This window comes from Homo sapiens, chromosome 5 (genome assembly GCF_000001405.40).
Source record: "Homo sapiens chromosome 5, GRCh38.p14 Primary Assembly".
Taxonomy (NCBI): Eukaryota; Metazoa; Chordata; class Mammalia; order Primates; family Hominidae; genus Homo; species Homo sapiens.
Window position 1 is genome coordinate 66120740 of NC_000005.10, and position 143845 is coordinate 66264584.

Genomic DNA, 143845 nt, shown 5'->3' on the forward strand with positions numbered 1-143845 from the left:
TATAGCCGATGCAACTGAGGAACTGAATTTTTAATTATATTTCATGTTAATGAGTTTGAATTTAAATAGCCTTACGTGGCAACTATATTGGAAGATAAAGATCTAGAACTGCAAGATTTTATTTGTGTTGAAGAACAGCAGGATTCTCTCAAATGCTGAGCCTGATTAAACAAGTTCCCTGTACTCTTCCTCTTTTTTGAAACAAATTCTTGGGAGTTAGCTTGTTTTTTTTTTTTTTTTTTTTTCTATATTTAAATTGGCCTATACCCAAATCTACAAATATTTATTCATCATTAATTATGTGCTGTGCAGTCTGCTGGATGCTAGGGATACAAAAATAAGCAAATAGGCCCTTTCCCACAAGCAATTTATACCCTAATAGGGAAGAAAGGTGAGTGCGTAAATAAATGCAATGGAGGCCACACAGGGCCCAGTGTGGCCACAGAGGAAGGAATCATTGGTGATTTCTGGGAGATCTCAGAGGGTGCCATGAACCATGAAAAATGAACAGGCATTTCCCTTTTTTTTTCCTTTCCTAACTACTAGACAACCAGGGAGAGCAGGAATCACTAGGTGAACAAATGAAGGAAGACATTTGTTGTGGGTTGAACTATGCCCCCACCCACATTCACATTTGAAGTACTAACCTCTAGTAACTCAAGATGGCTACCATATTTGGAAATAGGGTCATTGTAGATATACTTAGTTAAGATGAGGTCATACTGGAGTTAGGTTGGTCCCATATCCAATATGACTGGTGTCCTTATGAAAAGGGAAACTTTGGATACAAACACAGCCACACACACACACACACACACACAGACATACACACAGAGAGAGAGAGAGAGACAACACTATCTGAAGATTTGAAGATCTTGTGGATCCTGTCACAAGCCAAGGAACTACCAGAAGCTAGGAGTGAGGCCTGGAACAGATCCTTTCTTCGTGCCTTCAGAGGGAGTACTGCCCTGCTAATACCTTGCTCTCAGGCTTCTAGCCTCCAGAACTGTGAGATCATAAGTTTCTATTGTTTAAGCTGCTTAGTTTGTGGTACTTTATTACAGCAGCCATAGCAAATAATATAGCATCCAGATTAAGGAAACAGTATTGTAAAAACAAGGCAAAAACAGCTATGGAAGTTATTTATTAAAGTTCTGTTTTGTGATTACCTAACCCAGGAATTTTAGAAGGAAAAAATAAAGCAAGCATTAGCCTGAATGCGAAAATTTCTTTTTTTTTCTTTTTTTTTTTTTTGAGACAGAGTCTTGCTCTGTCGCCCCAGGCTGGAGTGCAATGGCGTGATCTCGGCTCACTGCAACCTCTGCCTCCGGGATTCAAGTGATTCTCCTGCCTCAGCCTCCTGAGTAGCTGGGATTACAGGCACGTGCCACCATGCCCAGCTAATTTTTGAATTTTTAGTAGGGACGGAGTTTCGCCATGTTGTCGTCAGGCTGGTATCGAAACTCCTGACCTCAGCTGATCCACCTGCCTCAGCCTCCCAAAGTGCTGGGATTACAGGCATAAGCCACTACACCCGGTGAAAATCTCTTTATAAATATTTTTCTACTCTTAAAAGTTAAGGCTATAATAATGTTTGGGGGTAAAATTACATTTCTGCCAAATATGTATCATGAATCAAAATATAAATGTTTCCTGGTAATCATAAGCCAGTTAGAAGAAAGTTTTTGCTTACTAAGCTTGTCTCCCTACATAAAGTAGTTCAATCAATGAGTAATAAGACCCTTCATTTCCCTACATGTTATATGAGGAAATGTAGGTATGAGAGGTACTACTCTATTTCTTATACATCACCTTTGGGGGAGAGGGGTCATGAGCAGAAACTGGGGTAGGAGTCACATACTGGGTGGCTGCAGCTAGAACTATGTTCATCTTGGTAGGCTGGTGCCCTAAGGTCCAACCTCATTCCTCCAGTTATTGCTGAGATGGGAAAGATTAGGCCGAGGGGCCAAGTTAGAGTCCAGAAGACACCAATAACATTGTAACTCCTGAAAGCCACATCCCTTGCAAAAGAATTGTCAGACCCCACACAGCCTTCTAGCCAGGATTCAGGAGTGAAAGAATAGGGGCCATCAATCTTTTCCTTTTGTGTGTAGCAGTAAGTGCCAACTGTTGATTGACTCATAGGAATGAGTCAGGGACAATGAACTGTGGATGACATTTATTCATTTATGTAGTTTAAAAATCATTCTGCAACAAATGTAATAATGGTATGGCACCTCGGAGGAACTAAATGCAGCCTAACAAGGCTAGAGCATAGCAAGCATGGCAAGTGAGGGTTTGAGGGATGCATATAACTGAAGAGGCTGGCAAGGGCAAAAGAGCAGGAGGTTTGATATAGGGATCATGAATAATTAAGGATCACCTTTGGACATTTTGAGTTTGAACATCTTATGAGACATTCAAGGGGAGATGACCAGGAGGCAGTTAGACATACTTAGGGCAGGGGTCTGGATTGAAGATACTGATTGGAAGATCTCAGTATAAATGTCAAAATTAAAGACAGATAAGTGTAGGTAAAATGAAAAGAGTGTCAACATTACGTAGGTAAGAGAGGGAGATAGCCCCCCAACACCCCCCCAAAGAAAAGGAAGAAAAAGAAAAGTGAGATACAAGAATTATGTAAGAGTGGTTTCTCTGACTTCATGAGAGGAGAAAATTTCAAAAAAAAAGAATAATTACCGTGTTAAATCCTGCAGTATGGCCGTGTCTGATAACATTTGAAAAAGAGCTATCAGAGTGGGAAATTGGGAGCTCATTTTGTATATTGTGAGAGCTGAAGTTCAACGGTAATGAGCGGTAAGTGAATGGGGTCCAATTCTAGAAAGATTGCAAACCAAGTCAAAGTTGAAAACCTCCTGTTACAAGCACTTAGAAATTCTATATAAAAAAAACTTTAAGCCAGGCGCGGTGGCTCACGCCTGTAATCCCAGCACTTTGGGAGGCCGAGGCGGGTGGATCACGAGGTCAGGAGTTAAAGATCAGCCTGGCCAAGATGGTGAAACCCCATCTCTACTAGAAATACAAAAATTAACCGGGCGTGGTGGCGGGCGCCTGTAATCTCAGCTACTTGGGAGGCTGAGGTGGAGAATTGCTTGAATCCCGGAGGCAGAGGTGACAGCGAGCCGAGATTGTACCACTGCACTCCAGCCTGGGTGACCGAGTAAGACTCTGCCTTTTTAAAAAACAAACAAACAAACAACAACAACAAAAACTTTAAAATGATAAGTACATAGTCGACCTCAAAAAAGGCAGTAGTAATCAACAGGTATCAGAAACAAAAGAATGAACAGAAAACCAGTAAGAAAATAATGCATGTACACTATTTGAGTAGATAATGGCTGGGAGTTTTCAAAACAAAAGTAAGACTCCAATATCCAGATTCAGGAAACCAACAAATTCCAGGGAGGATAGGTAAAAAGAAATCCACAGCTGAACACATTATAGTGAAGCCGCAGAAAACTGAAAATGGAGATAAAAAATCTCAAAATCAGCTAGGAAAAAGTTACCTTCATAGGATCTATAGTTCAATATACAGCCGATGTGTCAACCAAAACAATGAAAGCTATGATGGTTGAACAATAGTTTCAGTGAGCTGTAAGAAAATTGTTGTCAATACAGGATCATATAGTCAGTAGAAATAGCTTGAAGAAAGATTTTCAAACAAACAAAAATTTAAAAAGACTCACTATTAGGAGACCCAAAATAAAATTCTAAAAATGATTTTTTCAAACAGAAAGAAAATGATCCCAAATGAATAGTCAAAGATGAAGAAAGGAATGAGGAACACAAATCTTACAGAAATGAGGACAGAAAAAGGAATCTGGTATGGGTAGCCAGACACCATGGCTTTCCATGGTGGTGAGTAATTGTAGGATCCTGAGAATGACAAGTGGGGGATTCCAACAGCCTCACGAGGCGTGAGATGTGGCCCTAGCCATGGGATTCGAGGGAACTAGAACCATACCCTGGTAGAAAGCCTGGTGCTTCAAAATGCTTGTCTTCCTGGACTAGAAAAACTTGGCCCACAGGACCAGAGAAACTAAGAAGAAATATTTCTGTCTTGAGTATTAAGTGGAATAAAAAAATCACACAAGGCTAGGTGTGGTGGCTCACACCTGTAATCCCAGCACTTTGAGAGGCCTGAGGTCAGGAGTTTGAGACAGCCTGACCAACATGGTGAAACCCCCGTCTCTACCAAAAATACAAAAAGTAGCTGGCCTGGTGGTGCACGCCTGTATTATCAGCTACTTGGGAGGCTGAGGCAGGAGAATCACTTGAACCCAGGAGGCAGAGGTTGCAGTGAGCCGAGGCAGAGGTTGCAGTGGAGAGGTTGTACTCCAGCCTGGGTGACAGAGCAAGACTCCGTCTCAAAAAAAAATCACATGAATGATTACTTAGATGGAGAAACTGTTTACAGACTATCTGTATCGCAGATTACAACTAAAAACTGAACAAAACACAAAAAGCATCTAAGGTCGGAGTCTGGGTTGAAGATACTGATTGGAAGATCTCAGTATAAATATCAAAATTAAAGACAGATAAGGACAGGTAAAATGAAGAGTGCTGACATTAGGTAGGTAAGAGAGGGAGATAACTAACAGCCCCCCTCAAAAAAAAAAAAAAAAAAGGAAGAAGAAGAAAAGTGAGAGAAATACACGAAGAAGCTCTGTGGAAAGTTAGCAACAGCAGGCAGTACAAGAGGGCAGCCAAAATTTGAAGAATGGCCTGTACAGAAGTGAGTCCCACATTTCCTGCCTCCCCGACTCTTCATCTTCCAGCTTTAACCTGAGGGCAGATATGATGTGAAACAAGCATAAGCAGCAAGAACTCTGAGGGAAACCCTGTTATTCTGTCCAGAGGAAGGAAAATAGGGCCCCTGCAAGCTGGAGAGAGTGTGGCAATTGCTGTTTTTTTTCCTATTCTCTCAGTTTTGTGCCAAGGGTGGCCCCAGTCACAGAGCTGCACTGAGGTGGTGAAGGTGCAGGGGCTTAAAACTCCAAGAGAAAACCCATCTTTATGACCAGAGAAACTGGTAAACCTGAGAAAGGGGATCCTGAGTCCAAAAAGTGTGAAGGGAATCATTTTTTCTCTCTCTCTACTCTGAGGATGGCTCTAGTCATGTAGATCTGCGTGGCAGTGTAGACAGCTACAACTCCAGTAGAAACCCATCTTTCTAGCCAGAGGACCAGAAAAGTGGGGCTCTGGGGACTAGAGAGTGTGGGGTAAAACATGAAGAGGAGACAGCTGGAGAAGGGGACCCTTTAATTCTGTGACTGTGAAATCACAAGTCTCAGGCCCCACTCCTGAGTTATGCATAAGCAAGACGGATGCAAAGTGGGATAGCAAAGGCTTTAAAACCTGAACTGTGATTTAAAAACAATAGCAGCAGCAACAACAAAAGAACACCTGAGTCCCAGCCTAACCCCTGAGAGGGACAAGCATGGGACAAATCCAATGCAGCAGAGCAAATGCTCTGAAAACTGAACTCACTGGAGCCACAACTCATAGAAAGTGAGACATAACTTGCAGTCCAAACTTCACACACACACCCCAGAGATTTTTTAACACCTTCATAAATCACAACATAATGTTCAAAATACCCAGGATGTAATCTAAAATTATTTGACATACAAAGAACCAGATAAACGTTCCCAATTCTTAAGGAAAAAATTCAGCAATATATAAAAAGGATTATACAAGATGGTCAAGTGAAAGTTATGTCAGAAATGCAAGACTATTTCAGCATTTGAAAATCAATCAGTGTAAGCTGGGTGCAGTGGCTCACATCTGTAATCCTAGCATTTTGGGAGGCCAAAGCAGCAGGATTGCTTGAGGCTAGGAGTTCAAGACCAGCCTGGGCAATAGTGAGATCCCTCTACAGAAAAAATAAAAATTATCTGGGCATAGTGGCACTTGTTTGTAGTCCTAGCTACTTGGGAGGCTGAGATGGGAGGGTCACTGGAGGCCAGGAGGTTGAGGCTGCAGTGAGCCATGATTGCACCATTGTACTCCAACCTGGGTGACAGAGCAAGAGCCCATCATTAAAAAATTAAAATTAAAAAAGAAAATCAATGTAAGAGAACTGAAAACTTACATTCACACAAAACCCTGTATGCAAACATTTATAGTGGCTTTACTCACAGCAGTATAGGAAACAACTCAAATAGTCTTGAACTGTTGGATAAACAAAGACTAGTACATTCATACAAAGGAATACTCAGAAATTAAAAACTTAAAAATTTTTTTTTTTTTTACTTTTTTGAGACAGAATCTCACTCCATCACCCAGGCTGGAGTGCGGTGGCGTGCTCTCAGCTCACTGCAACCTCTGCCTCCCGGGTTCAAGCAATTCTTGTGCTTCAGCCTCCCAAGTAGCTGGAATTACATGAGCGTGCCATCACACCCGGCTAATTTTTATATTTTTAGTAAAGATGGGGTTTCACCATGTTGACCAGGCTGGTCTGGAACTCCTGACCTCAAGTGATCGCCTGCCTTGGGCTCTCAAAGTGCTGGGATTACAGGCGTGAGCCACCCCGCCCGGCCACAAAAGAAACTCTTGTTACACACAATAATATAGGTGAATCTTGAAAGCATTATACCAGATTTAAAAAGCCAGTCTCAAATGCTACCTACTGGATAATTTCATTTATATGATATTCTGGAGAAGGTGAAACTCTAGAGATGGAAAACAGATTAATGCATGCCAAGAACTGGGGAGTGGGGAGGTCTTGATTACAAAGGGGCAGTATGAGAGGATTTTTTTGGGTCACAGAACTGGTTTGGTTTGTGTGTTGGTTGGGGTGGGGTTACATGACTCCGTTTTCTTCATTTGTCAAAACTCATAGATCTGTACACAAAAAGTGATTTTCATCTTATGTAAAATAAAAATAAATTACAATTTTAGAAAAGTCACAAGTTGAGTGCTGGATAGGAAAATGAATGGAGAGATAGCTGAAACAAGAATAGCAATATGTAGATAATAGTTGAAGCTGGGTAACGAGTACATGGAGGATAATTATACTATTCTGTTTACTTTGTATAGGTGTGAAATTTTCCACTATAAAATTTTTTTAAAAGAACATCTATAAAAGACCTACACCTAACATCATACTTAATCATGAGAAATTTGATGCCTTTCTGCTAAGATCAAGAGCAAGGTAAAAGGCCAGGAGCAGTGGCTCAAGCCTGTAATCCCAGCACATTGGGAGGCCGAAGCGGGCGGATCACTTGAGGTCAGGAGTTCCAGACCAGCCTGGCCAACATGGTGAAACCTTTTCTCTACTAAAAATACAAAAACTAGCAGGGCGTGGTGGTACACACCTGTAATCCCAGCTACTCGGGTGGCTGAGATAGGAGAATCGCTTGAACCCAGGAGGCGGAGATTGCAGTGAGCTGAGATTGCACCACAGCACTCCTGCCTGGGTGACAGAGTGAGACATTGTCTCAAAAAAAAAAAAAAAAAAACAAGGCAAAGATGTTCCTCCCTCTCACCATTGTTATTCAGTGTCATTCTAGAAGTCATACGAATGCAATAATACAAGAAAAAGAACAGGTACACAGATTGGAAAGGAAGAAAGCAAGAATCTATGTCTTTGTTCATAGATTACATGATTGTCTATATGGAAAATCCCAAAGAATCAACAGAAAAGCTCCTGATACTAATAAGTGATTATATAATGCAAGGTTGCAGATACAAAGTTAACACAAAAAAGTCACTAGAAAATCTTGACTTATGACAAATGAAGATTGAATCAGTAATCAAAAAATGTGCAAGAAAAATAGCCTAGGACCAGATAGCTTCACTGATGAATCCTATCAAATGATTAAAGAAGAGTTAACACTAATCCTTCTCAAACTCTTTCAAAAATAGAGAACAGAACAGTTAGATAAGAAAACTATAGACCCATATCATTATAAATGTAGATGCAAAAATCCTAAACAAAATATTAGCAAATTGAGTCCAGCAGCATAATAAAAAGATTTGACACCATGAACCCAGTGACATTTACCCCAGGAACACAAGGGTGAATCTCAAAAGCATTATATCAGATTTAAAATGCCAGTCTCAAAATGCTACATACTGGATGATTTCATTTATACAATATTCCGGAGAAGGCAAAGCTATAGAGATGGAAAACAGATTAATGCATGCCAACATACACAAATTAATCAATGGAATACACTGAATTAATAGAATAAAGGGAAAGATCCACATGATTACCTTGATTGATTCAGAAAAAAAGCATTTGACAAAATCCAATGCTCTTTCATGATACAAACAAAGGAAGCTGCTGTCTTCCCTCCTCCCTGAGCTTGCCTTAGGACACCGCCATTACTGTTTTATAGTTGTACTGCCCCAGTCAAACTTCCCATCTGGCACTGTCTATGTAACTGGTCATGTCCAGCTGCTGCAGCCAGGCACTTAGTATCAGGAATGAGAGTCCTTTGGGACTCAACTCCCTGCCTCATCTGGTCAGTGAAAATACTATTGTTTCACCTAGGCAGGATTTTGACCTGGAGGCGCTCAGTTATAATCTCACAGATGGCAGCTTCACTCCATTGGTTCCTTAGCCATGCACACACACCAAACGTTTGAGCCTGGAGTACTGAGCAGGATTACCATGGCAACAACACATTATCGGACCATCTCATCATGGTCCAAATTAACTGAATGTCTCTACTTGAATAATTGATCTCACCCCCCTTCCCTTCTTGGGCCACAAGTCCCAGTAGCCCCGTATTTATTCTAGGCATAAAGGTTTTTTTCATTCTGGCATTCAGCCTGATGGTTGGCTCACGGCTTTTTCACAGTAGTGAAACTTACAGGGTGACACTTTCTGTAGGTAAACAACTCCAAGTCGACTTTCTAAGCTAGGCAAAGAGCCATGAAGAAACAGGCCTACTTACATAGCACATGAGGAAAATCACAATAGTCATTAGTCTTTCATTCATATATACACATTGACAACAAAGAATTACAAGATATATGCCAGCACCCTGAAAGAAAAGATAAGAGAACAATAAAAGGAAAATAAATTAACAATTCTAAGTTATATCTGAAAGATTTTGAAGATGTGCATCTATAAAAGAATGATATGTGGCCGGGTGTGGTGGCTCACACCCGTCATCCCAGAACTTTGGGAGGCGGAGGCGGGTGGATCATGAGATCAAGAGATTGAGACCATCCTGGCCAACATGATGAAACCCCATCTGTACTAAAAATACAAAAATTAGCTGAGTGTGTTGGCACGTGCCTGTAGTCCCAGCTACTCAGGAGGCTGAGGCAGGAGAATCACTTGAACCGGGAGGTAGAGGTTGCAGTGAGTCGAGATTGCACCACTGCACTCCAGCCTGGTGACAGGGTGAGAGACTGCCTCAAAAAAAAAAAAAAAAAAAAAAATTTAAATGCATCTATGAATTGGCAAAGAAGGACTTAACTCCCAGGCCGAAACCAAAGTGAGGATGGGTACTCAGGGAAGTAAACTCTATGGACACAAATCTACAGATTCAGAAACCAAATGACATGCAAGCAGGAAAAATAATAATAAAATTTTAGAACACAAAAATAAAAGGGAAGATATTAAAAGCAGCCAGAAAAAAACTCACAACATGTTATCATTAAGCAAGTAATAAGCAGACTGACAGCTGACTTTCAGCAGCAAAAAATGGAAGCCAAAAGTAACAGAATGAACAGAATTCTATACTTCAGGGAAGTATCTTAAAGAACGAGGTCTGCTGGCTACAATTTCTTCAGCTTTCATTTCTATAAAAATGTCTTATTTTACCTTCATTTTATAATCATTTTTATAGGATATGAGATTCTAGGTTGTCATTTATTCTTCTTTCAATACTATAATATCCCCCATTCTCTCTGATTTGCATTAAGTTTGAGGAGAAATCAGCCATTATTCTTATTAGTGTTCCTCTGTGTGTAAGATGTCTTCTGTCTCTGACTGCTTTTACTTTTTTATCATTCTTTTTCAGTAATTTGACTACAATGTGAGTAGCTATCATTTCATTTTACTTGTTTTTTTGTTTAAGTTATTGGATTTGGTGAGATTGATTATGGAAAAAAGAGAGATGGCAAATTATTAGAAATGAAAGATGGAACATCATTACGGATCTTAGAAATACCTAAGGCATTATAAAGATATAAACAACTTTGGGCCAGGTGCGGTGGTTCATGCCTGTAATCCCAGCACTGTGAGAGGCTGCCTGTAATCCCAGCACTTTGAGAGGCCGAGGCAGGTGGATCACCTGAGGTCAGGAGTTTGAGACCAGCGTGGTCAACATGGTGAAACCCCCCGTCTCTACTAAAAATAACAAAAATTAGCTGGACGTAGTGACAGGCGCCTATAATCCCAGTAGCTCGGGAGGCTGAGGCAGGAGAACTGCTTGAACCCAGGAGGCAGAGGTTGCAGTGAGCCGAGATCGCACCATTGCACTCCAGCCTGGGCAACAAAAGCAAAACTCCATCTCAAAATAAAATAATAATAATAAAGATATAAACAACTTCATGCCAACAAACTTAGAACTGTATGTGAACAAAACAATTCACTAAACAAGCCTACTAACAAATGTAGCTACCTACAACAAATCTACGTAACTCCAAGGGCAGGTCAGTAGTTCTTGGAAAATACTTCTTGACACAAACCTCTGAATATTACAGGAAAGCTCTCAGTGGTTTTTTTTTTTTTTTTTGTAAAATCATTTAGAAACTCAAATTTTGCATGCCAAATAAAGCACAACTTAAAATTTGTGGTAAACACACCTGAGGTTGGGAGTTCGAGACCAGCCTGACCAATATGGAAAAACCCCATAAATACAAAATTACAAATTTGTAATTTTGTATTTGACTAAAAATACAAAATTAGCCGGGTGTGGTGGCACATGCCTGTAATCCCAGCTACTTGGGAGGCTGAGGTAGGAGAATCGCTTGAACCCGGGAGGTAGAGGTTGCAGTGAGCTGAGATCGCGCCATTGCACTCCAGCCTGAGAAACAAGAGCAAAACTCCGTCTCAAAAAAAAAAATTATAGTAAACAGAGTTTAATATATTTTAACATTAATTGTTTATTTTCTATTCAAAGATTGAGGGCAAACCCAGTGCTTCAGATTTTCAAAGTATTTGGGCCAACAACTTCTCCACTAAAAGAATCTCATCAGGTGCCAATTAAACTTGTGGCTTATAATTTCCATTTTAATTGTGAACAAGTCTGATTTTATATATTTGAGGTATATAATTCTATTTCATTGTTATCGCTTCTTGCTCTGCATTCAGCCTTAACCAATACAAAGATCATGACCTCTGCTTTTCTTTAGCCAACCGTTATTATTTTTAGACATTTTACGTCACTTTATTTATGTTCAGTATATAGTTAATATATCTATCAGATACTAGAAACTGTTGTAGTTATTTCAACAGAAAGGAATTCAGTACAGGGACCTTGGCACTTATAAATCTCTGTAAGGGCTGGAGGATCAGGCTCTAAGGTGCACCTCCCTGGAATGACTCTCAAAACAATCTAACAAAACTAGCCTACTTGGGGAAGTGCTGTCTCTAACACAACTGGTAATGAGCTGTTGCATCTGAAAGCTGCCCCTGCCGCTCTTGGCTCTAGAAATTCACCACCTTATCTGTATTCCAGGCATTGGAACTGCCACAAAACCCATCACATCCAGGAACAAACTATAATACCATAACTACAATCCAGCGACCAGGAATCTGCTGCCAGAACCTTTATGGAGCCATGCTACACCTGCTCCATCTACACTGATAAATATGAATACCCTGTGTCCCTCTTCTCAACACCTTTGGAGCATGGTCCTCGGGGTCTTTTATGCAGCTACAAAAACAAACAATGGGCAGGGAGCAGTGGCTCACACTTGTAATCCCAGCACTTTGGGAGGCTGAGGCAGGAGGACTGCTTGAGGCAAGGGGTTCAAGAGTGGTCTGGGCAACATAGCATGACCCCCGTCTCTATTAAAGAAAAAAAAAAAGAAAAAAAAGAAAAGAATAGAAGAAAGAAAGAAAGAAAGAAAGAAAAGGAAAACAACAAACAACCCCGTGCCTCCATAACCATGCTTATTAATAGAAGCAGCAGAGAGATTCAGAAACATGACCACATTCACATGTCCACCTTCCAAATTTGACTCATAAAATTAAAGAATTAACCATGTGATCCAGAAATTCTACTGCTAGGCATTTACCCAAGAAAAATAAAAACTTTTCCATCTAGGACTTTCTTTTTTGCCCGTGAATGTTCTCAAATACTGCTTGTTGGATATGACATGGTACAACCCATTGGAAAATTCTTTGATAGTTTCTTCCAAAGTTAAGTGTATATCTGTCCTATAACACAACAAAATGCATCGATCTCAAAAACACAATATTAAGCATAAAAGAGCATGACTTCCTTTATATGAATAGCTAAAACAGGCCAAAGTAATCTATGGTGGTAGAGGTAAAAATAATGGTTACCTTTGGGGAATTATTAAGTAGAAGAGACATGAGGTAGCTTTTTCGGATGCTGAACATATTTTATATCTTGTTCTGAGAGGTTGTTCTAAGAATTCATGGCCGGGTGCAGTGGCTCATGCCTGTAATCCCAGAACTTTGGGAGGCCGAGGTGGGTGGATCACCTGAGGTCAGAAGTTCGAGACCAGCCTGACCAACATGGTGAAACCCCATCTCTACTAAAAATACAGAAATTAGCTGGGCGTGGTGGTGAGCACCTGTAATACCAGCTACTTGGGAGGCTGAGGCAGGAGAATCACTTGAACCTGGGAGGTGGAGGTTGCAGTGAGCTGAGATTGTGCCACTGCACTCTAGCCTGGGTGACAAGAGTGAAACTCCGTCTAAACAAACAAACAAAAAAGAATTCACAAAATCAAGGTTGGGTGTGGTGGGTCACGCCTGTAATCCCAGCACTTTGGGAGACCAGCTGAGACAATTAGATCACCTGAGGTCAGGAGTTCGAGACCAGCCTGGCCAACATGGTGAAACCCCATTTCTACTAAAATATATATGTACATATATACATATATATGTGTATGTGTATACACGTGTATGTGTGTATACACGTGTATGTGTATACACGTGTATGTGTATATACATATATGTATATGTGTATATACATATGTGTATGTGTACATATATGTGTATGTGTATACATATATGTGTATGTGTATATACATATGTGTATGTGTACATATATGTGTGTGTATATACGTATATATGTGTATGTGTATGTATATATATGTGTATATACACATATATACACACATATATATACATATATACACACATATATACATACATACATATATATACATATATACACACACACACACACACACACACACACACACACACACACCTGAGGCCAAGAGAGACTTGACAAGCTCTCCACACTACACATCTCTGGCTAACTGTAGACTGCATGCATGTACAGGGAGACCTGAGAGGGCCTAGTAAGAAGTAAGACCTGGGACAGACTTCAAAACTACCTGAGTTTGAATGTACTCATAAACTCACATATAAACCCATTGACAGGGGTTGGAAATCCTATTGGCTTTAGGAATTTTGGTACAGCCTCAGACTGATCAGTGGCTGACCGCCAGGTTATGCAGGGGACAACACCTAGGAAGCAAGTTAAAACATAAGAAGAAATATTTTTTTTAAAATGTAGCAGGGACATTAATGCCCACACCACAGGGGAGGCAGGTTCAGTTATCAGTCTACTGCCTCTTGGCTCCAAATTCACCCTGTGAAAATGAATCTGAGTACTTTAAATATTTTTCCTTTGCCAGATGGCACAATGTCAAAATTTGTCAGTAGAAGGTGCTGGAGAATCATTACAACAGGAAAGGATTTTCCTTCCTGGTTGTGGTGTCTTTCACTGGGCAGCTCTGGTAGAATGCATGGTTTCACCAGAATACAGCCCCTGTAGTGTACACGCTTGCCTAACACCATGCTTCTGTAGCATGGGCAGCTTCTCTAGTGCTAGGATACTGCACAGCATGTCATACAAAGATATAAAAGTCTTGAGCAACATTGTCAACCTGAGGGACATTTAAAAACACTCCACCCAACAGCATAATACACATTCTTTTCTAGTGCACACAGAACAGTCTTCAGAATAGAGCATATGCTAGGCTGTAAAACAAGTCTCAATGAATTTAAAAGAACTGAAATTATACATAGTATGTTTTCTAACCAACACAAATTATAAATCAATAACAAAAAGAAATTTGGACCTGTATCATAGGTGAGACATCTACTTCTATGCAGCCTTGCCCAACACTATGAGAAATAAATGAAGTGTTTCTCACAGTGGTTAGAGGAAAATATGTACATTAAGTGACAATATCAGAAAACAAAAAGTCTCAACAATGTAAATTCTACCTTAAACTAGAAGAAAAGAGCAAATTAAATCCAAAGCAAGCAGAACAAAAGAAATAATAAAATCAGGCCAGGATCAGTGACTCACGCCTGTAATGCCACCACTTTGGGAGGACAAGGCAGGCAGATCACCTGAGGTCAGGAGTTTGAGACCAGCCTGGCCAACATGGCGAAATAATATATTTACTAAAAATACAAAAATTAGCTGTGCGTGGTGGCAGGCGCCTGTAATCCCAGCTACTCGGGAGGCTGAGGTAGGAGAATCGCTTGAACATGGGAGGCAGAGGTTGCAGTGAGCCGAGATCATGCCACTGCACTCCAGCCTGGGCGACAGAGCAAGACTCCGTCTCAAAAAATAAATAAATAAAATCAGAGTTAAAATCAATAAAATAGAAACAAAAACAGAGAAAAATAAATGACATTCGAAGTTACTTATTTGAAAAGATCAACACATTTGATAAATCTTTATCTAGATCAACCAAAGAAAAAAGTAGGCACAAATTACCAATATTGAGATTGAAAGAAGCTTTGGGAGGCCACGGTGGGAAGATCATTTGAAGCCAAGAGTTCAAGACCAGCCTGGGCAGCATAGTGAGACCCTGTTTCTACAAAGAATTTTAAAAATTCGTTAGGCATGGTGGAATATCCCTGTAGTCCCAGCTACTCAGGAGGCTGAGGTGGGAAGATATCTTGAGCTCAGGAGTTCAAGGCTGCAGTGAGCTATGATCACGCCACTGTTCTCCAGCCTAGGTGACAGCAAGACCCTGTCTCAAAAAAATTAAAAAAAAAAAATTGAAAGAGGGAACATCACTACTGACATTACAGAAATTGAAAGGATAATAAGGCATTTTAACACTTTTTTGCCAACAAATTATAAATTACATATTTACATATGAATTATATACTTGCAACATATAAAGATTACACACCATAATCGTGTGGACTTTATCCTAGAAATATCACATAATCACATCATTTCAAAGCATTTGGAAAATCCAGCATTAATTTATGATGAAAACTGTCAATAATCTAAGAATATAAGGGCATTTCCTTACCTATTAAAGGGTGTCTTAAAAACTACAATATCAGCAAAATGTAGAGCTAGACTCATACTTAATGGTGAATCACTGATTGTTTTCCCCAAGGATCGGAAACAAGACAAGGATGTCTGTTCTTATCACTTCTATTCAACATTGTACTGAAGGTTCTAGTCAATGCAATGAGAAAAGAAAAAATAAAGGCATACAGATTAGAAGGAAAGAAAGAAAACTGCTCCTGTTGATAGACCATGTGATCCTATATGTAGAAAATCCAAAAGTATCAACATACAAGCTACCAGAACTAGTTTAGCAAGGTCTCAGAACAAAAGGATGGGGTACCGCTATAAAGATGCCCAAAAATGTGGAAGCAACTTTGGAACTGGGTAACAGGCAGAGGTTGGAACAGTTTGGGGTGCTCAGAAGACAGGAAAGATGTGGGAAAGTTTAGAATTTCCTAGAGACTTGTTGAATGGTTTTGACCAAAATGCTGCCAGTCTCTTTGCTAAATCTTTCCAATAACTTCCTCATCTTCATCTGAGATCACCTCAGCCTGGACTTCATTGTTCACATCACTATCCGCATTTTGGTCAAAACCATTCAACAAGTCTCTAGGAAGTTCCAAACTTTCCCACACCTTCTTATCTTCTTCTGAGGCCTCCAAACTGTTCCAACCTCTGCCTATTACCCAGTTCCAAAGTTGCTTCCACATTTTTGGGCATCTCTATAGCAGTACCACCCTCTCAGTGGCACCAATTTACTGTATTAGTCCGTTCTCACACTGCTATAAAGAACTGCCCGAGACTAGGTAATTTATTAAAAAAAAAAAAAAAAGAGGTTTAATTGACTCACAGTTCTGCATGACTGGGGAGGTCTCAAGAAATTTACAATCATGGCAGAAGGGGAAGCAGGCACTTTCTTCACAAGGTAACAGGATAGAGTGTGTGCAAGAACGAGGAAGTGCCACACTTTAAAACCATCAGCTCTGGTGAGAACTCACTATCAAGAGAATAGCATGTGGGAAACCACCTCCATGATCCAGTTATCTCTCACCTGGTCCCTCCCCTGACATGTGGGGATTATAATTTGAGATGAGATTTGGGTGGGGACACAAAGCCAAACCATATCAAAGATCAGTATACAAAAATAATTGTAGGTTTCTACGTACAAACAAGCAGTCCAAAAATAAAAATAAAAAACATTTCCTTTCCCAATAGCATCAAAAAGAATACTTTTGGAATAAATTTAACAAAGAAGTGCAAAACCAGTAGAACACAATACTGAAAGAAGACCTAACTAAATAGACATTCCATATTCACAGACAGGAAGCCTCAGTATTGTCAAATGACAATTCTTCCTAAATTGACCTATGAATTCAATGCAATCCCTATCACAATCCTGGTGGAGTTTCTTAAGAAATGGATAAGCAGATCCAGAAAGTGAAAAGAACCCAATAGTTAAAACAATTGGAAAAGTAGAATAAATCTGCATGGCTTATACTACCCAATTTTAAAACTAACAAAACTACAGTAAGTAAGACAGTGTATCAAAGAGAGTCCAGAAATAAATCTTTCAACATATGGTCATTTGAATTTTGACAAAGGTGCTAAACAATTTAATGGGGGAATGTATAGTCTTTTCAATGAGTGGTGCTAGAACAATTTGATACCATATGAAGGAAAAAAATATATAGACCCATACATAAAATACACAAATATAATTAAGGAGGGATCAAAGACCTAAATATAAGATCTAAAACTATGAAATTTCTGGAAGAAAACACAGGATAAAATCTTTGTGATCTTGGATTAAACAAAGATTGCTTGGTTGTGACACTAAAAACATAATACACAAAATAAAACATTGATAATTCGAACTTCATCAAAATAAAAACATTTTACTCTTTAAAAGATATCATTAAAAAATGAAAATAAAAGTTACAGATTGGGCAGAAATATTTGCAAGTCATATGTCCAGATTTGCAACTAGAATTACAAAGATTAGAATTACAACTAGAATTGCAAAAATTACAGATTTGCAACTAGAATTACAAAGAGTTCTTACAACTGTATAACAAAAGATAAATGTCTTAATTTGAAATGACAAAACATTTGAATATTTGAATAGACATTTCATCAGAGAAGAAATATGAATGGCCAATAAGCATACTAAAAGTTGCTGAACATTATTAGCCATTAGGGAAATGCAAATGAAAACCACAATGAGATACCATTACATACCCACTAGGATGGCTATAATCAAAAAGGATAATACTGAGTGTTGGTAAGGATATGGAGCAAATATAATGCTCTCACATCACTGGTGGGAATGTAAAATGGTACAGCCTCATTGGAAAACAGTTTGGCAGTTTCCTAAAAAGTTAAACCTAGGCCGGGGTGGTGGCATGTGTCTGTGGTCCCAGCTACTAGGGAGGCTGAGGTGGGAGGGCCACTTAAGCCTGGGAGGTTAAGGCTGCAGTGAGCCATGATCGAGCCACTGCACTCTATCTAGCCTGGGTGACAGAGGGAGACCCTGTCTCAAAAAAAAAAAAAAAAAAAAGAAGAAGTTAAACTTACCATATGACTCAGAAATTCCCCTCATAAATATCTACCCAAGAGAAACAAGGCTTGTATGTGAATGTTTGCAAGGGTATTATTCATATAGCTCAAAACTGGAAACAATCCAAATGTCCATCAACTGATGAATAAAAACCAAAATGTTGAATATTCAACAATGGATTGCTATTCAGCAACAAAAATTAATAAACTACTGATACATGCTCCAACATGAATGAACCTCAGAAACATGCTCAATGATAGAAGCCAGACACTAAAGACTATATGTTGTATAATTCCATTTATATATACTTTCCAGCAGAGGTAAATGTATAGACAGAGACAAAAAGCATATCAGTGCTTGCAGGAGCTGGGTGTTACTGGAGTTGATTTACCTTATCAACAGCACACTCAATTGAGGTGGTCTATGAATGTCTGCTGCTAAAGTTCTTAGAGGTTCCCTGGTCACCTCCTTTCCTAATATTTGTGCAATTCTTCCTGCAAATCTGTTAGGTACCTTAGTCTTGTAATATATTTTGTTTTCTTTTGTGTAGTCAAAGACTGTTAAGGTTTCTAAACATGCCTTAGTCACATCCCAAATCAAGATTTGGTTGTACAATTATTTCTTCCACTCCATGAAATACCCTGGCCATCATTGTGTACACTTTTTTTCAGTTTAAGTTAGAGTCATTTCTTTAGTAGTAGAAAGTAATGCCAATGATAAGGTTCCAGAGCTAGCCCACTAGAGACATCATGAATTGAGAGTTCTGGATCCTGAAAGGCAAAGGTCACGTGGTTTAGCACAGGAGGAGACTAAGAGTTTCTGCTTCAGTTTTGGAAGAGTACTACTCCAAAACACATTACACATGTGCATGCACACACACACACGCACACTTATGTATGCACAGTTCTCACTCTTTTTCTGATTATTTCTAGGACAACCTATTTAGCTTTCTTCTTAAGAATATAATCAGCACTCCTCTTTCAAACATAAGACTACTTACAGATCTTTCCTTACCTGAAATTACTCCTAAATTATTCTCTACTGTCAAAATTTCCTTTCAGATTCCATAGAGTAGATTCATAGCAGATCCCACTCATTCAAAACCAAAACAAGAAGACTAACAGTCATCAAAGCCTCTTCTTGTAAGTACATCCCACACTTATCTTATATACTTTCCCAGCTCTAGCATTCTCTTCCTGTCCCTGTACACCCCAGAACTGCTCTCTCCAAAGTCACCTCCTGGTTCTCAGTCTAGTAAGTACCTAAAATCTATCATGTACATCTTTCTCTTGGTTTTTTCTGTTGCTGTATTTACTGGGGTTTACTTTTTTGAATTTTTGGTTTCTGGTTGGCTCTTATGGGCCTGAGCCTCCTTGTGAGGAGCTCTTTTTATTTTTTTCACTGAAACTTTGCCATCACTATTCCTATGATGTTGTATTTGAAGGTGTTGGGTTAGCATGCAGATGAAATCAAGAGGCCTGGAGATAAAGAAATAGCTGAAAATTGGAGCCGTGAGAATGATTACAGAGTTTGGAAGCAGAACATGGCATGGAGGTTGGAATTTTAAAATGTATCTCAGAAGTCCATGGTAGAACAGTCACATTGGCCAGAGTGGCAGGGCTGGAACAGGCCCAGGTTTGGTAAGTTTCCCTGAGAGATTTATAGAGGGATACTGTTACCTCTTCTCCACACGAAAGAGTTTGAAACCAGCCTGGGCAGCATAGTGAGACCTCATCTCTATAACAACAACAACAAAAACAACAATACCCCCTAGAGCCAAAACCTTTTTCTTCCTTTAAATTTTGTGACTATCCTCCCTCCCAGTTTTCCTTGGGGCTTGATTTTTTTTTTTTGGCTATTTGTTGTATTTGTCTGTTTAATGTTGTCCACAGCACTTTTCCTGCTACAAACATTCCTGGTGTATCTATATCTCCTCCCAATCTTAAGTCAAGTGCTATATCTTAGTTCTAGACATTTTTCCTAAATTTCATTTCAGAATGTTGTCCATAAGGGATCTCAATATTTTCTGCTCTTTCCTCCCAAAGCTGCTCTTCCTTCATATTTTTGGACCTAAATTATGACACTGTTTACTTAATTCTCCAAGACATAAATCTAAACTCCTCCTTCTGCTTTACTATTAAGAGTAGATTAAGTCCATTAAGAATACTGCTTTTACAACCTTCTAAACCAGTGGTTCTCAACATGGGGTTTGCAGACCACAAGAAGGAGCTCACCTGGGAACTTGTTAGAAATTAAAATTTCAGGCCCCACTCCAGACTTATTGAACTAGAAACTCTGGGGATGGGACCAGCAATTTGTTGTAACATGCCCACGGGCTGATTCTGATGCACACTAAAGTCTGAGAATTGTTCAAAACTAGTTGTTAATCCGAGAGATCTATGGTTGGACTTCAGGAGGACCAGAAAGCATCAGTAATTGTAGCTAAAAGTGAGTTTATGTCCATATATATTTTTCTGAGTGGACAGCTTTTATTCCTTTTATCTTCAAATGAGTTCAGTGATTCTCAAATTTGGGGCTGTTCCTTGCTTTCCATTACTACCACCTCTTACCTTTGTTCATGACCTCATTATAGCTTATTCAGATTATTGCAATAACCTACCCAGTTTCTTTGCCTCTAGTCTGAACCCTTTCCAATGTATCTCCAGGTTGCAGTGACAGTCATCACTTTCTTTCTTTCCTTCCTTCCTTCCTTTCTTTTTTGAGACAGGGTCTTACTCTGTCACTCAGGCTGGAGTGCAGTGGCACAATCACAACTCATTTTCACTGTAGCCTCGAACCCCCAGGCTCAAGCAGTCCTCCCGTCTCAGCCTCCCCAGTAGCTGGGACTACAAGCATGCACCACCATGCCTGGCTACTTTTTTGTTGTTATTGTTTGGTAGAAACGGGGTCTCTCCATGTTGCCCAGGCTGGTCTCAAACTTCTGGGCTCAAGCAATCCTCCTGCCCTAGTCTCCCCAAATCCTGGGATTACAGGCATATGCCACCGCACATAGCCAGTCATTTTAGAACATGAATCTGATCAGGGTCACTCTTCAGCTCCGAGGTCTTCAGTGGCTCCCAGCTTATGATAAAGTAATCTCTACCATGACAAATAATACCCTTCATAAAGGCTTATTCCTTTGCATGCATCTCTAGTCATTTTCAGCCCAGCAATAACAGACTTTGAATCTTCTGTACCTCACTCGAGCTCTCTTTTACCTTAACCCTGCCTTTGCATATTCTACATGCTCAGTCTGGAATGCCCTTCACTGCTCCTCCTTCCCTCCTTGCCTGGGTAATTCCTATTTGTTCAATATTCAGCTTAAGCAATATTTCTTCTGGGAAGTATTCCATTAGAACTAAGTTTAAGAGGCCCTCCTGTGTGCTCTGAATTCCTCCATGCTTATACCTATGGTAATAATAATTCTCAAACATTTTGGTCTTGAGTCCCTTTACATTCTTAAAGATTATTAAGGACTGTAAAATGCTTTTATTACTATCCACATTATAAATTAAACCTGAGAAATTTGGTATTTTGAGATTCATTTAAAAATAATTATAAGCCCATTATGTTAATAGAAATGACGCATTTTTTTCTTAGAAACCGAGATTGAAGGCAAAATGATGCATTTTTATGATAAAATATTTTTCCAAAAAATTGGTGAGAAGAGTGGCATTGTTTTACATTTTTCAAACCTTTTTAATGTCTGCTTTAATAGAAGACAGCTGAATTCTCCTATCTATGTATTCTTTATTTTTTTCCAACTTTTATTGTAGGTCCAGGGGTACATGTGAAGGTTTGTTACATAGATAAATTCATGTCATGGGGGTTTGTTGTACAGATTATTTCATCATCCAGGTATTAAGCCCAGTGCTCAATAATTTTTTCTGCTCCTCTCCCTCCTTCCACCCTCCACCCTCAAGTAGACCACAGTGACTGACGTTTCCTTCTTTGTGATCATGAGTTTTCTGTGTATTCGATCTGTTGTGATATGTTTTGGTTGAAATATATGAGGGAAATCTGATCTCATAAAGATAAGGTGTTGGAAAAGGGAAAACTACTTTATAGCCTTTCCAGATAGTTCTAGATATTATTCTTTGATACGGTACCAAACTTACATGTGGTAGTTTCTTAGCCTTCATTGCAGTGTGGACTGAATCTGAAACCACATCAATTAAGCACTGAAATCCATCAATCTATCTTGCACATACCAGAGGCTTTTTGCCTTTGTAATGGCACCCACTGGCCATTTGAAAAATAGGTGTCCACTAAGTTGTAAAGATCACAAAAATGTTGACATATTTCATTATATAGTCAAAAATAAATTGTTAATATAATGCTTCTTTTACTAGAAAAGTCTTTAAGTACTGGCAAGCTGTCAAGCTCAAGCTGGTGGATACAAGTGTAATAAAATTTGTATTTTTAGGTGAAAATTCAAAGAATTACACTAGTGCTTTTTCCGGAGACAACCATTTCACTTGGGCATGTAGCGGCAGTAGTTTCCATTTTTTCACACATATTCTTTAAAAGACGTGTAAGCAAGGATGGATTTGAAAAAAAAATACAATTTTTAGTTATTTGTGAAGGACATTTTTAAAGTGAAACTAGCATACTTTAAAACCTTAAATGTTGTATGATGTGAAGAATACAAAATGCAACTACCAGTACAAGACTGGCGCCACTGCCTTGATTGCTGCTAAGGTGTCAGCAGTTTAATCTTTTACGTTACCAGTGCAAATGGCAACAAAGTGAAAAAGGTCAAGAAACTCTTAATATTATTACGAAAATCGTTTTGACCTTGCCAACTTACTGAAAAGGTCTCGGTACCCTTAGGGATCTGCGGAGGGCATTTTGGGAGCAGCTGCCATGGACTCACTACTGTTGTCTCTCATTAGGTTGCAAGTTCTATGTGAACTGTCTTTAACTGTCTGTTACGTGCCCTTGCCTAATAGTGCCTGGGACATAGCACTCAATAAACATCAACACCTGTGGAACGAGGGAATTAAAAACAGGTTATAAACAACCCCTGCACAGCCTTCATCTTACTGCCTCTTTCCTTAATTCAACCTGAACCTACGCATTTTGTAAAATTTTGTTTTTTTCACAATTAGGACGCCTGCCAACTTTTAAAAATAGTTGGAGTTGGGGTGCTGCCTGTATGTGATAAGGCTGCCCTATAGTTTGGTCAAGTGTTCTTCCGTGTTGTCCAAGAGTCATTCCTTCTTTACAGTCCCGCACCAGTAGGCCAGGCCGCTTGGTTTCCCAATCCGAGACCGGAAGGAACCGGGTAGACATGAGCACAAGACTCTCATCGACTTTTGGGGAAAACAAAAACACCGATAAAAATCCAGGCGGTGAAACGAGCAGCAACAGCCCCAGGGACCCGGGAGCTGGAGGCCGCAGCCGCGCGAGAACCGCCGGGTTGCCGGGGCGACGCTTCCGGCTGGCGCGCGCAGCCCCGGGAGCAGGGGAGTTGTGAAATGGGCGGCTAGATCTGCCCGGCGCTGTGAATTCGCCAGCGGGAGCGCGCTCGCGGCCGCGCGTTCTCCGCTTTCCCGGCTCCGTCGCTGACGCGTCGTAGACGTTGGGGAGCGGGAAGGCAACGGCAGCGGGATCGGGATGAACAGCGGCGGCGGCTTCGGTTTGGGCTTAGGCTTCGGCCTCACCCCCACGTCGGTGATTCAGGTGACGAATCTGTCGTCGGCGGTGACCAGCGAGCAGATGCGGACGCTTTTTTCCTTCCTAGGAGAAATCGAGGAGCTGCGGCTCTACCCCCCGGAGTAAGTGCTGGAGCTCGGCTGGGGGAGGGGCGCGGGCGCCATAGAGACCTCGGGAGCCGAGGCGTGGAGGAGAGCGCGGACGCGGGCGCGCGGTGCATGTCACGTGATCGCGCCGGCTTACCTTGGTGCCCATATTTGATTAGGGCACCCGGGTTCCGCCGTCCTGCTCTCCTTAGTCGGATTTGGGGGGTTAACTACTGCACGGAGCCCTTACCAAGGATTTAGAATGGTTGCCCTTTCTGTGCCTCCGGGACTTGTGTTCGCTGCTGGGTCTTCGAATTCCGTGCCCCCACCCTCTTATTTCCCCCCGAACTTAAGATGGCCGCAGGTGGGCCCGGAACAGCCCTCATGGCAAACGTCTCAGAGCGTTTTTCCACTCTGAAAATCGCGGAGACCGCGCCTGAGCCACAGTCCAGTTTTTAAGGCCTTGGTGTCAGGCCGTTTTGCTGACGAGAAAGCCTGCTGCTGGTGACAAGATGGAACTGGGGCTGTGTTTGTTTCCCAGGACGGTCGCACAAACTTAGCATTTTGGTTTATCTAACCGAGCGCATCCATGTTCCCAAAGATCATGTCTGTTAGCCCTTTTGACAGCAGATTAAATTTTCCTCCTGAAAGGTCACACTGTCCCAAAGCTTTCAGAAAAAGTGTAAGTCGGTGCAGGGTTATCCCTCCCGTATACATTTAAAGTCCAGATCTTGGCTGGCATTCACAGCTCGCGGCCACTTCCCAGATAGTGTATTTTGGAATGGTAAAATTTCCCTCGTACGATATTATTTAGAAAACTCGCAAGGGGTTTGTAGGTTGTTCACATTCTTGCACACAAACTTTTTTTCTTTTTTAATGGTAGATCTTACAGTATTAAGATCCTCCGTTTTTTGTTCATTATATCAAAATCCTTTGAGGGAAGGGGTAATTGTTACCCAAGATTTATTTCTTTAAAAAAATTTTGATTTATTTCCTAGTGATGCATTTAGACCTATTTTTCTTTAGTTTTCTATCTCAGGTTATAACAGTGCTGTTGCATAACTATATAAAAGTTGTGTGGATATTTAAAATTTACTTTTTAAGTTTTTCTTCTCTGCTTTTTGTTTTGGAATATTTCATGCATACAGAAAAGTTGAAAGAGTAATACATTGAACATCCATGTTCCTTTTACGAGCATTTTGTCTGTTTTTGGCTACAGTTGATTATTAAAATTTCCCCAGTTATTTTAATAATGCTTTTTTGTCTGCTTTTGATCTAGTATGTAATTAGATAACACTGTCTCCCTTGAATATGCCAAGTAATCCATGTATTAATAGTTATCTCCTTTAATCTAGGACAGTCCCGTCCCCTTTTAAAGATTCTAAAGTCGTGACATTGATATTTTGTTTTGTAGTTCATTTTGTCTTGTAATATGACTCATAATCTGAGTTTATATAGATGAGATATATAGATGAGGTATATAGAGATATGTGTATATATATATCTTTATATTCGTGACGAGATTCAGGTAATACATTTTTGACGAGAATACTGCATAAGTGCACGCACGTACATTTTGATTGATTAACCGTGGCATTATTGCTTTAATTATCTTAACTTTTGGAAATGCTTTCAGCCATCTCAATTTAAGTTCTCAGAACATTTCTTAATAGTTGAGAATAATTGAGAATTGTTTGGGGGAGTGCCGTATCCTGCAGGCATTGGAATCAATCAGTAAAATACTTTGTACATGAACCTTTGTAAATCTTGCTTTCAAGGCTGTGGTAATAAGGTATCTCATAGGTAGAAGAAATATATTGGAGAATGTTCTTCATTATCAACATAATATTTATTTGGTTGAAACCTGGGTTTGGGTGACAACACATTGCCATAACTGACAGTAATGGGCCACTTTTTTGAAATCAGATGTTATTACTTGGAATTTAAAAGTCAAAGAGAATAAAAAGTTCTTCACTTAAACATATGGAAGATTACGGTAGTGTATTTCACAAACTGTAACACATTAAGCAAAATTGTTGCATACGTGTAATATATATAGGCCAGGCAAAATCCTTAACTAGTTTTTCCCTAAGTGCAATACTAGATCCCTCATTCATGTTTTGCAGCAATACTGACATGCTTTATTCACAGGTTTTCTGCTTCGTAATGAAGTTGTCATTGCCTGGTCCTTATATTAGAAGACGTGTTTGCAAATTTGGACTGAAATGGATACAAAATGCAATAGTAGTAGTTGTATTGAAAATATATTGTTTTGCAGTGTCACATAAATTATTTTATGACATCTTTAGAGTTGAGTAGAAATTTAAATTGTTTTAAAATTGGAAATATATTTATTTTCAAATACATATTTCCAGGTATATTGGAAATACATTAATAGAATGTGAAAATAGTTTCTCATTAAAATTTTATGATTGAGCCAGGTGTGGTGGTGTGCACCTATAGTCCTAGCTACTCAGGAGGCTGAGGTGGGAGAACAGCTTGAGCCCAGGAGTTTGATTCCAACCTGAGTAACATATTGAGACCCCTATCTCTTAAAAAAAAATGACTTAAATGACTTAAGTTGCTAATATGAAAATTCAGATTTTAAATTTAATTCTTTTGGCATGATGCAGTGGTTGAGTTTCATCTTTATCTTTTAAACGTTAAGAATTTTTTAAGGCTAGGGAATTCTTGTGAACATTCACTGTAAGCATTAAGAATTCTTATTTGTAGTTTGTCATCCTTTTTTTGTGCTGCCAGTTGATAAATATGTAGAATTACTATTAACTTTTTGCACAATAAATCAATCTCACAGCTTGTGAAACTTTCTTACACAAGTAAGAAATCCTTGTTGTTTTTTCAGTAAATTTTTCATTGAGGTTTAATGTACCTACAGAGAAGTGCACAGGTCGTAAGCGCAGGTTGATGAATCTTTACAAAGTAAACATACCTATATAACCAGCACACAGTCAGGATTATCTGCACCCTGTAAGTTCCCCGTGACCCCCTTCAAGTAACTAAAACCTGAAGGGTAAGCCTACCCTGATTTGTAACACTAGACATTTTTCCTGTGTTGATTTTTTTTGCTTGTTGATTTCCGTCACTTCTCTGGTCTTCTAAAGTTCTAAGAAAGAATGGAAAAATCTGTCAACTACTTAAGTTTATTTAGTTAAAAAAAATGTAACCACTAAAGCCACTTTATAGAAAATAGAGAAAAGGAAACAGCACTTGTGATCCCACCACTCTATCAAAGCTTCTCTCCATTTCCCTGTAGTCCTTTTCACATGCGTTAATAAATATTGGACATATTACCTCATTGGTTTTAAAAATAATTGTATAGTGCTATCATTATGTAATATATGTAATATAGCGTAATCAAAGGAATCACACTGTTATTTTACTTTTTTCACTTTGTCATAAGCATTTTCCATATTGCTGTCTTATTTATAGTAATATTTAGAGATTAGTAATTTCTGAGTGTATTGTGTGTTTTTGAAATTCTATTGTTGGATATTTTGATTGCTTTTTTTGGTATTACAAATTAGTGGATTTTAGCTAGAAATTGGGAGGTGTGTCTTTTTGATTGTCAACAATGATTAGAGGGCCTGTTGGCATTTAGTGGGTAAATGTTAGCAACTTATAAGTAGTCTTAAACAGGATGAATTGTGCTAATCCATAGGGCCACTGAAGCCCAGTGAAGAAACCCTGTTATAAATAATGCACCAACTAATATTTTTGTACATGATACTGTATGCTTCGCTCATGTTTTGGCATATCTTTTTTGGTAGGTCCTCTGTCCTCTAAAGGATGTGTATTAATGTACTGATAAAATACTGGACATATTATTACCTCATTGGTTTTAAAAATATTGTATAGTGCTATCATTATGTTTAATAAAAGACAAAATAACCAGTTAGGGCCAAGAAATTTAATTGATGCCCAAAAAGTTGGTTCTTTGGTTTCTGCGTGTACTACCCACTGAAAAGTTTTAATTTTTTTTGAAAAATTGATAAGATTTTGTATTTTAAAAAACCAAAACTTTAAGTCAACGAATGAGGTCAAACTAAAATCTGCTAAATTTGGGTACTGCTATTTTCTTCTTAAAATTTATTTCTAAAATTTTATTTATTTATTTAGTTAAGTAGAGACAGGATTTCACCATGTTGCGCAGGCTGGACTCAAACTCCTGGGCTTAAGCAGTCCGCCTGCTTTGGCATCCTAAAGTGCTGGGGTGACAGATGTGAGCCACTGTGCCTGGCCTGCTAGTTTCTATAGATGCATACATTTAGACCAAATGGAATATGTCATCCCTTTTTATGTGTTTTTTTTTCCCCCAAGGTCTTCTTCTGTTGCCCAGGCTGGTCTTGAACTCTTGGGCACAAGCAAGTACACATTTGTTTGATGAGCTATCTGTTTGTTGGCTTGCTACTCTAATAATTTTAGTTTATAATGGTCAAAATAAAATAGTGTTACCTTGCCTGAAATTTTCAAATATTTGCATTTTTATAAAGTAAATGTAAGTTGGTCTTTATTTTAAGGAAGGTAATTGGAAATGAAGATTAAGAAAATTGGCCGGGTGCAGTGGCCCACGCCTGTAATCCCAGCGCTTTGGGAAGCCGAGGCAGGCGGATCACGAGGTCAGGAGTTCGAGACCTGTCTGGCCAACATAGTGAAATCTTGTTTCTACTAAAAATACAAAAAATTAGCTGGGTGTGGTGGTGTGCACCTGTTATCCCAGCTACTTGGGAGGCGGCAGGAGAATCGCATGAACCCGGGAGGCGGAGGTTGCAGTGAGCCGGGATCCCGCCATTGCACTCCAGCTCGGGTGACAGTGTGAAACTCTGTCTCAAAAAAAAAAGGAAAAGAAAAGAAAAGAAAATTGCTTAAATCAGTGGAGTAGCCGTACCTAATATCCATACTTCCATGATGATGCTGTTCAGAACAGACCAACATTTTTTTAACCAGTTCCCAGGCTTCTGAAATGTTGGTGGCATGTCTTCAGATGTAGTTGCATTACAAACCAGACTCAGAATTCCTATTCCTGTGGATGTTTTAAGTTTGAAATGAAGTAGATTTCAACTAGGGGTATTTGGAAATGTGGTTTTAGTTTTCAGTAGTGCTTACTTAACATTTACATTCCTTCACAAAAGGATCCGTCAGTTTAGGAAATGTTGCTTCAGAGATGACTGTCAGGCTCTTGAAGATTTCAGAGGCAAAAGAGTTATTCCTGTTGGAATTGCTAGGGCTTTAGTAGGTTATTATAATCACAGATTGTTTTTGGTTAAAAAGGACAGAAACAGTGTTACCCAAGGTACATCGAGAAGAGACATTATTATTAAAAAGAAAGATTTCACTGCGTTGAAAAATAAAGATTGTAGTACAGCCAGGCCTCATGGGAACTAGTACTGGGAACCAGAAGGGTATCAGCAATCAAGATGACTATCTGCTTCTTTCTCTGCAGTGGTTATTATCAGTTCAGTTTGTTTCTATCTACTCCATTTCTTTGCATACCTATTATGTACTCATCATCTGGCTTACAGCTTGCTGTAAGTCACCTTCCAGCCCAATAGAGAGAACCTGATTGATTGATCTAGCTCATTTGGTCGAGCCTGACTTCCAAAATTAGAGGTTGCTGGTCAGCCAGGGAAATGGGCCCTTGAGACTGGTGACTAATCATTTATGGCTAGAGAAGCTTATAGGATCTTTTGAGGGTTTCACATGAGGAAACCGTGCTAAGGCCTGTGCCAAAGCAATATAGAATGTCTTGGTAGCACATGTAGGAGGCTGTACCTAATGATTGCGGTATCTTAAGATGGTTTACCAGAAGACTTGGAAATTTGAGCCTTGAAGAAGAGTGGAATTAGCATTCAAAATGGGAGTTAGCGAGGACATCGTAACCAAATGGAACAGCATATATGAAGACCCATATGTTTGTGATGTGTTGCTGGAACCACAGGTATCATTTTTGGGTGCATTTCCATGACGAGGCAAGAACAGAATAGTACCTTTAAGGAAATTTGATATGTGGAGTGACACAATGAAATTTAGTGTTTAGAAAGATCACTGTGGGAGCTTTGGTGGAAGACCATTAATAAGGATTTGAGGTTGGGTGCTGTGTGATTTCTTAAAAGCTGTTAAGTAATCCACATGAGAAATGATGAGGGTCTGAATTAAGGCATTGGTAATGAGAATGATGAAAAAACTAATGTGACAAATATTTACAAGGTACTCTAAGCAGGATATATTGACCAATTGGATGAGGACAGAAAGGTCAAGGATAATTTATCAGTTAGAATAAGTAGAGTTTTGGAAATAACTTCAGATCTTTGTAGTTTGACAATTTTTTTTTTCTTTTTTGAGACACAGTCTCACTCTCTTGCCCAGGCTGGAGTGCAGTGGTGTGATCTCGGCTCACTGCAAACTCTGCCTCCCGGGTTCAAGCAATTCTTGTGCCTCAGCCTCCCAAGTAGCTGGGATTACAGGTGTGTGGCACCACACCCAGCTAATTTTTGTATTTTTAGTAGAGATGGGGTTTCATCATGTTGGCTAGACTGGTCTCAAACTCCTGACATCAGGTGATCTGCCTGCCTCTGCCTCCCATAGTGCTAGGATTACAGGCATGAGCCACCCTGCCTGGCTGACAAAATATTTTTTAGACTAAATTCGTGGGGGTGGGAACTTTACTCATTGTGGTTATTCACTCTGGGATGAAGTTGATGAGTCCCAGCCATCTTTTGAATGTTGCCAGTCGTTGTGGTGGAGGAAAAGAGTCAAACAGTGGTTCTCAGAGCTTCTTCAGAATAGTGACACATGTCAGTTCTGCTCATATTTAACTGACCAAAGCAGGTTACATGGCCACACCTAACTTAAAGGAACAGAAAAATGGAATTTTATTGTGTACCTAGAAAGAGCTTTGGAAGTAGTTGGTGGGCAGTGCTTAGGATGGTCACACTAGTGACTCCTAGGTTTCGGACTTGGGTAGTATGATATCTTTTACTGAAATATGGAATGCAGGGGACAGAGGGCAAGACTGGTAAGGAAGGAGGTTGATGAATGTATTTTCAACTTACTTAGTGACCATCAAGGTGTAATATTCCAGCAGGCACTTGTACCTGGGAGTCTAGAGCTCACAAGAGGCCTGAATTGGTGATTTGGTCATGTAAAGGTGGTGAGTTAAGTCTGGATGTGCATACAGTTAACCTCAGTGTCAGTACACAAGTTGCTTTGACTTAGGTGTTGGGTTGGGTAAGGAGGGATTTTTGTTGAGGGCTGATGTGAATCCTGAATTGGATGCCCTTAGGCAGAAGTGAGTTGGATGCTAAGAGGTACATCCTTTTTTTTTTTTTTTTTTTTTTTTTTTTTGAGAAGGAGTCTCGCTCTGTTGCCTAGGCTGGAGTGCAGTGGCGCAATCTCGGCTCACTGCAAGCTCCGCCTCCCGGGTTCACGCCACTCTCCTGCCTCAGCCTCCTGAGTAGCTGGGACTACAGGCGCCCGCCACCACGCCTGGAGAATTTTTTGTATTTTTAGTAGAGACGGGGTTTCACCGTGTTAGCCAGGATAGTCTCGATCTCCTGACCTCGTGATCCGCCCGCCTTCCGCCTTGGCCTCCCAGAGTGCTGGGATTACAGGCGTGAGCCACTGCGCCCGGCGGTACATCTTTTATTTTCAACTTTAATTAGCCTTACTAATTGTGTTAATAATGTAAATAGTTTTAAGTTCTAAATGCAGATTCATTTTATTATCACATTGTTTGGTTAATAGCATAAATATATATAAATTTAACCGTTATTAATGTGGTTATTCTACGTTGTTTAAAGATGGTTTTGTTCCTGGACGTGAAGAATTACAAAGAAATCTGGATTTTTGGATTTTAAAAACGGCTAATGTTTGTGGAATTGCTAATTTAATAGTATGTCAGAATGGTTTAAAGATTCTTGATTAGTTGAATGATTACAGTTGCATGAAGTTTGGAATTAGATGATTAGACATTAGATGTTAACTTTGCGATTTACTAGTTCTGGAATTGTAGTCAGTTTTCTTTCCTGTTTTGTAAACAAAAGTAAATGACTATTAAGTCATATATTTTTCAAGTGATCTCTCTTTTTTTAGTGTGAAAAATCTTAAATGTTTCAAATAGATTTTAATATAAAATCTATGTTACAGATTACGTATGTACTTAGTTCGGTCTTTTTTTTCCTGCTAAAGACAATTACAGATTTTAATGAAAAGTAATTATGGATAGGCTGACAAAATGATTATCCATGAGGATAGTATATTTTCGAATCTAACAGGATGTATTCATTTTAGGAAAAGTTCCTTTCATTTGTGCTTTGTCTGGTTCATTTTTAGTATCGGCCTGCCTGGATTAAACTGAATCAAGTAGGACCAGTTAGAGTCTTTGTTGCCTATAAAATATGTAAGATTTTGTTTGTAAAATCTTTTGTCTGGAAAATCATCACTGTCCAGCTCTGGTGTATGCAAAATACCTCAATTTAAATTCCATACTACCTGACTCTTTCTAAGACTGTTGTGAAGTTTTTTAGTGATGTAAATGCTTGGGAAACACATTTAGGAAGAGTTGGAATGATGATAAAATTTGAAATCTTGAGGTTTGGAGCTTTTATAAAGGGATTTTTGCTTACATATGATACACTTTTTGAGTTAATTTTTGGGTTAAATTAGCTTTTTTTACATTCACTCGGATTAAGGATTGATTAATTTGAGTTCCAAGTTTTACAAGTAAGGCAGTAGGCCTGCCTGGATTGCCTTCTGTTGTGGTAGACAAATCACCATTAAATGACTAAGTTTCACTGTTTTATGTGTTAATGATCCTTAATAACAAAAAGTTTTAAAGTCTTAATTTCGTAAGATTATGTAAAGGTTAAGAAAGAAATTTTAAGTGAAAATGATAAAACCAAGCAAATGTTTATTAGTTCAATTGTTTTTCTTTTTATCTTGCAGCAACGCACCTCTTGCTTTTTCCTCCAAAGTATGTTATGTTAAGTTTCGTGATCCATCAAGTGTTGGCGTGGCCCAGCATCTAACTAACACGGTTTTTATTGACAGAGCTCTGATAGTTGTTCCTTGTGCAGAAGGTTGGTATCTCGCTTTTTTTCCTCTTATTTGAATTTCTGTCCTGTCTGTTATTGCCTTTAGCTTTCCTAGAGATTGGCAAGTAGACAGTACTCTTGGTGTGTGTGTGAAAGTAAGAATGAAATTTGGAGGAGGTAAACCTTTTTACCTAATAGTAATATTAAAATGGTTAATTTATGACATGTACATTTGAGGTTTTACAATTTAACATTCATTGGCTTCTGGTTTGCTTTGGCTTTCTGTAGTCAATTTGCAGATTGCAAAGAAAGCTTTCTGAAATTAAAAAATAATTGATATGGGAAATTATTTTAAATGCATAAACAAGCATTTACCTTGTGTGTTCAATATTAATACTATTACAAATGAAAATAGTGTACACATTTTGGCAAATTGGGGTTAAGTGATATTTATAAGAAAATATTTGTAATTTATACTTTCAAGTACACTCTTAAGGTAATTTACCTTAATTGTTACTATGAGATCATTATTTTATATTCAATGTAATTGTTTGCTTTGCAACTGGAATTTAATGTTTTCTTTTACTGGCCCCAAAAAGGGGCAGGAGGAGTGTTGGAAAAAAAGGAAAGCAATTTTCCAAAGCCTCCATGAAGGAAGTAGTTGTTGAAGATAGGAACAAAGGCCTTAAAGTATCCATTAAATTTTATGACCTAAACTGCTTTAAGAACTAATTATTACTAATATTTTTTAGTAACTTCTGTTTACAGAGCCACTCACGTATAATAGACTGTGCTGAATTTTGACACTTCTGGTGTATAATTAACTTTTATTCAGAGCACTGACTAGCATGTGTACAGGATTTTAGAATTGGGTTATTATAAATTAAAATGTCTTAAAGTAGATTTTCTCTGGTGGATGATTGAAACTGTTTTAAACATAAAGGTTTATGGAAAACAGTTTGATGGGCTTTCATATGTAATTTTTAAAACCTCTTTTAGTGGCCAGGCTGACATTAAAATAATATATAATAAGCAGTTTGCTGCACTTTAAAGGTTTTATGCTTATTTCAGAATGCCTGTTCTGGGATGTCAAAAACATTACAGTCTAATACAGTGAGTACCAGGCTCGTATTTTTTAAGTCCCAGAATAGGACATTCTCAGTATTTTTCAGATAAATTTGGAAGTGTCTTTCCCATGCTTGGGGGTTAGAGTGGGTAGGGAAGATAAAAATGGATTAAAGTTAATTATTGGCCAAATGTATCTTTATCTGCTGATCTGTAAGGCTACAGTAAGCCCCAAATTGGTGAGGTGGGAAAGGAGCTGGTGAATGGTTTCGTTCTACAAACTTTGTAGTGAAATTTCATACTGAGAAACTGCATGGGAAAAAAGAAATCAGGTAAAAGGTTTATTAAACTGGAATATTAATTATATCAGAAAATTAATACCACCAATAACACTGGGTCTTTTATTGTGTTAGCTTATTACTGAATTGGAAGGAAGAATTTTATCAGTGTTGCTTGGTTGAAACCTGCTTTATTCCCATAGAATCTTTCATATATCTGAGAAGCCCTACTGTATTTTGTTATAAATGTTCAAGATGATGGGCGTGTAGATGTCCCTTTTATTGTTTATTTTACTTGATAGAGATGAATAAATGCACAGTCAGATGTACCTTTTTAGTGTTTTTAATATTACAACTTGGACAGTTTTACTGTTTTTGAACAGAAAAATTTAAGCATACTTTTATTGCAATTTAGTTATAAGTAAGTAAATATTTTGAAACACTAACCTACAGTTGGTATTGGTGAAACATTCAGATATACGTTTTTCATTAGTTGTATTAAATACGGCAGAGATGAATTTATGGAACCTCGAGAATTTCACAGTGAGCTGTTAAAATACTGATTATGCACTACAAGCAAAGAAATAGTGCATTATTGTACTAAAAAAGATAGCAGAGTGAGTGTGAAATAACCAAAGAAAAGTATTCCAGTGGAGTAAGTTCTGTAAGAGGAGATGTGCTGTGGTGCTGTAAGCAAGCAGTGTTCTGTTGACCTCACTGAATGCATCCTTTCCTTGATGTTGAACAAACAGCATCATGACATAAGTGAGAAAAACCATAGAAAAAAATTTAAGAAGTTTTTTCAGTTTCTTTGAATTGCTGTTTTTTAGTGTAGACAGTAATGTGAGAAGATCCTAAGTTGTAAAAGTAACATTTGATGTGTAACAGTTTCATGCATATTAAGCCTTAGCCTTTGTTAATAAAACATGCCATTTCAAAATAAAATATGCTTTCATTATACTTGTCCAAATATGACCTCTTTTTGTTGTTGCGTGCATTTCAGATTTCTTTTTATAAATGTTAACACGTAGAAAAAGATACGGTCAAACATAACAAGGGTGTCAGCCTAATCATCAGTCATAACTTTATGTCCACATTTTCTGGTAGATGGATTTTGACTATTAATTTGGTTTTGTATGTTTTCTCTATGTGATATTTGTGCATTATTAGATGACTAGACTGGCCAAGGCAGACCTGTTACACTTGCCTGAGTTAGGCATTGTTTGCCATGCCACTAAACCTGCCGTCAAGTGAAACCTTCATTGGGGAAATGAGATCGGAGTCTGAACCGCAGAAGATGGACGCCCTGTCTCTGTTTTTTATTGTTTTACTTTAATTTCATTTCTTTTTCTTTATTTTGTCCCTTTTTTTGTTTTTGTTTTTGTTTTTGTTTTGTTAAATCTCTTTCACTTTAACTTGTGAGCTGGTTTTCCCAGTTCTTTGTAAATGGTATTTCATTAAGGGTTCATAACGTGTTGCAAATTATATTGGGAGATGATTAGTAGAGCTCAACCTTAAGATAAAGCAAATTTTCATGTGGTAAATTAGGATACAGTGTTGTGAAGCTCATTGTGAGTCTTAATTTGTGTGTATGGACTCATAAGGTACATTTTATTCTTGAAACATTAAAACACTGATAAGTATCTCAGGAACACTTTCTGATCTCAGCGCAACATTTTTCTAGTTTTTTTCCCCCCTAGTCTACATCTCTCATAAAAACTGATAGCTTCTAATTTTTGTCCTTCCCCCTGGAATTTTAGGCATACAAAATCATCAAGGAAAATAAGTAAATATAACAATCTGGGAGTAAAGAAGAGCCTTTCATTTTTATGATGGTTATTTATCATATAACTTATTTCCTTGACTTATGAAGACTTTTTGTTGCCTATGTGGGGAATGGATATTTGAGAAACTTAAGTATTTGCATGTAGGTTTTTGTTAGCTTGAATTTTTTGTTGAATATTTTTCAGAGGTTACTAGCTTCTAAATGGATTCTGAGATTAGGACTATAATACTGTGAGAGATGTTTTCCTCAGTTGACTTTGAGGAGTATAGTTTGGGAAAAATGCTAAATGCTTATTTGTTTTATACTTTTATAAGCTCTGTTATTTGGAGGGTAAATTTGGTAGAATTCTATCTTGGAAATTAAGCAATGGAGCTTTTTCTTAAAGTACTTTTGCCATTACCTTTAGGTAATTAGAATAAGTATATAGAGTAATTAGAATGGTAATTGAAAGTTAATTTATTAAAAAATGTGCTTATAGTGGATTTATACATTTATAGTAGTATACTATATTTATAGTAGTATACTCTTTTGAAAGGCAGTGGGAGAGTTTGACAACCTACTGATACTTAAGCTGAAAGTGAAAGACTTCATAATACTAAGTAGTCAACTTTTGGCCAGTGTTGAATACCCTTTTTGTTTGTATAGTCTTTCTACAATGTCTTCAATAGGTAGTTTTACTTATTAAAGGACAAGTAATATTAAATTTGGGACATTACTAGATTAGAACTCTGAGTTTCCTTAGGTGCATACATTAAGGTAGTGACGATGGAGTTTCTGCCTCAAAACCTCAATTTATCAAGAATGTTCAGGTTTTACAAACCTTTTGAGATAATACCAATTTATAACAGATAAAACAGGTGAAATCAATATAAATAGTATAGTGTATATGTGGGTATATATAAATACATGTGTTAATACCAATAACTAATACATATAAAGCAGATTATTGTTATTTGATGTTTTCAGTAAGGCCTACCTGCCTTTTGTTGATGCATGTTAAGAAATCTGTTCTCCAGAATTTTCACTGAAATAATAAAGATAACTTTGTTTTTGAAAGTAATAAAGTAATATAAACTTAGATGCTGCAAAGGTAGAAAATAGTAGGTTTTATTTGCTTCCTATAAATAAGGCATAGCCATTATTTAAATCAAGTTTTAAATTCCAACTTGAGTTCCATCCATGTTTAAAGATATATTCAGATAATATTGTTTAGGGATTTATCTCTGCACATGTGGTTGTTTTAAATATTTTTACAACTGAAACCAGGCATGGTGCTTGTGGAAATTTACTGCATATGCTATATTTCAGTTTAGCATGATTTTGTGCATTGTCTTTTAAAACACTTTTGGAGAATTAATAATAGAAATGCTTTACCAGCTACCACATGAGTGTTCTTCTAAATATATCCACATGTAGTCAACTATTTAAGAATTTTTTTTTTTTTTTTTTGCCTAAGGGGATAAGGAAAAATAATGTGAAAGTTGCAGTCCTTATCAGAAGTAATTGATTAGAATTCAGCAATGAATATGCCAAATCGTACTTATTTCAGAGTAAGTTTTTCATTTTTTTAGGTTGTAGGGAGTTTTTTTCCTACTGAGTGTTATTAGATTATTTTAATGTTACTATTGTTATTAGGCAATTAAAATGTTTTTAAGCAAGCTTTAAGGCATTAACCTCCCCCTTCAGATAAGTATACATAAATTGGTTCTAAAAGTTAATAAGAAGTTTTCTGAAACCAGGGAACTTTTTTTTTCCTGAAACATTTTTAGTAGTTTCCCAAGGCATATTTTTTGGAACTGAGTTCTTTTAGGCATCTCTGATGTTGGTGAGATGCTTTATTAACTGAATGGATGTAGGCTTCCTTTTACGTTGAAGTTGATTACATGGAGTAAGTTTTTGTTTTCTATTTGAAATTAAATGGAATCTGTTGGAGGGTTATCAAAATTGTTTGCATCACAAATAGGTAGTTTCAGTAACAGGATAGGGGCACTCATTAAGAAATTTCAATTCGCACATATTTGTTTTTTCTTTTTCTTTTTTTTGACTAATTTGGTTATTTGCCATTTCTGGGGATTAAACTTTAAAAAATGTTCTTCTTTTCTGTATCTGATGTTCTGTGTGCTATTAGTGATGCAGCCAACACGAACGGTTGTCATGTGTAACACAACTTTCGATCACCGCGAAAACACCGTCCTGGGAAAGCGTCCATGCTTGATATCGTTTGGTTCATGAACATTAAGTTTCCAGTACAGGTGACCCATAGCTCAAAGTGTTAAATAATTGTCTACATTATTCAATTTTTAAAATAATATTCCATTAATGAGATTGTTAATATTTGAAGTTTTGCTCACTTTTATTTTTCCTAGTAGAGCAGGATAAAAGGAAAGACTTAAGTTCTTATTTATTTCTTTATACAGATCTGATAGATAGATTCATTTATTATTATTATTTTTTAACTGCAAGGGTAATTGTAAAATCATAGTGTAAAGTTTGTGTGGTGTTTCTGCTTTTTGTAATGTTTGGAACTTGCCTCTGCAGGTAAAATCCCAGAGGAATCCAAAGCCCTCTCTTTATTGGCTCCTGCTCCAACCATGACAAGTCTGATGCCTGGTGCAGGATTGCTTCCAATACCGACCCCAAATCCTTTGACTACTGTAAGTACTATAAGCTGGCTTATGAAAGAGGTGAATGTTCAACTGTGTGACCAGTTGAATAGAGAGCTTCAGATTATTTGCATTTGGATCTTCTTCTTTTTTTTTTTTTTAATAGAGAGGATTCGAAATCACTGCTTAAACTTTTTTTTTCACTTTATCAGTGACTTAACGCTGCGTTTTGGATTTACTCCTGAAGTAATAGGGGATTCATTTAAATTTGAGAACCCCAATAGATTATTCACTAGAAAATCAGTTATTAAAACTCAATATTTTAGATAGCATAGAGGATCTAGGTAACTGTATTTCTCAGTTAATGAGGATTAAATCCATTTAAAATACGTGAAATGATCCACAACTTTGGTAATGGGAAAAAAACAGGTCTTTGTCTGATATTGAGAAAATGTAATAAGGTGAAAACATGGCAAAATATTTTTCCATTAACTATGCAGAATTAAATCATAATTTAGTAATGCTTCCTTTGTGATTTCCAAGTGGGATTAAAAAAGGATATTACGGCCAGGCGCGGTGGCTCATGCCTGTAATCCCAGCACTTTGGGAGGCCGAGGCAGGTGGATCATGAGGTCGGGAGATCGAGACCATCCTGGCTAACACAGTGAAACCCCGTCTCCACTAAAAATACAAAAACTTCTCTGGGCGTGGTGGCGGGTGCCCGTAGTCCCAGCTGCTCGGGAGGCCGAGGCTGGAGAATGGCGTGAGCCTGGGAGGCGGAGCTTGCAGTGAGCGAAGATTGCGCCACTGCACTCCAGCCTGGGCGACAGAGGGAGAGTCTCAAAAAAAAAAAAAGGGTATATTACTATTACTGGTTCTTGGTTTTTGCTTAAAAAACTCTGGCCATATTTATTTTAAAAGAAGTGCCATTTTTCTTCAAAAGACAACATAGAACAAAATACAAAGCTTGCCTTAATTGGAAGTTGAATCTAGCTTTGTGGTGTTGGATAGGAATTGAACTAAGAAATGAACTATGTGATTGTAGTTAATTTATCTAGATTGTAAGAGTGGTTTCTGAAATTTTGAAGTGCAAAATTTTAGATTTGTAGTTTTTACATAACATTGCTATGCTGAAGACCTGCATTCTGATTCTTGGGGGGAAATGTTTTTTAATTGAACTTATGTGTTCAAGGAACAGAATGGTGGTCAGTATGGTTGAAGCATAGTGAGTGAGGGTCATGAGTGTTTGAGATTGGAGGGGATAGATAGGACACAGATTATGGTAGGGCTTTTTAGACCATGGAAAGAGGGGTTTGAGTTTTATTCTTAAGGTAATTAGAAACCATTGATGGGTTTTAAGCAGGGATATGACATGATTTGACATGTTTTAAAAAGATCAGACTGGCTGCTGTGATAAGTGACATTGATTTCATAAACTTCCGTTTTCACCATTAGCAAGTGCCATTACTTAACAGTTGTTAAAATCTTAGTTCTGTATCATATTTGTATATATAGTCATTAATGGTCAAAATGTTCTCTAATAGTATAAGTGGAAATGAAAAGAGTTGTGCTTTTTTCCTTGAAAGCTCTTTTCGTTCTGAAAAATTTTTTCTGTTTTCAAATTCTGAGATCTTACATTTCTTCTAGTTTACATTCATATTAAAAATAATACGTTCCTTAATGCTGAAAGTAAAAACTGAATTTAGTGATGCTATAGAAAGATCATTCAAAGTTTTTTTGAAGGTTTTTGCCCTTTTCCTACCATGGCATAAGTAAGGGCTCAATATTTTAGATATATTTTCTTAGGTAAACTTTCAGCATGATAATAATAACCCATTTCTTAGGGTTGATATGAGGATTAAGTTACTACCTCAGTTAAATTCGATGCTATGATAATTGTTGACTGTTAGGAACTCATACTCATACTCATCTGTGTTTTTCAATGACCAAGGTACAGTTGATTCTCATTCTTTGTGAATTCTGTATTTTTGAATTCACTTAGTAAGTAAAATTTTTTTGAAATCCCCACATCAACAGTTGGAGCACTTTTGTGGTCGTTCGTGGACATACACAGAGTGGTGAAAAATTGGGGTTTGTCTATTTGCACGGAGGTCGAAATCTTCTTGTTTTGGCACTCAGGCAGTAAACAAGCACGCAGTCTGTTTAGTGCTATGTTCTTTGAATTGTTGTGCTTTTTGTTGGTGATTTCACTGTTAAGATGGGCCCACAAGTGTAGTGCCAAACTGCTGTGTAGTGTTCCTAAGTACAGGGAGATTGTGAAGTGCCTCATGGAGAAAATATTAAATACATGTATTAGATAAGCTTCATTCAGGCCTGAATTGTAGCGCTGCTGGCTGTAAGTTCAGTGTTAATGAATCGACAATATATAACAGCTAAGGTGTCTTTAAACAGAAGAACATATAAAATAAGGTTAAATATTTTACTAGTTAATGTAAATGTGACCAGAGGCTTGTAGGAACTTCACCCTGTATTTTCCCTAGGAATAATGGTTCAATATTCAATAATTCATTGTTCACGGAAACTATAGAACATAGCTATGTCAGGTAATGAGAAACAGCCTGTCTTTTAGGGTCAAGTTTAAAAGTGGCTAAAATATCCAGACAGTAAAATATATTTCAAATTACATTTAAAACTAATGTGACCTTACTTTAATAACTCAGACATATATATGACTGAAAGTTCGGAGTCCCTAGTCTCCTTTCATTCTTGTTGAGTTAGTTCATTCTTTTCAAGATTAGAGAATGGTATCTTTGGATACTAATAGAAAATATGTGTTCTGTGTGTTTTTTTTCTTCTTTCGATAGCTTGGTGTTTCACTTAGCAGTTTGGGAGCTATACCAGCAGCAGCACTAGACCCCAACATTGCAACACTTGGAGAGATACCACAGCCACCACTTATGGGAAACGTGGATCCTTCCAAAATAGATGAAATTAGGAGAACGGTTTATGTTGGAAATCTGAATTCCCAGGTAACTAATTAAAGAAGAAACAAAGCAGCAGTAGCCCTTATTCTTTTTCTCTTCTTAAAAATCATATCAGTGGATACAGTAATATTTATCTGATTTTTTAAATGGATATATTTTATCAAAGTGTCACTTTGTTCCCTTAGACAACGACAGCTGATCAACTACTTGAATTTTTTAAACAAGTTGGAGAAGTGAAGTTTGTGCGGATGGCAGGTGATGAGACTCAGCCAACTCGGTTTGCTTTTGTGGAATTTGCAGACCAAAATTCTGTACCAAGGGCCCTTGCTTTTAATGGAGTTATGTTTGGAGACAGGCCACTGAAGTAAGAAATCCTAAACAAAGAAATTTTAATGATTTTGAAACATTTAAAGTATTTTTGATGTAATGAAGGCTTTTTTTTTCTTTTTAATAGTAATTGGCAATTTGTGGAAAGGAAGACTTTGTGTTAAGTATAAATGAAATACATGAGATACTTACCATTTTAGTCTTTAAATTCCTTTATTTAGAGACATTTATTTTCTCATTTTCTGTTTTCTAGGGTCTAATTCAGTGTTAACATTATTTATATACCCTGCATAACGGTTGTAGGTCTTTTTCCATAAACTTTAATAGTCAGGTTGGTTTTACATTATGACACTAGACTAATTGAGCAACTTAACAGGTGGGTTGAACTACAGTACTTCCAGTAACAACTGTGGTAAATTCAAAATCTACAGAAGGAAATTATAAGTGCCCAGAAATGTTTTAAACCAGAAATTTTGACTTTTGAGGTTTGCTTACATCCTTGTTTGTAAAACGTTGATAATGGCCTTCGAGATACTCCAGACCAGAAATTCTATTTCATGCAGATTGTTGAGGCATATATAGTTTTGCTTGAATTTCATAGATTGCTTTAGTTATACAATTTGATCAGGATTTTTCTGTTAAGGATAAGTTTTTAGTGGGTACTTGTCTTCCCAGTGTGGAAGGGGTAAAGCAAGACACATAATATCCATTCATGTGCATCAGAGAAGTCACTCTTACCTAGTAGAGGAAGAATTTTTTCAGATGCCTTGCACATTCAAAGCTATGTCTAACTCAGCCATGGTTCAGCGTTGGTTAAAATGGTGTACATAATATGATGATATACAGGTAGCTTACCCTTCTTCTAGAGTGTACAGGATATCAGTAAGATCTTTTGATTTGAAAATAGAAATGATTCATTTTCATATTGGTATCAACATTTTAATTTATTTTAATTCTAAGCTATGGAAAAGCACTTCATCTAGTCTGTTTGAATTAAGTTAGCTAGGGTTCAATTTTTCTTTTCTCCCTGCTTTTGGTTGTATTCGCAAGGAATGATAGGAAGTGGGGATGAGAGATTAATCATGGTTTTGAGGTTGCTTTTGGTTATTCTGTATATCATTCTTACGTGCTTCTGAGATGTCCTCACGTTTATAAATATGTGTATCATATAAATGTTTGTTTCATGTTTTATAAAATGTGGTGTGTATTTGTGATATGCTAATATTTTTAATTTAGAATAAATCACTCCAACAATGCAATAGTAAAACCCCCTGAGATGACACCTCAGGCTGCAGCTAAGGAGTTAGAAGAAGTAATGAAGCGAGTACGAGAAGCTCAGTCATTTATCTCAGCAGCTATTGAACCAGGTAAGTACATAACGTTGTTACATAGGTCATAGTTTAAAGATCATAGACTCTTAGAACTGGAAGGAATTTTAGAAATCATCTTGTTCAGTCACTTCATTTTACAAACAAGAAGACTGAAACTCAAGAAATAGTAAGTAGCATACTCATGTCAAAGAACAACTTAGCCCATATTTTATCTCTTTCTGTGATACTGAATTGAGGCACTTTAGTCTGAGCTAATCAGCTCTGTATTTTCATAGCAAAATCAGTGCTCACAAGTGATTTGCTGAAAGCAAAAATGTTATTGCAAGGCTAAAAAGAGTACATATATTTAAAACGTTACGACTCAGCAGGTTTACTTTTCCTCAACATTTTAATTTTAGAAGTAGAGAAGAGAGCCCGTGATTTAGAAAAAAATACAGATACTGTATTTTAGTAAGGTAAAAGAACATCTATTTAAACTTTTGTGTTGCTAATGAAAATAATTAAAAAACCCATTCTAAAAACATCTAGGTGGTTTACATTTGAGCAGATTTTCTAAATCAACACTTAGAATTTAAGCTTCAAATTCTAGCAGAATAAGTGGAGAAAGGACTTAAAATCACTGTCACAGGAATTACAGACATGTTGTAATCGTACGTTACGGCAGCAACAAAATATTACGAACAGCTGTTTATAATCATCTGGTTTATATGTACTGCTGCAGGGTGGCTGCACTCAACGAGTTTATGCAATGACTTTCTTGGATGTTTCTGAAGGAGGAGGATGTACAGAGAGTAGGCCCCTTGCACTATATGTGGTACATTCCACTTGTGCCTGATTATTAACTGGGATCTTTAATTGTTCTGAGCTTACACTGCAAAGTGATTTTTTCCTCCCAGAGTCTGGAAAGAGCAATGAAAGAAAAGGCGGTCGATCTCGTTCCCATACTCGCTCAAAATCCAGGTCTAGCTCAAAATCCCATTCTAGAAGGAAAAGATCACAATCAAAACACAGGTGAGAATTTCTGCTGTCATATTTAAATTTTATTTTAGTTTTGTATTTAAAATATTAAGATTTTATGAGTTTTCGTCAAAATATCAGAAGTTAGAAATTTTAGTAGTGTACACCTGAAGTGTGGTTACCTTTAAATATTGTTCTAATTGTAATACTGTAGTTGAGAATGAAATTTTGTCTAATGATACTTAATTTTTAAATATTTGAACTTATCTTTATTTTTAGAAGTTAGTTTTGTGTCTAAAGATACTCTATTCCAGATTTTTCTAAGAGTAAACTAGTCTTTATATAGAAGTGACAAAAGCTGTTTTCATTCTTCATATTGAGAAAAGGGAACATCCTTAGTGACCATGCTGAAAATAATTGCTCAAGTTGCAGCTTTTTTGTTTTGTTTTCCCAGTCTATTCCAAGTTTGGGGAGCACCACCCCAGATCTTTCACGCAATTCCCTATTTTCAGTACCACGTATCCAAAGGAACACTTTGAGTCCTTGGTATTGCTGGTGATAAGAGCCTCCTCTGCCCACTTTTGGACCTGAAACACAGGAGTAACTTGCAGTTTCAGCTTCAGTTTTAGTACTTTGCTTAAGCTCTGTTTATCTTATTTTTGATCATAGCTTTGTCCTTTTGATTTTCTTTATCTGTCATTTCTTTGTCTTTGGTATAAAGGGGACCTTAAAATGCAAATTTGGCAATACCATCCTAATTGGAAGTACCCTAAAGATCATTACTAAAGTTACAAATTTTGTTGTCTATTTTAAGGTACGGAGGGGGCTGTTTTTGAAATGTGAAAGTATGTATAGTGGATCCTAATTGCATGTTATGTGTACATACGTACTCCTATGTATGTCTTGAGAGAGCAGGGAGGGAAGAGTGTATCTGTGTATGTTGGGATTTTAAAGAAGGAGAAAGGATTTGGGGGAGGGAAAAGGAACCAGTTTGTTGTACATTGTTTTACCAGCAGGCTCAGTTTACTTTGTTTTTGTGTGTGTGTGTGTTGATCAAGGAGATTCAAAGAATGAGGAAAAATAGGATGTTCTTTCTTAGATTCTAGTAAACAAGTATACACCAGATATACTAGTGTATACTTGTCTATTCTTAGTTTGCAAAATCTCCTTTGGAATATGGTTTTACTGCGTTTATCCAAGGACTTACAGTAAGACACTTTCAGAACCAAGTGAAGGAGGTTGTTTCACATACAAGAATAAGGCAGTGCAGCAGAGGCCAGAATCAGGAAAGGACAGTGGAACAGAAGCTGCAGTGATACTAGACTGTGGATATTTCCATATGTTGACAGGATGTGGTGAGGGTAAAGGAGATCAAGGAAATAATAGAATTGGGCTGAAGAGTAATATTACAACTTCTTTTCTGAGGAAGACTGATGACCTGGATCTCATATTGTGTTGATTGTAAGAGAGAGCTAATGTCCAAGACTGGAACAAGACAAAACTTGATGATGAATAAAATTGTTGTTTCTTTGATCATCTAAGTGAAGTTTTATGTGCTTTATGTAGATATGTCTATACAGATGTACACACAATGTCTGCGTAGCATTAGAAATAATGTATATATATTCCTTTTTTTTCCCCCCCCAAGATGCAGTTTCAGTCCGTTGCCGAGGCTGGAGTGCAGTAGCTTGATCTCGGCTCACTGCAACCTCCACCTCCCAGGCACAAGTGATCCTCCCACCTCAGCTTCTCGAGTAGCTAAGCCACAGACACGCACCACCACGCCTGGCTAATTTTGTATTTTTTGTAGAAACGGGGTTTTATCATACTGCCCAGGTTGGTCTTGAACTCCTGAGCTCAAGCGATCCTCCCACCTTGGCCTCCAAAAGTGCTGGGATTATAGGCATGGTATACATGTTCTTAACTGACATATATACATACATACATACTTTTGTCAGCATATTCTGTTTTTGTGCATGCATGTGGAAACATGTAGCCTTAAGTTCAAGAACAAATACAAAAGAGAGAATGAGTTATCTTTAAATGAGAAAAAAAAAATTCCTTACCTAAAAACATTTAACTTAAAGATTCTGACCTGGAAGGATCCCACTATCCCCCAGAAATCAGGAAGGGAATGATAGGCCTTTCTTGACATTTCCTCCTCTGCTAGTGGGAGTTGTTGTCCTTGAATCTCACCCTGACCTATTAGACTTAGCATGAGCGTGGGTTGCAGGAACCCTTTAACTTAAAGGCCCACCTTCTACTTTTTCACCATTTTCAAATGCTTCTAGAGCCATGCTTCCTACCTCCCAACCCTCCCCCACAGCCTTTCCCTGTTCCTTCCGCTTCTTATGGTTAGAGAGAGGAAGGGGTTTCTTGTCACTGTGACCTTGGCTAGGACTAGGGAGGTATGTTTCCATTTTATCCAAGTTTTGATGCCTGTTTTATTTATTGAGACATAGAAAAGATGGATAGTACTATAATTGTTATAATTTTAAGTAACCTTTATAGATTAGAACAGGAACTGTAAGACATTTTATAATATTTTAATGGAAAACAACTGATTTACAAATGAACTTTGATGCAGCATAATGGTAAGTTGCTGGTTTTTTACAGTTTAATTTAAAAATAAGATTTTGCATTATTCAGAATAATACAATTTCGCATTAAAAATGAGAGTTAATGATAAATCTTTAGTTAGATTAGATCTGCTCTTGACTACTTCTAGCATTCTTAATCAGAAAACTACTAGTGGGTAAGATTGACGTGAAAATATTTAACGTCACAGTTAAAATGTAATAATTACTCTTAGTCACTGTCTTTTGACATCTCAATTGCAGGGTAAGGTTGGAAGCCAAGTGATCAGTGCTTTTTATTATTAACTTATTTATGAGAGTTATACTTAATTTTTAAAAATAAGTTTTGCTTAAGGTTGGTGGAAAGCATTGCTTTGAGGAAAACAAAAGAATTATATTTTTAGCAAGGACAACTTAAAACAGAAATCTTATAGTAAGACTTTTTATTAAGTATGTAGAAGCAAAGGCACTTTAAAAGATTACCCTATGTGGATATCTGTAAACGGACTAATAATGTTCTCAGTTTTGCAGTTTTGCCTTAACATCTACTCCTTAACTTTCATGGCTCTTAAGTACTAGTGATAAAGATTTCAGCAAGCTATGAATTATCTTCTTGTATTAAAAACATGGTATGTGATTTCTTATCTAGGGTCTTTGGAAAAAAATAAAATAAAAAATAATGTGGTATGTTGAACCAAGTGAGGCTAAAAAAAAAAAATATGGAATGAAGACAATTGTATATTATTTTTACAGCCAAATAGTAGATGAGTAGTTTAAATGGAAATTAGCTATTGAAATTTTGATTTGTAATGTTGATTAGTATTTTAATCAGAATTTTGACTAACTGAAAAATGTGTTTAAAAACAAAAGATTTTGTTATTAATGAGGATTATTTGGAGGTTTTTCTGGTTTCAAAGCATACCACAAAACATGGTCTTTTTCTTTTTTCTTTTATTTTTTTGCGATAGAATCTTGCTGTGTTGCCCAGGCTGGAGTGCAGTGGAGCGACCTCAGCTCATTGCAACCTCTGCCCCCCGGGTTCAGTTGATTCTCCCACCTCAGCTTCCTCAGTAACTGGGAATACAGGTGCATGCCACCATACCCAGCTAATTTTTGTATTTTTAGTAGAGACGGGTTTCACTATGTTTGGCAAGGCTGATCTTGAAATCCTGACCTCAAGGCAGGTGGACCTCAAGTACCACCTGCCTCGGCCTCCCAGAGTGCTGGGATTACAGGTGTGAGCCACTGTGCCCAGCCCAACTATATTTCTTTTACTGATAATTGTTCTAAATTTATTAAAACATGACTATCAAGATGAGTTTTAGCTGTATAAAGGATACTTATAGAAGTTCATTCAGCTTCCTTGGAATACGTACATAAGGATATAAAGTTTACATTTATGTTAACTTTTAATGATGATGACATTGAGAGTTAAGATTTTTAAACATTTATTTTGTGCTAGAGAATACTACGCAGTTTTACATACATCATCAGTTGTAATCCTCATGACAGCCCTAAGAGATGCAGGTATGATTGCTACTCCACTTTATAGAGGAAGAAACTCAGGCTTGGAGAGGTTAAGTGACTAGCCAGAGTTCTCACAGGTAGCGTGTGGCAGAGCTGACTTTCAGAGCCAGATTGTCAGACTCCAAAGCTGTTGAGTCTAATCACTTTGCTATTTAAGTTGTGTACATCTGTTTTGTTACAATTTAATAAGCAGTTAGGATACCTCGTTATGAAAAAAATCACATTCTCAAAAAACTTTTTCAGTGAGAAAGGGGGCCTAGTCCAAATTGGAATAACAGTTACTTTTCCTGCAATTAAACGTTTCCTGCAGTTAACAGTTTCTTTTCATACAGGTTGAGACTCACAAATTTGAAAATCTGAAATTCAAAAGGCTTCAAAACTTTTTGAGCGCTTTCGTGATGCTCAAAGGAAATGCTCACTGGAGCATTTTGGATTTTTCAGTTGTGTGTTTGGGATGCTCAACCAGTTTTATGCGTGTGTATATATAGAATGCAAATATTCGAAAATCTCCAAAAATGTGAAATTCAAAACACTTTTGGTTCCAAGCATTTCACATAAGGGATACTCAACTGGTAGCTATGATTATAGTTACAGCTATAAAATCAAGGCATTGCAAATCCAATATTTGATTATATCTAGTTTTAACTTATGAGTAATGATTTTTATTTTCCTGTCACAGTGGCGCTGTCATTAGGACTGTGCTTCCTTTTATATATTCTTTTTGTTTGTTATGACAGACAGCACACATTCACAGGAACTACTCAACCACGTAACCACTACTCCCTGTCATGATGTGTTATGACCAGATTACATGCAAGTCAACAGGGAAAAATCTTCTATACTGATTTGAGGCATAAAATGACTAGCAAAAGCCACATCTGAAAATATACGAAATAACTGTTAAATTCTTTGTTTCTGTCTCTGTTCTAGACAATGAAATATCCGGTAAAGTTTCCAGTAAATGTATTTCAGATTATGTAACTAAAGTATTATTTAAGAGAAATTTTTAAAATATTGTTAAATACTGTTAGGATAGATTTTAAATTTTCTTGTTTGAAAGATCGTAAATTAAGTTTTGATATTCTAACAATTTTTTTTCTTTAGGAGTAGATCCCATAATAGATCACGTTCAAGACAGAAAGACAGACGTAGATCTAAGAGCCCACATAAAAAACGCTCTAAATCAAGGGAGAGACGGAAGTCAAGGAGTCGTTCGCATTCACGGTGAGTTTTAGAGAAATTAACAATAATTTTTTTTTCCTCAGAGTTCTGTTAGTGCTAAGGGATAATATTTTAATTGGCTTCATTTGTTAAAAATCTGTTGTGGTTTAGGTTTTTAATGAGAGAAATTAAACCTTTTTTATTGTTTTAGTAATCTAGGATTAATATTGATTGCCAGTGATCTGAATCTGATGTCAGTGTGACTCATGAGGTTTCCAAACTACTCAGTTCAGCTTGCGTAGTATGAATAGCTTTGTTTAGCAGCTTCTTGTACACCTGAGCTATATAAAAATGTATATGTAAATGTCTGTAGGTACTATAAATTGTCTTGTGTTGGTAATTGTTGAAGAGAGAGAGGTCTTTTTGGAGGAGGTAGAACTATTTTAGTTATGAATTTATTTATTTTTGTTTTTAAAGGGACAAGAGAAAAGACACTCGAGAAAAGATCAAGGAAAAGGAAAGAGTGAAAGAGAAAGACAGGGAAAAGGAGAGAGAGAGGGAAAAGGAACGTGAAAAAGAAAAGGAACGGGGTAAAAACAAAGACCGGGACAAGGAACGGGAAAAGGACCGGGAAAAAGACAAGGAAAAGGACAGAGAGAGAGAACGGGAAAAAGAGCATGAGAAGGATCGAGACAAAGAGAAGGAAAAGGAACAGGACAAAGAAAAGGAACGAGAAAAAGACAGATCCAAAGAGATAGATGAAAAAAGAAAGAAGGATAAAAAATCCAGAACACCACCCAGGAGTTACAATGCATCGCGAAGATCTCGTAGTTCCAGCAGGTTTGATAATGCTTAAAATTTTTACAAAGGGATTTGCTGATGACAATTGGAAACAAAATTTTTTACGGAGGGAGAAAAGGTTACTGTACGCAAGTGGAACCTGTAAAGTAATATAAGAACATTTTCTCCTAATTTCAGAGTAAACATTTCTCTAGCAGAGTGGGGAAAGAGATGATACTGGGCAACATTATTTGAAGAGTTTTAGCTATTCTTTGTAACCACTATTTTAATAGAATAATAATAATTGTTATTTTCTTAGAGGGTGGGATGGCAGGGAAAGGTACTTTTTTTAAAAAGCACATTAAGAATTTGCGTCTTAGGCTTTTTCCTGAACTTTTTTTGAATGGTGTGATTAATTTTAATATGTAAAATGATTGCTGAAGTTGCAGTGTTAGCCCTCTTTGTCACCTAAGTTAATTTTTATCCTTATTTTGTTAAGTGCATAACATTTAAATTTTGGTCGTGTTTTATTTTGTCAGTTTTAAGGGTTAGAGTTTTTCCTTAGGACCGTGATTTCAGTTTATTAATAGCTTTACTACCACCAGGTGGCAGCAAGTTGCCATAGTAACAGCTGTACAATGAGAACAACTTTTGAGATTTAAGATTATCTAAACCCACATCCTTTACTTCAGATGATACCATGACTGTAAATGGAAGTTCCTAACTTATACTACACTATCTTAAAAATACTAAATATATATATTAGCAAATTTTTGAAGATTTTTAAAGATGGTTTTTTAATAGAAAATAATTTGAGATAAAGGAATATATGTTTCCCATTTTTAAAACTTGTGCTTTAGTAGTTTATTTTTAATACCAGCCTTTGACTAGATAATAAAAGATAATCGTAGACATTTATTGTGCACTTTACTGTATGCCAGACATGATGTCAGTAGACTTTTTCATGTCTCACCTTATTTAATCCTCACAACAGGCCTGGGAGAAGATTATTATCATCACTGTTTTAAAACATGAGGAAGCTGACGCTCTGTATGAGAAGTATAGTAGCCCTTTTCCTTTATTTTAGAGATTAAGTTTGAGAATTCTCTAGTACTTGTACTTACTTTTAAAAACTACCTCAGAAGCATAAAGTTGAAAGCAGTAGTATATGTTAAAACAAGGCTCAAAATAAACAGATCACTGCTGGATTTCAGCACATTGAACCACAGATTGAAGAATTAATGTAACCTCCTTTGCTGTGGGTACTGGTTTGAGCCTTGTAACCACACCTTTACTGCAAAGTGATTTTATTGATTCTGTGTCACACATGCCTTTGTGTTTCTGTGATTGTTTAGACATTACCTTTCACAGCACCAAATACTATTTTCATTCCTTTTTAATAACGAATTTACTTTTTTTGATGACATGGGAATGTTTAACTTTTTCTCGGGCCATTTTAAGTTGTTTGGTGTAGAGGAAAGTTCAAGTGTTCACATTCATTCCTAAATATATATGTATATATTTTTTGAAACAGAGTCTTGCTCATCGCCCAGGCTGGAGTGCAGTGTCATGATCTTGACCCACTGCAACCTCCCCCTCCTCGGTTCACGTGATTCTTGTACCTCAGCCTCCCGAGTAGCTGGGATTACAGGTGTGCACCACCATGCCTGGCTAATTTTTGTATTTTTAGTAGAGATGGAGTTTCACCATATTGGCCAGGTTGATCTTGAACTCCTGGCCTCAAGTGATCTGCCCTCCTTGGCCTCCCAAAGTGCTGGGATTACAGGCATCAGTCACTGCACCTGGCTCAAATACATTCTTCAGTAACAACTGGGGCCTTGAGAATAAAAGATGACTGACATTAGTTTATAAAGGCAGCAGTTTGGAATGTTTCATGCTTTCAGAAGAGCTTGGTAAAGAGTTACAATTTCTTTGAATTTTTTTTTTTTTTTTTTTTTTTTTAGACAGAGTGTCACTTTGTCACCCAGGCTAGAATGCAGTGGCACAATATCTGCTCACTGCAACCTCTGCCTCCTGGGTTCAGCGATTCTCCTGCCTTAGCTTCCTGAGTAGCTGGAATTACAGGCGTGTGCCACCACACTCAACTGATTTTTGTATTTTATTTAATAGAGATGGGGTTTCACCATGTTGGCCAGGCTGGTCTCAAACTCCTGACCTCAGGTGATCCACCCGCCTCAGCCTCCCAAAGTGCTGGAATTACAGACGTGAGCCGCCACCGCCCCCAGCCAAGAGTTACAATTTCTTGTCTTTTAGCATTTTTCTGCTTTTCAAATGTTCTGATTTGTTTACTAAATGGAGAATATTTTAACTGTTCAAAAAATAGTTAATATTTTTATTTCTAACATTGTCTCCTAATTTATACTTTTAAAGAAAATGATATTAAATAATTTTTTAATGCTTAAATTTACTGTCATTAAAGGTGATACCAAGAAAGGGAAGGAAAAAACAATATTTATTGAGCACCTACTCTGTGTCACACTCTATGCTTTGCACATTACAGATTTTATCCTAAATCCTCAACAACCTAATAAAACTTGAATTATTAATTGTCTTTATTTTTCAGTTGAAAAACAGATTAGGTTAAGTAATATGATCCTGGTTGTATAGCTGGGTAAGGTGTATAACTCAAATTTAAGTCTAAATCTCACCAACTTTAGTTGTTAATACAATTTCTTTCTCAAGTAATTGTCTAGATTGCTGTCTATGGAGACTTTCCTCTCATTATCGTCAGCTAGTAGGTATTAGACATCCACTTGTACATAGTGCTTTCTGAACAAATAAGTAAAAGAATTACACTGATAAAGGCAGAGCGATTTTGTGTAATCTTAAAGTCTGGAATACGCTGACATTCACATGCTTTGAAAAAAGTATTTTTGGTTCTTAGGCTGAGCTGTTAAGAGAATGTCATTGATGTAATCAAATAATGTATCTAATTTCCACATTAGAAGTGTAATTGTGGAGTGTCTTGGGAATAAAAGTGGGTAATGGAGGAGAGAGTCTTAGGTAGAGGTAGAATTGAGTTGTGTTCTCAGAGTTCTTGAGCTTTGTATTTTAATACATATTATATATACCGTGTGAGCATTTTTTATTTTAGAAATGAAAAACTTAAATTATTTTATTAGTCTCTTAGAATCAGTTTCCTGAAATGGTAAGGATAACATGAATTCCAGAGGATTTGGTTTTTTAGCTATGTGGTCACTGATTATCAGAACTTGTGAGATAGATCATTGGGTATGTCCTCGTACCATATCCCTTAAATTATAGACCTAGTGAAGTTCATTGTTTCTGAGTTGAAGTAGTTTAGAATATGTATCATTTGCTAATCTGATAAGCAAAATGGTTTTTAATAATAATAACGTAATCTATTTTATAATTATTCCTGTCATATTTACTTTTCAGATTGTAACTGTTTTGCTTACATCTAAGCAACTTGTACACTAAATTTTAAATTAATAGAACAACAGTAATGAAATGATAGGAGGTTGGAGGGAAAAGCAATTTCTCTCTAAAATGATAGTAATGTAAATGCTTTTTAAGTAGACATTGTTGATAATTGGGTATAGAAAGTTCACATTTTACAAGCCAGTTTATGTTTCAGTTTTTGAAAAGGGCCTGTTACTTTGTTATAATCCACAGTGGGGCAGCAAGGAGCTAGATACATGACAAAGGATTTGATAAGCAAAACTTGTTTTAGCTGCTGAGAAAATACACTTGAGAGAAGCAGAAACGCCACGCCATTAATATTTTTTCTACTGAAGAAATTGTTCAAATAAACGAGGTGAAAAGGAGGAGGTCTTCTACTCTTCCTAATATGAAGTCTTAGATGATGTTTTCATCAGTCTGTAAAATTTATGGTTCATAATTTGACCCACTCTAAAGTTAGGTAATTGAACATGCTCATAAAGGACATAAGTTTAAACTGGCCTCTAAAGAATACTGTTCATATGAGAATATCAAGGACCCTTTTGCTTTTGTATATTTGAATTGCCGTTTATTTCAATTGCTGTTTTTAAAAATGATGTGTTTTTGATTTTCAGGGAAAGGCGTAGGAGGAGGAGCAGGAGTTCTTCCAGATCGCCAAGAACATCAAAAACCATAAAAAGGAAATCTTCTAGATCTCCGTCCCCCAGGAGGTAGGTTGGGAGCTTGTGCTAAAACTAAACAGGAGAAAGCAATAAATATTTTTTGAAATTTTAAATTTCTCTCTTTATTTTTTAAACTTTATATTTTGAATGAATAATACATATGCATTATTCAGAAATTAAAGATAAAAGTTATGTATCAGGAAGTCTTAATTTCCACTCTTGCCCATCTACACTGTTCCCAGAAGTAATGACTTCGTGAGGTTTTTTTGTATATGCTTCCAGTTTCATATACAGATAACAAGATGAGAATGTATCATTTTTTTCTAATACAAGAAGCAACACAGAATACACACTGTTGTGCCCTTGGTTTTGTCATTTAACTACCAGGAAGTCTTTTTGTCACTTAACTTACCAGGTCAGAGAGAGCTTCTTCAATTCCTTTTTATAATTGCGTAGGCTTCCGTTGTATGGCCATACCTTAGTTTTTTAACTAGGCTACAGTAGAAGGGGTTTTTTGAATTTTTTTTACCATAAATTATGTAATGCTGTAATGAATAGCTTTGGACTTAAGTTGTTTTTAGTGTGCATGTGTGTAGGAAAAATCTCAAGAAATGGCATTGTTAAGTTAGATAATAAGCATGTTTGTAATTTTTGAGAGATATTTCCTAATTATCCTCTATAAGAGTTGGCAGCAGTTTGCACTCTTAATTATGAGAGAAGTGACCACTTCATAGATTTGAAAGCCATTTGTATTTCTTTTTCTGCGAATTGTCTGTATACTCTGCCCATTTTCCTGTTGGCCTTTTTGTTTCCTTTTCTATTTCCAAGAACTCTTTTATATTAGGGAGCTTATTGTTTAGTGATGTGATTATAAATAACATTCTCAGTTTGCTGTTTCTTTTAAAAAATTGTTTGTGAGACTTGATTTTACAAAGGTTTTTCATTTTTAAAATAACTTTCTCTTTTTCTTTTATGACTTCTTATGTGAGTCAAAAACTGATAAAAGGCTTTTCCTATTCCAAGATTATGATAGAACTTTCCCATTGTTCCTTCTTGTACTTTTATGGTTTTATATTTTGCAGTTAAATCTCTGGTTAGAGTCTTATTCTTGTGTACAATATGGCAAATGGGTTCAGTTTTATTTTACAAATGCTTCCGTGTTGTTGCAGTACCATTTGTTAAAAACTCAATTTTTCTAACATTAGTTTGATATGTTGCCTTTGTCATGTGCTGTGTTTTTCTGTGTGTTTGGGTCTATTTCTGGGTCTTCTGTGCCCTTGGATTGGTTTGACTGGCCGTTCATGTGCCAGTGTCCCACCCTTTTAATTATTGAGATTATACCGTATTTTTAAGTATTTGGCAAGGCCTGTTCTCTATACCCCTCATTGCTTTTTTGAGTATAGTTAGCTTTCCTTTCAGTGGTTATTTTTCTGCTTGAACATGAGTCAGTTGTCTGCATTCCAGAAATAAAACCTATTGATGATTTGTGTTACAGTTGCATTCGATTTATAAATTAACTTAGGGAAAATTGATAAACAGGTTTATTAATAAAGATTCATGATGACAAGTCGTCTGTCCAGGAATATGGTGTATCTGATGAGATCGGGCATGCTCAGGGTGATATGGCTGTAGACAAGGAATGTGGTATATCTTATTAGGCCATCATTAGTGTTTTCAGAAATATTTCATCGTTTGTTTCATACAGGCTTTATGCATTTCTTAATTCCTAGAAATTTTTGTTGTTGTTGCTGTTGGAAATGAGGTATTTTCTTTCATTATGTTTAATTGGAGGTTAGGTTTGTACATAGGAAAGTTATTGATTTCTGTATATTTATTTTTTTAATCCCACTGCCTTACTAATTGGTTATGGTTTTTTAGGTGATTTTCTGTGATTTTCCAGCAGAGGGGTCTTTTGTTTATTTGCTTATAGGTTTTTGGCTTTTGTGAGAATAACGGAAGGCTTAGGATACTATAGATGCAGGCCATGTTTGTATTTTTGAAACAAATACTTTACCCAGGAAAGTCAAAACTTTTCTCTTATGAACTGAAATTAGACAAAAAGATACATTCAGAAAATGTCACTCCTGTCTCCATTCCATCTGCCTTGTTCCCATTCACCCTGTGTAATTGACCAATCATTTGATTGTCTTTCCTTTGTTTCTCTTTGCGAAATGAGGCGGATACATATTCATTTGGTTTTATTTTCTCCTTATTGCAGTACATAAACAAATATTGAATATTCGAAAACTATTAAATAGGCTATGCCAAATAGTGTTTTATGAGAACATATGGTGGCCTCTGCCAAAATGACTTGTGTATCCTTAAGAAACTAACTGGGGTAAGGGTGGGGTAGGTCAGGTTGTAGGGCTCATTTATGTTACTTTGCAAACCAGCTTACTGTTGATGCTTATTAACAATGCATTATTTTAGATATCCAGTGTTAGAAAAGGATATTTTGTCAAGAATATAATAGATCTTACAATTTCTTAGAATTTAACTGACATATCAATATTCTTATAGCAGAAATAAGAAGGATAAAAAGAGAGAAAAAGAAAGGGACCACATCAGTGAAAGAAGAGAGAGAGAACGTTCAACGTCTATGAGAAAGAGTTCTAATGATAGAGATGGGAAGGAGAAGTTGGAGAAGAACAGTACTTCACTTAAAGTAAGCAGCAGTCATTCGGTGTCTGGCACTTGAAATGGTTCTTTATTGCATACAAATGGTTTTAGACTGAAAGCTCTTTGGGGAACAGTGTCTTGTACATTGTTGGCATTTTATGGCATTTTAAAATATTTAAAATATTTAATTGGTAATTTAAAAAAACTAAATGTTGAAGAGATAAGAGCCAATTAAAACTAAAAAAACTAAGTTAAATCCTAACATGGCATGCAATAAGAAAAATTTAAGAAATCAACAGTAACAAATGTATTTGATTTTATGTAGATAGGATTTCTGCCTGATGCCATTTTCCTCAATTTATGTTTCAGCAAGTTTGAAAAGACTTTGTGTAGTTAACATTAGGTTTGTTGGGTTAGAATACCTAATGGAAAACCACATTCCACCAAGTGAGCTTTTTTGTCACTTGGATAAATACTTCAAGTAGTTGTGAATTAAGTTACTTACACTGGTAAAGTATATTTGTATTTGGAAATTATGAATTTTGGAACATCTATCTTATAGTTTTATGTACTGTAATACTGATAGACGATTATCATCATCATCAATAACATTGATAACATTTATTAAGCATTTACGATGTGCCGGGCACTGTTTGTTCTCATTTAACTCTTTTAAATTGAGGGTAGAAATTGGAGTGCTCTTGAACAGCCTTTTCCAGGAGGCATAGTGACTTCCTTTTCCACATTTCCTTATTTTTGCTGCATTGGTTTGCAGATTAAAAATCTATCCTGGCATCCTTGGAAATTATTTCACTCTTTCAATAGATCTGTCTCCGTTTTTCAAGTCTGTCAGCAACATTTATTGAGCACTTGCTTAAAATTTCTGTTCACCAATTCTAATTTAATTTCCATGGATTGTCCATCTTTTATGAGAACACAAAGGGGAAATTGATAGTGTTTGCATATTCATTTTGTGTGAAAACGTAATGAGAGAAAATCATACCCAGTTTTTTAAATTTGCAAAAGATAAAGTTTCACATTTTTGTCGTCATAGCAGGCAGTTCTTGAGGAAAATATTAAATGCATACCTTAATTACTCATTGTAGGAGAAAGAGCACAATAAAGAACCAGATTCAAGTGTGAGCAAAGAAGTAGATGACAAGGATGCACCAAGGACTGAGGAAAACAAAATACAGCACAATGGGAATTGTCAGCTGAATGAAGAAAACCTCTCTACCAAAACAGAAGCAGTATAGGACCGACAAGTGTACCTCTGCACTCAATGCTGGAATCAAATCCAAAGCTTTTAATTCTCTCAACAAGATGTAAACAGGAAAGAAATCTAGTTGAGCATGAAGATAGGATCTAACAGCTTTTCCAGTTGTTAGATGACTTTGTGGCCATCTTGTTATTGAGTAAGAAAATAAAGCATGGACATCATGAAAATAACAGATGTTACCCAAACTCATCTTCTAAAATCTGTGCATTTCCATGGTGGCTGACACACTTGTCATGTGGTCTGTTAGTGTTTGCCAAGAACCATTGCAAATAAATTGAACATCAAAGATCCAAGTTTGTACTATCCCTAAAGACTGGAGATAAGCATTGGAGGCTCTTTTAAAAAATGCTAGTTACTGAATTTTGTATTGTTTTACTTTTTTTTTTATTTCAATATATACAGTTTGATGATGTGCTTGAAATTGGTGCAAATATATACACACCCTTGTAAGTGCAAAGTATGTAAGAAGTTTTAACATTTACTTCACAGGACTTGTGATTGTGTTAAATTCTCACTATTGTGTTTTCTTTTGCTCACTGTTTAGGACAATTTTTCTTTAAAATAGTTTTGCAGATTAAAATTGCTTAAATAAGTGGATTAAAAAACTGACAATGCATGCTACTGTTCTCTTTCAAAAGGAAGAGCAACCGTGTTGAATACTAATAATGATGAATTAGTATTCAGTGTTTAGAATCATTGGGACTACCCACAAAGTGAGCATTTCTTTTTAAATTTTCTTGACATTTCCAAGCTTATTATGAATAATATTGCAGTGTGTCTTGTCAGCTGTAGGTGGCAAAGGTGCCCTTATAAAAAAGGAAACTGGCTTTTCAAAATGGGCTATGGGAGCACAAGCTGAAGCTTTAGTGCCTTCTACAATGTGGTATACTGTTTTCTAGAATTTTATATGTGCTAGTCATTCTCAATTCATATGGAATCTAGATGGATATTTCATGCATACCCATAGAGAAGTGTGTAAGTGATATGTCAGAAGAGCTTCTTACTGATTTCACCTAAAATGAGAAGGAAGTCCTGTTTTCAAGAATGACATTAGAGTCATGCAGCTTTGGGACCATCAGTTTTATACTGTGATAATTGAAAATGAAACATGTTCTTATTTTCCTTAAATTGAAGAAAACCCTTTAGTTGTCTACATTGGATGGCCTTATTACCTCTCAATCATCTTTTCATAAATGATGTGCAGAAATTGTACTTAAGGACTTAGGAGTATATGGGAGGTTATTGGTTTTATGTTTAAGGATACGTTTACTTGAGTTTAAGATACAGGTCATCCATCATTCTTAGGCTCACTTTTTACAGAAAGTATGCAAATAGTAAAGTGACAGCACTGCTAATGTTTTTCCCCAGTACTATAACTTGTGGTTTCTGAACTCATTATTGTTGTATTTCCAAAAAAGTAATACCTTTTAATTAGTGTATTAAAAGTTAAGTATAATTATTTTAATGCAATCTAATACAATCAGATTACTCAGTTGCCTTACCTCATGGGAAGAGTTACTTTTTTAGATCTAAAAAGCTGAATAGCATGTTAGTTACTTGGTTTCAACTTGAGTTTTCTTTTAATGTTAATAAGATTGAAACTTTAGTATTTAGTGGGGAATGGAAAGAGTTGCCCTTGTTGCAAGTAATGAAGCCTGATTTGATTATGAAGCTGCTTAATCACTCTTCATGTGTTCAGAATTACTGTTTTTTTTGTTTGTTTTTCCTTTTTGTCACTGTGTACATTAAAATTTTGGAAGATGCTTTACTATGTAAAGTATAGATGGTCATTTTAATCATTCAGCCACATACGGTTGGCTGGTAAACAGCTTATTCTGATACAAGAATGCTTGGGTGCATATGGAAAGATTGTGAAAGAGTGTGTCTTGCATCAACAGCTGTCTTATTTATGATATATAAGTAGAAATAGAGCAAATGTTGGAATCTGTTATTTTTAGTACCATGTCTTTAATAAAGCTAAGTATTTTAGAGGAAAATGTTTGTTTATGCATTTCAAAAAAGCATTTTAGTTTTATCCTGCTCATTTTAGTTGTCATAGAGATTGTTGTGACGTGGAGAGTGCATGTTTGTGTGGTGTCTATAAAACAAGTCATTTAAAGTATGAGTGTTTTCTTGTACTCTGGACCTATTACATGTTTCTTTATGTTGGTAATTAACATTTAATTTGGTTCTTGCTGCTAATTATTTTCTCTGCTGATATTTATTAAGCTTTAAAATAATCGTACTATAATCTTGAAACACTGATTTGTAAAAACTAAGAATGAGTAGGAATACAAGAGATCTGGAGGAACAAATCAGATTGTTATTAGGGTTTGACTTTTTTTTTACATGGGCTTATGGAAGCAAGGCATTCTAGGGTCTAGAGGGATGTGTGTGTGTGCTTGTGTGTCCATGTGTGCGCATGCGCACGTGTGTATCTGTTTGAGACATACTTTCTCTGTTCACTTAAAAGAGCTCATGTTTTCATTTGTTTATTCTTTTCTTTCAGGGTATTTTGTTTTTTTCTTTAAGACTTCTTTTTTTAAATCCCAGGTAGATGTTGTCAGATAAACTTGAGGTAAGGCCAAGAAGACAGACATTTTATGCTTCATACTTTCTGTAATTATCTTTTGTAGCTTGATTACATAGAGTACCCTCTCTTCCTTAAGTTGTAGTTGCTATTTATCATTGTAGACAAATTCTGTTGCCTTTCAGCAACGTATGCTGAACTAGTATCATAAGATGGTGCATCAGTTCATAAGCTAGTGCATAAGTTTTGTGTCAAAACTTTTAAATCCTGAAGTTCTGCAGTTATCATCTTAGTTATTTTCTATCTAATTAGCTTATAATTGCAAACACTAGTCAGCTTGTGATCTCTGTGTTTCAAGTTCTTTTCTTCACGAGGTTCAGTACCTGCTATGTTGATCTTTGGCAGTGCCAGAGGCTTAAATTTTGACCTGCTCAATTAAAAATAAACACTGGCGTTTATAATGAAAAGGTTTTTTTGTCGGGGGGGGGGGGGTCAAGAGAATTTATTTTGTGATAGTAATAATTTTCAAGACCTTCAGTCATTCCTATGTCTATGTTGCTATCTTTATTTTAAAACTTAGAACCCTGATCTAACTCCCTTCTCAAGTGAAGATACTGTGTAGATTCAAGAATTATAATGTAGAGTAATAGGCCTTTAAGTTTTTTTTTAATCTGTTAGAAATAAAGAGCATGATTTAATTATTGTTGAATTAACAATTAAAATGAATCCCTTTGGAGGGATGGCATTGAATAACTTATAATTTCAGTGAATCATTTACGTTTTCATTGGAAGACAGTATCTGATTTCAACTGGTGCGTTACGAAGTAGAGCCATTCCCACAAAGTAAATGTGCAGTGCCCATGTTTCTTGTGTTTAAATATTTTTTATTTTCACTACATATATATTATTTTCTCATGTTTATTTACTAATGTAATTTTCACTTAAAATTAGATGTTTATTTTCAAATTTTAAAAGCTAGTGCTCTTAAAAGAGCTAAATTATATTTCTGGAAGCAGGAGTTTAGTATAAATGTAATAAAATTTTAAAATAAAATTGACTTCCCTACTTAATCTTGGGTTTGTGGGTGAGTTTGTTTTTAGTACACTCTTATTGGTGGTTTTGCCTGAAGAGTAATACATTATTATTATTACTTTTCTTTTTGAGACAGGGTCTCACTCTGTCACTCAGGCTGGAGTGCAGTGACACGATCATGGCTCACTGCAATCTTGACCTTTCTCGGCATGGATGATCCTCTCACCTCAGCCTCTTGAATAGCTGGGACCACAGACATGTGCCACCAAGCCCAGTTAATTTTAGAATTTTTTTTGTAGAGACAGGATCTTGCCATGTTGCCTAGACTGGTCTCAAACTCCTGGGCTCAAACAATCTGTCTGCCTCAGCCTTCTAAAGTGCTGAGATTACAGGTGTGAGGTACTGCACCTGGCAATACGTTATTTTAAAAGTAAACGCTAAGCCATTTATGACTTTGGTTATATTCAGTCAGTTGGATTTAGTAACTAATAACTAGCTTTCTTCCATTCTAAGGTACTTTTATAGTTTCTAGCAATTAGTTTGTTACAATTAGCTTATATCAGATATAACAGTTCTTAATATAATGTTTATAAAAGGTTTTAAGTCTGTTGCCTGATTTTTAAATTTATATCTAGTTAACATTTTAATTTTAAAATTGCCAACTTTTGGGAGATTTCACATATTTTACCTCTATATTTTATTTTTCCAGGATTGGTATGGAGGAGTAGTACCTTCTATTCTTGGTTTATTTTTATTTGCTAGACATAATTTCTTAACTACATATGTAAGTATAAATTCATAAAAATCACACTGAAAGAATAGGTTGATTTCAACCATTTTGAGGGTACTGGTAGGTAACACACTGTTGGGGAATAAACTAAAGAATTTCTGATTTCTACAATAGATTTAAGTATGAAATTTGAGTATACTGTGTAGCTGTGTAGATCAACTTAATGCTTAAAAAATTACCTCCTTAATGATTAGATTAATAGAACAGTGTTAGATTATCAAGGGAAGAGTTTGGAATGTAAACATAAACATGCTGCATAGGTGGTGGTTATTTGTGAGTAGGACTACTTTTAAATGGTACTAGTAAAGATTTATCAAACAATGCTGCTATTATGTTGCTATATTTTTAATAAAATGAAAATCTTAAAATCTTGCCACTGTTGAGTAGTAATTTCACCTATTTCTGGAACAGTTATTTGCATATTTACATCTTATTTCTATAACTGAAAGGTGATAATAGGCTTTTCCAGGGTTCAAGATTACTACCAAAAATGGAAGGTTTTGCATACGGGGCAATCTTCGTGTTTTGTGGCAGTTAACTCCAGTCAAGGCTTTTCATATTAAACATTGTGCAGTATCCAAGTAAGTGATAGCTGCTCTCTGAATCTCCCTTCTCCCCAGCCGCCACAAATTCAGCTTCTTGCTAGGATATTTGTACAATGAAAACTATCACTTTGTCTTTTAACAACAGGTGGAATGCCTTCTCCCACTTATAAGAGGTGTAACTCTCCATTTGGTGAATGAGCTGTGTGCTCAGGGTGGTCACTTAGGTAAGACAGCCTATTAGCCTATTAGTCTAAAAAAAAAAATTACCTGTTAGATAAATTTAGAATCCTGCGTGACCTGATTGGCTTAGCTGGCCTAGAGATGTTGAGGCTATGTATATTGATTTATCTACATAGGCCATCTATCTTAGCTGCCTTCTGTGGCTAAAGGCCATGAGCCATTTTGGTTTTCTTTTCTTTTTTTTTGTTTTCTTGGTTTTTTTTTTTTTTTTTTTTTTTTTTTTTTTTTTTTGGAGACAGAATCTCACTCTGTCACCCAGGCTGGAATGCAGTGGTGCTATCTTGGCTCACTGCAACCTCCACCTTCCAGGCTCAAGCGATTCTCGTTCCTCAGCCTCCTGAATAGCTGGAACTACAGGTGCCCGACACCACGCCCAGCTAATTTTTGTATTTTTAGTGGAGATGGGGTTTTACCATGTTGGCCAGTCTGGTCTCAAACTTCTGGCCTCAAGCGAGCCCTCCACCTTGGCCTCCCAAAGTGCTGGGATTACAGATGTGAGCCACCGTGCCCAGCTGCCATTTTGGTTTTCAGATGTGTTAAACTGCATGTGTAGGGGTGGGAGAGCAGAGGCCTTTAAAATGCACCCCTTGCCAGTAGTGGGTTTGTGTGTGTGGCGTTCTCCACAGGACTTCTTGAAAGCAATGCCAGCTTAGAGTAGGAGCTGCTTTGAACAGCAGACTTCTACCAAATCGTAATTACTTAAGGAGTATCATTATAGTAATTTAGTTTTTATAATTATCATTTTCTTACCTTGGGAAGAACATCCTAAGATTTGCAGAAAAGTATCTCTTTTAAAAAGTATACTACCGTATTTAATGTAGGAATAACCACAATTGATGAGAGGTGGTAAATGGAATCAATTATATAGGCATGACCTTCAGTACCATGTTTCCCTCTCTCCTGAGCTTCAGTCACCTTTTCAACTATCTGACACTAAGAACTCACTGAATATCAGCTATTACAATACTGGGTATCTTACTAGCACCCTAAACTTATCTCATTCCAAATAAAACATTGAGTTTTCAATCCCAAGTGTATCCCTTTACTGTTTATTGTCTTTCACCAGCACTACCATTTTTCTAATTGCACATTGCCATCATTACAGGCATACATCTTTTTTTTTTTTTTTTTGAGATGGAGTCTCACTCTGTTGACCAGGCTGGAGTGCAGTGGTGCAATCTTGGCTCACTGCAACCTCTGCCTCTTAGGCTCAAGCAATTCTCCTGCCTCAGCCTCCCGACTGGCTGGGATTACAGGCACGCACCACCATGCCGGGCTAATTTTTGTATTTTTAGTAGAGATGGGGTTTCGCCATGTTGACCAGGCTGGTCTCGAACTCCTGACCTCTGGTGATACACCCTTGTTGGCCTCATACCGGGATTAAAGGCATGAGCCACCGGGCCTGGCCGCATACTTCATCTTCTGGCACTTTGCAGATACTGTATTTTTACAAATTAAAAGTTTGTGACAACCCTGCATCTGGCAAGTCTGTGGACACCATTTTTCCAGTAGCATGTGCTGACTTGGTGGCTCTGTCACGTTTTGGTAATTCTTGCAGTATTTCAAACTTTTTCTTACGGTGATCTGTGGTCATTGATCTTTGATCTTACCATTGTAATTGATTTGGGACTCCACAAACCGTGCCCATATAAGATAGCAAAGTAATAGAGAAACGTTTGTGTTCTGACTGCTCCACTAACTGGCAGTTCTCCTGTCTCCCCCTCTTCAGGTCTCCTATTCCCTGAAACAGCAATATCGAAATTAAGCCAATTGATAACCCTATCATGGCCTCTAAGTTTTCAAGGAAAGTACAAAATTTCATGTCTCTCACTTGAAAAGCTAAAAATGATAAAGCTTACTGAGGAAAGAATGTTGAAAGCCCAGATAGGCTGAAAGCTAAGCCTCTTGTACAATGCAGTTAGCCAGGCATGAAAGCCAAGTTATGAATTTAAAGAAGTTGAAGGAAATTAAAAGTACTACTTTGGTGAACACATGAATGATAAGAAAGCAAAACAGCCTTATTGCTGTTTTCGGTGGTCTGGATAGAAGACCAAACCAGCCACAATATTTGTTTAAGCCAAAGCCTAATCTAGAGCAAAGCCTCAACTCTCTTCAATTCTGTGAGGGCTGAGAGGTGAGGAAGCTGCAGAAGAAAAGTTGGAAGCTAGCAGAAGTTAATTCATGAGGTTAAAGGAAAGAAGCTATCTCTAACAAAAGTGTAAGGTGAAGCAGCAAGTGCTGATGTAAGAAGCTGCAGCAAGTTATCTAGAAGTAGATTTTCTGGAAGCCAAGGTCATTGTCGAAGGTGGCTACATGAAACAACAGATTTTCAACGTAGATGAAACAGCCTTATATTGGAAGAAGATGCCACCTGGGACTTCCGTAGCTAGAGAGAAGTTAATGCCTGGCTTCAGAGCTTCAAAGCATAGGCTGACTCCTATTAGGAGGTAGTGCAGCTGGTGACTTTAGGTTGAAGCCAATGCTAATTTATCATTCTGAAAATCCTAGAGTCCTTAAGAATTGTGCTGAATGTATTCTGCCTGTGCTTTATAAACGGAACAAGGTCTAGATAACAACACATCTGTTCACAGCATGATTTACTATTTTAAATCCAGTTTTGAGACCTATTGCTAAAAAAACAAATTCCTTTCAGAATATTACTGTTCCTTGACAATCTCCTGGTTGCCCAAGAGCTCTGATGGAGATGTACAAGGAGATTAATGCTTTCATGCCTGTACAAACGATATTCATTCTGTAGCCCGTGGATCAAGGAGTAATTTTGACTTTCTAGTCTTATTATTTAAGAAATACATTTCATAAGGCTATAGCTGTCATAGATTGTGATTCCTCCGATGGATCTGGGCAAAGTACATTGGAAACCTAGAAAAGAGTTACCATTCCAGATGCCATTAACATTTGTTATTCATGGGAAGAGAACAAAATAACAACATGAGGCCAGGCGGGGTGGCTCACGCCTGTAATCCTAGCATGTTGGGAGGCTGAGGAGGGTGTATCAGTTGAGGTCAGGAGTTTGAGACCAGCCTGGCCAACATGGCAAAAGCCCATCTCTACTAAAATACAAAAATTAGCCAGACATGATGGGTGCATGTCTGTAATCCCAGCTACACAGGAGGCTGAGGCACAAGAATTGCTTGAGCTTGGGAGGTGGAGGTTGCAGTGAGCTGTGATTGCGCCATTACACTCCAGCCTGGGCAACAGAGGGAAACTGTCTTAAAAATAAATAAATAAATAAAAATAAAAAGCAACATCAAGAGGAGCTTGGAAGTAGTTGCTTCCAGCCCTCATGGATGGCTTTGAGGGGCTTAAGACTTCAGTGAAGGACTTCACTGCAGATGTAGAAATAGAGAACTAGAATTAAAAGTGGAACCTGAAGATGTGACTGAATTGCTGCAATCTCATGATAGAACTTGAAGAGATGAGGAGTTGCTTCTTATGGATGAGCAAAGAAAGTGGCTCCTTGAGATGTAATCTACTCCTGGTGAAGATGCTATGAATGCTGTTGAAATGACCACAAAGGATTTAGAATATTACTTAATTGATAAAGCAGTGGCAGGGTTTGAAAGGATTGACTCCAATTTTAAAAGTACTACATGGGTAAAATGCTGTCAGACAGCATCCCATGCTACAGAGAAATCTGTGAAAGGAAGAGTCAATCGATGTGGCAAACTTTATTATTTTAAGAAATTGCTACGTTTACCTCAGCCTTCACCAATCACAACCCTGATTAGCAGTTATCAACATCAAGGCAAGACCCTCTACCAGCAAAAAGATTATGACCCACTGAAGGCTTAGACAATCGCTAGCATTTTTTAAGCAGTATTTTAAATTAAGGTATGTACACTTTTTTAGATATAATGGTATTGCACACTCAATAGGCCATAGTTATAAAACATAACTTTTAAATGCACTGGGAAACCAAAGAATTTATGTGACTTGCTTTATTGTGATACTCACCTTATTATGGTGGCCTGGAACTGAACCCCTAATATCCCTGAGAATGCCTGCAACTTCCATCTTGTTCCCACCCTCAGTCACATCTGCTAAGTCCTCCCAATTGTGCATTTCCTCTGAAATATCTTAAGTATGCCCTTGTATGATTTTAGTTACATGGAATAGAATCACTCTAGCAGAAAAGTAACTGTAGTATTAGAATTGTCATTTTCCTTTTAGTCTGCTTCTGTAGCCTACTAATTGGTCTTGCAACCCCAGACCTTTTTCAAATTCATTTCAACGTATGTTGCCACTTGATTAAATGTATTTAAATTGGTCTGAGTTTTTTTGTAATTTCATTCTGGTTTTGGTATAAGGGGCATGCTTGCCTAATAGAATGAGTTGGAAAGTAATTCCCTCCTCTTCACTTTTCTGAAGGAATTTGTGTCAAATTGTTAAGGTAGAATACCTCAAAAAAGCCAACCTGAGCCTGGAATAGTCTTTCACACTACAAATTCAGTGTTAAAACTAGATTTAGAGTTATTCAAGCTATTTATTCTTAGGGTTTATTTGTTTTGTTTTGTTTTGTTTTAGAGTTGGGGTCTCACTATGTGGCCCAGGCTGGTCTCAAACTCCTGAGCTCAAGAGATCCTCCTCCTTCAGCCTCCTGAGTAGTTGGGACTACATGCACACATCCCCATGCTTGGCCCTTGTTTATTTATTCTTAAATGAGCATTGATGTTGTGTATCTTTAATGAAATTTGTCTATTTTATCTAAGTTGTCAACTTTATTGCCATGAAGTTATTCATACTTCCTTACGACCTTTTAATACATATAAGATCTATACCGATGTCCTCTCTCACTCATAATATCGTTAACTTGTGTCTTCCTTCTTTTTATTCTGATCAGTCAAGCTAGAGGTTTATCAATTTATTTTCTCAAATCAGATTTCACTGTCATCAATTTTTCTTTTTTAGTTCACTGATTTCTGCTCTTCATTATTTATTTTCTTTTTCTTCTTTTGGATTTAGTTTGCCCTCTTTTTCTAGTTTAAGGTGTGAACAGGAGTCACTGACTTCAGACCTTTCTTTTTTAATATATGTATTTAGTGCTATACATTTCCTTCAAAGCACTACTTTAGCTGTATTCTAACAAATTTTGCTGTGTTGTATTTTCATTTTCATTGAGTTCAAAATACTTCATAATTTTCCCTTAGATTTTGTCTTTGATCCATGGGTTATTGAAATGTGTGTTAATTAGTGTCCAAATATTTGGGAATTTTCAAAGATCTTTCTGTAACTGATTTCTAACTTAATTTCATCATGGTTAGGACACATCATTTGTATGATTTAATTCCTTTGAAATTGTCTGAGACATGTTTTATGGTCCACAAGTAATCCACTTTGGTGTTTTGCATGCACTTGAAAAGAATGTGCCTTGCTTTTGTTGAGTGAAGTAATCTGTAGTGCCAATTAGGTCATGTTCGTTGATAGTGGTGTTCAAGTCTTCTATGTACTTAATAATTTGCAGTCTGCTTTTTCTGTCAATTCAAAGTCTTGAAATTTCCAACTGGATTGTGGATTGTTTTATTTCTTTTAGCTCTGTTTCTTTTTAATTTTTAATATTTGTGGGGTTCATAGTAGGTGTATATATTTGTGGGGCATATGAAATGTTTTGATATAGGCATACAATGTGTAATAATCACATCAGAGTAAATGGGGTATCCATCACTTCAAGCATTTATCCTTTGTGTTACAAACAATCCAGATATACTCTTTTACTTATTTAAAAATGTACAATTAAATTATTATTGACTATAGTAACTGTTGTGCTATCAAATACTAGATCTTATTCATTCTTTCTATTTTTTTTGTACCCATTAACCATCCCCGCAGTTCCCCTCTACCCACCTGATTACCCTTCCCAGCCTCTGGTAACCATCCTTCTACTTTCTGTCTCCATGAGTTCAATTGCTTTTATTTTTAGCTCCCACAAATAAGTGAGAACATATGAAGCTTGTCTTTCTTTTTTCTGAGACTGAGTCTCACTCTGTTGCCCAGGTTGGAGTGCAGTGGTGCAATCTCGGCTCACTGCAACCTCTGCCTCCCAGGTTGAAGCGATTCTCCTGCCTCAGCCTCCCGAGTAGCTGGGATTACAGGCATTGCCACCATGCCCAGCTAATTTTTGTGTTTTTAGTAGAGATGGAGTTTCACCATGTTGGTCAGGCTGGCCTTGAACTCCTGAACTCAGGTGATCCACCTGCCTCAGCCTCCCAAAGTGCTGGGATTACAGGTGTGAGCCACCACACCAGACCGGAAGCTTGTCTTTCTATGCCTGACTTATTTCCCTTAATATAATGACCTCCAGTTCCTTCTATGTTGTTACAAGTGACAGGATCTCATTCTTTTTTATGGCTGAATAGTACTCCATTGTGTATATGTACCACATTTTCTTTATCCATTAGTCTCTTGATGAACATTTAGGTTGTTTCCAAATCTTGGCTATTGTGAATAATGCTGCAATAAACATGGGAATGCAGATATCTCTTTGATGTACTGATTTCTTTTCTTTTGGGTACATACCTAGCAGTGGGATTGCTGGATCGTATCATAGCTCTATTTTTAGGTTTTTTTTTTTTTTTTTTTTTTTTTTTGATGGAGTCTTGCTCTGTCCCCCAGGCTCGAGTGCAGTGGCATGATCTCGGCTCACTGCAACCTCCTCCTCCCAGGTTCAATTGATTCTCTTCCCTCAGCCTGTCAAGTAGCTGGGACTACAGGCAAATGCTACCACGCCTGGCTAGTTTTTGTATTTTTGCTAGAGACAGAGTTTTGCCATGTTGGCCAGGCTAGTCTGAAGCTCCTGACCTCAGGTGATCCGCCTGCCTTGGCCTCCCAAAGTGCTGGGATTATAGGCGTGAGCCACTATTTTTAGTTTTTTGAGGAACCTCCACACTATTCTCCGTAGTGATTGTACTAATTTAAACTTCCACCAGCAGTGTATGAGGATTCCCGTTTCTCCACATCCTTGCAATTTGTAACTGCCTGTCTTTTGGATAAAAGCCATTTTAACTGGGGTGAGATGAAATCTCATTGTAGGTTTGATTTGCATTTCTCTGATGATCATTGATGTTGAGTACTTTCCTTTCTTTCTTTTTTTCTTTTTTATTACATCACAGTTCTGTAGCTCAGAGTTAAAGAAGGCTTGCCTGGGTTCTCTGCTTAAGGTCCCACAAGGCTGAAGTCAAGATGTCAGACAAGGTAGGCTCTTATCTGGAGGCTCTGGGGATGAATCCAGTTCCATGCCCATTCAGATTTGGGACAGATTTTGATTCCCATATCCTTCCTAGTTGTCAGCTGAGAACTGTTTTCAGCTTCTAAAGGTTACTCATATTCTTCTCAAATTCCCGTCTTCCATTTTTGAGCCAACAGCTTACATCAGATTCTTCTCTTGCTTAGAATCTGTCTGACTTCCTTTTCTGCCACTGGCCAGAGCAAATTCTCTTTTAATGGGGGCATGTGATTCAATTGGTCCCAACTGGATAGTCTCTTCTTTCATTATCCCAAAGTCAACTGATTTAGTAATATTAATTACATCTAAAAAAATTCCCTTTTTGTCATGTAACATAACATAATCATGGGAATGGAACTAATCATATTCATAATTCGAAGAGAGGAGAATATACAAAGGCAAGGGTCATTGGGGGGTCATTCTTAGAATTCTGCCTTCCCCAAGTGAGGAAGTGGGAGGACTCAAGTGACTCTTGAGATTTATGGTTAAGGTATTTGGGTGGATGGTGGGGCCACTCAGTGAGGTAGGGAAATCCAGGGCAAGAAGTAGAGTCGGTCATTCATTCATTCATTCATTCATTGACAGGATCTTTCTCTGTCACCCAGGCAGAAGGGCAGTGGCATGATCCTAGCTCATGGCACCTTCAAACTCTGGGGCTCAAGTGATCCTTTTGCTTCAGCCTCCCAAGTAGCTGGGACTACAAGCGTGTCCCACCACACCTGGCTATGGGGTTTAGATGTGTTGAACTTCGGGTACCTTGCTACATCTAAGTGGAGACTCCAGAAGGTAGTGGTAGATACAGACCTGGAGCTCAGAAGAGAGGTCTGGGCTAGAGATACAGATTTGGGAGTAATCTTCAAACAATGATAGTTAAAATCAGGCAAGTAGATGAGCTCACCAAGGGTGCATGTGAGAAACTGTCCAAGGAAAAGACCCTGTAGACATTTGCATTAAATGGATGGGTAGGAATAGGAGCCTGGGAATTGTTAGAGAGAACCATGGAGAACTAGATGACGATGCGTCAAGAGAACACTAAAAGGCAGTTGTGGGCAGCTGCGTCAAATGAAGCATACAGGGTCTGTTTCAAATAAAGATTTAGGATAGTAAATCAACCAAATCCAGATGATTCGAATAGTCCTTTTTGCTGGGAACAGAAAGCAAAATGTTGAGCACCTTTTCATACACCCGTTTGTCATTTGTATGTCTTCTTTTGAGAAATGTCTGTTCAGATCTTCTGCCCATTTTTAAATTGGATTATTAGATTTCTTTTTCCTGTAGAGTTGTTTGAGCTCCTTGTATATTCTGGTTATAAATCCCTTGTCAGATGGATAGTTTGCAAATATCTTCTCCCATTCTGTGGGTAGTCTCTTCACTTTGTTGATTGTTTCGTTTGCAGGCAGATGCTTTTTAACTTGATAATTACATTTGTCCATCTTTGCTTTGGTTGCCTGTGCTTGTGAGGTATTACTCAATAAATCTTTGCCCACTCCAATGTCCTGGAGAGGTTCTCCAGTGTTTTCTTTTAGTAGTTTCATAGTTTGAGATTTCAGATTTAAGTTTTTGTTTTGATTTTTGTATGTGGTGAGAGGTAGGGGTCTAGTTTTATTCTTACCCAGTTTTCCTAGCACCATTTAATGAGGGCCTATCCTTTCCTGAGTGTATGTTTTAGGCACCTTTGTCAAAAATGAATTCACTGTAGGTGTATAGATTTGCTTGTGGGTTCTCTATTCTGTTCCATTGGTCTGTGAGTCTGTCTTTATGCCAGTACCATACTATTTTGGTTACTGTAGGTCTGTAGTGTTAATTTGAAGTCAGGTAATATGATTCTTCCAGCTTTGTTCTTTTTGCTCAGGATAGCTTTGGCTATTCTGTGTCTTTTGTGATTCCATATAAACTTTAGGATTTTTTTTTATTTCTGTGAAGACTGTCATTGGTATTTTGATAGGGATTGCATTAAATCTGTAGATTGCTTTGGGCAGTATGGACATTTTAACAATATTGATTCTTCCAATCCATGAACATGAGGTATCTTTTCATCTTTTTGTGTGTCTTCAATTTCTTTGATCAGTGTTATATAGCTTTCATTGTACAGATCTTTCATTTCTTTGGTTAATTCCTATGTATTTTATTTTATTTATAGCTATTATAATGGGGTTACATTCTTGATTTTTTTCAGATTGTTCACTATTGGCATATAGAAATGCTACTGATTTTTTAATGTTGATTTTGTATTCTGCAACTTTACTGAATTTGTCTATCAGCTTTAATAGTTTTTCAGTGGAGTCTAAGTTTTTTCAAACTTAAGGTCATATCATTTACAAAGAAGGATAATTGGACTTCCTCTTTTTGAATTTAGATGCCCTTTCTTTCTTTCCTTTGTCTGATTGTTCTAGCTAGAACTTCCAGTACTATGTTGAATACCAGTGGTGAAAGTGGGCATCCTTGTCATGTTCCAGATTGTAAAGGAAAGGCTTTCAGTTTTCCCCCATTCAGTATGATACTAGCTGTGGGTCTGTTGTACATGGCTTTTATTATGTTGAGGTATGTTCTTTCTATATGTAGCTTTTTGAGTTTTTTTTGTTTTATCATAAAAGGATGTTGAATTTGTTATCAAATACATCTTCAGCATCAATTGAAATGATCATATAGTTTTTGTCTTTATTCTGTTGATATAATGTATTACATTGATTTGCATATGTCAAACCATTCTTGCATCCCTAGAATAAATCCCACTTCGTCATGATGAATGATCTTTTTAATGTGTTGCTGAATTTGGTTTGCTAGTATTTTATTGAGGATTTTTATATCAATGTTTGTCAGGGACATTGGCCTGTGGTTTCTTTTTTTATGTGTCTTTGTCTAGTTTTGGTATCAAGGTGATACTGGTCTCATAGAATTAATTTGGAAGTATTCCTTCCTCCTTTATTTTTTGGAATAGTTTGAGTAGGATTGGTGTTAGTTCTTTAAATGTTTGGCAAAATTCAGCAGCAAAACCACTGGGTCCCAGGCTATTCTTTGCTGGGAGACTTTTTATTATGGCTTCAATCACATTATTTGTTATTGGTCTGTTTGGGGTTTGGATTTCTTCATGGTTCAATCTTGGTAGATTATATGTGTCTAGGAATTTATCAATTTCTTCTAGGTTTTTCAGTTTATTGGCATATTGTTGCTTATAGTAGCCTCTAATGATCCTTTGAATTTCTGTGGTATCAGTTATAATGTCTCCTTTTTCATCTTTGATTTTATTTACTTGGCTATTCTCTCTTTTTTTCTTAGCCTGGCTAAAGATTTGTTCATTTTATTTATCTTTTCAAAAAACCAACTTTTTGTTTCATTGATATTTTGTATTATTTTGTTTCAATCTCATATCTGCTCTGATCTTTATTATTTCTTTTCTTCTACCAACTTTGGGTTTGATTTGTTCTTGGTTTTCTAGTACTTTAAGATTGTTAGATCATTTATTTGAAGTTTTTCTACTTTCTTGATATAGGCACTTATAGGTATAAACTTCCTTCTTAGTACTGCTTTTGCTGTATCCCATAGGTTTTGGTATGTTGTGTTTCATTTGTTTCAATAAATTTTTCAATTTCCTTCTTAATATCTTCATTGACTCACTGGTCATTCAGGAGCATATTGTTTAATTTCCATGTATTTGTATAGTTTCCAGAATTATTCTTGTTATTGATTTCTAGTTTTGTTCCACTGTGGTCAGAGAAGGTACTTGATATTATTTCAATTTTTTGAATGTTTTAAGATTTGTTTTGTGGCCTAACATATGTTCTATCCTTGAGAATGATCCATGTGCTAAGGAGAAGAATGTGTATTCTGCAGCTATTGGATGAAATGTTAAGTAAATAACTATTAGGTTCATTTGGTCTATAGAACAGATAAATTCCAATGTTTCTTTATTGATTTTCTGACTGAATGATGTGTCCAATGCTGAAAGTGGGGTATTGAAGTATCCAGCTATTATTGTTTTGGGTCTATCTCTCTTTAGCTCTAATAATATTTGCTGAACTGGGTGCTCCCAAATTGGGTGCATATATATTTACAATCGTTGTATCCCCTTCCTGAATTGACCCCTTTATCACTATATAATGACCTTCTCTGTCTCTTATTATAGCTTTTGTCTTGAAATCTATTTTGTCTGATATAGGTATAGCTATTCCTGTTCTTTTTTGGTTTCCATTTGTGTGGAATATCTTTTTCCATCCCTTTTTATTCAGTATATGTCTTTATTGGTGAAGTGTGTTTCTTGTAGGCAACAGATTATTAAGGTCATGTTTTTTATCCATTCAGCCACTTTATATCTTTTGATTTTGCTTTCTGGTTGTTTTGCGGTCTTCTCCTTCCTGTCTTCATTTTAGTGAAGGTGATTTTCTCTGGTGCTTTTTATTTGTGTATTCGTTGTATGTTTTTAGATTTGATGTTACCATGAAACTTGCAAATACTATCTTATAACTCATTGTTTTAAACTGATGACAACTTGATGCTGGTTGCATAAACAAACAAGCAAAAAGAAAACTAATAAAAACTACACTTTAACTTCATCTCCCCCTTTTTAAGCTTTTTGTTGTTTCTGTTTATATCTTATACTGCCTATGTCTTGAAAAGTTGTTGTAGTTATTGTTTTTGATTGGCTCATCTTTTCATTTTTCTCCTTAAAATATGAACTGTTTACACACCACAATTATAATGTTATAATATTCTGTTTTTCTGTGTACTTACTGAGTTTTGTACCTTCAGATGATTTCTTATTGCTCATTAACATTCTTTTCTTTCAGATTGAACTCCCTTTAGCATTTCTTATAAGGCAGGTCTGATGTTGATTAAATCCCTCAGCTTTTGTTTGTCTTGGAAAGTCTTTGTTTCTCATTCACGTTTGAAGGGTATTTCCACTGAACATACTATTCTAGAATAACAATTTTTTTTTCCTTCAGCACTTTAAATATGTTATGTTGCTCTCTCCTGGCCTGTAAGTTTTCCACTGAAAAGTCTGGGACAGATGTATTGGAGCTCCATTGTATGTTACTTTTTTTCTTTTCTCTGGATGATTTTAGGATCCTTTCTTTATCCTTGACTTTTGGAAGTTTGATTATTAAATACCTTGAGGTAGGTCTTTTTTTTTTTTTTCCCGAGACGGAGTCTCGCTCTGTCACCCAGGCTGGAGTGCAGTGGCACAATCTCAGCTCACTGCAAGCTCCACCTCCTGGGTTCACGCCATTCTCCTGCCTCAGCTTCCCAAGTAACTGGGACTACAGGCACCTGCCACAACGCCCGGTAATTTTTCGTATTTTTAGTAGAGATGGGGTTTCACCGTGTTAGCCAGGATGGTCTCGATCGCCTGACCTCGTGATGTGCCTGCCTCGGCCTCCCAAAATGCTGGGATTACAGGTGTGAGCCAGTGCACCTGGCCGAGGTAGGTCTTCTTTAGGTTAAATCTGCTTGGTGTTCTAAAACCTTCTTGTACTTGAATGTTGATATCCTTCTTTAGGTTTGGGAAGTTCTCTTTTATTATCCCTTTGGATGAACTTTCTACTCCTATCTCACTCTACCTCCACTTTATGGTCAATAACTCTTAGATTTGCCCTTTCAAGGCTATTTCCTAGATCTCATAGGTGTGCTTCATTCTTTTTTTATTCTTTTTTCTTTTGTCTCCTCTGTGTATTTTCAAACAGCATGTCTTCAAGCTAACTGTTTGTTCTGCTTAATTTTGCCATTAACAATTCTGATGCATTCTTCGGTATGTTACTTGCATTTTTCTTTTTTTTTTTTGAGACGGAGTCTCCCTCTGTCACCCAGGCTGGAGTGCAGTGGCGCAATCTCGGCTCACTGCAAGCTCTGCCTCCCTGGTTCACGCCATTCTCCTGCCTCAGCCTCCTGAGTAGCTGGGACTACAGGCGCCTGCCACCGCACGCAGCTAATTTTTTATATCTTTAGTAGAGACGGAGTTTCACTGTGTTAGCCATGATGGTCTCGATATCCTGACCTTGTGATCTGCCCGCCTCGGCCTCCCAATGTGCTGGGATTACAGGCGTGAGCCCCCATGCCCTGCCTGTTACTCACATTTTTCAACTCCAGAATTTCTGCTTGATTCTTTTTTAATTGTTTCAATCTCTTTGTTAAATGTATCTGATAGGATTCTAAATTCCTTCTCTGTGTTATCTCAGATTGCTTTGAGTTTCCTCAGAACAGCTATTTTGAATTCTCTGTCTGAATAAACACATATCTCTGTTTCCCCAGGATTGGTTCCTTGTGCTTTATTTAGTTCATTTGACGAGGTCATGTTTTCCCAGATGGTCCTGATACTTATGAATGTTCATCAGTGTTTGGCCATTGAAGAGTTAGGTGTTTATTGTATCTTTGCAGTCTGAGCTTGTTTGCACCTGTTCTTCTTGAGAAGGCCTTCCAGGTATTTGAAGGGACTTTGGTGTCGGTATCTAAGCCATATCTATGGTAGGGCACACCTCAAGCCCAGTAATGCTGTGGTTCTTGGAGACTTGTAGGGGTTCTGCCTTGGTGGTTTTGGATAAGATATGGAAGAATTCTCTGGATTACCAAGCAGTGACTCTTGTTCTCTTCCCTTACTTTCTTCCAAAGAAATGGAATCTTTTTCTCTCTGTGCTGAGCTGCCTAGAGCTAGGGGAGGGGTGACACAAGCACCCCTGTGGCCACCACTACTGGGACTGTGCTGAGTCAGACCTGAAGCCAGCACAGCATGGGGTCTTGCTCAAGTCCTGCTGTAACTACTACCTGGCTACTGTTTGCATTTGCTCAAGGCCCTAGGGTTCTTACCACCTACGATCAGTAGGTGGTAAAGCCAGCCAGGTTTGTGCCCTTGCCTTTAGGGCAGCAACTTCCCTCAGGCCCTGGGTGGGTCCACAGATAGTGTCAGGGAGCCAGGACCAGGAGTCAGAAACCTTAGAAATCTATGTGGTGCTCTATTCTACTGTGGCTGAGCTGGCACTGAAACCACACGACAAAGTCCTTCCCACTCTTCCCTCTCCTTTCCCCAGGCAGAGGAGTCTTTCCCCATGTCAACCATCATCACAGGCCCACAAGGAGCAGTGCCAGGCTACTGCCAACGTCCACTTAAGGATCAAGGACACTTTTAGGCAGTTTGTGGTGAAGGCTACGAGTCCTGAATCTCTCCCTTCAGGGCAGTGGCTCCCCTCTGGCCCAGGGTAGGTCTAGAAATGCTGTCTAAGAGCCAAGGCTTGGAATCAGGGATCCCAAGAGGCTGTTTGGTGCTCTACTGTGGCCAAACTGGTATCTAAGCTGCAAGACAAAGTCCCCTTTACTCTTCTCTCTGCTTTTCTCAAGCAGAAGGAGCCTCTCCTTGTAGCCACCACAGCTGTGAATGTGCTGGGTCACACCTGAAGCCAGCACATCTCAGAGTCTCACCCAAAGCTTACAACACTGCTGAGTATTCAGGGCCCAAGAGCTCTTTAGTTAGCAGGTGATGAATCCTGCCAGGACTGTGTCTTTCCCTTCAAGACAGTGGGTTCCCTTCTGGTCTAGGGTGTATCTGGAAATGTCATTTAGGAGATAGGGCCTGGGATGGGGCCCTCACAACTCTGCCTGGTGCCTATCCTACTGTGGCTGAGCTGGTATCCAAGTTGCAAGACATAGTCCTCTTTACTTTCCCCTATTCCCAAGCAGAGGGAAGGGGCGTCTTTTAGAGCTGTGAGCTGCACTGCCTGGGGTTGGGGGAGGGGTGGTGGAAGCACTCCATTAGCTGCCTCAGCTGGTGTCTCTCTAGGTCACATGCCCCTCAAGTCTACTAGCTCTGAGCCCAACACAGCACTAGGACATACAGTCCTTGTGGCCTAGACTGCCTTTCAAGTTTATTTAGAGCACTTTAGCCCATGGTGGTCAGGTTTGCTGACACTCAGGTTTTGACCACTGGGATGGGTGATTCCCCTCTGGCTAGGGCTTGTCTAAATGCTCCCTCTGTGGGTGTCCACTGAGTTCTGTCTGGCGTTGGCAGCACTGAGTTCCAATGCAAAGTCCCACAATTGCTGTACTCTCCCTCCTCCAAGCATACAGATTTCCTCTGCACAGTACATGTCTGCTGCTGGGGGATGGGAGAGGGGTAGCATGGCAATTCAGGACTGTCTTTTCTACCCTCTTCAGTGTCTCTTTCAGTGATATTAAGTTAAAACTAGGTACTGTGATCACTCACTTGATTTTTGTTTCTTATGAAGATGTTTTTTGTGTAAATAATTGTTAAATTTGATGTTCCTGTGGGGAGGATGATCAGTGGAGGATTTTATTCAGCCATATTGCTCTGCTTCCCTCCCTTTTTGTTTTTTGTTTTTGATATGGGGTCCTGCTCTGTCACCTGGGCCGTAGTGCAGTGGTGTGATCATAGTTTACTGCAGCCTTAAACTCCTAGCCTCAAGTGATCTTCTTGCCTCATCATCCTGAGTAGGTAGGACCACAGGTGCATGCCACCATGCCCAGCTAGTAAAAAAAAAAATTGTAATAGATAAGATCTTACTATGTTGCCCAGGCTGGTCTTGAACTCCTGGCCTCAAGCAATTCTCTGACATCAGCCTCCTGCATAGGTGGGATTACAGGCATGAGCTACCATCCCCAACTTAGTTCTGTTTTTGTTTTATGTATTTTGAATCTCTGTTATTAGGTTCATAAATGTTTCAGATTGTTATGTCTTCATATTAAACTGACCCTTTAATCATTATTAAATTACCCTTTTTATTTCTGATATTTTTGTTTTAAAATCTTTCTGAAATTAATACTAGCATTGCAATTACAATTTGTTTCTTGTTTTTTTTTTGTATCAGCATTGTATAATCTTTTCCTATCCTTTTACTTCAAACTTCTTTGTGTTTTCATATTTACAGTGCACTTCTTGTGCGCAGTGTATAGTTTGATGTTGGCTTTTTATCCAGCCTGACAACCTCTGCCTTTTAGTTGGAGTGTTTAAGCCAGTTGTGTTGAATGTGATTATTGAGATCACTGGATTTAAATGTGCCACCTTGCTATTGTCCTCTATTTATCTCTTCTATTTTTGTTTCCTTTTTCCTCTTTGTCTTCTTTTGAACTAATTGAATATTTTTAAAACTCCATTTTATCTTCTCTGTTGGCTTATTAGCTAACATTTTTTGTTTTAATTTTTAAATAGTTTTAGGGTTTTGTGTGTGTGTCTGTGAAGTGAGTGTATTTTTAAAGTTATCACAGTCTACTTTTATGTAATATTATACCATTTCATATATAGTATAAGAACGTTACAATAATATTTATTGATTTTTAAACTCCCAAATTTGTGCTAATTTTCTCCTGCATTTTACTTAATGTATGTGTTGAAATCCCCACAATATGGTGTTATTTTTGCTTTAAACAGTCAGTTTGATTAAAAAAATAAAAAATTCCTCATATTTACCCATAGATTTACAATTCATGGTACTTTTCACTTCTTTGTGTCAATTCAGATTTCTACTTCACGCTATTTCTCTCCTGCCTGAAGACATCCTTTAGCATTTCTTACAGTGCAGGTCTGCTGAGGATGGATTCTTTCACCTTGTTAAAAGAAAAAACCTTAGACAAATTACATTTAATAGAGTTTAATTGAGCAAAGAATGATTCAAGAATTGGGCAGCACCTGAAACAGAATAGGTTCAGAGAGACTCTAGCACAGCCATACGGTAGGAGAAAATTTATGGACAGAAGAGGGAAAGTGATGTGCAGAAAACAGAAATGAGGTACAAAAACAGCCAGATTGGTTACAGCCCTGCATTTAGCTTATTTGAACACAGTTTGAACAGTTGGCTGCCTTTGATTGGCTGGAACTCAGTGATTGGCTCATGAGTAGGTTATACATCCCGTTAGGTTAGAGTTCACTGTGTACAGAGAAACTGTTAGGCCAAACTTAACATGTGTAAAGAGGCAGCTTTAGGCTAATGTTAACAACCTTTTGCATGCTGAACAAGTTTTTGTGTCAACTTATTTTTTAAAGATATTTTTGCTGGCTATAGAATTATACATTAATTTTTTTTTCTTCTCTTAGTTCTTTAAAGATGTGCTACCACTGAACTCTGGTTTACTTTGTTTCCAACAAGGTGTCTGCCATCATTCTTGTTCCTCTACATAGAATGTGGCTTTTTTTCTGTAGCCACTTTTAAGATCTCTTTTCTCATTGGTTTAAATCAATTTGACTGTGATGTGTTTGGTGTAGGTTTATTCATGTTTATTGTGCTTGTTGTTCTTTGAGCTTCTTTAGTCTGTGTTTAGAGTTTTTGTTAAATTTGGAAATTTTCTAATCATTATTTCTTCAAATATGTTTTCTTTCTCCTCCCTCCCCACTTCATGGTCTCCAATTATATGTATTTTAGTCACTTGAGGTTGTCCCACAACTTGCTGATGCTTTGTTCAATTTTTTCATTGTTTCATTTTGGATAATTCTGTTTCTGTATTTCTGAGTTTACTAGTATTACGTAGTTTCTAATCTGCTGTTAATCTCATCTAGTGTATCTTAAAAAAACCCTCAGATATTGTATTTTGTAATTCTCTGGGTTCAATTTAAGTCGTTTTAACATCTTCCATGTTTCTGTTTTCCAAGCTTAAATGTAAAGTAATTTCAGCATGTAAAAATAATTTAGAATTTTACCTTGTTGGGTGCTGATTATTTTGGTATTCTGTAGATATTCTTGATCTTTGTTCTTAGACGCACTTCAGTTACTTGGGAACAATTTCTTTCAAAGCTTGATTTTTAAGCTTTGTTGGAGATCAGCCTTTTCTCCAGAGATAATTTTGAGCATTCCTGAAGCAATATCCTTCTGAGTACTTGATGCCCTGGGAATGTTACTCCCTCCACTGCTTTCCACCAGGCTCTTAGAAACACAAACGATTTTCTCCTTGTTTGAGCTCTAGGGATTTTTTTTTTTAATCATTCAGATGTTTTTTCCTGGCCCTTGGTTGGTTTCTCCCTATACATATGTTGATCATTACTTAGCTGAAGACACAAATAGACCTACCTACAGATCTTCAAAGCTTTTTCTCTGTGCACCTCTTTTCTCCACACTCTGTCCTGCCATCTTGGCCTCAGTGGACTCCCAGCTTCATCAACTCAACTCAGACCACTGGGTTTGGCTTCCCTCTACTTGAGCCTGTACACTTTTTCAAGGCAGTAAGCTGGGGCACTCATAGGGCTTACATCCTTTGTTAATAAGGGATCACTAACCTGCACTGCCTGATGTCCAATGTCTGAACTCCCCCCGCCCACCACCCCCCACACACGTGCACATACACATATACATATCTAGTTTTTTGTTGTTTCAGGTGGGATGGTAAACACAGTTCCTGTTATTAAATTTTGGCCCAAAGTAGAAGTCCAGTGTCATAATTTTTTGCCTGTCTTTTTTGGCTGTATAGTTTTTGCTGATAATATATTTTAGTTACTACAAAAAAATTGACCATGTAAACACATTGCTAAGGTCCCTCCCAGAATTTTGGAAGGGGTTGGTACAAATGAGGGGTTTCTGAAACTTAAACATTATTAGCTTCACAGTAAATCCCTATTTGGGTCTTATTTAGGAAAAAAGGAAGGACAGGAACTAGCCTCAATCCAGCCCAATTAGCCTTCCCCCAAGTGCAACGAGGCCAATGACAACCAATGATGAAGGCAGTGTTTACAAGGACCAATCTCTTGACGGATCATTTAAAAACTCTTTAAAGATTCAGGGAAACCACCCAGCCAGAATGTTGATATCAAGACATGATGGATCTACTGTGTCTCCAAGGTAAGGCAGCTTGGAGTCCAGGTGGCTCAGGAGGGGATAGAGGTATGGGCCATCCATCCAAGAGATTGCTCACCTGCATGGAAGAGATCTCACTTTACTCCTTGAGCTGAGTCTGTGTTGCATGCCTATATATTTTTTGTCCTAGCTTCAAGTTTCTGTGAATTGCATGGTGTGAGAGCAAGCTGATATCAGAAACTTGACAGGGTGACTATATTCAATAATAACTTAATTGTACATTTTGAAATAACTAAAAGAGTGTAATGAGATTGTTGGTAACACAAAGGATAAATGCCTTGAGAAGCTGGATACCCCATTTTCCATGATGTGCTTATTTCACATTGCATGCCTGTATCAAAACATTTCATGCTCCCCACAAATATATACATGTCCTAGGTACCCACAAAAGTTAAAAGTAAAAAAATTAAAAAAAAAAAAGAAACTTGGATAGAGGTTAAACTGAGATATACTATAATCAGGATAATATGATTATAGAACAAATCATGAAACTAACAATTTAAGCTAAACAATTTAAACTACAGCTAACGACTTAGATTGTTGTCATGTGTATAGCTGGTGGTGTAAGGACAACTTCTGAATTTTGAAATTATATAGCTAGTGTGTTTCTTTTGAGAGTTCTCTAGGTTCATGAGCATGTAAGCTTTTTGTCATTGTCAAGATTAATAATAAACAGTAATAAATTAATAGCAACGATAAAAAATATGTTCTTTAGCCGTCTTCTCTGAAGCAAGAAAGGAATCTGGCAGCCTCTCAAAGAAACTGTGAAACCCAGGGAGGTGGGAGCAAGACTGCTGCTAACCTCTTTGGTGCCTTTGTGCAATTAGGAAAAAGTGCTGCCACTGGGCGATGCAACCTCATGGGTGCATGGCTTGGCAAGGGGAGCTCAGTTTGGAGTTCAGGCTCCTTTGTCTCCTGGACTGGGCAAGGTTGTGCAATAAATAGACTACAAAATTGTTGGTGAAGTACCAGTTGCAGGATGCTGCTTCAAGTCTCCTTCCTTCAGTCCTAGCCTCTGGCTGGCCTGTTTGGCAGGCAGAGGAATGACAGGTCAGTGAGAGATTTGTTGATTTAACAAAAGGATGAAAACCTGACTATGAAATCCTGAGCCCATATAAATATGCTGCAGAGGAATAAGAACAAACTGTCCACAAGCAACAGGATTTTAGAGCTTGAAAGGATCTTGTAAATAATGCAGTTCTTTCCTTTGTACCTTTACTTTACAGCTTTGGAATCCCAAAGCCCAAAGAGGAAGTGAGGAGCCCCAGGTCCCACCATTAGGTAAGCAGCAGAGTCTGGGAAGGACCTGGATGTTGTGATTCTAGCCCATGTTCTTTTCATGACCCAGCACTCAACCATCAGCAATTTCTTTTCCAATATTTACCACTTTTATAAATTAATATATGAATATATTTTCTTCTAATGTTTTTCTTACACTACAATTTATCTTGAAAATACAGATAAAAATGTAAGTTCTCTGATTCAAGGATTACAGGACTTCCAAACATCATTTATAGTATTTGAAAAACTGCAATTTTAATTTTCATGGGAATTGTGGCTTCTAGCAGTAATAATTCCATTACTCTTGATAAACCAACCAAGTTAATACAATTTGTGTTCAAAGATGTCCTAAAAGGCTGATGTAACTTTATAATCAGAACATGACTTTTAAAACTATTATAGCTATTAAAATAAACAATGAGAACATCTTCTAACATCACTCTAATATGATTTCCTGTTCTTCCAGGTCAGGTGGCAAAAGTTTAATGAGGAATTTAATTGCTTAATGAATCAAATAGGTCGTGTTTTTGCTCCAAGGGTTGAGGTAACATTGGTTCAGATGAAATATTAGAGTTTGGGTTAGAGAGTTTTACCTTCGAGGAATAAGACGTGCTTTAGAAATCATTTCCAGGTCCCCCAAATACTTTATTGTGCTTACCTTCATACCCTTACTAATTACTCTGCATAAAATCCACCAACCTTAGAGCTAGATTTCATTTTAGAAATATTTTGTTATCTAATTTTACCCAAATGGCATACACTAGGGCAGCCATAACAAAGTACCACAAACACGGGGTCTTAAAAAACAGAAATTTATTCTCTCAAAGTTCTGGCTAGAAGTCTGAAGTCAAGGTGTCAGTAGGTCCACGCTGTCTCTGAAGGCTCAAGGTGGGAGTCCGTTCCACGCCTTTCTCTTAGCTTTTGGTGTTGCCAGCAATCCTTGATGTTACTTGGCTTATAGACACAGCTCTCCAATCTCTGCTTCCATTGTCACATGACATTCTCCTGGTGTGTGCCCTTGTGTATCTCTTCCTCTTCTTATAATGACACCAGTCATATTGGATTAAGGGCCCATCCTACTCTAGTATGACCTGATCTTAACTAATTATATCTGCAAAGACCCTATTTCCAAATAAGATCACATTCGTAGATACCAGGGTTAGGGCTTGAGCATCTCTTTTTGGGGAACACAATTCTACCCACTGCAGCATGTACCCCTACTGCTTCTATGAATACAGAACTCTACAGGCTGTCATTAATTGCCAAAGCTTTCTGTGAGGCTCTTTTTGTTAGGTAAAAGTAGGATGCAGATGCAGGGTACAGTCACATACACACACCATTACTGACCTCAGAAGGCTTACAGTCTCATAAAAAAACTGATCGTAAATCAACCTGTAGCTATTCATTAGAAAAAGTCCTTTAGGGCTTAGTCCATTTGGACTGTTATAACAAAATACCTTAGATAGGTAACTTATAAACAACAGAAATTCATTGTTCACAGTTCTGGAGGCTGGGAAGCCCAAGATCAAGGCAGCAGCATTGATGTCTGGTGAGGGCCTGCTTCCTCATAGATGGCACTTTCTATGAGTCTTCACATGGCAGAAGGGGCTAATAAGCTTCTTCAGGCCTCTTTTATTATATAAAAGCACTAATCCCATTCATGAGGGCTTTACCCTCAAGACCTAATTATTTCCTAAAGGTCCCGCCTCTTAATCCTATTGCATTGGGGATTAGGTTTCAATATATGAATTTTGGGGAGATGCAAACTTTCAGACCATAGCGTGTAGTGATGGGAAGAAGACATGGTTTACATAATATGGATGGGGGGCCTCTCTGAGGATATGACATTAAACTGAGACTTGAAGGATGGCAGTGAATCAGCCATGGGAAAGATAAGGAGAATGTTCCAGGTAGAGTTAACAGCAAATACTAAGGCCCCAAGGCAGGAAAGAGCTTACCACTTTCCAGGGACTAAAGGAGCAAAGAGGGGGAGATGACAGAAGATGAGATTAAAGATGTAGGCAGGGGCCACATCTTTACTCTTTAATTGCCTAATGGGCAATGAATAGCTTCCAAACTTTTTTGCTGCAACCCTACAGCTAAGAAATACCTTTGACACACTACCTGGTCCATAGACGCATATATACACAACTGGACAGTAGATGGGAAGATAGTGAGTCGTCGTTAGATTTTTTGGTTGCCTTTTGGAGGTAGCATCTCCGGATCTCAAGGATTGTGCATGGGAAGGTGAAAGGATTCCAGATGATGCTCAGCAACTGGGCTTGAGTAGTTGTGTTGAAGGTGGTGCCAATAAATGACATGACAGCCTGGAGGAGGAAAAGGATTTTGTTGGGGAGGGTGTGGCTGAAAATAAACAGTTCCGTATTTGACATACTATGTTTTAAGATACCTGGATAGTAGTAGGAAAGCAAACTAACTGGCTGTTTTCTTCTACTATACTCTCAACACTCAACACAGCAAACTTCACATTAGGTCACAAAAATGTGTCAGGGGATTTCCGCAACAACCAATTCTCCAGCAGACACCAACTGGGTGTCCTGAATTCAGTTCAATTCTGATACTCTAACCTAGAGTCAGATCCCACAGGTTAGGGCTCAGTCCCACAAGACAACCTCCTATTTCCGATGCCAGTTGAAAATCCCAGATTGTGACTCGTGCTTCTAATGACTGGGTACAAATTGGGAGTTCCCATGACCCCCTCCTCAGATTCAATCATTTGTTAGAGCAGCTCACAGAACTCAGGAAAGTGTTTCATTTATGTTTCCTGGCTTATTATAGAATACATCACAAAAGATACAGATGAATGGCCGGGTGGAAGAGATGGCGTGGTGGCACACATCTGTAACCCCAGCACTTTGGGAGGCTGAGGCAGGAGGATCATTTGAGGCCAGAAGTTTAAGACCAGTCTGGGCAACATAGCAAGACCCTGTTTCTATTTAAAAAATAATAAAAAGTTAAAAAATGTGTAAAATATGTATAAAGGAAGAGATGCATAAGACAAGATATGAGTAAGGTGTCTTGGAGCTTCCATGCCCTCTCTGGGTGTACTAGCAACCTGGAAGCTCTCTGAATTCTATTCTTATGGTTGCTATGAAGGCTTCATTATGTAGGCATGAGTGATTAAATCACTGGCCATTGGAGATCAACTCAACCTACAGTCTCTCTCCCCTTCCTGAAGGAGGGTGGTGTGGGGGTGCTGAAAGTTCTAACCCTCTAATCACATGGTTGTTTCTCCTGGCATCTTGAGGCTCTCCATTAGTCCCCAGCCAGGGATCATCTCGCTAGCATACAAAAGGGTACTTATAACTTGGGAAATTCCAAAGGTTTTAGGAGTTCTGTGCCCTGAAACTGGAAGAAGACCAAAATATGTTATTTCTTCTTATAAATCACAATATCACAGTTACTGAAGTCAAAACCACAGAGATTATCACTTAAATAAAAGGAAGCAAGCTTCTTTTGCTTCTGTCTTGCTGCATAGCTCTGAAACCCAGTCCTGCCTTTTGTAAGAGTGAGTGAGCATGTGTGTGCACGTGTGCTGTGCTGAAGGGCTTTTCTGAGGTAAAGCGAAGTTCATGAGCCGAGACTGAGCTGAGCTGTCCAAATTGGTTTCAGCTGATGGCCTTTGTTAGTGGAGTTTGAATTCCTGCTATCTGTCTTGTTATTTTTTTCATTTTCTTTCCAAATTCATTTCTGGAGCTTGGGGCCTCAAAAATAACAAGTTGTTAAAATGACTGAGTATGCTGTCTGGCTCCACCGAGCCCAACCTCCCCCACTATGTGTCCTAAGCAGGACTGTGAGTCCTCATTTTCCAGATCAAGCTCAATGGAGCAGTGGCGGGGAACCAGGTCTGTTGATCCTCGCTCAGCTGGGGGAGGAGGGTGAGGCAGGTGGGGAGGAGGGACATCAAGGTTGGGAGGGCAAGAATGTGGAGGTAAAATGGTGAGTCAGAGGCAGGTGGAGATGCTGGCAAATCCTGGCTTATGTTCCAGAGCGTTCTTTAGCAATCTTAAGATGGAACTGAAATCTGGAATTAAAGAGTGAAAGTCTTTCGTAACAGAGGCCTCTTTGTTCTGGCTCAGATCCTCCTGGACCACAGTCACTCGAGGAAGCCTACCCCACACTTACAAAGACAAGACCTCGCCACACAGCATCTGTCCTCTTCAAGATCTGCCCCCACCAAGATGTGTCTCCAGACCAAAACCACAGTCAGATTGAAGCACAGGCCAGTGCAGAGGAAATACTGAACACAGAGGAAAAAATGGCAAGGCCCTAAATAGTAGGTTCAGCAGGCCCCAGGGGGCCGAGTGTGGAAGTGGATCTTGAGGGCTTGGAACTGGTGTTGGGGAGAATAGAAGGGTGGGAAGGTGAGAATTTACTCACATGGAAGCCCTCCCAGCAAAGACACCTGGGCCCATCCTCACTGGCGCCCGGTTGCTTTCATAGCCGCGGACACAACTTGGGCCCACAGTTAACGAGGAGGAAGGCAGAGCGTGCTGAGCAGAGCACCAAGGAAGAGAGCTCGGCTAGCCGGGAAGGTCCGAATGGATTTATTTGGTGAGGCCAAGGAACCCACTGCCTCCACGGTGTTCCTCCAGGAGGCTCCTCCCTTCACTAAGGCAGCAAGGAGTGCACTGGTGAGGGGAAGGTAGGTATTTTCCAGAGGCTTGGGGGTGGCTGAAGGCTGGGGCTGACCCTGGGCCATGTTGCCTCCGAACTGGCCTCCCTAGTGTCAGTGGGTGTGACACCAGTGGGTGCAGTTAATCCAATAGGCAGGGGAAACACAACACTGGTTTCTAGTGATAAGGACGGTAGTGCTTTCTCACTAGACTTGACCTGAAGAAAGTGCTCCTTCTCCCACAGTCCATCTCTCAGTGAACAATTTTGCCATCAGGCAGCAGCTCAGGCCAGAAAACTGCAGCCAGTAGCCCCAAGTCATGCCCCCACTGCCACCAAGTCCTGCTGTTTGTGAATGTTACTCACACGTGAGACGTCCTCACACGTGAGACGTCCTCGCCACTCTCTCTCCTCCTGCTGCAGTTCAGGTCCTCATCAGTTCTCATTCCGATTCTTCCTGGAGCCTCCTTTCTCCCTCCCTATGTCTAACCATTGTACACAATGGTCTTTCAAAACTGCAGGCTTCTCATGCCACTCCCCTGAAGAAAATTTTTCAGTGGCTTCCCAGTGCCCTCAGGGCAAAATCCCAGCTGGGGTGTGACATGCCAGGGGCGATGACTAAGGCCTTCCAGCCACCCCAGACCTACTGGGCTACCTGGAGGAAGTTGGCCTGCAGCTGGGGAGAGTGAGGCTGACACCTGTTGGTGAGCACAGCTGAGGAAAGGAGAGAGAGAGAAATTGAGGACATTTTTTGCACTAGGATCCAAAATGCCTGAGGCCTGCAGCATCCCTAGATGGCCTGGTTATAAGAGACAATGAATTCCCTTTTTATTTTGGAATTCACCTAATTTGAATTGGGCGTCAGTTACTTACGTTGAAAGAGTCCTAATTCAGGCCCCATCAGTTGCTTCAACCTGTGTTCCTGTCTCTTCTGTTGATGGCAGACTCTGTGCTCCACACTCTGCTCCTCCCACGCGGCTTCCTTTCCTGACCTTGCCTTCTCAGCTTGGAATGTTCTCTGTGCCCCACTGCCTCCAATCCCATTCATACAAGTGCAAATTCCACCTTTCCTTCAAGGCCCACGAAGAGTTCCCTCAGATATGATCAAATGGTTAGCCGTGGTTTCCTTCCCTGCACACTGCAGCTTTAGCCTAAAACATTCAGACATAGCAAGTGCTTCATGGTGCACAGAGAGCTGTGGTCTCTCAGGAATGAACACACTGTGCTCAGACTGCACTGCCAACAGTGCCCCAAGACAAGACAGGATCCACGCCATTTATCATAGAAATTGATTTTTCTCCAACATGTATTACTAAGGCAGATACATCTTACTTTGAACTTGGAATGTGCTGCAGCACAAAAATCACAATAAGTATTCAGCAGCGAGGTCAGTCGAAGGTACTGATGCCCAGAAACATAAATTGTTTCATTCTGATCTCAGTGAGACTCAAGAGTGGCTCTGCAGTTTTTGCACAGAAGTCCTTCCAACATTTGAGCCTTTTCTTGCATGTTATTTGGCGTCTAAGAGGAGGCTTAAGAGCCATAGTTCACAAAAATTTTACTAGCCTGTATTTTTTTTTTTTTTTTTTTTGAGACAGAGTCTTGCTCTGTCACCCCGGCTGGAGTACAATGGTGTGATCTCGGCTCACTGCAGCCTCCACCTCCCAGGTTCAAGTGATTTTCCTGCCTCAGCCTCCTGAGGAGCTGGGATTACAGGCATGTGCCACCATGCCTGGCTAATTTTTTTGTACTTATATTAGAGACAGGTTTTTGCCATGTTGGCCAGGCTGGTCTCAAACTTCTGGCCTCAAGTGATCTGCCAGTCTCAGCCTCCCAAAGTGCTGGGATTACAGGCATGAGCCACTGTGCCCGGCCAAGCCTGTACTTCTTTTGAGCTTATGGATTGAACTCAATTTTGAGATAATCCAACCCAACCCAATATTGTCCCTTGTAGAATTCAAGGATTAAAGTGGGAGCACATTGCTAAGGTTATTCCAGCTTGGATTCTGTGAACCAAGAAGATGCTTCAGGGTACGTAGAAGTTTGCAGAACTTAGTAAGTCTAATTATTGTCAATAAGACCAACATAAAAACCACTGTCACGCACTGAGTCTGTTTCCTCTTTTGTCAAGGAAGGAATAATATTGTCTACCTTGCAGGGTTTTTGTAAGAAATTAGAAATAATACTTGTAAAGCATAGTATCTGGTAGAAAAAAGATAGTATATGATTGCTGCTATTATTATTAATATTACCAGTTACTGTTTATTTTAAGAACCTTCAGAGAGTTATAAACCAAATACTAAGGGGGTGCCATGGAAGAAGGAGAGAAAGGCTTCATGAAGGATTTGTGGATTTGGAAGAAAGGAAGGATGGATAAAGTTGGGCTTCTAGGGCTGGGTGCGGTGGCTAATCCCAGCACTTTGGGAGGCTGAGGTGGGCAGATCACGAGGTCAAGAGATTGACACCATCCTGGCCAACAAGGTGAAACCCCGTCTATACTAAAAATACAAAAATTAGCTGGGCGTGGTGGTGCGTGCCTATAGTCCCAGCTACTCAGGAGGCTGAGGGAGGAGAATCATTTGAACCTGGGAGGTGGAGGTTGCAGTGAGCCGAGATCTTGCCATTGCACTCCAGCTTAGCGACAGAGCGAGACTCCATTTCAAAAAGAAACAAAAAAAGTTGGAATTCTGTAGGTGAAGGTGAGAATAGGCCTTTTGGTCACAGGACTGGCTCTCGTCTGGAGAACATTCTCCCTGCTCCCAATTCTTATCTACAGCATGAATATCTTTCCCATTCACAAAGTTATATTCTAACTTCGCCAACACGCAGGCCCCTTCACCCTCCTCTGTTCATGTGATGGTTATATATTATGTCTGCATACAACAAAAACCCCGGCAAACAATGTTAGCATTTTTATCTTCAATTGTCGTGCATGTTTTGAAGAACCCAAGAGGAGACTAATAGTCTTTCATATTTGCCAGATATTTGCCATTTCTGTTTCTCTTCCTTTGCTCCTGACAATCCAGATTTCCTTCTGGTATCATTTCCCTCTGGTCTGAAGAACTTCCTTGAGTCATTTTTTAAGAGCGAATCTGTTAGCAATGAATTCTCCTAGTTTTCCTCCATCTAAGAATGTCTTTCTTTACCTTTGGTCCTGAGGGATATTATCCAGGATATAGAATTCTAATAGTTCTTTTCTTTCAGCACTTAACAAATGTCCCTCTTCTTCCTTCTGGCCTCCAGATTTCTGAGGAGAAATCTGCATTTATTCAAATTGTTCCCTATAAGTAGTGTATCATTTTTCTCTCAGAGCTTTCAAGATGTTTTCTTTGTCTTTAGTTTTCAATAGTTTGATTATGATCTGTCTGGGTGAGATTTCTCTGGTTTTTTCCTGATAGGGTTGCTGAACTTTTTGTATCAGTAGGTTTCTGTCTTTCACCAAATTCAGGACATTTTCAGCAATTATTTCTTCAAATATTTGTTTTACACCACACTCTTCCCTCTCCTTATAAAAGTCTGATGACATGAATGTTAGACCTTTTGATATTGTTCCACAGGTCTGTGAATCAACCCAGGGACTAATTATTTTTGACCTTTTTTCTCTTTTTTGCTCAAATTGTATAATTTCTATTGATGTAGCTTTACATTCACTGACTCTCCTCTATCATCTCCACTCTGCTTTTAAACCCGTTTAGTGAAGGGGCTTAAATTTAAAATTTCAGTTACTGTACTTTTTGTTTGAAATTTTCCATTGGCTCTTCTTTCTATCTTCTGTTCCTTTGCTGACACTTCCTGTCTTTCTGTTCATTTCAAGAATGTTCACCCTTACTTGGTGGAGGACTTTGATAATAGCTGCTTTATAGTCTCTATCAGATAATTCCAACCTCTGTGTTATCTCTGTGTTAGCATCTGTTGCTTGTCATTTTTAATGGAAATTGAGATATTCCTGGTTCTTCATATTCCAAGTATTTTTGAATTTAATATTGAACTTTCGTCTTTTTTGAGCAGAGTCTTGCTCTGTTGTCCAGGCTAGAGTGTAGTGGCGTGATCATAGTTCACTGCAGACTCAAACTCCTGGGCTCAAGCTGCCCTCCTGCCTCAGCCTGCCAAGTAGCTAAGACCAGAGGTGTGAGCTACTACACCTGGCTAATTACAATTTCTTTTTTTTGTTGAGACAGAGTCTCCCTGTCTCCCTGTGATGCCCAGGCTGGTCTCAAACTTTAGGTCCCAAGCAATCCTCCTACCTTGGCCTCTCAAAGTGTTGAGAATTAGAGGCATGAGCCACTGTGCCTGGCCTAATATTGAACATTTTGACTATTGTGAAAAGTTAAGTATTGTTAAAACTCTGAGGCGTATACGGATATATTTTCTTCGGGATTTGCATATCCCTGCACTGATGCCAAATTAGGTATCATCAACTAAGATGTATATTAAAAGTCAATTGAAATAGTTCACCAAGTAAGGGTGAACATCCTTGAAATGAATGGAAAGATAGGAAATGTCAGCAAAGGAACAGAAGATAGAAGAGCCAATGGAAAATTTCAAACAAAAAATGCAGTAACTGTAATTTTAAATTTAAGCCCCTTCATTAAAGAGGCTTAAAAGCAGAGTGGAGATGACAGGGGAGAGTCAGTGAATGTAAAGCTAGATCAATAGAAATTATACAATTTGAGCAACAAAGAGAAAAAGGATCAAGAAGAAAGTTCTTCACCAGTCTTTTGTGGATTGTGGTTTTGGTGGCAGGTGCTTTTCCAAAACTTTGCAGTGCTATTCAGATCTGTCCTGCGTGTGTGCCACCTGGTGTCCTGTCTGACACCTGGGTGGTGACTTACCCCTTTGGTTCAGCTCTCAAAGTCATTTCTTGGCTAGTTAGGAGCAGATCCATTGCATGCACGGCTTGACAATGAGCCCAAGAGTTCATCAGCAATTTTATGGGATTGATTTTCCACACTTCTTTCTCTGTGTGATTTCTTCAGTACTTTCCAGTTTCCTGGGGATCTCCTTTTTTGTATTCCCCCAAGAAAGCTGGGTTTTATTGACCCTGCTCTGTTGTTCACTCCCACAACTGCGTCCGCATTCAGGGCCAAGTGCTTGGAGGACAGAGAGAAAAGGCCAATGGGGATTTGCCCCACCTTTTGGTACTATTGCTCCTCTGATTAGAGAAGAACATTCCCCTCCCTAACAGTTTTAGGTGTCTGGGGCCCCCTTTGCCACCATGGTCTACCAGGACACCTGTTTACAGTTCCTGAAACTTGGAACACTGCACTGATGCCCACTTCTCCTCTCTCCACCCCTTCACTCTTTCCACCCCACTAAGGCCAGGCAAGGTTATTCTGGAGTTTAAACAAAATGGTAAGCTCTCCACTGGTTTGGTGGTGCTTCGAGAGCTGATCCTCCTCCCCAGTCCTTTTCTGTTTTTCAGAGTTCCTAAGTTGCATTCTGTTCAAGTTTTATAACTATATTCAGTGGGGGAGAGCCAGAGGGGTCTTGCTTATGTCATTTTCCCTAGAACTGGAACCCCACTACCCAGAAATCAACACTGCCAATATTTTGGAGTCTTTTTGTCCAGTGTATATTCTGGACACACACACTCACTGTTGAAATCACACCCTATGTACAGTTTAGTCATTTACTTCTTTCAATATCATTGTGAGAAGTTTCCAAAATATTATTAAAATATGAATAAAATATTTTAAATCTGATTTCAATGTGTAATATATTTGTCATTGAAATGTTAGAAAAGGAGAAAATCATAAACAATAAAACAAATATGTAGTCCACCACTCGGAAATAACTCTTAACATTTTGATGTATACCCTTCCAGGCTTCTAAACACTTTACATGTTTAAATAACTGTGCATACTACTCTGAAAGTTGCTGTTTTTTTTGAGCTTGATAAATTTATTAGGTTGGTGCAAAAGTAATTGCAGTTTTTGCACCAACCTAATATTTTCCATACTTTTGAATAATCTACAAGGCTGCACTATATTCTATTATATACATGTATTAGAATACATTTGACTCTTGAACAACACAGGTTCGAAATACATGGATCCACTTTTATGTGGATTTTCTTCTGCCTCTGCCACCCCTGGGACCAACCTCATCATTTCTTCCTGCTCAGCTTACTCAATGTGAAGACAATGAGGATGAAGACCTTTGTAGTGATCAACTTTCACTTAATGAATAGCAAATATATTTTCTCTTCCTATGACTTTCTTAATCACATTTTCTTTTCTCTAGCCTATCTTGTTGTAAGAATACAGAATATAATACATACGACATGCAAAATATGTGTTAATTTACTATGTTATTGGTGAGGCTTCTGGCCAACAGGAGGCTATTAGTGGTTATGTTTGGGGGGGAGTCAAAATTATACATAGATTTTTGACTGTGCGGAGGGTTGGTGCCCCTTACCCCCATGTTGTTCAAGGGTCAACTGTATATTTAAATAACCAGAAATTGTACATTTAAGTTGCTTATAGTTTTTCCTTTTAGAAGGAAGAATTTAATTTTAGCATTTATAGAAGTGACTCTTTTTGTGCATCCCTACTTTTATTCTTAAGATAAATCCTAACATATAATTGCTGGGACAAAGACATCGTATACTTATCGCCAAATCATCCTTGAAAAAGATTGCACCTATTTAGAATATTAACATATCCCTGCACTTATGCCAATTATTATTCTGGAGTCTTTTGTCCAGTATACATTCTTTTAAAATATATTCTAATCTAAGAGATTAATATAGGCCATTTTAAAATTCCACTTAGTTACTGTTTTGTGTATATAGTAGTCCCCACTTATCTGCAGGAAATATGGTCCAAGATCCCCAGTGGATGCCTGAAATCTTGGACAGTACTGAATTTCCATTTTAGCTAAGCACTTACCACACATGGTGGCTATAACTTTTACAGTTTGAAGTTCGACAGTGAAACTTACACAAATTTCTTTTTCCTTCTTCACAATCTCACTAATAGACTTTTTTTTTTACTGTAGATCTTAGCAATTTCAGCATGCAGTTTTTATTTTTCCTTATTAAGTCAAGAAACTTCACCCCTTTACTTAAAGGAAACACTTTATGCCTCTCTTTAGCATATCCAAACTTCCACCATCACTACAATTGGAGTTTGGGCCATTACGAGGTAAAATAAGGGTTTCTTGAACACAAGCACTGTGATACGTCAGCAGTCGATCTGATAACCTAGCCAGCTACTAAAAGACTCATGGATGGGTAGTGTAGACAGTGTGGAGATGCTGAACTAAGGGATGATTCATGTCCCAGGCAGGACAAAGTGGGACACTGAGAGATTCCATCGTGCTGTTCAGAATGATATGCAACTTAAAAGTTACTAGTTGTGTATTTCTGGAATTTTCCGTGTAATATTTTTTGGACTGAGGTTGACCATGGGTAACCAAAACTGCAGAAAGTGAAACTCCTGGTAAGGGGGGACTACTATGGAAAATTATTTTTTGATTGAATAATATTTCACAATGTGGATGGAGCATTTTGTTATCATTGGAATTTTTTGTGCCATTTTACATAATTCTGTCATGAATGTATGACTTTATCACTATCAATCAGTCATCAATCATCTATCTGGCATACCTTTTTCCACAATCTAATTTTTTAAATACTTAATGAGACAGTTTATATAAAGCAAAAAAACCCAGGCAGAACTAAACTATGCCATTGGTAATCAGAATAGTAGTTACTCTGAGGGGTTAATGACTAGAAGGAAGAGAAGGAGGGGTTAATGACTAGAAGTGAGCAGGCAGCTTGCTTGCAGGGGCTGGTAGCATTCTATTATTTATTTATTTATTCCTTTTTTACAATTATACTTTAAGTTCTGGGATACATGCACAGAACGTGCAGGTTTGTTACATAGGTATACACGTGCCATGACAGTTTGCTGCACACATCAACCCATCATCTACATTAGGTATAAACTCCTAATGCTATGCCTCCCCTAGCCATACACCTCCTGACAGGCCCTGGTGTGTGATGTTCTCTTCCCTGTGTCCATGTGTTCTCATTGTTCAACTCCCACTTATAAGTGAGAACATGCGGTGTTTGGTTTTCTGTTCTTGTGTTAGTTTGCTGAGAAGAATGGTTTCCAGCTTCATCCATGTCCCTGCAAATGACATGAACTCATCTTTTTTTTATGGCTGCATAGTATTCCATGGTGTATATGTGCCACATTTTCTTTATCCAGTCTATCATTGATGGGGATTTGGGTTGGTTCCAAGTCTTTGCTATTGTGAAGAGTGCTGCAATAAACATATATGTGCATGTGTCTTTATAGTAGCATGATTTATAATCCTTTGGGTATATACCCAGTAATGGGATTGCTGGGTCAAATGATATTTCTAGTTCTAGATCCTTGAGGGATTGCCACGCTGTCTTCCACAATGGTTGAACTAAGTCACAGTCCCACCAACAGTGTAAAAGCATTCCTATTTCTCCACATCCTCTCCAGCATCTGCTGTTTCCTGACTTTTTAATGATTGCCATTCTTCCACAATGGTTGAACTAATTCACAGTCCCGCCAACAGTGTAAAAGCATTCCTATTTCTCCACATCCTCTCCAGCATCTGTTGTTTCCTGACTTTTTAATGATTGCCATTCTAACTGGTGTGAGATGGTATCTCACTGTGGTTTTGATTTGCGTTTCTCTGACCAGTGATGACCAGTGATGATGAGCATCTTTTCATGTGTCTGTTGGCTGCATAGATGTCTTCTTTTGAGAAGTGTCTGTTCATATCCTTTGCCCACTTTTTGATGGGGTTGTTTGTTTTTTTCTTGTAGATTTGTTTAAGTTCCTTGTAGATTCTGGATATTAGCCCTTTGTGAGATGGATAGATTGCAAATATTTTCTCCCATTCTGTAGGTTGCCTGTTCACTCAGATGATAGTTTCTTTTGCTGTGTAGAAGCTCTTTAGTTTAATTAGATCCCATTTGTCTATTTTGGCTTTTGTTGCCATGATGTTTTAGTCATGAAGTCTTTTCCCATGCCTATGTCCTGAATGGTATTGTCTAGGTTTTCTTCTAGGGTTTTTATGGTTTTAGGTCTTATGTTTAAGTCTTTAATCCATCTTGAGTTAATTTTTGTATAAGGTATAAGGAAGGGGTCAAGTTTCAGTTTTCTGCATATGGCTAGCCAGTTTTCCCAACACCATTTATTAAACAGGGAATCCATTCCCCATTGCTTGTTTTTGTCCAGTTTGTCAAAGATCAGGTAGTTGTAGGTGTGTGGTGTTATTTCTGAGGCCTCTGTTCTGTTCCATTGGTCTATATATCTGTTTTGGTACCAGTACCAGGCTGTTTTGGTTACTGTAGCCTTGTAGTACAGTTTGAAGTCAGGTAGCATGATGCCTCCAGCTTTGTTCTTTTTGCTTAGGATTGTCTTGGCTATACAGGCTCTTTTTTGGTTCCATATGAAATTTAAGCAGTTTTTCTAATTCTGTGAAGAAAGTCAGTGGTTGCTTGATGGGGATAGCATTGAATCTATAAATTACCTTGGGCAGTATGGACATTTTCTGGATATTGATTCTTCCTATCCATGAGCATGGAATGTTTTTCCATTTGTTTGTGTCCTCTCTTATTTCCTTGAGCAGTGGTTTGTAGTTCTCCTTGAAGAGGTCTTTCACATCCCTTGTGAGTTGTATTCCTAGGTATTTTATTCTCTTTGTAGCAATTGTGAATGGGAGTTCACTCATGATTTGGCTCTCTATTATTGGTGTATAGGAATTCTTGTCATTTTTGCACATTGATTTTGTATTCTGAGACTTTGCTCAAGTTGCTTATCAGCTTAAGGAGATTTTGGGCCGAAACAATGGGGTTTTCTAAATATACAATCATGTCATCTGTAAACAGAGACAATTTGACTTCCTCTCTTCCTATTTGAATACGCTTTATTTCTTTCTCTTGCCTGATTGCCCTGGCCAGAACTTCCAACACTATGTTGAATAGGAGTGGTGAGAGAGGGCATCCTTGTCTTATGCCAGTTTTCAAAGGGAATGCTTCCGGTTTTTGCCTATTCAGTATGATATTGGCTGTGGGTTTGTCATAAATAGCTCTTATTATTTTGAGATATGTTCCATCAATACCTAGTTTATTGAGAGTTTTTACCATGAAGGGGTGTTGAATTTTATTGAAGGCCTTTTCTGCATCTATCAAGATAATCATGTGGTTGTTGTCATTGGTTCTTTTATATGATGCTTATATGATGTATTATGTTTATTGTTTTGCATATGTTGAGCCAGCCTTGCATCCCAGGGATGAAGCTGACTTGATCGTGGTGGATGATAAGCTTTTTGAAGTGCTGCTGGATTCAGTTTGCCACTATTGAGGATTTTCCCATCGATGTTTATCAGGGATATTGGCCTGAAATTTTCTTTTTTTTGTTGTGTCTCTGCCAGGTTTTGGTATCAGGATGATGTTGGCCTCATAAAATGAGTTAGGGAGGAGTCCCTCTTTTCTATTGTTTGGAATGGTTTCAGAAGGAATGGTAACAGCTTCTCTTTGTACCTCTGGTAGAATTTGGCTGTGAATCTGTCTGGTCCTGGGCTTTTTTTGGTTGATAGGCTATTAATTACTGCCTCAATTTCAGAACTTGTTATTGGTCTATTCAGGAATTTGACTTCTTCCTGGTTTAGTCTTGGGAGGGTGTATGTCACTAGGAATTTATCTATTTCTTCTAGATTTTCTAGTTTATTTGTGTAGAGGTATTTATAGTATTCTCTGATGGTAGTTTGTATTTCTGTGGGATCAGTGGTGATATCCCCTTTATCATTTTTTGTTGTGTCTATTTGATTCTTCTCTAATTTTTTCTTAATAGTCTGGCTAGTGGTCTATCTATTTTGTTAATCTTTTCAAAAAACCATCCCCTGGATTCATTGATTTTTTGAAGTGTTTTTCATGTCTGTGTCTCCTTCAGTTCTGCTCTGAGCTTAGTTATTTCTTGTCTTCTGCTAGCATTTGAATTTGTTTGCTCTTGCTTCTCTAGTTCTTTTAATTGTGATGTTAGGGTGTTGATTTTAGATCTTTCCCACTTTCTCCTGTGGTCATTTAGTGCTATAAGTTTCCCTCTAAACACTGCTTTAGTTGTGTACCAGAGATTCTGGTACATTGTGTCTTTGTTCTCATTGGTTTCAAATAACTTATTTATTTCTGCCTTCATTTCGTTATGTACCCAGTAGTCATTCAGGAGCAGTTTGTTCAATTTCCATGTAGTTGTGCGGTTTTGAGTGAGTTTCTTAATCCTGAGTTTTAATTTGATTGCACTGTGGTCTGAGAGACTGCTTGTTATGATTTCCATTCTTCTGCATTTGCTGAGGAGTGTTTTACTTCCAATTATGTGGTCAATTTTAGAATAAGTGCGATGTGGTGCTGAGAAGAATGTATATTCTGTTGATTTGGGGTGAAGAGTTCTATAGCTCTCTATTAGGTCCTCTTGTTCCAGAGCTGACTTCAAGTCCTGAATATCCTTGTTAATTTTCTCTCTCGTTGATCTGTCTAATATTGACAATGGGGTGTTAAAGTCTCCCACTATTATTGTGTGGGAGTCTAAGTCTCTTTGTAGGTCTCTAAGAACTTGCTTTATGAATCTGGGTGCTCCTGTATTGGGTGCATATATATTTAGGATAGTTAGCTCTTCTTGTTGCATTGATCCCTTTACCATTATGTGATGGTGTTCTTTGTCTCTTTTGATCTTTGTTGGTTTAAAGTCTGTTTTATCAGAGACAAGGATTGCAACCCCTGCTTTTTTTTGCTTTCCATTTTCTTGGTAAATATTCCTCCATCCCTTTATTTTGAGCCTATGTGTGTCTTTGCACTTGAGATGGGTCTCCTGAATACAGCACACTGATGGGTCTTGACTCTTTATCCAATTTGCCAGTCTGTGTCTTTTAATTGGGGCATTTAGCCTGTTTACATTTAAGGTTAATATTGTTATGTGTGAATTTGATCCTGTCATCATGATGCTAGTTGGTTATTTTGCCCGTTAGTTGATGCAGTTTCTTATAGTGTTGATGGTCTTTACAATTTGGTATGTTTTTGCAGTGGCTGGTACTGGTTTTTCTTTTCCATATTTAGTGCTTCCTTCAGGAACTCTTGTAAGACAGGCCTGGTGGTGACAAAATCTCTCAGCATTTGTTTGTCTGTAAATAATTTTATTTCTCCTTTGCTTATGAAGCTCAGTTTGGCTGGATATGAAATTCTGGGTTGAAAATTCTTTTCTTTAAAAATGTTCAGTATTGGCCTCCATGCTTTTCTGGCTTTTAGGGTTTCTGCTAAGAGATCTGCTCTTAGTCTGATGGGCTTCACTTTGTGGGTAACCCGACCTTTCTCTCTGGCTGCTCTTAACATTTTTTTCTTCATTTCAACCTTGGTGAATCTGATGATTATGTGTCTTGGTCTTCTTGAGGAGTGTCTTTGTGGTGTTCTCTGTATTTCCTGAATTTGAATGTTGGCTTGTCTTGCTAGATTGGGGAAGTTCTCCCCTGGACAATATCCTGAAGAGTATTTTCCAACTTGGTTCCATTCTCCCCATCATTTTCAGATACACCAATCAAATGTAGGTTTGGTCTTTTCACATAGTCCCATATTTCTTGGAGGTTTTGTTCTTTCCTTTTTATTATTGTTTCTCTAATCATGACTTCATGCATTATTTCATTAAGTTGATCTTCAATCTCTGATATCCTTTCTTCCATTTGATTGATTTGGCTATTGATACTTGTGCATGCTTCACGAAGTTCTCGTGCTGTGTTTTTCAGCTCCATCAGGTCATTTATGTTCTTCTCTAAACTAGTTATTCTAGTTAGCAATTCATCTCATCTTTTTTCAAGGTTCTTAGCTTCCTTGCATTGGGTTAGAACATGCTCCTTTAGCTCGGAGGAGTTTGTTATTATCCACCTTCTGAAGCCTACTTCTGTCAACTTGTCAAACTCATTCTCCGTCCAGTTTTGTTCCCTTGCTGGCGAGGACTTGTGGTCCTTTGGAGGGGAAGAGGCATACTGATTTTGGAATTTCCAGCCTTTTTGCACTGGTTTTTCTTCATCTTCGTGGATTTATTGACCTTTGGTCTGATGTTGGTGACCTTGGGATGGGGTTTTTGTGTGGACATCCTTTTGGTTAATGTTGATACTATTCCTTTTTGTTTGTTAGTTTTCCTTCTAACATTCAGGCCCCTTCAGGCCCCTCTGCTGTAGGTCTGCTCGAGTTTGCTGGAGGTCCACTCCAGACCCTGTTTGCCTGAGTATCACCAGCGGAGGCTGCAGAACAGAAAAGATTGCTGCCTTTTCTTTCTTCTGGAAGCTTCATCCCAGAGGGGCACTCACCAGATGCCAGCTGGAGCTCTCCTGTATGAGATGTCTGTCGATCTCTGCTGGGAGGTGTCTCCCCATGAGGAGGCACATGGGTCAGGTACCTACTTGAGGAGGCAGTCTGTCCCTTAGCATAGCTCGAATGCTGTACTGGGAGATCTGCTGCTGTCTTCAGAGCCAGCAGGCAGGAACGTTTAAGTCTGCTAAAGCTGCGCCCACAGTCCCTGACTGGGGCTGCTGTGTTTCTTTCAGAAATGCCCTGCCCAGAGAGGAAGAATCTAGAGATGCAGTCTGGCTACAGCAGCTTTGCCGAGCTGCAGTGGGCTCCGCCCAGTCTGAACTTCTCAGTGGCTTTGCTTACACTGTGAGGGGAAAACCGCCTACTGAAGCCTCAGTAATGCCCTTCCCCCCACCAAGCTCAAGTGTCCCAGGTTGACTTCAGACTGCTGTGCTGGCAGTGAGAATTTCAAGCCAGTAGATCATAGCTTGCTGGGCTGCATGGGGGTGGGATCCTCTGAGCAAGATCACTTGGCTCCCTGGCTTCAGCACCCCCTTTCCAGGGGAGAGAACGGCTCTGTCTCACTGGTGTTCCAGGTGCTACTGGGGTATGAAAAAAACTCTGGCAGCTAGCTGGGTGTCTGCCCAAATGGCCACCCAGTTTTGTGCTTGAAACCCAGGGCCCTGGTGGTATAGGCACCCAAGGGAATCTCCTGGTCAGTGGGTTGTGAAGACCATGGGAAAAGCATAGTATCTGGGCCAGAATGCACAGTCCAAGCATAGTATCTGGGCTGGAATGCACAGTCCCTCATGGCACAGTCCCTCAGGGCTTCCCTTGGCTAGGGGAGGGAGTTCCCTGACCCCTTGTGCTTCCTGGGTGAGGCGATGCCCCACCCTGCTTTGGCTCGCTGTCCGTGGGCTGCACCCACTGTCTAACCCGTCCCAATGAGATGAACTGGGTACCTCAATTGGAAATGCAGAAATCACCTCCCTGCTGCACTGATCTTGCTGGGAGCTGTGGACTGAAGCTATTCCTATTTGGCCATTTTGCCAGCCAACCCCCACAATCTAATTATTTATTTATTATAAATGTAAAGAATGAATTTACTGGATCAAAGATTATTAACTTTTTTCTTTTTGCAGACATATATATGTGTATATATATGTATATATAAATGTATGATTTTTTCCTCATTATTAAAGCAGTGCTTGTTCATTACAGAACATTTAGAAAATAAAGATACATATAAAGGAGAAGAATATCCCCCTGTGGCAGAGAAGGCTCACTTTACTGTTCACCAAACGTCTTGTTCTTTTTTCCATAATTAGTCTGGGGATAGATTTTGCAGTCCCTACCTCTCACCCACTGCATCTACATGTGACCAATGATGTGTAAACAGGTCACTTTCAAGCCAAGACTTTGAAGTTACTAGTGTACTTTCCTCAAGATGTTTTTCTGTCTGCTGGAAGGAAGCAGTTGATAATTAGGCTCTAGGGGATGTGAGGAACCAGGAGATGGAAGGAGTCTGGATCCCTTAATCACTGCATGGACGAGTGCCCCCTGCTGACTAGGACCGCTGGGTTTCACTGTCACATAAAACTGTTGGGTTGTCACTGGTATCTGGTGATTAATCTTTTAGAAAGAATCATTGTTAACATTTTGGCGTATTTTTTCTCAGTTTTTTCCTGTGCACTTTTTTCTCTTTAGATCGTGGAATAAAATTCTTTAAGGCTATTAATGTGTATTACCAAAATGCTTTTCAAAAATGCTGCTTTAATTTATACTCAAGCAATACTATATGCGAGAATGGCTTGGTCAGCATTGCTTGTTTATAGTTGCTGCATTCTTACAAATATTCTTATAACAGCCTACTTACAAAACCCCTCTAAAATATGTGACAATCTTCTAGATACCTTATTTCTCTTATCAAACTGTAAAGTTTTTGAGATTCGATGTTTGAATGTCCTTCACTATCATAATAGCTTAATCCATATTTGTTAAATGACTTTTAAGCCCAATGTTCAGAATGTTTACCGAAATCTATCTGAACATTGACATAATATAGTCCAGCAAACATTGTGGGCTAATTAGTGTATTTTCAGAACCAATATTTTTTTTTGTCATCCTTTCGAGTTGACATTTAAAGGCTTGCCATGGGTTACATCATTTTAGAGTCAGAGCATTACGCAGTGCTCTGAGCTCATCTGGCTTCCCAGCCTCCAGGGTCACCTCTGCTCTATCCTGTTCCCATTCATTGTTCACTTAATTATTCAACAAATATTTTTTCAGCACCTGATATGTGTCATCACCTAGGTTATGGCTGTGAACAAAACAAAGATTCCTTTCTCCATGGAGCTTACATTTTAGAGGGGGAGATGGATATTAAATAATAAACACAATAAGCAAATTTAGATATTGTATTAGTCTGTTCTTGCTATAAAAGAATACCTAAGTTTGGGATAATTTATAAAAAACAGTGGTTTATTTTGGCTTACGGTTCTGCAGGCTCTACCGAAAGCATGGTGCTGGCATCTGCTCTTGATGAGGGCCTCAGGAAGCTTCCAATCATGGTGGAAGGTGAAGGGGAAGCAGGCACCACATGGCGAGAGTGGGAGCAAGAGTTGGGGGAGGTGTCACACTCTTTTAAACAACCAGATGTTGCATGAACTCAGAGGGAGAACTCAGCACCAAGCCATTCATGAAGGATCCGTCCCCATGACCCAAACCCCTCCCACCAAGCCGCACTCCAACACTGGCGATTACTTTTCAGCTTGAGATTTGGAGGGGACAAACACCCAAACTATATCAGACATGTTAGAAGATATGGAAGAAAAGAGGAAAAGCAGGGTAAGAGGGAGGTTGCAGTTTAAAATACAATTGTGTTAGGGTAAACCTCATCAAGACAGTGACATTTAGGCAAAGACTTGAAGGAGGTAAGGGATATCAAAGAGACAAATCATTCCAAACAAAGCAAACGGTGTGTGAAAAGCCTGAGGCAGGACTGGGTTGGTGTGTTCAGGGAGTGGCAGAGAGGAGGCACTGTGTCTGCCTCAGGGTGAGGGAGGGAGGTCAGGCCCAGGGTGTGAGGCAGTGGAGCACGGGAAGGGGCATTCTAGGGCTTTGGCTCTTGCTCTGAGTGAAATGGGAAGGAGAGGAGTGACATGACCTGATTTAAGTGACATGCTGAGTGCTGTGTTGAGATTAGGCTACAGACAGGCAAGAAGAAAAGCAGAGGCCCAAATGGAAGCCTATTTCAAAATCCAGAAGAGACAACCATGGCTTGGATCAGAATGGTAACAGTGTCTACAGGGAAAGAAGCAGGAGTTTGGATGTATTTGGAATATAGAGTCCATAGGATTTCCCAATAGACTAGATATGGGGGTGGGGGTGGTAAAGGTCTCTACAGTATGGGTAGAGAGACCTTTCTGAAATGTAAGTCTAAATTGTAAATGGCTGAATACCTTGCAATAGCTCCCTTTCATTCACCATGAATAAATGTCAAACAAAACAAATAATTGACAATGTATAATGTAGCCCCATAATGTAGCCCACGACTGGTCTTCTCTCTCACTTTCTTGCATTTTAAACTGATAGGAACATATACTACACTTGGTCTTAGCTAAAAGGCTGAGAAGTGGTGCCTTCTTGCATTTTCTACACCAGCCACAACCAACCACTGACTTCTCACTTTCCATCTCCACACCTTCTACAACGCAGCTCAGGCATTTTTGTTTCCCCCCTGGAAAGTCTTTCCCAACTTTTGGTGTATTAGTTTCCTGTGGCCACTATTACAAATGACCACAAACTTGATGGCTTAAAACACAGGAATGAATTTGGTCACAGGACTGAAGGCCAGAGTCCAAAGTCAGAATGTAGTTCAGGCTGCACACCCTCAGAAGGTTCTGGAGGAGAATCCCTTTCTTGACTGTTTCAGCTTCTGGTGGCTGCCGGCATTCCTTGGTTTGTGGCTGCATCACTCTGATCTCTGCCTCTGTCTTCTCATGGCCGTTTCTACTGTGTGTCTGTATCAAATCTCCCTCTTTCTCTCTCATATAAGGACACTTATGATTGGATTTAGGGCCCATCAGGATAATCTCCTCATGCCAATATCCTTAGCTTAATCACATCTGCAAAGACCCCTTTTCCTTATAAGGTAACATTTACAGGTTCCAGGGATTAGGACCTGATCTGTGGGTGGCCTGAGTCAGCTTGCTATACTTGTTAGAGGCCTTATATCCCCAGCCATAGCACTTGCACACTCAGTTGTAATGACCTATTTCTGAGCATGTGTACACACACAGATATTCCTACTTCTCAAGGTTTCTTAAGGCCAAGGATTACATCTTATGAATAATCACTGCTTTCCCCACCCCAGCAGTTTCTAGGTCACAGCTGATGGTCAGGACACATTGATTGGGTGAATGAATGAAGATTCATGAAGCAGAGTTTGTAACTGCTATGTACTGTTGGGACTTCATAATTTTATGAAAATGAGATCAGGATTGGATTCCTCAGATATCTGCACAGTGGCTTTTCTTTGTTTCTTTCCTTTTCTTTTCATGTCCAGCTGTTGCATTAGAACACCCTTATTAAATGAACCTGTTCCATCTAGGTTTTGGGCCCAGTTATAGTCCTTGATAAACATAGCAATAGTTGGATAAAAGAAGAATACATATTTTCCTTTCACTGGTATATAAAACCTAGAATGCAGAACATTTGTGTTGGCTCTGGGTGCTAAGAAAGTTGATCATGCTGCCTATTGGAAACATAAGATCTCTAAGGGTTATAGGTGGGGAGCAGGGTATCCTGATAATAGTCCTTCCTTTGTTACATGGGTGGTCATGATACTGTGTCAGGAGGTGGGTGGGACTGCCAGGGAGGTACTTGGGAAGTGACTATGACTTTGGCTTATTTGTATACTCTGCCTATTTGGGTTAGGATTTAGCTGGGGCACTGTTTGGCTTAACATGGTGGGACACCATGAGGGACACATAGGTCAATATAATCTCCCAAGATTCTACTTACCAAATGGTTTCTGATTTTATTGCCATTGCCCTAGGGCTTAGTCATACGTGGCTACAAGAAGAGTAGGTCTGGTGGCTGAAAAGCAAATCAGTGTTGTGCTTTTGCAGTGGATTCTGTCTGTCCAGAAAAGGCACACTATTTAATTTCTCATCTTGGAAATTTTCTTCCTATGTTCCCATCATTTTCTTCCTATGTTCCTTTGATTATTGTGAGCCATGTTTGCAGATAGCAGTGACCTACTTTGCTACATTTTTGTAAATCACATTTATTATCAACCTTGATAGGGGGCCAGACGTACTCAAACATTACACTGGTTAAAATCACATGTGCTTTCAGACGCCTATGGGGCAAACTGTGGCACATTTAAAAATTCTTCAGCAAAGTCTGGATAAATGAAATGATAAATCCCCCCTGCTGTTATAGAAATGCAATGATTTATATTAATAGTCTGCCTTAATGCAGAGTCCTCTTGAATGAGTTCTATCTTTTTATTTATATCCTCCTTCCTTGTACTCTAGCAGCTTGTCCCAAATATCCATTAGGTGACCTCAAGGCTAGGGAACATGGATCTCTTTTTTATCGATGAAAAAATTCAAAATGTGTTGACAATGAGGGATTAGATGGAGAAAATGGAGTTAAAAAGGAGAGGGAAAATGACAGAGAGCTATAAGAAAGAGCCCTTTCAGCTGGACACCTTCTAGGTCCCTTTAAACTTGCTGTCACGTCTCATGACATTTCTGCAACAACTCTCACTAGAAACTAGCATTGTGGTCTCTTCTTTGCTGTGTGTGGGTAATTTAAAAGGGCCAGGAAGATCATGAAAGCCTAGCCTCATTCCCATTAGCCTAGCCTCATTCCCATTAGAGGACAGGAGGAGAGTAGGAAGGAGCTGGAGTAGAAACAGAGCTGTCTAGATCCAAGAACACTGAGCCTGGTTTTGCCATCAGTGAGGACCCGCCCTTTGCATACATATTCTCTGGGGCCCTCTCCTGTGACTGCCAACTGGCAGTGCTTATTGTCTTCCCTCGAGTGTCTTTAGAGCCTGTCCCCTTTCATCCCAACAGAAGATGGTCTCTGAGTCCTGGCCAGCCCTGCAGGCTCTTATCTGGCTCCCAGCTCGTGCTCAACCGGTCCCCACTCAGGAGAGCTCTGTGATGGGTTAAAATGAGGACTCTCCCTCAGAGGTGTTTGCATTTTAATAAGAGACACTTAAAATCTAATTCTTACTATTATATTACAAACATTATTATTGTAAATATTACTAAGTATAACATATACACAGCTCAGAGCCCAAATTTTAAGTGTACAGCTTGAATTTTTGCAAAGTAAAACCACAATCTACATCAAGATTAGTATGTTAGCAGCACCCTAGATGCCTTCCTTGTGCCATGTCTGGATCGCCTGGCCTGTTGCCAAAGGTGACTACTATTTTGATTCCTATAATCGCAGATTAGTTTTACCAGTGTGTGAACTTTATAGCACTGGAATCACAAATATATACAGTTGACCCTTGAATAGCTCAGGGGTTAGGGACAGTGACCCTCTACACAGTTGAAAATCCATTTATAACTTTTGACTTTCCGAAAACTTTACCAATAGCCTACTATTTGTCCGAAGTCTTACTGATAACACAAGCAGCCAATAAACATATTTTTGTATATATATATTATATACTGTATTCTTACAATAAAGTAATCTAGAGAAAAGAAATTGTGATTAAGAAATCAAAGAAGAGAAAATATAGTTACTATTTTCATTAGGAGGAAGAGTATCATCATAAAGGTCTTCATCCTTGTCATCTTCACATTGAGCAGGTTGAGAAGGAGGAGGAGGAGGGGTTGGCCTTGCTGTCTGATGGGTGGCAGAGGCTGAAGAGAGTCTGAGTCTAAGTGGACCTGTGCAATTCAAGCCTGTGTTGTTCAAGGCTCAACTGTGCTTTTTTGGATCTTTTTTTTTTTTTTTTTCGCTCAAACTGATGTCTGTTAGAGAGTTATCAAGGTTGTTGCTAGCAGCTGTATTTGCTCTTTTTATTGCTGTATAATATTCCATTTTGGGAAAACTTCATAATTTACAGACAGTCCCCGACCTCAGATGGTTTGGCTTAATGGTTTTTCCACTTTATGACAGCATGAAAGCAATGTGCGTTCAGTAGAAACCATACTTTGGGTACCCATACAACTATTCTGTTTTTTGCTTTCAGTACAGTATTCAATAAATTACATAAGTTATTCAATGTTATTGTAAAATAGGTTTTGTGTTAGGTAGGGGCTAGGCTAAGCTACAGTGTTCAGTAAGGGTAAGTGTATTAAATGCATTTTTGACTGCAATATTTTCAACTTACGATGGTTTAATTGGGACATAGCATTGAAAGTCGAGGAACATCCATATTTATCCATTCTATTGTTGATGAACATTTAAATTGATTTGGGCCACAATGACTCACACCTGTCATCCCGGCACTTTGGGAGGATGAGGTGGGCAGATCACTTGAGGCCAGGAGTTCAAGACCAGACTGGCCAACACGGCAAAACCCCGTCTCTACTAAAAATACAAAAATTAGTTGGACGTGGAGGCGGATGCCTGTAATCCCTGCTACTTAGGAGGCTGAGGCAGGAGAATCACTTGAACCTGGGAGGCGGAGGTTGCAGTGAGCCAAGATCATGCCACTGCACTCCAGCCTGGGTGACAGAGTGAGACTCTGTCTCAAAAAAAAAAAATACTCCTGTGAATATTCTTAAACGTGTTCTCTGATGCATGTAGGAGCAGGATTGCTAGGTCATAGAGTGAACATATATTCAATTGGGTAAATATGGACAAGTTCCAGAGTGGTTCTACCAAGTTACATTCCTACCAGCAGTGTATGAGTCCTAATAACTACATACCTCATCGCCAGTATGTGGCATTGTGGTTTTTTTTTTTTTTTTTTTTTTTTTTTTTTTAGTTTTAGCTATTCCAGTGGGAAGGTAGTAGTGTTTCGTTTGGTTTTAACTCACATTTTCATGGCAACTAGTGCTATTGAGCATCTTTTCATAGACTTATTGGCCTTTTGTTTATTCTCTTTTGTGTAGTGCTTGTTTAATTTGGAATAGATTTCAACAGATGGCCTACTTATCTGTATATCCATGTACATCACATATATATGTGTGTATATAGCTATATCTAGATGATATATAGTCAGATATACATAAATTTCTGGTAAAAATGTAATTGAGATAATTAGTATATACTTGTAATTGATTGAAAATTGGCCCTAATTGTCCACCTTTCCCTGTAACCACAACTTTTGCAATATAATTTGAAACTCCTCCCATCAAAAGTCAGTGTTAGTTCCCTCCAATCTTTGCTGATCTTTGACTTGTTTTGGCTAATTAAGATGCATTGGAAGTGACTGTGTGCCAGTTCTAAGGCCAGGCCTCAAGAGGCCTTGTGTACTTCCTGCTGCTGCTGCCATGGTGACAGGCTGAGGCTAGCCTGTTGGAGACTGAGGAGTGCTGGGGCACCCAGCCGATAGCCAGCACATTCTTACTAAAGAAGAAACATTAACATTTGGTAAATGAACATGGTATCATATTTTAATCTGTATTCCTTTGATTACTAGGAAGATAGAACATTTAAAAATCTATTTAGTGTCCTTTGCTTCTTCATGTCCTTTATACATTTTCCTCTTGGAGAATTCATCTATTTGTAGAGCTTTTTAGGTAAAAAGAATATTAACTCTTTATATTGTATACAGAAAAAATGTTCTCTAGCTTTTTATTTCCTTTTACATTTTATTTATCAAATTTTTATATGCAAAATTTTTAATTTTTTTTTTTTCACATCAGTTGGGTAATGTGCCTACATGGTAACAAGCCTTGAAGGAGGCACATTTCACACATGAATGTGAAAATCCAGTTATCATGCTTACCAACCACAAAAGGATCATTTCAACTTTTTATGTTGTTAAATGTATTAACATTTTTCTTTATAAGTCTTTTTTTTTGGTGCAATGATAAGAAAAATAGTTCCCTCTCCAAAGTTATATAGTTATTTACCCATCATCACCTATTAGGAAACACAAGTATTCAAAGGAATAAATCTCTACTTGCACAACATGGAAATTGATGGGCAATTCAAGAAGATAATGTGGGCATGAAGCCAGTATTAATTAGGATGCTTTCATATGCCAGTGACAGAAACTCTGCCTCAAATTAGTTAAAAATAATGACATTCTTTATTTTACATAAGAAATTCAGAAGTGTGACAGCTTCCAAAATTGGTTAAGTCAGCAGCTCAACAGTTTTTTCCACAAACATGTTTGTTTTGTTTTTTTCTTTCTATCACAATGCCATCCTTGTGCTGTTGCCTTTGTCTTTAGGTGGTTCTTTTCACCGTCACACTGTGGCTGCCAGTGGTCAAAGGGCAGCAGGCTTCCTTGTCCTATCCAGGAAAAAGTGAAGTGTTTCTCCCAGTCATGGAATGTATGCTCCTCCCTTAAGTATAACCGGGTCATCTAAGGTCATGGACTCACCCTTAGACCAATAATTAGAGAATACTAATTAAGAATCATCTTAGATCAATCAGGATTCCCTTTGGGAATGAAAATTAGATGACTAAATATCTAACAGAATTGAGGTTTGGACAGGAAGGAGAAAAGGGAGAACAGATGTTGGACAGGTCACTGAGAGTGTTTGCTCCAGGTCCTTCTGTACATCCTTCAAATTGGGTGCCATTTCCCAATTTGTAGTCTTAAAAAATGTAGCCATTTCCCACATAGTCTAAAACAATTATGGATTTTGGATTCAGCTGCCCCCTGGTATGAATTCAGGCTCTGCCATTTATCATCTGTGGCACGTGATGTAAGTTATTCAATCTCTTTACATTTGTTTCCCCACCTGTAAAATGGAAATAATATCTATTTTGTCTGGCACATAGTAGATCTTCAATAAATTATTATTTTTTATTATTATGGCCATTCATAAATCAGCTCATAGTTCCAGTTTCCATAGCTGGTTTTTGTCTTATGACATTTAAGTCAATTCGTGGTTATGATGCTATATTCTATCTGCTTTGAGGCCAGTTTTAAACACTGAGCTGGCTTTTCTTCGCAACCGTATTTTCACTTGCCCTCCCACTGTCCTTCTATTTCTCTTGAACTTCTATGGGCTTGGGTGTTTCCTGCATTTTATACATGAATGGCATTGATTTTTTTTTTCCAGTGAATCATCTCTGACTTACAGTTCTGAGGGTTAACATATACAAAAAATGATTCTATGGTGAAGTTACCGACTCTCTAACATATTTAAATCATCTTTTGGTGTAATAATAAAAACCAGCTCCCTTTTCCCATTTGAAATTACATACGTAAGCCGAGTTCTTTAATTTATATCACCTCATGCTTTTCATGTGAAGCTGAGTTTCTTTGAAGCATCACCTGTTTGTGCGTGTGTGTGTGTGTGTGCGTGCGTGCTTTCGCCTAGTGTGACACAAGGCAATCTGTCATTCTGGCAGTGAAGAATGAGTCTCATAGATAGCAGGATGGAGAAGCAGAAAGTCTCCTTGTGCTGGCATTCTGGGCTGATGACCTGGGGCCCTTTCACACGTCATAGCAGTCAGCACTAACACTCGGGTCATGACCAAATGAAGTGTCTGCAGCTGGCAGCCGTGATGAGCTGGTCTGGAGCTGAGGCATACCTTTGTTTTTCCTTCCAATGATGGGAGTGACTGCTTCCCGCTTTAACAAAACAATACGTGAGCCATCTGGGCCTCCTTCACATATCCTGAAACACACCACACCCACTGGTCTATGTGGCGATTGTTACCTTTGCAGAAAAGCAACGTGCCCCTCACCAATATTTTCAGAGGCAATTGGATCTTTCTCCCCTCACTGTGTTTTCTGTTTCTTCCTCAAGGGAGGTATCCCATTAGGCCATAAGATTGGAAGGCAGTATAGACTAATGATTAAGCCTACAGGCTTAAACCGGCCTGCCCATGTTACTAGCTATATGGCCTTGTGCAAGTTAGTTAACATGTCTGAGCTTCAGTTTTCCCATCTGCATAAAAAAGAGAACAGTACCCACCACAGAGTGGTGTTGAGAAAATGGCTTAGGGGATCCTGTACATTGTTTAGCATGGCTCCTGGCATGTAAATACCAGGTAAATACTCCACAGGTGGGAGTGTGGATAAGAGTTGGTTTTTTTTTTTTTTTTTCCCTGCCATCGGGGAAATTTATGGAAGATTTACACCTGCTTACTCACTTGGGAATTCTTTTACTGCATTTTGCTCTATTTTTAAGTTGATTTTTGTTCAAACATCCAACTCTGAATACTGTGTTTTGGAGACCAGTCAACATTACTCCATTACTCTGCAGGACGGCATTGATCCTTTCAAAGGCGTTATGAAGAAGCACATCTTCATTGCTTAATAGAGAAAAACAGCCTACCTATTTAGCGAAAAGCCTTATTGTTTATAACTTCCATTTTCCACTCTTGCTTTGTCTTTTAGAGGAAAAGCTAACCTTTTGATTTTGTATCCTGCAGAGTTTTACGAGATCCTATGTGCTAGGTCATCTCTGTAACAGAAAAAGGGCTTAGAGACAAGTCTGGGCAGTGAGTGGGAGGGAAATAGTTGTTCTTCTTTGAGTCTCACTGGACCATGGAAGCCAAGTGTGTATTGGAGGAGGCTGGTTGGCATAATCAAATGGTGTTGACGATCCAGACATAGCCCCCTTGGCCACCACCAGGCAATGTAACTAGGTTTGCCATGTGGCCTGCATAATGGATCTCATCATGTGGGCACTGAGATAAAATTAACTGGTGGAAATCATGCTTGTTTTGTCTCTAAAATGTCCAGAAGGCCTTCAGTTTGGCTGCCTTTTATTTTGCTTGAGCAATAGCTTTGCAGACAGCACATTTCTGAGAGGGCCTGACAAAAGGGGAGAACCTAAGCCAGGGGGAACTCTCCAGCCTGGTGCTGTGGGGTCTGCATCCAGAATGGGGTCCAGCCCTCTGCCTCTCTGTGTGCGCGGGAGGATGTGGCTCAGCAGTGCTGTTGAGCCCCTCACAGGCTGCAGGAATGCATCTAAGAAGAGAAAGTGTTTCCTGCTACATGTCACCCACAGTCTGTGGCCGTGGAGATCTCTCTGTCACGGTCAGGATCTCCTTCCTCCTCCCTCCTAACCCCAAGGCCTGACCACCAAGACGCCACTGTCATGTCTCAGCACCACAGGCCCAGGACTTGAGCGGGAGCTCATGGAAGGCTTTGTGCTTGGGGGAAGCATCTCAAAGTGCTGGACTAAAGGCTCTGGACATCTAGATCAGTGTTCTCTGACTGTCGCGTGCATGGGAGCCACCGGGGTGCTTGTTGGTGCAGGTTCTGCTTCAGGAGGTCTGGGTTAAAGTCCAAGATGCTGCATTTCTAACATGCCCCAGGCCATGCTGATGCTGCTGGTTCTGGGACTACAGGTTGAGAAAGGAGGGTCTAGAGCAGGTCTCAGAGCGAGGACCACCCATCAGCAGCAGCCGCACCCCCTGGGGCCTGACCCTAGATGTGCTGAAACTGTAACTCAAGGGTGAGGGTCTGCAGTCTGTGTTTCAGCAAGCTCTCCAGGCGATTCTGGTATTTGCTCAAGTTTGAGAACCCCTGGTCTGGGTACAGGACTACTCAACCATTCTGGCATAACCAATGTGCTTTTTCTCAGAAATGACAGAGGGAAACTTAGAATATTAAAGTCTTTATGTTTGAAGGTAAAGTTCCTGGACCAGATCACAGTGTAACAAATCTTTACATCAGCTGTCCACATCTGGCTATTTTCATTTGGCTAACAATTCTGAAGAAAGGCAAACAACAACAACAACAACAACAAATCACAAAGGAAGTCCACGCTCTCCTTTTAAAATTCACATAGTACTGAATGTTATAATTGAAGAAGTGAAGACTCTCCCTCCCATGTCTCTACCCGTTTCCTGTGGAGAGTAACCACTGTTCACATCTTGACGTGTAAAGCAGATCTTTTTCTTCGAACAGTTAAAAGTTTATTTACAAACACACTATCTAAAGCCCCCTCCCCTTTTTTATTGAGTCGATGTCTCGCTCTGTCACCCAGGCTGGAGTGCAGTGGTGCGATCATAGCTCACTGCAGCCCCGACCTCCTGGGCTCAAGCGATCCTGAGATCGCTCAGCCTCCTGAGAATAGCTGGGACTACAAGCGTGCACCATCATGCCCAGCTAATTTTTTGATTTTTTTTGTAGAGACAAGGTCTCACTGTGTTGTTCAGGGTGGTCTTGAACTCCTAAGCTCAAACAATCCTCCTCCTGCCTTGGCCTCCCAGAGTGCTGGGATTACAGGCATGAGCCACCACACCCAGCCAAAAGCCCATTTTTAAATACAAAAATTACATTGCTGGCCTGGTGCGGTGGCTCATGGCTATAATACCAGCACTTTGGGAAGCCGAGGCGGGTGGATCATCTGAGGCCAGGAGTTCAAGACCAGCCTGGCCAAGCAGTAGCCGTCCCTACTAAAAATACAAAAATTAGCCAGGCGTGGTGGCGGGCGCCTGTAATCCCAGCTACTTGGGAGGCTGAGGCAGGAGAAGCACTTGAATTGGGGAGGCGGAGGTTGCAGTGAGCCGAGATTGCACCACTGCATTCCAGCCTGGGCAACAAGAGCAAAACTCTGTCTCAAAAAAAAAAAAAAAATTATATTGCCTTAACATTTGTGAAATACTCCAGACACAGAACTAATATAAAGCCCTTAATAATCTCCTCAGTGATAGGGATGCAAGGAGCATTTGTTTTCTAATATTCGACCCCAGTTCCTGACACAGAGCTCCTAATCCCAGGAAATGTCCTGGGTGATTGGAGTTTCTTTTGTTCTAATGAAATAACCTTTAGTGGGTTCCTGGATGGTTATGGTCACCAGGAACACCCAGCCCTGATTAGAAACCTGAACTTTCAGCCCTCCCCTCCATCCTCTGGGAGGGGAGAAGAGTTGGAGATTGAGTTAATACTCTATCATGCCCACATGATGAAGCTTCTATCAAAATCTCTAAAGTGTAAGGTTCAGAAAGTTTCCAGTTTGGTGAACACATCCATATGCTGGGGAGGTGGCACACCCCAAGTCCACAGGGACAGAAGCTCCTGTGCTGGGGACCCTTCCAGACCTTGTCCTACGTACTTCTTCATCTGTATCCTGTACCACATCCTATATAATAAACTGGTAAATGTGTTTCCCTTAGTTCTGTGAGCTGTTATAGCAAATTATTGAACCTGAGAAGGGGGTTGTGGGAACCCCCAATTAGTAGCCACGTTGGACAGAAGTGCGGGTAACCTAGGACACGTTACTCGTGATTGCTGTCTGAAATGGGGGGCAGTCTTGTGAGACTGAAGCCTTAACCTGTGACGCAGGTGCTGACTCCAGGTAGTGTAGTGATTGAATTGTGTACACCTGCTGGCTTGTGGAGAGTTGGAGAATTGGTTGTTGTGAGAAAACTCCCCACACATTTGGTGTCAGAAGCGAAGTGTTGTAAGACTGAGTGAACACTTTGGGAGGTCAAGGTGGGTGCATCACCTGAGTTTGGGAGTTCAAGACTAGCCTGACTGACATGGTGAAACCCCGTCTCTACTAAAAATACAAAAAATTAGCCGGGCGTGGTGCTGGGTGCCTGTAATCCCAGCTACTTGGGAGACTGAGGCAGGTGAATCGCTTGAACGCGGGAGGCGGAGGTTGCAGTGAGCCGAGATTGCGCCACTGCACTCCAGCCTGGGTGACAGAGTGAGATTCTGTCTCAAAAAACAAACAAAAAAAGAGTGGGTAAAGAAAAATGAATTTTTCCTTTTCAATATTGTTTTCCAATTTGTTCATTGCATCTCATCTTCTTGCACAGGTATGTGGACATTTCTGAAAACCTTAAGACCATAGGGCAGCTAGCTCTGTGATCACCTTGTGTTGGTGTAGGGGCGCCCTGGCACGGCTCTTTCCCACAGTGAGCTCCTGATGGGCAGGCAGGGTCCAAGGCTCCCTGCTGTAGCTGGGCTGCAATCTGTCCACTTCTTCTCTGGATACTGCTCTAGAGAGGGCAGGTGAGAAAGCACACACCTCACTGCCTGCTTCTGTTGAAGGTTGTGTAAATGTCTGTCTTTCTTCCCACATTCCATTTGGTTGGAAAGGACAAGTCTTTCTCTCTTCTCCTTATTTAATAGAATCAGTCTGGGGTCGTATCTTGAGTCCCTTCTATGCTGTGAGAAAACTTGATGATCTGAATTGGTGGACAAGGCTTCCAATACAGGAGCAGTGTCAGTCTGGGGTCAGTCCCATATGGCAGCAATCGCTCTGGTTAGTTTTAACATACATAGATTTAATACTTTTTGTTGGACAGCCTAGGGGAGGAGGTTCCAGTTCCTTGCAGAACAGCACTGCAGAATTAGCCCACCAAGGGTGCGGCCACTGCTACTGGGGCCTCGGTAAACCTCTGCCTCAGCTGCAGGACTACACAGCCTCAGCCAGCAGCCAAGCCAGTAGAAAAGATCACTGTGCTCCGCCAGCCGAAAAGCCACCTCACTGAGGCTTTGCAGATCTTTTGTGGCATGTCTGCTCAGTTGAGTTCTCAGAGTGTCAGGGAAACAGTCTTGCTTGCCAGCCTCCAGTGCATGCAGCAAGGTGGGCTGGAATGGCAATGCATGAGGTGATCTGCAGTACCTCCCAAGATCTGAAGACTGGATAAAACAAGGATGAAAGTACATTGGCTTTATATTCTCCCAATATTGTTATCAGCATAATTCCATAGCCACAATGCCCTTAAGCCTCATGTGTTTGAATGCTTCTAGAACTTGGTTTAAAAAAAAAAACTGTTTTACTTCTTTAGAAGTTCATCAGGCATGATATAAAGTGATGTGTCCTTTCATTTGTCCTTCACAAAGTGCCCAGTACCGACATCTCCAGGCCAGAACTAGGGGCTAAGGGGATGTCAAAATGAAAAAGGAGAGAGCCCTGACTCCAAGTCTAGTGGGGATCCATAGGAACCGCCTAATAATTGTGATCATCACCACTGAGCAACTACTATGTGCAACTTAGTGGCTACATTTCACACATCATCTCATTCATGCCTCAGACCAGCCCTGCCAGAGAAGGATATTCCTTTGACAGATGAGCAATCTGAATTTCAAAAAGGTGGGGTAAGTTATCCATTGTCACAACCAGCACATGGCAGGGCTGGAATTTGATCCCAGAACTGGGCAAAATGAAAGTTGATGCTCCTTACTTTCTATCACTGTTTCCTATAATTGCCTAAGATTTGGAACACAGCTACACATGCAGCCTCATCACATTTTTACAGATTTAAACCAAGTGTCAGCAAATTACGACCCGTGGGGTCAAATCCAGCCAGTCACCTGTGTTTTGTAAATATAGTTTTATTGGAACACAGCCATGGCTATTCGTTTAAGTATTGTGTGTCGCTGCTTTTGTGCTACAACCGCAGCATTGAGTGGTTGTTGAACAAATGGCCTGCAAAGCATGCAATATTTACTATCGAGCTTTTTCCAAAGTTGGTCTTGGTTTAAACAATTCCAAGTGGATTCCTTTTTATCCCTTTTCTATCCAATAAGGGAACAACAAACTCACTATTCAATGATTTAACGTTTCTGATTGCTTCTAGTTTTGTTTTGTAAACTTTCCCAAGTATGTGATGATGTGAGGCAGGGAAGTCCAGTCGTGTAGAGGGCAGCTCAGCCTTTGATAAATCTGCTCTGAGCACTGCCACTTACTAACTCCATAAGCTTTGAGAAATTGCTTAATCTGCCTAAATTGATTTGTTCTCATTTATTCACACCTTAATTTAAAAATACTTATTGAATACCTATGTGTGGCAGACACTGTTCTACGTGTTGAAGACATAGCAGTGAACAAAACAGGTAAAATCCACAACCTCATGGAGTTGTCCTTCCACCAGGTGGAGGCAGACACTCAAAAAAGAAGTAAAAGTTTGTAGTAGAAAGATGACAATAAGTGTCATGATGAAAAAGAAAGCAAGAAAGGGGGACAGGAAATTTCAGGGCAGGGAGAGGGTGGTTGTGGGGCTGCAGTTTTAAGTAGGGTGGTCAGGGAAGCCCCAGTGAGAGTGGGATTTTTGATTGAAAACTGGAAGGAGGGAAAAGAGGAAAGTAGTGGAAATATGGAGGAAAGAACATTCCAGGTAGAGGTGTCCAAAAGAACAAGAGCCTGAGGCAGAAGTGTGTCCGGCACACAGAAGGAACAACGAGCAGGCCAGAGGGCCTGGAACAGGTTAAATGAAGGGGGTCCAGCAGGAGAGGAGGCCCGAGTGATCAGTGCTGGGGCCATCAAACCAGCATCTGCTAAGTTATTGTAAAGATGTTGGCTTTTACTTTTAATGTGATGGAAAGCCAGTGGAGAGCCTTTTGAGGAAAGAGGGACTTAACGTGATTTAATTTTAAATGTTTAGTTTTTTTTTTATTGTTGTTTGTTTGTTTGCTTTTTGAGACAGAGTCTCACTCTGTTGCCCAGGCTGGGGTGCAGTGGCTCGATCTGAGCTCAATGCAACCTCTGCCTCCCAGGTTCAAGCAATTCTCCTGCCTCAGCCTCCTGAGCAGCTGGGACTACAGGTGCCTGCCACCAAGCCTGGCTAATTTTTGTATTTTTAATAGAGATGGGGTTCACCATGTTGGCCAGGCTGGCCTTGAACTCCTGACCTCAAGTGACCCACCCACCTTGGCCTCCCAAAGTGCTGGGATTACAGGCATGAGCCACCGTGCCTGGCCTAATTTTAAATGTTTTAAATGGTCCACTTCTGGCACTGTGTTGAGGAGACACTGGGCATGAGGAGAGTGGACAAGAATAGAAGGCGTGACCAGGTAGAAGGCGACTGAAAAATTCAGGTTAGACATTATGGGGGTTCAGACCAGGGTGGTTGTGGTGAATTGGAAAGATGTGGTTGGATTCTGGCTATATTTTGAAGGTAGATCCAACAGGATTGCATGACAGGCTAGATGTGGGATGTAAGAAGTATAAAGGTTTTTGGTTCATACCTGTGGAAGAATGAGACAGCAGTTGGGGCAGGTTTTGGGGAAAGATAAAAAGTTTGATTTTGGATGTGCTCAGTTTGAGATGGCTGTTAGACAATGGGAATATGAAGTGGACAGTTGGATTTATGAGTTGGGATGCTGGAAATTGACAGTATGGAGGGGTGCTTTATTGGTAATGAATGGTAAGGGTGTGACCGTGGGAATGAGTGGCTGAGGTAGATCTTAAGGACCTGAAAAAGATCATCCACATGGGTATTAAAATCACCAAGAATTTTGATACGGGTACCGCTGAAGAAAGTGGCAGTCAGCCAAACTCAAAACTCCTACGGGAATTAGGGCAGTAATGTTGGGTGGGGGGCTCAGTGGATGACTGCCATAGAGGGCCACTGGATGGGAACAGTGTGATGACATAGGACATGGAGCCTGGGGGAAGGGGCTTAGGGAAGAAGAGGAATCTAGAAATGGCAGTGAAGGGCAGAGGACAGCTATCCCATCCCTGACCAGTGGTTGAAGAGGCATGAGAGAGAAAATGTCCAGCACTTAAATCAGCTGCAGGAGAAGCAGCATCCTCAGGCTTCAGTTAGAGCAAGAGGTGAAGGAAATGAGCCCAGAGGAGGCTAAGAAGAGAAGTGACTTTCTTTTCTTTTTTTTTTTTTTGGAGATAGAGTCTTGCTTTGTTGCCCAGGCTGAAGTGTAGTGGTGCAATCTGGGCTCACTGCAACCTCTGCCTCCCGGGTTCGAGTGATTTTCCTGTCTCAGCCTCCTGAGTAGCTGGGACTATAGGCACCCGCCACCACACTGGCCAATTTTTGTATGTTTAGTAGAGACGGGGTTTCACTATGTTGGCCAGGCTGGTCTCAAACTCCTGACCTCAGGCAATCTGCCGGCCTCAACCTCCCAAAGTTCTGGGAGTACAGGTGAGAGCCATTGTGCCCGGCCAACGGGTGATTTTCTTGAGGACTCATTGTGTGATCCAGCAGGTGTGGTGGAAGAATGTCAGAAGCTAAGGGTGGGTAGTTGTAGGAAATAGGGGTCAGAAAAGACACACAGATGCTTTGGAGTCCTGGGCTTCTTATGGTGGCTGATGTAGCAGAGATAAAGGATCTGATGGTGACAAGGCAGAGGGTGTAGTCAGGGTGTGAGTGACGGGAGAAGGAAGGGCAAAGAGGTCTTGCCAGAGCACTCTGAGTTCTGCGGCCCCCTTGGCTCCTGCAAATGGAATTGGCAAGGCTGGAGTGGGTAAGGTCTACCTTGCGGCATAGGGCTCTTTCTCGTTCCTGGAGTGGGTGATGCTCCCCCTTGCGTTCTGCCATCAGAGTCACGGAGGTCATAGCAAGGAACAGAAATCTAGCTTTGGAAAAAGAGCTCGCTGGAAGATCTCTCATGGGCTGCAAAGGCTGCCTGATGTTGGCAGCGGGAGCTCACTGTACCTCTTTCCAGTCTCTGCTGCTAAGACTTAGCAACCAACTTTCAGTCTCTCTTGCTGTCAGTTCAAATTTGGGCTTTTGAATGGCCCATTGGACAGCACCAGGTGGTAAAAGCATGTTTCTTGGGAAGTTCCATTTCTGGATTGTGGGGCAAAGATCGGGGAGTTCAGGAGATTGAAGATGATTGTGAATTGGTCAGATACTTGCCAAAGTGTCTAATTCACTAAATTTAAGCATCTCATCAGAAGTGTGTCTGTGGGGTAACAATAGTATTCTTCTCATTCAGTTGAGCTGAATGAAATGAGATAAATGTATAGACAGCACTTCATACAGCACCTGGTATCCCGTGGGTACTCTATACCTCTCAGCCATTAGTTTTAGAACCATGGGGTCTGGTAATTTGTAATCTTACTGAGGGACAAGTTTGAATTGTTCCTGCTGTGTGTGAATCATTGGGCTCAGGAGGAAGTTGGGGATGAGGTGTGTGTGTGCTGGACAGGATGGGAGTGCTGAGGTCTGGCTAGGTCCCCAGCAGGACTCCCAGCAATGAGCACTGACATTTCAGCATGGCTTTGTTGTTCTTTATCTGGGTCTGAAGGGTGCACACTGCATTTCTATTTGTATTTTATTGCTTTTTATTGGGGAAATTCTCCTATAGAAACTTGCTTGAACATGGGGACCCCTGATGGTCTGGGGACTCATTCTCTGCTAATGGCAAAGGCCTCGGTCAGTCTCCTTTGGTGCCGTCTGCTATAGCAGCCCCTTCATCTCTCTGACCTTTACGGCTGGACTCCGCTAGCTTCTTTTGTGTGGTTTTCCACTTAGTTTCTATTAGGACAGATCTTGAATGTGAGCAGCCATGCATTCACCCCTGGATGAGAATTCTAGTTAGCTCTTTTATTTGGTCATTTAGAATTTATTGGCTTATGTATCTATCTGAGCACTTGTGGATAAATGTGGGCATGATGCATGGGTATGCCCTCTATTGTGTGCTTTAAAGAGATCATAAATGTATCGATGGAAGTTGTATGATAAGAAAAATGAGGTTTGTGCTGAAATAATTTGGGTTCCCACTGAGAAACCTTGAGGGCACCTAAATGTACTAAGTCTGTAATGTATTATTGAAGAGGAGACTATTCTCATTCAGATCACAGTGATTTGCAGCTACTGCAAGGTCATGGAGACCCTTTCTGTGATCACCTCTGGATTGTCCCAGGTAGCAGAGAATGCTGAACTGCTGATATCAAATGCTGATTTTTCTGATTTCTTGCTTTATTGCTGTGGATCTTGCTGTAAAGCATGGGCACAATTTTGGGGAAATAAACTGCTATAGACTTGAGGAGAAAAAGCCCTAAGGCATTTTTTTGACATGAGCCATAAATAAAATACAGTGGTAACTGAGAAAATAGATGGCTATAAAAATTCTTTGAGCATGTTACTGATAGTATTATTTGATCATCTTCCAACAATTTATCCCATCAGATGTCTGAAAAGAGTAGAGAGGTGACCAAAGACAGGTGTTGTAAAATAGATTATTTTGAAAATATTAGCATTTTTATGCCTACCTGCCAGTGACAAAGTTTCTAAAGCCACGGGAGTTTCCTCATGATTATTTATGACAAATGATGAGCCTACAATAAAGTCTCTTATCAGTACTCATGTTCAGTCAGGATTGCCATTGAAGGGGGCATGGAATATACTGGTTTGTTCTCTTTATACGATCACGGTGTTTTGTTACTTCATTCTCTCTGGTTTTAAAGGATTTCATGGCAAAATACATACCTTATTCCTTTAAGTGGATTTTAAAGTAACCATGCTGTGAAAAATACTGCATGGTTATTATGAAGTATTTTGATTCCATTTGCCTGATTCTTGGAAGAGGAACATTTATACAGTTCTGTTATCAACTTGAATGGAAAAGAATCGTATTTTTATTACGTAGAAAAAGTCATTAGGGTAAACAGGACGTAAGCATTAGACTTTGTGTATGGATAAATATTTCAATTGTCACAGACCATAAAACATTGCACCCATAATATACAATTAACTTAATTCTAGACTGAAAAGCAGAGGAGTCTGGTTTATTCCTGGCCCTGTGTTGGGTCCCTCTTCTCTGACCTGGCTATAGCCTGACACCCTCCATGCTATCTTGTGGCAATTCAAAGAGCTCCTGGGCCACGGTGGGGCAACTTGCAAAGCAGCTTTCTCACAAGCCATTGAGAGAGAATGGACGGTGTTCTAAACGTAGATTTGGTGTAGGATGTAATTCTGGCATCTGGATGGCCCTTCCTGAGTGGGCCAGGGCCGTTTTCACATGCACTTGTCAGGGCTGGTGCTGGCATGCAGACTAGGACTGCATTAGCCCCAGGGATTCAGCGACCATGTGGCCCCCCACAGAGATTCCTATCCACCTGCAAGATGGCAATGTTGGACTCCAAGTCCACCTCTGTGCCCCTGTCCCAAAAGAATGCAGCTGCCATTTGTGTGAGATTTGACACACCTTCCCCCAAAGCCAGGATATGATAGTCCCCATGTAGGTGTAGTTGACATCTACTTGAGGGCCTCAAGACCATTCCTATCATTTTTTCCCATCTGACTTTCCCACCTCCAGGCCTTTGCAGAGACTCTCCCTTCTGCCTGGAACATGCTTTTCACCAGCCCTTCTCTTGGCTACTTTCTACTTGTCTTTCAGAACTTAGCTTAAAGTTCCTTCCCCTGGCAGCCTTTGGAGCCCCCAGGCCTGACCGAGACGCTCTTCTAATCCCCCATACTTCTGTTAGTGAAGCCCTTCCTGCTCCAGAGTAAAATTTTGGTTTGTATAACTGCCTCTCCCACCAGGCTATGAACTAGTTTCTCCGTACTTTCAAAAACTGCTTCTCTTTTACATTTAAATATTTAACTCATCTTGACTTTGTTTTAGTGTAAAATGTGAGGTAAGGATTTAACTTTATTTTCCAGATATTACTTACAGAAGAATCCTTTCCTTAGCCTTTTCCTTGTCTACACTGAGAAGATTACGACATATCATTCAAAATTTATTGAGAGACCTCTCTACGTGCCAGCCACAGTGGTTGATGCTGGGGATGCAGAAATGAGTAAGGTGCTGCTCCTGACCTCAAGAGGCTTCCCTTCTGTTTGAAAAGACATAAATATAAACAAGCATTAATTGGATTGTATGAAATTGTCATCTTTGTAGGTCAAAATGGTCAAATATTGGCAATTTCACATGGTTTACCCCAATATAATACAAAATAAGCACAATATTTTAGGTTGCATTTCTCTGAAAATGGAGCCCTAGAAAATATACACATAGATGGTTTATTTGGAAATGATTCCAGAAAGAGACTCAGGAAAGGAGGGAGAACCAATACACAAGGATGCTTTTTGGAGCTGGCCAGTGCTCAGGCCACTGGTGTTTGAGCAGCTGAAACGTCCATGGAGTTTTGTGAAATGTGCCTCAGCAGGGTCTGCACAGGGGACAAGGGGGGAAACTTAATCCACAAGGGGCCCAGAGGGATTAGTTACCTCCCTCCAGTTCTTCTGGTGGCCCTGTGTGTGTGTCCAGGGGGTTTCTGTTGATGTGCCAGTCTTGGTATCAGAGAAGGCCTGGAGCAGGAAGTGAGAGATGAGCAGAGAGGGCTGAGTAGAGGTGTGGGTCAACTTCACCTGTGTGAGACTGATCGAGTGGTCTGAGACGAGTTGCTGTAGCAGTGGCTGCAGTGAGGGATGGGGCTGAGAGGATGTGAAGAGATGTTGGGTACAAATGATAGTAGTGGTATATCCAAAGAGGAATGGTTAATTCTATGAGAGTTTGACTGGGAGGAAGTAAGAAGTAGTGACTAAGGAAATAGAGGGAACCTTCAAGGATTCATTGGCACCAGCGTGGGGGGCTGGGAGTGGGCATTCTGGGTGGAGGGAGCAGCATGAAAGGACACAGCACACTGAGGGAGCTTGGAGTAGATTGACGTGGTGGACATGGGGCTGGGTGATGGGATGTGACCAGAGAGCTGGGCAGAGGCCAGAGCAAGAAGAGAACTTGGGGGTGTATGAATTTGCTAGGGCTGCTGTTACAAAGTACCACAAACCAGGCAGCTTAAACAATAGAAATTTTTTGCCTGTAGGCTGGAAGTCCAAGATCAAGGTGTCAGCAGTGTTGGTTTCTTCTGAGGCCTGCAAGGAAGAATCTGTTCCATGCCTCTTTCTTAGCTTCCTGTGGTTTGCTGGCAATCTTTGGTGTTCCTTGGCTTATAGAAGTATCACCCCAATCTCTGCCTCCTACCCTCTTTATACAGAACACTCTTCCTACAGTGCTGTCTCTGTGTGCATGTCTGGGTCCAAATTTCCCCTTTTTATAGGGACACCAGTCACATTGGGTTAGGGCCTACCCTAATGACCTTATTTTAACTTGATTATCTCTGTAAAGACCCTCTCTCCAAAAGAATGTTACACATTGAGGTACTAGGGGTAGGACTTCAGCATGTGCAGTTTTGGGGAAATCAGGGAATCTGCTGGGAGTCAGAAGCTGAACAGAGCCACCTCTGCTGGTCTTGCTGGGCTGTCAGTTCCCTTTGTCTTCCCATGTTTTGCAGTGAGCCGCAGGTGTTGAGTACTGCTTCTTACACCTGGGCTCGTTTCTCTTCCAAGGATCTTACTTGCATGCGATGTTGCAAGGCAGTTCTGTGGGGGTATATATTTGAATAGGGTTTTTAGAAAATGTCTTTAAATATGAGTCTGCAACATCCTTCCAGGGCTAGATCACTCTTTGGTCAAATTTTATGCCATGGATTTGCCATGATTCTCTTTATTTCTGGGACTTTTTAGAGGGTTATTTTGTGTGTATATGTTGTTAAAGAAGAAGGCTGGTGGTAATGAAATTGGGTTTTATTAGATACTGTAGAGCTACTTACTGACAGGCTTTAAGGCAAGAGTGGCATGGTAAGATTAGTGTTTTTCAAAGATCGTTCTGAAAGCAGGATAAAAAAGGGATTTGAAGAAATCAAACTTGGAGGCAGGGGTGCGGGCAGATGACTCAGGCAATGATTCAGGCACACAGCAATGAGAGCATGAACTAAGACTTGGATGCATGGAAGAACCCCCAGGAGCTTTAAAAACGTCCCAGTGTTGAAGCCCCACCTCAGACCAATTAAACAATCCCTGGAGGCTGGGCCCACACACTGGCGTATTTTTATTGACGTTCCCTAGGTAATTCCAATCTGGGGCCAATGTCATGAATCACGAATCAAAGGCAAAGCAATGGGGAAGGTCAATGGCAGATAGGGTTAAGAGATTTTAAGAAAGTAGAGTGATGGGCAGAAAAATAACTAGAATGAATCTGGTGTCTTGCTTACTTAGGTGTTACTCTAGCTACCAGGTATAAATTATACATTTCTAAGGAATTACAATATGCCGAGATACACTTAACACCAAAATTATATTAAATATGACATAATCTTTCTTTGATTCAGAAGGCATTTTGAGACCTGCCTATATAGCTCTAGGACACTGTTATATGCATAAATACACTTATCGTTAAACACTACACTAGATGTCCACATATAGAAAGAAAGGATTGCATCACAAACTTCAGCCATCCACATCTTCCTATGACACCATTTCACCCACATCAGTGCCCTGCTCAGAACCTTTAGTGACTCATCAGTGTTTACAAAATAAATTCCAAATTCCTTGCCTGGAGATTCAGGACTCAAGGCTTCCACCCATCCTATAAATAAACCTACTGCTCAGCCAGCCTATTTTCTATGGGTTTTAGGCTACTTCACTGTGATAATTAGTGTCACTATTGGGTGTGTGATATACACCATGCACTGTTCTAGGCACCAAATACTGTGTTCTTTCTAATTCTCATAACAACACATATGGTTGGCTTTATTGTCTATCTTACATGTGAGAAAACTTAGGTTCAGTAATGTTATGTAGCTTGCCACGGTTTTCACAGCTAGTAATGAGCAGAGCTGCGATTTAAATCCATGACTAAAGCCCATGTCATTCCCACCACACTACACTGTGCTCCAACAGGAGCACTTCAGTTTCTGCCATTTTGCACGCTGTAATTTCCTTCTGATGTGGCCCTCCTCTAGTGCTGTGCTGGTTAATTTAATAGCTGGCTTTCTCAATGTAGCTTTGACATGAATGTTGGTTGACATTTTAATTTACATTAATGAGCACATCAGAACTTGAGTGTTTATCAACGATGTGAGGGACTTCTTTGCTGAATCAGATAATAATTTTTAAGTGCTAGAGGAAGATTTCTTCCTTTTTTGGGATCATTCACAATATAACAACTACAGATATGAAATATTTTTAGGTTTCTTCTGCACGGTTAATATTTTTCTATCACTTTCTTACCTCTAAACAATCAACAAAACAACAAATCAAGCCATGCTTTGTGGGGTTTGCAGATTTCTGTTGTGTCAATACTCCTGCTATAAAGTTAGAAAGAGATGCATGGAGACGCACTCTTGTATGTAGTATTTCCACTGTGGAGATGCAACCGATGTAAATAATCTCGAGAACATAGATAACAGTAAAATATAGTAAAATAGTTAGGAAGTGATGAGTTCTGAGCATTTACTGCCTTTTAAAAAATTTTTACTTTAAGTTCTGGGATACATGTACTGAACGTGCAGGTTTGTTACACAGGTATACATATGCCATGGTGGTTTGCTGCACCCATTAACATGTCATCTAGGTTTTAAGCCCTGCATGCATTATGTATTTGTCCTAATGCCCTCCCTCCCCTTGCCCCCAACCCTCAACAGGCCCGGATGTGTGGTGTTCCCTCCCTGTGTCCATGTGTTTTCATTGTTCAACTCCCACTTATGAGTGAGAACATGCAGTGTATGGTTTTCTGGTCTTGTGTTAGTTTGCTGAGAATGATGGTTTCCAGCTTCATCCATGTCCCTGCAAAGGACATGAACTCATTCTTTTTTTTATGGCTGCATATTTGCTGCCTTTTAAGATAGAATTTATTCATTGTAAATTTCTATAATTTAATTTTCAGTAACTGCCACATTTAACAACTGCCTCACAATATTTCTGAGAATGTAACAATCAGCTCTCGGGAGACAGTGTGAGCCAGCTCCAGCACACCACTGCTTTCCCTCTTCCACTCCACTGGCTCAAAGTCTACCCAGTCTTCAAAGTCCAACCAAAATTCTAGCATGCTAGAAAACGTACCAGGTGTATCTTTTCCTTCCTTATTGCCAGAAAAAAAGAAGAAAAAGAAAACCTATCATGTACAGTCATGCATCATTTAATGATGGGGATTATGTTCTGAGAAATGTGTTGCTAGGCAATTTTGTTGTTGTACAAACATCATAGAGTATACTTACACAAATCTAGGTGGTATAGCCTGCTACACACCTAGGCTATATGGTATAGCCTATTGCTCCTAGACTACAAACCGGTACAGCATGTTACTGTACTGAACACTGCAGGCAACTGTAACACAATGGTAAGTATTTGTGTATCTAAACACAGAAAAGGCACAGTAAAAATACTGTATAAAATATAAAAAATGACATGCCTGTACAGGGCACTTACCAGGAATGGAGCTTGCAGGACTGAAAGTTGCTCTGGGTGAGTCAGTGAGTGAGTGGCGAGCGAATGGGAAGGCCTAGGACATTACTGTACACTATTGTAGACTTTATATACACTTAGGCTACAATAAATTTCTAAAACAATTTTTCTTTCTTCAATAATAAATTAACCATAGCTTACCGTCACGTTTTTCACTTTATACACTTTTTTCCTCATTATTTTTAAACTTGACTTTTTTGTAATAACACTTATCTTAAAACACAAATATTGCACAGCTGCACCAAAATATTTTCATTCTTTATATCCTTATTCTATAAACTTTTTTTCTATTTTTGAAGTCAAATTTTTTAGCTTTTTAATCTTTTTTGTTAAAAACAAAGACACAAATGCACATATTTGCCTAGGACTCCACAGGGTCAGAGGCATCAGGGTCACTGTCTTCCACCTCCACATCTTGTCTCACTGGGTCTTCAGGGGCAATAACACGCACGAACCTGTTATCTCCTATGATAACAATGCCTTCTTCTGGAATACCTCCTGAGGGAACTGCCTGAGGCTGTTTTACAGTTAGCTTTAAACAAATAAAGTAGAATGAGTATACTCTAAAATAATGGTAAAAAGTATAGTATAGTAAATACATAAACCAGTAACATTGTCGTTTATAATCATTATCAAATATTATGTACTATACAAAATTGTACGTGGTATATTTTTGTGCAACCAGCAGTGCAGTAGGTTGGTTTACATCAGCATCACCACAAACACATGAGTAATGAGTTGCACTGTGACACTGACTGGCTACAATGTCACTAGGCAATAGGAGTTTTTCAGTTCCATTATAATCTTCTGGTACCACCATCATCTATGCAGTCTGCATTGACTGAAACATTATGCAGTGCACGACCTCCCCACCAGGCCTTCTTTCGACCTAAATCCTTCTGAAATCCTTCAACCCTTTTAGCTGACACCAGTCCTTAGCCCTTATCTTATACTATTGCTCCATGCTGTCTTTTGGTTTGAGTCAATCTGTTTCACCAACATTTTTTTTTTTTTGAGACAGTCTCATTCTGTCTCCCAGGCTGGAGTGCAGTGGCATGATCTCTGCCCACTGCAACCTTGGCCTCCTGGGTTCCAGCGATTCTCCTGCCTCAGCCTCCCAAGTAGCTGGGATTACAGTCTCCCACCACCACTCCCGGCTAATTTTTGTATTTTTAGTAGAGTCGGGGTTTCACCATGTTGGCCAGGCTGGTCTTGAACTCCTGACCTCAGGTGATCCACCCATCTTGGCCTCCCAAAGTGCTGGGATTACAGGCATGAGCCTCTGTGCTCGGCCTCTTTCACCAACATTCTGACCACTTGTGAGGACAGGGAGCTTGCCTAGTAACCATTGCACTTTCTGACGATACTTAGCATCATCTTCACACATGCGGCACTTGATACTATAATATTGATCTAGTTGCTTTTTGGATGAATTACTCACATGCAGTTGTAAAATCTCCATTTGTCCCCACCTCATAAAGTTGAGCACAAAAATACCAATCTGGTTCCAGGTGAACAGGAGTTTATTTGCCTAGCTCAGACTCTGCTGACTTCAGGGGCTGCAAAACTGGCTCAGCGTGACCTCTGCATGCACTGTTCACATCTCCAGACTCACTTTCTTTGAAAAGATCATCTTTGGCTCTCAGAACCCTGGCAGCCCACATGCAGGCATCATTACCGTACAGCATTTCCTGCCTCCCTTGGGTCACCTCATCCTTTTCTTAGGCAGGAGTTCTGTCTACCTGTTGAATTTTGAATGAAAACCCAATGGATGGAAGCTCTGCACTGAATTCTCTATTTTGTTCCTTGCTGAGCCTCCATGAATATGAAATACCAGCACAAAGGGGAGAGTCAGCAGGTAGAGATCAACACTATCCATATTTAATGGAGAGGGAGTCTGAGTTCACAGGTGGAAAAGCCAAGTTAGAAGAAGGCCAAGTTCAATAATTTGCCCGTGCTCACTGAGTGAGTGTCTAGCAAAAAAGGAATGAATATCTTAAGACAAACTTCCATGATTTGTGCTTTAACGTAGCACCATCATTTTAATGCCTAAGGAGGAGGGAAAAAGAAAAAAAAGCAAACAAGAACGGGATGAAATAACTATTGCTAATCAGAAAATGTCCCTCATCTGCAATGGAGTACAAAAGAGGGGCCAGGGGCCCACATCCTTCGCCAAGAATCTGAGCTCTCTGTGACTTGGCGGCCCAGACTCTCCAACCCAATTTCTCTCTCCTTAGAAGGAAGACACGGAAACACTCACAATCTCTACCCTCTACTAAACAGCCAAGGTTGCAGGGTAGAGCTGCCTGGAGCCCAAAGCACAGTAGTCTCCCTACTGGTCCCCAAGAGTGTGACTTTCGATGTGGAACCCACAGTGATACTGGCCAGTGGCTCTTGGTAAGTCTCTCCCAATGACTGCATGTCCCAGCTTTTTCTTCTCTGGTCCCAGTGGTTTTTGACATCTTCCCAAGAAACTCCTCTGGTGGCAGCATGATCAGTAACAGTGGCTTTAGTCACAGCACCTGCAGTTCTCAATAACAATTCCTTCCAGAAACCCTCTTTGGGGTTCCCAACATCTCTCATGTGTCTCCAGCCTTCTCTAACAGGTGCCAGGTTTCTCTGTAGCTGGGCAGCCATCTGTTAGCATTAAATACACAAATATATATATTCTTATAATAACCACATTGACGAATGAAACCTGGGTCCCATCATCACTTCTATTCCTAGTCATACATACTCCTTTTGCGTTGGACATAGAAGCACCAATGAATATCACAACCCAGAAAGATCTAACACATTTTTAACCTATGTTCAGTCAGTCTATAGGTTGCATTCTTGTTCACATAGCTGCTTGCTTATTCAAATAGTTGATTCATTCTCCAACTACCCTGATATTTATTGAGCACCTAGTATGTGCCAGGCACCATGGCATGGAGAATTAGACCCAATCTTCCTGTTCAAGGTGCTCACAGTCTGGTAGTAATAATGATGATAATAATAATAATAATGGCAAATACTGATAGAATGTTTAGTATGCGCCATTCCTCAGTAGCATGAGATAAATACTATTATTCTACGTACTTTACAGATGAGATAAGCAAGGCTCAGAGAGCTTGAGTTGTCCATGTTCACACAGCTAGGCAAGTAAATAGACGATATTTCATGTCGTAGGCCCATGACACAGGGAAGCCCCACGTACATAAGGCATACTCAGATTAAGGTGTGATTCAAACTTACCATGCTTATGTACTTGCATTTCATTCTAATTATCTATCTACTATATACAGACATCTAATTCCAGGATTTTTCAGAGGTAATTAAATTTTAAAAAGAAGGAATACTTGTTTTAAAGAGAATGCCACAGGGAGGCACTAACAATAAAAATGAAGTGTTCATTTCAAATGAGAAAAGTGTTCAGTTTTAGGGTTAGTGTGACCTTTAATTTACACATGTCTTCCAGTGCTTCTGGCAAAACTCAACCCTCTTTCTGGAGAAGTGGTCTTTACAGTGATGAATTAGAAAGGGCCAGAAAGATTTGTGATTGCTAAAGAACTCTCAGGAAACCTTTTCAAAATAGGAAAGACCAGACGCATGGAGCCTATTTCCTTCCATGTGGAAGAAGGTCTGCAGACACAGACAGGAGAGAGTCTTGAAGCAGCCGAGCTGCTCTTGCCACTGTGGTGTCTGCTGAATGTCACCTCCCTCTGTTGTGCTAACACTGGCAGTTTTATTCACCCAAAGGTATGCCAGGTCTCCTTGCACTGATCTTTTGAGAACTGACAGAGGGCATTGGAACCTAATCGTAGGACCAGAAGCTTGAGAGGCTTAATAAATACACACTCTGGCTATAGCCAGATGATGAGGGATGATACCAAATCCCTCATCAGCTCTCTCAATTCAGAGAAGAAGAAAAATCAATACACTGCAACCCCCCCACCCCAGGTTTTGTGGGATTGAAAGAAGTTCTTCCGCTGACATATTCGGCCGTTTGTTGTGCTGTCCCAGAGAGGCAGCCCACGGTTTGGTTTCTGTCTTCTTTTGATATTCTGCTTTGGTGATCAGCTAAGAATCCTCACCATGATGAGAGCTGAATCCTCCTTGTGGTATTCTTCCACACCCATTTGGGACATGAAAGAAGTTTTTCCTGTCAGAAGGAACAGAGGATGGTGCCAAAAGGAAGAAGCTTCATGAGCTATTGGCAGCGACTCCACACTTATCTCTAGAAGAAAAGACTTTGCTTCCAATGTGCTTTTGCAAAGGAGTAATTCTTCACTGACGTCTTCCTAATCATACTTTTCCTAACTACAAATAGTTATAGTTAATCTTTTTAAGTAACAAAGGACATTTAACTAAAATAATACTTTGTTTTATACTAAGAGATTTTGGGGCTTTTGTCAATGTGTTTTAACTGAAGTATGAACCACTGTCTTATTTTGGCATTAATCATAATTCCTTGCCTTCCTGGCCTCTGGCAGATAATGAAGCATTTTCACATATATTTTGCTATTTTATTCTTCAGACAACTCAATTAAGTGATTAGGTCAGGCATTATATGCCTTAGTTTGAAGATAAGAAACTGATGCTCAGAAGGGTTATGTATATCTGAACCCCCTAAGTGGCAGAGCTGGGATTGGAATCAATGTTTTATTCGCAGCACATATAGATATGCAAACATGTTTGTTTGAGACAGGGTCTCACTCTCTTGCCCAGGCTGGAGTGCAGTGACGCAAACACAGCTCACTGCAACTTCGCCCTCCAGAGCGCAAGAGATCCTCCCACATCATCCTCACACGTAGCTGGGACCACAGGCATGCACCACCATGCCTGGCTATTTAAAAAAAATTTTTTTGTAGGGACAGAGTCTCACTTTGTTGCTCAGGCTGGTCTTGAACTCCTGGGCTCAGGTGATCCTCCTGCCTTGGCCTCCCAAAGTGCTAGGATTGCAGGCATGAGCCACCACGGCTGGCCTCAAGCATGTTTTTTTATATCATATATTCTGATTATTATTTTATCGTATTGGACATATATTTTATTGCTTAGGGTTTCCTATGATTCTCTGAAGATTTCACAATATAGGTATGTCCTCCTCAACAAGATTATGAACTTTCTAAAAGCGGGGATCCTGTCTCGTGAGTACATGGAGTTCTGTACAGGAACGATGAGAGTGTGGTACATATGGGCATAGGGAAAGGCACTAGACCAAGAATCCACAGACTGAGATTTAACCTTGATGATCCTGCAGACTGGCTCTGGGACAAAAGGCAAGCTGCTCACCCTCTTTGTGCCTATGAAGTGGGGATCACAAATACTCAACAGACAATACAATACACAACACCAAAAACACAGTAAGACAAATAAAATGTTTAATAAACATGCAGTACATTAAATTGTTGTAAGAAGTGGGAACTCACCATGCACATATGAGGTATAATTTGTTAAAAATTTTTCACTATAGAAACTTTAAAACACATTCAAAAGTAGGGAGAATAGCATAATGAACCCTCCAGACTCCATCTCCTAGGTACAATGATCAACTCAAGGCTTAACTTCTTTAATTTCTACCCCCATCCATTCCCCACCCACGCTGGATGACCTTGAAGCAAATCCAAGACATCACATCTGTATGTTTCCTAGGGCTGCCATAACAGATGGCTCGAAACAACAGACATTTACTCTCTCCCATCCCTGGAGGCTAGAAATCTGAGATCAAGGTGTCATAATAGTTGGTTCCTTCTGGGCGCACTGAGGAAGCATCTGCTCACACCTCTCTCCGAGCTTCTCATGGTTGCTGGCAGTCCTTGGGGTTCCTAGGCTTGTAGATGCATCACAACCTGTATCTTCATGTAGCGTTTTCCTTGTGCTGTTGCTGTGTCTCTTCTCTTCTTACAAGATGCCTGTCACAATGCATTAAGGGCCTACTCTACTCCAGTATGATCTCATCTTAACTAATTATGTCCACAATGACCTTATTTCCAAATAAGTTCACATTCTAAGGATCCAGGGAATATGTGAATTTTGAGGGTTACTATTCAATCCTCTTCAACTGGAAATATTTCTGTACATGTCTCTAAAAGAGGACTATTGCAATAAAATACAGCCACAATACAATGATCACACCTCAAAAAAGAGCCATAATTCCCTAATATCATCAGGTATCTAATCAGACATACACTTTTCAAAGTTTGTTTAAGTCAGGATCCTCATTATTTAATACGTGTCCTAAAGATCTTTTAATCTACATCACACCTACTTTTGTTTTTCCTTTGCTATATGTTTTGTTGAATAAACTGGATTGTTCATCATATAGTTTCCCATTTGAGTTTTGCTGCTTACTTTCCAGTGATATCCTCTCAAGGTGATTGATGGCTGATATGGTTTGGCTGTGTCCCCACCCAAATCTCATGTTGAATTGTGATCCTCAGTGTTGCAGGTGGGCCTGGTGGGAGGTGATTAGATCGTGGGGGTGGTTTCTAATGGTTTAGCACCATCGCCCTAGTGCTGTCTCGTGATAGAGTTCTCAGGATATCTGGTTGTTTGAAAATATGTAGCACTTCCTCCTTTTCTCTCTCTTTCTCTTTCTGTTGCTCCACCGTGTGAAGATGTGCCTGCTTCCCCTTTGCCTTCTGCCATGATTGTAATTTTCCCGAGGCCTCTCCAGCCATGCTTCCTGTACAGCCTGCATAACTATGAGTCAATTAAACCCCTTTTCTTCATAAATTACCTGGTCTCAGATAGTTCTTTATGGCAATGTGCAGACTGACACAGTGGAGTTTTAAAACATGCTGCGTGCAGTGGCTCACACCTGTAATTCCAGCAGTTTTGGAGGCTGAGGAGGGCAGATCACTTAAGGCCAGGAGTTTGAGACCAGGCTGGCCAACATGGTGAAACCCCGTCTCTACTAAAAATACAAAAATTAGCTGGGCATAGTGGTGCGCACCTGTAAACTCAACTACTTGGGAGGCTGAGGCATGAGAATCACTTGAACCCAGGAGATGGAGGTTGCAGTGTGCTGAGATTGCACCACTGCACTCCTGCCTGGGTGACAGAGTGAGACTCTGTCTCAAAAAAAAATCGTATGAATTCATGGATTTAATAATATTTGATATGTTTTAGTACATTGCAATTATTAACCTATTAATACTCAAATAGATCCATCTTTAGCCAGTTGGGCCTTCAGGTTGACTCCCGAATTATTTGTTTTTGTCTTTGACATGGCCTTAATAATCTTTGGTAGTAGCTTCCTTACTTTGTGGTATGACAAGATGTTCTAGGCTTCTCTTATATGTTTCCTACGCCAGACTCAGAAATTTAAGAAACCTTTGTTCCTTTTAGTGAGAAAAAATACTTAGAGACCACAATCTGGGCCCTAGGTATGCTGAGCACACTGAGTTAGTCATTGCTTCTAGGCCTTGTCAGTAGATAGAGCTAGAGATTCTTATTTCAGATAAAATGTATTTTTATTTTATTTTATTATTATTATACTTTAAGTTTTAGGGTACATGTGCACAATGTGCAGGTTAGTTACATATGTATACATGTGCCATGCTAGTGTGCTGCACCCATTAATTCGTCATTTAGCATTAGGTATATCTCCTAATGCTATCCATCCCCCCTCCCCCCACCCCACAACAGTCCCCAGAGTGTGATGTTCCCCTTCCTGTGTCCATGTGTTCTCATTGTTCAATTCCCACCTATGAGTGAGAATATGCAGTGTTTGGTTTTTTGTTCTTGTGATAGTTTACTGAGAATGATGATTTCCAATTTCATCCATGTCCCTACAAAGGACATGAACTCATCATTTTTTTTGGCTGCATAGTATGCCATGGTGTAAATGTGCTACATTTTCTTAATCCAGTCTATCATTGTTGGACATTTGGGTTGGTTCCAAGTCTTTGCTATTGTGAATAGTGCTGCAGTAAACATAGGTGTGCATGTGTCTTAATAGCAGCATGATTTATAGTCCTTTGGGTATATACCCAGTAATGGGATGGCTGGGTCAAATGGTATTTCTAGTTCTAGATCCCTGGGGGATTGCCACACTGACTTCCACAATGGTTGAACTAGTTTGCACTCCCACCAACAGTGTAAAAGTGTTCCCATTTCTCCACATCCTCTCCAGCATCTGTTGTTTCATGACTTTTTAATGATTGCCATTCTAACTGGTGTGAGATGGTATCTCATTGTGGTTTAGATTGGCATTTCTCTGATGGCCAGTGATGGTGAGCATTTTTTCACGTGTTTTTTGGCTGCATAAATGTCTTCTTTTGAGAAGTGTCTGTTCATGTCCTTTGCCCACTTTTTGATGGGGTTGTTTGTTTTTTTCTTGTAAATTCGTTTGAGTTCATTGTAGATTCTGGATATTAGCCCTTTGTCAGATAAGTAGGTTGCGAAAATTTTCTCCCATTTTGTAGGTTGCCTGTTCACTCTGATGGTAGTTTCTTTTGCTGTGCAGAAGCTCTTTAGTTTAATTAGATCCCATTTGTCGATTTTGGCTTTTGTTGCCATTGCTTTTGGTGTTTTAGACATGAAGTCCTTGCCCATGCCTATGTCCTGAATGGTAATGCCTAGGTTTTCTTCTAGGGTTTTTATGGTTTTAGGTCTAACGTTTAAGTCTTTAATCCATCTTGAATTAATTTTAGTATAAGGTGTAAGGAAGGGATCCAGTTTCAGCTTTCTACATATGGCTAGCCAGTTTTCCCAGCACCATTTATTAAATAGGGAATCCTTTCCCCATTTCTTGTTTTTCTCAGGTTTGTCAAAGATCAGATATTTGTAGATACGCGGCGTTATTTCTGAGGGCTCTGTTCTGTTCCATTGATCTATATCTCTGTTTTGGTACCAGTACCATGCTGTTTTGGTTACTGTAAACTTGTAGTATAGTTTGAGGTCAGGTAGCGTGATGCCTCCAGCTTCGTTCTTTTGGCTTAGGATTGACTTGGCAATGCAGGCTCTTTTTTGTTTCCATATGAACTTCAAAGTAGTTTTTTCCAATTCTGTGAAGAAAGTCATTGGTAGCTTTATGGGGACGGCATTGAATCTATAACTTACCTTGGGTAGTATGGGCATTTTCACGATATTGATTCTTCCTACCCATGAGCATGGAATGTTCTTCCATTTCTTTGTATCTTCTTTTATTTCATTGAGCAGTGGTTTGTAGTTCTCCTTGAAGAGGTCCTTCACATCCCTTGTAAGTTGGATTCCTAGGTATTTTATTCTCTTTGAAGCAATTGTGAATGGGAGTTCATTCATGATTTGGCTCTCTGTTTGTCTGTTATTGGTGTATAAGAATGCTTATACACCAATTTTTGTACACCAATGTACAAAAATCGATTTTTGTACATTGATTTTGTATCCTGAGACTTTGCTGAAGTTGCTTATCAGCTTAAGAAGATTTTGGGCTGAGACAATGGGGTTTTCTAGATATACAATCATGTCATCTGCAAACAGGGACAATTTGACTTCCTCTTTTCCTAATTGAATACCCTTTATTTCCTTCTCCTGCCTAATTGCCCTGGCCAGAACTTCCAACACTATGTTGAATAGGAGTGGTGAGAGAGGGCATCCCTGTCTTGTGCCAGTTTTCAAAGGGAATGCTTCCAGTTTTTGCCCATTCAGTATGATATTGGCTGTGGGTTTGTCATAGATAGCTCTTATTATTTTGAGATACGTCCCATCAGTACCTAATTTATTGAGCGTTTTTAGCATGAGGGGTTGTTGAATTTTGTCAAAGTCCTTTTCTGCATCTATTGATATAATCATGTGGTTTTTGTCTTTGGTTCTGTTTATGTGATGGATTACATTTATTGATTTGCATATATTGAACCAGCCTTGCATCCCAGGGATGAAGCCCACTTGATCATGGTGGATAAGCTTTTTGATGTGCTGCTGGATTCGGTTTGCCAGTATTTTATTCAGGATTTTTGCGTCAGTGTTCATCAGGGATATTGGTCTAAAATTCTCTTTTTTGGTTGTGTCTCTGCCTGGCTTTGGTATCAGGATGATGCTGGCCTCATCAAATGAGTTAGGGAGGATTCCCTCTTTTTCTATTGATTGGAATAGTTTCAGAAGGAATGGTACCAGTTCCTCCTTGTACCTCTGGTAGAATTCGGCTGTGAATCCATCTGGTCTTGGACTCTGTTTGGTTGGTAAGCTATTGATTATTGCCACAATTTCAGAGCCTGTTATTGGTCTATTCAGAGATTCAACTTCTTCCTGGTTTAGTCTTAGGAGGGTGTATGCATTGAGGAATTTATCCATTTCTTCTAGATTTTCTAGTTTATTTGCATAGAGGTGTTTGTAGTATTCTCTGATGGTAGTTTGTATTTCTGTGGGATTGGTGGTGATATCCCCTTTATCATTTTTTATTGCGTCTATTTGATTCTTCTCTCTTTTTTTCTTTATTAGTCTTGCTAGCAGTCTATCAATTTTGTTGATCCTTTCAAAAAACCAGCTCCTGGATTCATTAATTTTTTGAAGGGTTTTTTGTGTCTCTATTTCCTTCAGTTCTGCTCTGATTTTAGTTATTTCTTGCCTTCTGCTAGCTTTTGAATGTGTTTGCTCTTGCTTTTCTAGTTCTTTTAATTGTGATGTTAGGGTGTCAATTTTAGATCTTTCCTGCTTTCTCTTGTGGGCATTTAGTGCTATAAATTTCCCTCTACACACTGCTTTGAATGTGTCCCAGAGATTCTGGTATGTTGTGTCTTTGTTCTTGTTGGTTTCAAAGAACATCTTTATTTCTGCCTTAATTTCGTTATGTACCCAGTAGTCATTCAGGAGCAGGTTGTTCAGTTTCCATGTAGTTGAGCGGTTTTGAGTGAGTTTCTTAATCCTGAGTTCTAGTTTGATTGCACTGTGGTCTGAGAGATAGTTTGTTATAATTTCTGTTCTTTTACATTTGCTGAGGAGAGCTTTCCTTCCAAGTATGTGGTCAATTTTGGAATAGGTGTGGTGTGGTGCTGAAAAAAATGTATATTCTGTTGATTTGGGGTGGAGAGTTCTGTAGATGTCCATTAGGTCTGCTTGGTGCAGAGCTGAGTTCAATTCCTGGGTATCCTTGTTAACTTTCTGTCTTGTTGATCTGTCTAATGTTGACAGTGGGGTGTTAAAGTCTCCCATTATTATTGTGTGGGAGTCTAAGTCTCTTTGTAGGTCACTCAGGACTTGCTTTATGAAGCTGGGTGCTCCTGTATTGGGTGCATATATATTTAATATAGTTAGTTCTTCTTGTTGAATTGATCCCTTTACCATTATGTAATGGCCTTCTTTGTCTCTTTTGATCTTTGTTGGTTTAAAGTCTGTTTTATCAGAGACTAGGATTGCAACCCCTGCCTTTTTTTGTTTTCCATTTGCTTGGTAGATCTTCCTCCATCCTTTTATTTTGAGCCTATGTGTGTCTCTGCACGTGAGATGGGTTTCCTGAATACAGCACACTGAAGGGTCTTGACTCTTTATCCAATTTGCCAGTCTGTGTCTTTTAATTGGAGCATTTAGTCCATTTACATTTAAAGTTAATATTGTTATGTGTGAATTTGATCCTGTCATTATGATGTTAGCTGGTTATTTTGCTCATTAGTTGATGCAGTTTCTTCCTAGTCTCGATGGTCTTTACAATTTGGCTTGATTTTGCAGTGGCTGGTACCGGTTGTTCCTTTCCATGTTTAGTGCTTCCTTCAGGAGCTCTTTTAGGGCAGGCCTGGTGGTGACAAAATGTCTCAGCATTTGCTTGTCTGTAAAGTATTTTATTTCTCCTTCACTTATGAAGCTTAGTTTGGCTGGATATGAAATTCTGGGTTGACAATTCTTTTCTTTAAGAATGTCGAATATTGGCCCCTACTCTCTTCTGGCTTGTAGAGTTTCTGCCGAGAGATCCGCTGTTAGTCTGATGGGCTTTCCTTTGTGGGTAACCCAGCCTTTCTCTCTGGCTGCCCTTAACATTTTTTCCTTCATTTCAACTTTGGTGAATCTGACAATTATGTGACAATTATTGGAGTTGCTCTTCTGGAGGAGTATCTTTGTGACGTTCTCTGTATTTCCTGAATCTGAATGTTGGCCTGCCTTGCTAGATTGGGGAAGTTCTCCTGGATAATATCCTGCAGAGTGTTTTCCAACTTGGTTCCATTCTTCCCGTCACTTTCAGGTACACCAATCAGACGTAGATTTGGTCTTTTCACATAGTCCCGTATTACTTGGGGGCTTTGTTCATTTCTTTTTATTCTTTTTTCTCTAAACTTCCCTTCTCGCTTCATTTCATTCATTTCATCTTCCATCACTGATACCCTTTCTTCCAGTTGATTGCATCGGCTCCTGAGGCTTCTGCATTCTTCACGTAGTTCCCAAGCCTTGGCTTTCAGCTCCATCAGCTCCTTTAAGCACTTCTCTGTATTGGTTGTTCTAGTTATACACTCGTCTAAATTTTTTTCAAAGTTTTCAACTTCTCTGCCTTTGGTTTGAGTTTCCTCCTGTAGCTCAGAGTAGTTTGATCGTCTGAAGCCTTCTTCTCTCAACTCGTCAAAGTCATTCTCTGTCCAGCTTTGTTCCGTTGCTGGTGAGGAACTGCGTTCCTTTGGAGGAGGAGTGGCGCTCTGCTTTTTAGAGTTTCCGGTTTTTCTGCTCTGTTTTTTCCCCATCTTTGTGGTTTTATCTACTTTTGGTCTTTGATGATGGTGCTGTACAGATGGGTTTTTGGTGTGGATGGCCTTTGTTTGTTAGTTTTCCTTCTAACAGACAGGACCCTCAGCTGCAGGTCTGTTGGAGTTTGCTAGATGTCCACTCCAGACCCTATTTGCCTGGGTACCAGCAGCGGTGGCTGCAGAACAGCAGATTTTCATGAACCGTGAATGCTGCTGTCTGATGGTTCCTCTGGAAGTTTTGTCTCAGAGGAGTACCCGGCTGTGTGAGGTGTCAGTCTGCCCCTACTGGGGGGTGCCTCCCAGTTAGGCTGCTTGGGGGTCAGGGGTCAGGGACCCACTTCAGGAGGCAGTCTGCCCGTTCTCAGATCTCCAGCTGCGTGCTGGGGGAACCACTGCTCTCTTCAAAACTGTCAGACAGGGACATTTAAGTCTGCAGAGGTTAGTGCTGTCTTTTTGTTTGTCTGTGCCCTGCCCCCAGAGGTGGAGCCTACCGAGGCACGCAGGCCTTCTTGAGCTGTGGTGGGCTCCACCCAGTTCGAGCTTCCCAGCTGCTTTGTTTACCTAGGCAAGCCTGGGCAATGGCGGGCGCCCCTCCCCCAGCCTCGCTGCCACCTTGCAGTTTGATCTCAGACTGCTGTGCTAGCAATCAGTGAGACTCCATGGGTGTAGGACCCTCTGAGCCAGGTGCGGGATATAATCTCCTGGTGCGCCGTTTTTTAAGCCCTTCGGAAAAGCACAGTATTAGGGTGGGAGTGACCCGATTTTCCAGGTGCCATCTGTCACCCCTTTGTTTGACTAGGAAAGGGAATTCCCTGAGCCCTTGTGCTTCCTGAGTGAGGCAATGCCTCACCCTGCTTCGGCTCGCGCATGGTGCGCTGCACCCACTGTCCTGCTCCCACTGTCTGGCACTCCCTAGTGAGATGCACCCGGTACCTCAGATGGAAATTCAGAAGTCACCCATCTTCTGCGGCGCTCACGCTGGGAGCTGTAGACCGGAGCTGTTCCTGTTCGGCCATCTTGGCTCAACCAGATAAAATGTATTATTAGTTCTGCCAGGCATGGTGGCTCACACCTTTAATCCCAGCACTTTGGGAGGCTGAGACTTCAAGTGGGTGGATCACTTGAAGTCAGGAGTTCAAGACCAGCCTGGCCAACATGGCGAAACCCCATCTCTACTAAAAATAGAAAAATTAGCTGGGCATGGTCGTGGGTGCCTGTAATTCCAGTACTTGGGAGGCTGAGACAGGAGAATCACTTGAACCCAGGAGGCAGAGGTTGCAGTGAGCTGAGATCGCATAGCTGCACTCCAGCCTGGGTGACAAAGTGAGACTCTTGTCTCAAGAAAAAAGACTATATATATATATATACACACACACACACACACATATATATATATATGTTTATAGTAATAGTTAAAATTTAAAAATTTAGAATAAGGGGCTTTTTAAAACCACACCAATTGTACATCAATATCTCCTTTCTTTCAAGCTAAAAATCTTGCTTCTCAATGACAACAAAATACTCATCTGTTTTTCCCCACAATATGTACATAATAGTCTTAGAAAAACTATACCAACACTACAACAATCAATAATTTGATTATAGAAAAAAAGTATAAGATTATTTTTCAGTTCTTTTGTCATTAGGATATGTTCCACTAGAGATGTACTGTCAAATAACTGGGTTTTAAAGTCAGTTGTGAATCCTCACCTACCATTTCACTCACTTTCTTTGTCTTTTACTGATCATAGATATCATTTTTCTGTAAAGTGGCATTGCCCAGTGAGTGTTTTCTACCACCAGGGCAGGATACCTGACCTACAGACCCAATTCTTCAGCCACCATCAGTATTACTTAAAAAAAAAGAAGATATTATAATCAAAGAAAGTTGGCAAAGTCTTATGATGGGCTATTATGTAGCCATTCAATGTCATATTTGTGAAGAGACTGTGTTGATGTTTGAAAAAGTGTGTATGATAAAAATGGGGAAAGCAGGTTGTAAAGGTATATACCCAGGAAATGAACTCTGAAATCTGCTATCCATACAATGAAACAAAGATTAGGCATACCTTCATAAAATATAATATTTTAACATTGAATCTACCTGTTTTGCTACTGAAAAATAAAAGTCAATTGTAAAGGTACTTTCATTGCTATTATGCCACCAACTGGATACACATTTAGGCTCATTCATTTCACTTTACATTTGATTTTATGTTTTGTAAATTTTCATTTTGTTGTATGATTATATGAAATATATATTTGGTCTGAAAGTGACATCCACAAAATAAGGCCCATTCAATGAAGTCCAAATTCTGTCTCTTCCCTCTCTCTTGTATCCCTTTCTCCTCTTTCCCGTAAGTAACATTTTATTCTTTTTATTTATGGCTGCTGCACAATTTAGACAATATAAACAAATACTTATAAGCTATCATTCTCTTTTCTTTATAAAAATATAAATCTTTTAATATTAATCTAGTTTTTTTTACTACATTGTTTTTAGTTTGGTCTCTCTCTCTCACTGCTCTGCTCCCCTGACTGGTACATATTTGGTATTTAGGAAAGCTTGAAATTGTGTGTTAATGGTTACCTTTATATTAG

General features: G+C 39.3%; 1 protein-coding gene, 2 long non-coding RNA genes and 2 other non-coding genes across 17 annotated transcripts, besides 10 other annotated features; 2 read left to right on the forward strand and 3 right to left on the reverse strand.

Moving 5' to 3' along the window:
* Positions 23342-23411: a silencer, noted in NCBI's record as "silent region_16063". NCBI's record gives its function as "represses an Ori minimal core promoter by ATAC-STARR-seq in GM12878 lymphoblastoid cells {active_cell/tissue: GM12878}" and the evidence as "EXISTENCE:reporter gene assay evidence [ECO:0000049][PMID:35858748]".
* On the forward strand, positions 23561-62876 carry SREK1 (splicing regulatory glutamic acid and lysine rich protein 1). Of its 13 annotated transcripts, none has more exons than NM_001323527.2 (13): positions 23561-23798; positions 32724-32857; positions 38070-38193; positions 38480-38595; positions 41370-41534; positions 41675-41853; positions 43053-43183; positions 44044-44158; positions 49312-49431; positions 49846-50208; positions 54207-54302; positions 56775-56919; positions 57980-62876. In NM_001323527.2, exons 4-13 carry the CDS (start codon positions 38533-38535, stop codon positions 58127-58129), a joined length of 1527 nt encoding a protein of 508 aa, NP_001310456.1. In that variant the 5' UTR covers positions 23561-23798; positions 32724-32857; positions 38070-38193; positions 38480-38532; the 3' UTR covers positions 58130-62876. The 13 variants fall into 13 exon arrangements, with proteins under 13 accessions (NP_001310456.1, NP_001257421.1, NP_001310463.1 ...); NM_001270492.2 differs by having other exon boundaries at positions 56778-56919; NM_001323534.2 differs by having other exon boundaries at positions 41675-41744.
* Positions 23592-23871: an enhancer, noted in NCBI's record as "active region_22615". NCBI's record gives its function as "activates an Ori minimal core promoter by ATAC-STARR-seq in GM12878 lymphoblastoid cells {active_cell/tissue: GM12878}" and the evidence as "EXISTENCE:reporter gene assay evidence [ECO:0000049][PMID:35858748]".
* Positions 24132-24191: an enhancer, noted in NCBI's record as "active region_22616". NCBI's record gives its function as "activates an Ori minimal core promoter by ATAC-STARR-seq in GM12878 lymphoblastoid cells {active_cell/tissue: GM12878}" and the evidence as "EXISTENCE:reporter gene assay evidence [ECO:0000049][PMID:35858748]".
* Positions 24252-24301: an enhancer, noted in NCBI's record as "active region_22617". NCBI's record gives its function as "activates an Ori minimal core promoter by ATAC-STARR-seq in GM12878 lymphoblastoid cells {active_cell/tissue: GM12878}" and the evidence as "EXISTENCE:reporter gene assay evidence [ECO:0000049][PMID:35858748]".
* A 3629-nt stretch (positions 62877-66505) lies between the features above and the next one.
* LOC401191 (uncharacterized) lies at positions 66506-88599 on the forward strand. The gene is made up of 5 exons (XR_007058794.1): positions 66506-70498; positions 82086-82291; positions 83533-83587; positions 87688-87884; positions 88052-88599. It is a non-coding gene; the product is annotated as an uncharacterized LOC401191 (long non-coding RNA).
* LINC02065 (long intergenic non-protein coding RNA 2065) lies at positions 84384-88707 on the reverse strand. The gene is made up of 2 exons (NR_146488.1): positions 88589-88707; positions 84384-85914 (listed from the first exon to the last, which is right to left on the reverse strand). It is a non-coding gene; the product is annotated as a long intergenic non-protein coding RNA 2065 (long non-coding RNA).
* Positions 87659-88159: an enhancer, noted in NCBI's record as "H3K4me1 hESC enhancer chr5:65504226-65504726 (GRCh37/hg19 assembly coordinates)". NCBI's record gives its function as "activates a minimal SCP1, AML or CMV promoter by ChIP-STARR-seq in primed H9 embryonic stem cells {active_cell/tissue: H9 hESC(primed)}" and the evidence as "EXISTENCE:reporter gene assay evidence [ECO:0000049][PMID:30033119]".
* Positions 87659-89116: a biological region, named in NCBI's record as "CDK7 strongly-dependent group 2 enhancer GRCh37_chr5:65504484-65505683".
* Positions 87917-89116: an enhancer, noted in NCBI's record as "CDK7 strongly-dependent group 2 enhancer chr5:65504484-65505683 (GRCh37/hg19 assembly coordinates)". NCBI's record gives its function as "activates an origin of replication core promoter dependent on BRD2, BRD4, P300/CBP, MED14 and CDK7 cofactors, with strong dependence on CDK7, by STARR-seq in HCT116 cells {active_cell/tissue: HCT116}" and the evidence as "EXISTENCE:reporter gene assay evidence [ECO:0000049][PMID:35650434]".
* Positions 101904-102405: an enhancer, noted in NCBI's record as "H3K4me1 hESC enhancer chr5:65518471-65518972 (GRCh37/hg19 assembly coordinates)". NCBI's record gives its function as "activates a minimal SCP1, AML or CMV promoter by ChIP-STARR-seq in naive H9 embryonic stem cells {active_cell/tissue: H9 hESC(naive)}" and the evidence as "EXISTENCE:reporter gene assay evidence [ECO:0000049][PMID:30033119]".
* Positions 102406-102905: an enhancer, noted in NCBI's record as "H3K4me1 hESC enhancer chr5:65518973-65519472 (GRCh37/hg19 assembly coordinates)". NCBI's record gives its function as "activates a minimal SCP1, AML or CMV promoter by ChIP-STARR-seq in naive H9 embryonic stem cells {active_cell/tissue: H9 hESC(naive)}" and the evidence as "EXISTENCE:reporter gene assay evidence [ECO:0000049][PMID:30033119]".
* On the reverse strand, positions 104995-105185 carry LOC124901219 (U2 spliceosomal RNA). Its single transcript, XR_007059178.1, has one exon. It is a non-coding gene; the product is annotated as a U2 spliceosomal RNA (small nuclear RNA).
* Positions 105186-110389: 5204 nt separating this feature from the next.
* LOC124901205 (small nucleolar RNA U13) lies at positions 110390-110493 on the reverse strand. The gene has a single exon (XR_007059169.1). It is a non-coding gene; the product is annotated as a small nucleolar RNA U13 (small nucleolar RNA).
* Positions 113019-113601: an enhancer, noted in NCBI's record as "H3K27ac-H3K4me1 hESC enhancer chr5:65529586-65530168 (GRCh37/hg19 assembly coordinates)". NCBI's record gives its function as "activates a minimal SCP1, AML or CMV promoter by ChIP-STARR-seq in naive H9 embryonic stem cells {active_cell/tissue: H9 hESC(naive)}" and the evidence as "EXISTENCE:reporter gene assay evidence [ECO:0000049][PMID:30033119]".

What these genes read in the sequence shown, in the direction of transcription:
- SREK1 (NM_001077199.3), top strand. Translation starts at nt 23,638, where the DNA reads ATGAACAGCGGCGGCGGCTTCGGTTTGGGCTTAGGCTTCGGCCTCACC. An exon ending in CTGCGGCTCTACCCCCCGGA is followed by an intron (nt 23,799 to 32,723) that starts GTAAGTGCTGGA and finishes TTTATCTTGCAG; the next exon opens with CAACGCACCTCTTGCTTTTT. An exon ending in AGTTGTTCCTTGTGCAGAAG is followed by an intron (nt 32,858 to 38,479) that starts GTTGGTATCTCG and finishes TTGCCTCTGCAG; the next exon opens with GTAAAATCCCAGAGGAATCC.